Source organism: Phyllostomus discolor, chromosome 10 (assembly GCF_004126475.2).
Source record: "Phyllostomus discolor isolate MPI-MPIP mPhyDis1 chromosome 10, mPhyDis1.pri.v3, whole genome shotgun sequence".
NCBI lineage: Eukaryota > Metazoa > Chordata > Mammalia > Chiroptera > Phyllostomidae > Phyllostomus > Phyllostomus discolor.
In genome coordinates, this window is record NC_040912.2 from 45,260,894 (window position 1) to 45,405,072 (window position 144,179).

General features: G+C 37.7%; 3 protein-coding genes across 8 annotated transcripts in view; 1 reads left to right on the forward strand and 2 right to left on the reverse strand.

The window, feature by feature from the left end:
- Positions 1-574: 574 nt before the first annotated feature.
- PSMC2 (proteasome 26S subunit, ATPase 2) lies at positions 575-15,955 on the forward strand. The gene is made up of 12 exons (XM_028525313.2): positions 575-759; positions 2,711-2,748; positions 3,113-3,194; positions 4,360-4,459; positions 10,687-10,818; positions 11,238-11,310; positions 11,686-11,781; positions 12,666-12,830; positions 13,665-13,752; positions 15,220-15,422; positions 15,519-15,615; positions 15,697-15,955. The coding sequence occupies exons 1-12, from the start codon at positions 690-692 to the stop codon at positions 15,852-15,854; spliced, it is 1,302 nt and encodes a 433-aa protein (XP_028381114.1). The 5' UTR covers positions 575-689; the 3' UTR covers positions 15,855-15,955.
- Positions 15,956-18,257: 2,302 nt separating this feature from the next.
- On the reverse strand, positions 18,258-74,558 carry SLC26A5 (solute carrier family 26 member 5). 2 transcript variants are annotated; one of them, XM_028525311.2, is made up of 19 exons: positions 74,461-74,558; positions 53,910-54,114; positions 51,662-51,801; positions 41,704-41,814; positions 40,270-40,436; positions 39,545-39,709; positions 37,645-37,797; positions 35,213-35,295; positions 30,536-30,683; positions 29,368-29,481; positions 28,303-28,380; positions 27,552-27,647; positions 27,230-27,336; positions 26,175-26,244; positions 25,046-25,138; positions 24,433-24,540; positions 23,587-23,787; positions 22,939-22,993; positions 18,258-21,978 (listed from the first exon to the last, which is right to left on the reverse strand). In XM_028525311.2, exons 2-19 carry the CDS (start codon positions 54,059-54,061, stop codon positions 21,794-21,796), a joined length of 2,226 nt encoding a protein of 741 aa, XP_028381112.1. In that variant the 5' UTR covers positions 54,062-54,114; positions 74,461-74,558; the 3' UTR covers positions 18,258-21,793. The 2 variants fall into 2 exon arrangements, with proteins under 2 accessions (XP_028381112.1, XP_035866620.1); XM_036010727.1 differs by lacking the exon at positions 74,461-74,558 and adding an exon at positions 73,018-73,122.
- A 19,961-nt stretch (positions 74,559-94,519) lies between these two features.
- Positions 94,520-144,179, reverse strand: part of RELN (reelin) — a 567,213-nt gene continuing 517,553 nt past the window's right edge. For 2 of the 5 annotated variants that reach the window (XM_036010729.1, XM_028525327.2), the window contains exons 49-64: positions 135,738-135,931; positions 132,566-132,822; positions 126,881-127,035; positions 125,657-125,871; positions 122,945-123,122; positions 119,879-120,054; positions 119,623-119,729; positions 117,019-117,261; positions 116,249-116,424; positions 112,195-112,268; positions 110,798-110,959; positions 109,902-110,059; positions 107,643-107,862; positions 105,416-105,613; positions 104,315-104,413; positions 94,614-95,624 (exon numbers count right to left, since the gene is read on the reverse strand). In XM_036010729.1, the coding sequence (XP_035866622.1) occupies positions 95,528-95,624; positions 104,315-104,413; positions 105,416-105,613; positions 107,643-107,862; positions 109,902-110,059; positions 110,798-110,959; positions 112,195-112,268; positions 116,249-116,424; positions 117,019-117,261; positions 119,623-119,729; positions 119,879-120,054; positions 122,945-123,122; positions 125,657-125,871; positions 126,881-127,035; positions 132,566-132,822; positions 135,738-135,931 (2,709 nt within the window). In that variant the 3' untranslated portion in view covers positions 94,614-95,527. Of the gene's footprint in view, positions 95,625-99,695; positions 99,702-102,889; positions 103,685-104,314; positions 104,414-105,415; positions 105,614-107,642; positions 107,863-109,901; positions 110,060-110,797; positions 110,960-112,194; positions 112,269-116,248; positions 116,425-117,018; positions 117,262-119,622; positions 119,730-119,878; positions 120,055-122,944; positions 123,123-125,656; positions 125,872-126,880; positions 127,036-132,565; positions 132,823-135,737; positions 135,932-144,179 lie in introns of those variants that run through there. The other 3 variants (XM_036010728.1, XM_028525326.2, XM_036010731.1) reach the window with 3 other exon arrangements.

The window sequence follows — 144,179 nt, forward strand, 5'->3', positions numbered from 1 at the left end:
CTGTGTCCTCTAATGTTCAGAAAGGCCAGATTAAAAAAAATATATATAAATCCTACAGTTGTCTCCCAACTGCTCTCTTTTGTTCCTCACCTCCCAAATTCATTTTTCTCAAAACCTGCTCTCTTCCTCAACTTCTTTGTATCTGAGGGTGGTACCATTCTGCTTTAGACGCAGGGTTAAAAATTGAAACCATTTACCTCTTCATCCCAAGTTAACTCAAATTGATGGGCAACTCCTGTTTACCTTCACTCTACCTGTAGATCTAACCACTATTATGGCATCTCTAACATGCAGTAACTTAAATAAAACATTTAAAGCCTTCACAATACTGTGAAGTAAAGGGATCATTAACGCGTATATAAAGAAGTTGCCCAAGAGTACACAGTACACATAAAAAATCAGCGACTGAGCCAGGGTTGGTCTTGAGATCTGTTGCTCAGGGACCCTTGGCATGGTGAAAGTCGGGGTAGATCAAGGTTTTCTTCTAACACGAAATCCTCCCCACTTTGCATAAATGCTGCGCGACAGGAGCGCGCCTCTCTTAGGACTCTCTTCCGCCACTAGAGCGCACAGTAAACGGACCCGCGGAGCTGGCGCTACTTCCGGGGAGGGAAAAAGAGTGAGCACCACCGGAAGCGAGGAAGGTGCTGTGTAATAACTGCGGAGCTGAGGTGCTTGAAACTTCTAAAATGCCGGATTACCTAGGTGTGGATCAGAGGAAAACGAAAGAGGAGGAGAAGGACGACAAACCTATCCGAGGTCAGTTGACGTAGGCAGAAGGTCTGGACCGCGATTAGGACCAGGCTTGCCCTGGAGGGAGGCAGGATTCTTGTTCGGTGCTCAGTGCTCGCTCCTTTTGTGCCGCTTGTGATTTGATCCGGGGCTGTAGCGCGTTAACCTGCCAGCCCTCTCTGTCTCCCTCATCCCGCTCCAAGTTCTGTATTCATCTCCCACTGCTTGACATTTTTATTCATGCTCATCTCTCAGGTCTTGAAGAAGGCACTCACCTTGCTTGGCCTTGAAGGCCTTGAAAAGTTTCCCTGCCTGGAGGTGCTGGGTCACCTGGGTCGTCTTTTCCTGTTGTTCTTCCGCCCTCAAGTGTGACAGCTTGGAGCCAGGATCCCGAAACATAATTTTCTTTTTTAAAAAAGTAATCATTTAACTAGATAATACGTTTACATGCCTGAAACTCAAAAGGAAGAAAAAAGATATATCGAGAAGTGTCTCATACTTGGCCCTGGTCACCCACTTATCCACAGAGGCAACTAATGATGCTATTTTGCATTATCTTTCTAGACATTTTCAATGCATACACAAGCAATTTTGTTTCTCCTGTTTTTTAAAAAATGCAGCATGCTGTACATCTTGCTTTTCAATCTTAACATATAAAAGAGTCACTGTTGTGTGTCTCTGCATAGTATTTCAGTTTTTGGGGTGTGATGTATGAAATTAATCATTATTGATGGACATTTAGATTTCTTCCAATTTGTTGACCATTATAGAGCAATCAGTAACCTTTTTTCTATAACTTTCACCACATGCACAAACACAGACTGTAGAATAAATTTTAGAAATGGAGTTGTAGTTTTGACAGGGCAGAATTACTTTAGTAGAAACTGTGTCACTTTTATCCACAGTGAATGAGGCATCATACTGTTTTCATACACAGTTTCTCCCCAGTAGCCTTATGTAGTCTCATCTTTATGTTTTTTCTTCTTTCGTTCCTTATAGACTATTTTAAAGCATTCTTAGGGTGGTTTTTTCCCCCTCTTTTTTCTTACTTTTCCCTTCCTAAACAACTTCAACCTCTCCTAGCACTCTTCTCTGTTTCCAGCCTCCCCCTAAAGAAAGACCATTTCCTCTCTACTTTCATTCCTTATTCTACTCTTTCCCTTTAAAATATTTTAGGGTATTGTAAATGTCAGAGGTACTCATTCGCTTCATGGAAAACTTAGTTACAGAGATTTAACATTTCATCTGTGTATTTCTCTGAGTATGTTATTCTTTAAATGTATTGATAAATTTATCCCTTGGATACACTTATGGGTAATGTGTGTATAGCAGTTTATGTTCTTCATCCATATTTTATTTGATCTTTATAGCAACACTTAGAGGGTAAATTATTAATATCTTTGCTTTTCAGATGACAAAACTAATGCTCAGAGATTAAGTAGTTTTTCCAAAGTTACTTAGCAAATGAATGATTTTTGGGGGACTGGTGCCAGGTTGTTTTGATTCTCAAACTGTTTTTTGGGCTCCCTATTCTTGCTGGGACACAACTCTTTCAGATTTCAGAGTAGATACGTTATGTTGTTGTTTTTTTTCCAAGATTTTATTTATTTATTTTTAGAGAGATGGCAAGGGAGGGATAGTGAGAGGGAGAGAAACATAGATGTGCAATTGCCTGCCTCTCACACACTCCCAACTGGGGACCTGGCCTGCAAACTAGCAACCCAGGCCCGGACCTTCAGGCCTGCGCTCAATCCACTGAGCCACAACAGACGGGCTTTTTTAATTTTTTTTTTTAATCTGCTTTCACCAAATCAGATAAAATATTCATGGTTCTGGGAACTGTTTGATGATTGCGTTTATATATAACAGCTTTCCACAGTTTTTCTCACTTACCTAGTAAGGTTTCAAGTGAACAGAAAAGAATCATTAGATCTAATTTCTTTTGTTTGAATTTCATGTATTCTCTCTTTTCTTTTAGCTCTGGACGAGGGTGACATTGCCTTGCTGAAAACTTATGTAAGTCCTTTCAGTGGTTACAAAATAATAGATATGTTATGTTGAAATAAGAACTGTTGTTGGTATTATTCCTCCAAAATGACTAGAAAATAACAACTAGCAGTTTATAGTAATTTTAAGTGAAAACAGTTACCTTTCTACAGTTTCTATAGAATAGATCAGAGTGTAAATATCCAGTATGTCTAAGTTTATACATTATTTTTATACTATTTGTAATTAAAGTGTGGGCCTCTTATCAGAAGATATTTAAAATAATTTATACAGGTGTTTACAGTACTTGAAATGTATGAGTTGTTAATGTTTTTGTAGTTTAATAGATTGTTGCTTTCCTGATACTCTAATTAAACTGATCTTTATTTTCTAGGGTCAGAGCACTTACTCTAGGCAGATAAAGCAGGTTGAGGATGACATTCAACAACTTCTCAAGAAAATTAATGAGCTCACTGGTATATATATTTTTAATTCCTGTTTTCTTGCTCTAAAGTAATGTGTTAATTGTATCAAAGGATTTTAAATACAAGTATTGCCTTTTCATGAATTACAGATTTTAAAAAATTACTGTCCTTCCTGTCTTTTGAGAAATTGGGCCTCATTTAACAATCTCTTTTACTATCTTTTAGAAACAAGTTTAATGCTTAAGCAATTAATAAACAACATCATCCTTTAAGCAAGTAATGTTTCTGTTCAAAGCCAAGTTTAGTAAACTCTAATAAACAAGTTAAAGTTCCTTATTGAATAAAATATGATTTTATGTGATATTGCTTGAAGTTAGCTGTTGCTTAGTAATTGGAAAGTTTTCTTTTTGAGAATTTGAGTGGTAAAGTTTTATAGTACTTGACCACAAAAAAATGTCAAATATGGCATTAAATTTTTGGCTTAGGGCAGTGGTTTTCATAGCTGGGACAATTTTATTTCCCCTCCTCTTAGGACATTTGGCAGTGTCTGGAGATACTCTTTCTTTTCTTTTCTTTTTTTTTTTTTTTTTTAAGATTTCATTTATTTTCAGAGAGGGGGAAGGGAAGGAGAAAGAGAGGGAGAGAAATAATCAACGTGCGGTTGCTTTTTACATGCTCCCCCTACTGGAGACCTGGCTTGCAACTCAGGCACGTTCCCTGGACTGGGAGTCGAACTGGTGACTCTTTGGTTCGCAGGCCTGCACTCAGTCCACTGAGCTATGCCAGCCAGGGCTGGAGATATTCTTTTTTTTTTTTTTTTTTTTAAGATTTTATTTATTTATTTTTAGAGAGAGAAGGGAGGGAGATAGAGAGAGAGAGTGAAACATCAATGTGCAGTTGCTGGGGGTTATGGCCTGCAACCCAGGCATGTATCCTGACTGGGAATCGAACCTGTGACACTTGGGTTCGCAGCCTGCGCTCAATCCACTGAGCTACACCAGCCAGGGCTTTGGAGATATTCTTTATTCTCATGACTTGATGGGGATGTGGTGCTAGTGGCTCCTAGTGGCTAGTGTCCAGGAATGCTGCTAACCATCCTGTAATGCACAGGACTCCCCCACAACAGATTATTCAGTCCAAAGTGTCAGAGTTTGAGAAAGCCTGCTTTTGGGATGATGTAGTACATTCTAGTGAATTTTGTAATCTCTCTATGTAGGTATTAAAGAGTCGGACACTGGCCTGGCCCCACCAGCACTCTGGGATTTGGCTGCAGATAAGCAAACACTCCAGAGTGAACAGCCTTTGCAGGTTGCGAGGTATGTCCTCTGGAAATTTATTTGAGTCTTTGGTTTAATGTGGTAATCATAAAGAATTTTTATTTTAAAGTCCAAGTGAAGAAAAATTTCTACAGAAGTATCTGGGGTTAAAAATTTATGCCTTAAACTGTTGTTCAAGAAATAGGCGAGGATATAATCATATAAAAGATTCAAGTGATACAGAGCAAATGTGAAAATTTTCCATTTCCTCTTCATTGTCCCACTACCCCTTTTCTCACATATGCCAATTGCTAGAAATAGTTTGGTCCTCTTAATCCTGCTGTCTGTCTTCCTGTACCAACATCCTTCCAAAGTAATTACATTAAAATGTAGGTTGGATTAGTATTCAGTATTTTTATAATTATGGCTATGTGAACCCTGATCACAAAGAGCCAAGAAGTAAATAGTAATTACTTTTCCTTTCTTGTACCACTTTTTCTTTTTCTTGTCCTAATTGTTTTTTCATTTGCTTGGTTTTCTATGTATATTACTAAACCCCTCAGTTTTTCCTCATTGTTTAAATTGCTCTTCAGATGCATTGGGTCCCTCAGATTTTTTTCTCATGCATATCTCAGGTGCATCAGCTGCGTCAGGTATTCTCTCAAGTTCATCTTCCTGAAGAAGTCTTCCCCAGCACTTTACAACCTGCTTCATTTTGACTAGTTGTCCTTTTTATAAAAAAAAATATGTATTTATTCTTAGAGAGACTGAAAGAAAGGGAGAAGGACAGAGAGAAAAACATCAATGTGTGGTTGCCTCTCACATGCCCCCAGCTGAGCACCTGGTCCCCAACCCAGGCATGTGCCCTGACTGGGAATCAAACCAGCTATGTTTTGGTTCACAGGCTGGCACTCAGTCCACTGAGCCACATTAGTCAGGGCTAACCACTTGTCCTTTGTGCCTGTTGAATCACAATCATCCTGCACCTTCTTACTCTGGAGGTTCCCTTTGCCTCTCCACTCCTTGTGTACCTCTCTTTTTTATTTACTTCCTCCTTCATTAGATAGGCTATAGTCTTTAGTAGCTTCTTGAAAGAGGGTCATTGAGAGGTAATATTTTGAGACCACATAAGTTTGAAATGTCTTGGCTGGTATAAAGTTCTTTCTGCTACAGAATTTTGAAGGCATTGTCCTCCATCTCCAGTGTTGTTAGCCTGAAGCCATTCTGATTCCCAGCCCATGTGACTTATTTTTCCTCTGAAAGTTGCAGGGTCTCCTCTGGTTCTCATTTGTTCTTGTTCTTTTTTTTTTTTTACTTTTAATTTTTTTAATATATTTTATTGATTATGCTATTACAGTTGTCCCATTTTCCCCCTTCATTACCCTCTACCCTGCACACCCTCTCCCACCCATATTCCCCCCCTTTAGTTCATGTCCATGTGTCATAAGTTCTTTAGCTTCTACATTTCCCATACTATTCTTGTCCTCCCCCTGTCTATTTTCTACCTACCATCTATGCTACTTATTCTCTGTACCTTTCCCCCCTCTCTCTTCATCCTACTCCCCTGTTGCTAACCCTCCATGTGATCTCCATTTCTGTGGTTCTGTTCCTGTTCTAGTTGTTTGCTTAGTCTGTTTTTGTTTTTGTTTTAGATGTGGTTGTTAATAATTGTGAATTTACCGTCATTTTACTATACATGTTTTTTATCTTCTTTTTCTTAGATAAGTCCCTTTAACATTTCATAAAATAAGGGCTTGGTGGTGATGAACTCCTTTAACTTGACCTTATCTGAGAAGCACTTTATCTGCCCTTCCATTCTAAATGAAAGCTTTGCTGGATAGAGCAATCTTGGATGTAGGTCCTTGCCCTTCATGACTTGGAATACTTCTTTCCAGCCCCTTCTTGCCTGCAAGGTCTCCCTTGAGAAATCAGCTGACAGTCTGATGGGAACTCCTTTGTAGGTTACTGTCCCCTTATCTCTTGCTGTTTCTAGGATTCTCTCCTTCATTTTAATCTTGGCTAATGTAACTATGATGTGCCTTGGTGTGTTCCTCTTTGGGTTCAACTTCTTTGGGACTCTCTGAGCTTCCTGGACTTCCTGGAAGTATATTTCCTTTGCCAGATTGGGGAAGTTCCCCTTTATTATTTCTTCAGATAACTTTTCCACTTGTTCTTCCTCTTCCCCTTCTGGTACCCCTATAATTCAGATGTTGGAATGTTTAAAGATATCCTGGAGGTTCCTAAGCTTGTCATTTTTTTTGAATTCTTGTTTCTCCATTCTTTTCTGTTTGGTTGTTTATTTCTTCCTTCTGGTCTGCTCTGTTGATTTGAGTCCCAGTTTCCTTCCCATCACTATTCGTTCCCTGTGCATTTTTCTTCATTTCACTTATTGTAGCCTTCATTTTTTCATCTAATTTGGAACCAAATTCAACCAATTCTGTAAGCATCCTGATCACCAGTGCTTTGAACTGTGCATCTGTTAGGTTGGCTATCTCTTTGTTGCTTAAAAGTGTTTGCTCAGGATCTTTGATTTGTACTTGCGTTTGAGCCTTTTTTTTTTTTTTAAAATCTGGTCGCACCTGTTGTGTAGTGAGGGGTGGAGCCTTAGGTGTTCACTAGGGTGGGGCAACCCAGTCGTTCCTCCACTTCCCCCAAGCTAACTGGGCCTTTCTGTTGCTAATTCCCTTGTAGGTGGGCTTGTGTATGTTCTAGGGCCCCGTGAGTCTCTCCAACCCACTCTCCTGTGAGGCTGGGAGTCTCTCTCTCCCTACACCTCAACCCCCACAGGTATTTTCAATCAATGTCCTGAAGTTCTATTTCCTAGCACTTGGGACCCTGGGTTTCGAGGTCTGTCTCACTGCCCAATTTTGCCTGGTTTATCTGTGTGCGAATGTGGCCCGGACAGCCAAGCGCCTTGCTCGCAGTGCCTCGCTTCACGGTCACTGCCTCACTGGGTCTGCCAGCCGCCTGTGTGCCCAGGGTTTCCCTGCTGTGGTCTTGTGCTTGGGATGCCTTCTGCACCTGGGATATGCCACTGCTTTTTGTGCCTTCACCTCTCTGCCCAGCTGCCCAACTCCATCCCTCCTACTGGTCTGGATGAATGTGTATATTTTAACTCTGTAGTTGTCCGACTTCCATACAGTCCAATTTTCTGTCATATCTGGTTGTTATCTTGTTTCTAAATTGTTGCTGACCTTATTTTGGTTGTGCGAGGGGCACAGTGTGTCTATCTGTGCCTCCATCTTGTCCTGTAGTCTTGGTTCTCACTTGTTCTGAAATTTCATGATGATGTATCTGGGTGTTAGTCTGTTTTCATTTATGGCACTGGGCTCACATGTCCTTCAGTGTGGTACATTTTCTTGAAACTGTTAATAATTTCTTTTCATTTTCCAATATCCAAATAATAGAATTTCTCTCTTGCGGACTTCTGTGATTCAGATATTGGACCTCCTGGATTGCTTCTCTTATATGATAATCTTTCTTTCTTGCTTTTTTTTTTTTGTGTCCTACTTTTATGAGATTTTCTTTATTTTTGCATCCTTTTATTCATTATTTTTTTCTCTTTCTCTTCTCAAGTTTTTAGTATCCAAGAGCTCTTTTCTCTTCCATTGTATGTGTTTTGCTGTTTTTTGAATGTCCTGTTCTCGTACATTGGTTGTAGTATGTTCTCATCTTTGTGGAAACTAATGATAACTGGAAGGTTTCTGCTTCCTCTAAGATGTTTTTTCATCTTGCTTGATCTGTGTCTGTCTTTTATGCTTAGGTGCCTGGCAATCTTACTTTGGCCTTTGGTTTCAGTGGGAGACCAAAGGAAAACCTGATAGAAGATCTAGATCCAATAGTGAAGCGTGTCAGTCGTAAGCTTCACAATAGCTAATACAGTTGGATGTTTAGTTGTGGAGCCTTCAGTGTCAGTATCTTTAGATCTTTTTGTTTGGATGATCCTGTTTCCCAGAGCACTTGTTTTCAATCTCCTGTTGTCTCTAACCTCCAATATTTTGAAAGAACAGTGGAGACAGAGGACTAGAGGATTTCAGCAACACGTTCACTTACTTTTCCCTTTCACCTCTGCACCCTCCTCATTTTCAGAAAGTTATCAACACCACTAATCCCACCCTGCTTCTTACCTAGCATTTCTTGATACCTTCTGTTTTACCCTTTCCAGAATATCTTCATTACCTCAGAAAGAAACCCCATACCCATTAGCAGTTTCTGTTGCCCTCTCTTTAGTTCCTGGCACCAACGTAACTACTTTGCATGGACTTGCCTGTCATGGGTAGTTCATATAAAAGGAATCACCTCATATAAATGTATGGCCTTGTTTCTGGTTTCTTTTACTCAGCATAATGTTTGAAGATTCATCCATGTCGTAGCATGTATCAGGACATCATTTCTTTTTATAGTCAAATAATGTTCCAGCTTAATTTCTCTCTTCATTGATATTCTTTATTTGGTGAGACATTATTCTCATACTTCCCATTAATTGTTTAAACATAGTGGTCCTTCAGTTTTTTTAAAAAATATTTATGATACTGATTAAAGTTTTTGTATAGTAAGACCAATGTATAAGCTTCCTCAGGGACAGTTTCTGTGGACTCCTTTTTTTTCCTATGAATGGGCCTTACTTTCCTATTTCTTTTTGTCTCTCGAACTTTTCTTGATAGAAACTGGACATTTTAAGTAATGTAATATGTCAACTCTGGAAATCAGATTTTCCCTTTCCTCAGGGTTTGTTATTGTTGCTGCTTTGTGCTGTTTTTCCTTTGAAATGTTTGGCCAGCCTCTTGTTAGCCACAACTAGTACAGTGCTGCCTCAGACAGTCATGATGTTAAATAATTGTCACTGATCGTTTCCAACAAATGCCCTGTGAGCAGGGTGTTCACACAGAGAGAGCTCTGAGTCCCGTTAAACAAAGACAAATATGTTCTAAGCTTCCAGGAAAGTCACATAGTGACAGTTCTGAGAGGGTTGGGCTTTGGGGAGTTCCCAACTTAATCTGCTTCCCCTACCCTTCACCCCCACCATTTGCAGAGTTGGGAAAATGTTGATTTTGACTGTTTTTCCCAGTGTTCACTTTGCTTTCAGGGAGGAACATGCTTTTAAAGGTCCTTAGTTCAGCATTCTGGAAGTTGAGGTCCCTGTATCGTCTGTACTTTTTCGGCTGTGGATTAAAAAAAAAACCCTATCTGTGCATATAATGTTGGCTTGGTCTGTCAAAGTACTGACAGATACTTTTTATATATATAATTCTACCTCCCTGGTAGAACTTGGCTAAGCACAGAAAATAGTTCCACCATAGAGTTATGCTCCAAGGACAAAGTGTGTGCACCTTACTTTCCATGCCACCTGTATGTATACTCTAGAGACTGTTTTGTACATCCTGGTGATTTATTGCTACGGCTTATGACATGAGTCCTTTTTAACATGAGTTCTGTTTTTTGTTTTTGTCTTTAGTAGACAGATAATTTAGAAGAGAAAGGCAGTAGAATACTTTCTGCTATAATGTACATACTATTACAAATTTGCCTTCATTATGTCACACAGAAAAAGAATACATTGAAGTTAAAAGTAGCAACCACAGTAAAAATGGATTTGAGGTATAAACTCAGGAAAGAATGGAAAAACACATTTATTTCTTGGTATAAGACAAGATGACTGTCTTCTCATAGGGAAAAGACAGGAAAGTAATGTGAAATAGTGATTTTCAACCTTTTTCATCTCATGGCACATATAAACTAATTACTAAAAAATTCTGCAGCCCGGCAAAAAACATTTTTTTGCGGATCTGATCCCCAAAAAGGTACAATTTTGATTCATTCACACTGGGCAGCTATTGTTGTACGGGCTGTAGTCATTTTATTATCTGACAACCTAAGGGAAAAGAGGTCAGTGCCCCTGACTAAATAGTTGGGTATTGCATGTTTTGAAAATTCTTGTGGCACACCAGTGTGCTACAGCACACTGATTGAAAATCGCTGACTTAAGACATAGAAAAGTATCACTAATAAAGGAATCACTAATAAAGGAATAAAGAAATTGGAGAACTTCTTAATAGTGAAATACTTTGGTTTAATTTCCCAGAGGTTTGCATTTTTTGAAAATTTTATGACTTGGCTTAAGTTGGGTGGACCCTTGGGCCTGAGCGTATTTTCTAGAAAAGGATCTTTAACAGTGGCCCAGTTTCTGCAGTTCCAGTTTACACCTGCTCCAGGGGAGACTCTAGTTACTTGAATTCATTATTAGTGGGTTAAGTTTCTTACTCTAATCAAGTCATTTGCTGTGTTAGATGTACAAAGATAATCAATGCTGATTCGGAGGACCCGAAGTACATTATCAATGTGAAGCAGTTTGCCAAGTTTGTGGTGGACCTCAGTGATCAGGTGGCACCTACTGACATTGAAGAAGGAATGAGAGTTGGGTAAGATTTCTACTTACAGTAAATACTCACCTTTCATTAAAGATACCGTGTCACATTCACATCCTTGACTTTCTTTTGAATGAATGCACTTGTTGCCGTGGAATACCATGGGATAATCTAGTTGAGTTCTACAGTTGAACATCTTTTCTCCTGCATCCCCTTTCTGACCTCTCGCTTTCCTTTTTCCCCATCTCCACTATGGCTTTTTATGAATGACTTCAAATGTCATAATCAAAGTAAGTGCAGAAGCTGAGAGTTGAGTTTGCCAGTCTATTGAAGGTTACATATTGTAGGTGGAGGAAGCACTTGCTCTAGGATAGTTAAGATTGAGTTAATGTAATTAATGTATATAGAATACCTAATAATTCACTTAGAAAATGTTTTGAATGTATTAGTGAGGATCTTTTTTACCTTTCTAGTGTGGACAGAAATAAGTATCAAATTCACATTCCACTGCCTCCTAAGATTGATCCAACAGTTACCATGATGCAGGTAAGAAACTATGGATGGAAAAGAAATGGCATGACTTAGAATGCAACTGCACCATCTCAAAAAATTCTGAAACTTTTAACTCATAAACTGTTAATGTGTGAGTATGTCTTAATTTGCCCAAATTTTTAAAACCATTTTTCAGTTGAAAAAGTCTTTATTAGTCTTTACTTTACTAGCCTGTCTCCCACTTAGTATCATAAGTAATATAGCAAGTGGTTCTAGCACACTGGGCAATATATTCCATTTTTAAAAAATTCTTACTTGCTGTAAGTGTGATTTTTCTTTTAAGATATTGGGTCTACTCTACCAGATAGAACATTAGGACTAGTATTCAAAAGGCTGTGACTATGTTGTACATTTTCTTCCCTCTCTTAGGTAGAGGAAAAACCTGATGTCACATACAGTGATGTGGGTGGCTGTAAGGAACAGATTGAGAAACTTCGAGAAGTAGTTGAAACCCCTCTACTTCATGTAAGTGACTGAGTCTGTTACATTTTAAATTACTTCATATAAAGATTTAATAGCCTTTTGTGTACTGTGCACTAAAATTGCCTATGTATTAGGTAGCTTTTTAAATTTTATATTTTCCTTAATGAAAAATTTTGAGGGGATAGAGGATAGAGGTGTGGAGAGTTGAGTTTCAAAAAAGAAAGCAAAAGGATTGAGTGGTTAAGCGTGTTCAAGAAAAAGATCTTCTGTTTAAGTGACACAGAAGGTTGAGGTATAAGTTTTGACAGTATGTTAAATATGTTATAGGTTATTGTAGAGGAAATCATGTGTTTTAATGATATCAAGAGTAAGTGGGTTTAAATGGAATCAAAGTAACCTTGGGATGATAATGGGAAACTAGGATATTAAATACCAGATAAGGCTTTTGTTCTTTAAACACTATAATTTTTTAAAAGATTTTATTTATTTTTAGAGAGAGGGGAAGGAAAGGAGAAAGAGGGAGAGAAACGTCAATGTGTGGTTGCCTCTCCTGCGCCCCTGACTAAGGACCTGGCCTGCAACCCTGACTTGTGCCCTGACTGGGAATCGAACTAGCAACCCTTTGGTTTACAGTCTTTCACCCAATCTACTGAGCTATACCAGCCAGGGCTAAACAGTAGAATTTTTTTAAATTAGGGAAAAAATGAAGTCTGGATAGTAGAAATACCTTTAAAAGCTATTCAGCTTTATGCTATTGATCTTGTTAAGCTATTGATCTAGTTAAGATCTTGTTTAGAATAAGTTATTATTTAGATCAAATATATAGATTGTGGACTTAATAATTTTGATTTAGATATATTGATATAAAAGTAGTCTTATTTTATTATACAGAACTCATAATTATAAAAATTATGTCTCCATCACAGCCGGAGAGATTCGTTAACCTTGGCATCGAGCCTCCCAAGGGCGTGCTGCTCTTTGGTCCGCCAGGTACAGGCAAGACACTCTGTGCTCGGGCAGTTGCTAATAGGACTGACGCTTGCTTCATTCGAGTTATTGGATCTGAACTTGTGCAGAAATACGTTGGTGAGGTAAAGTAAATTAATCATAAAGAATATGTAGCTCTGAAAGATTTTATAAAGTATGGATGAAATTAAAATGGCACTTTCACATTGAAGATTGAGACCTGAAATTTCTTGATTGATGGATTGTAATTAGTAGTGTAGAAGCCACCAGCCTTCTCTTAAATTTATAAATAAACAACTGCTTAACATTTTTAATCACCATGCTCCCTACTCAGAAAGATGACATTTCTTGTGGATTGAGTTTGCAAGAGAAATACCCCAGAAATGCCTGGTGAATGCATTCAAAAGTGTATGTTCACTTTAGGGCCAGCCTTTTATGGTCCCCTGAGAAAGAGAGAACATAGAGTATCTATCTGCACACGTGCAACTGTACACACACACACATTTTTTTCAATATAGAGTAAGTCTAGCGCTGTATGTATAGTGCCTGAAGCATTAATGATTAGTATACTTAAAATAAGAATTAGAAAGGAGTTGCATGAATTGAGATACAGAGTACTTTTATCCCCTGAGCAACACTTACACATCAAATTTGGTGATTAGTAATGCCACGGGATAAATCAAATGCTTTTAGTTACTCAAGTGTTACTGATTGAAATGGTGCCTTTATTTCAATAGTGTTAATTTAATCTCTTCAGGTCTTACAGTTATGACTATTTAATTTAAGGCTAATAAGTACAGTTTAATGGAATAGGTAATGAACTTCAGTTTTTTTTGAAAAAGCCTTAGGTAATAATGTTTGAGAATACCATTAGGAATATTGAAAAGTTTGAAGTTTAACTTAATATATTTTTAAAAGACTTAGAAACCAACTGTGAATTAAATTATTTTTCTCATTAGGGGGCGCGGATGGTTCGAGAGCTTTTTGAAATGGCCAGAACAAAAAAAGCCTGCCTTATCTTCTTTGATGAAATTGATGCTATTGGAGGTATGGATGGTATTTTAGAGAGCTATTTTAGGGTTGGGTTTCATGAGAGCCCTAAAGTAGTATGTGTAGAGTTCTCCTAATATGTTCAACTTGTACAAGTTTTAATTCCAACTTTTCTGTGAGCTCTGCCACATTGGAGCCAGAGATTTAATAAACAGTAGGGCTATACCATAAAGGAAAAAAGAAATGTTACATAACATTGCTGTTTCTCAAAGTCTTTACCTTTGTACTTTATTATCACTCGTATGACACATTTTAACAATTCCATTGGTGGTGATATTTTATAAAGTGTACGAAAAATAATGTTACTGTTAGCTTCATAGATCTGATGAAATACATACTATCTTGTGTGATCTAGACAAGTTATTATAACTAACTCTGAACCTAAGTTAGCTCATCTTATAAAGGGCATGATGATTCTTGCCCTGTTTATTTCATGGGTTTTTGAGAGCTTTAAGTAAGTAATAAATGTGATAGACTTTGAAAACTAAACTGCTCTATAGGCCTTCATTGTTGTTTCAGTCTGTGAAAGTAATAATCCTCACTGGTTGGAGAATATATGTCCAGATATTTGTTATTTAATAAACTTAGTGGCAAAAATGACTTGAAAATATGGTGAACTTTGTAACACTGTTTGAGGAATGTGGTTATGTTACCTGGAATCTTGCTTTTATACTGGATGGTTGTGTTGGGCTTGGACGCTTGTAGTTAATGTCTTTAAGTGGTTAATTTGAGTACAGTGTATTGATGCAGTGTGGTGACTCTGTATCGTTGGAATAAGCCATAAGCCTTATGCTGTCAGGATGCTCTGAAGCTATGCTTTCCTAAGTGGGTTGTGTATAAAACAGTATTAGGGTGTGGGAAAAAAATAATAGAATTTTTTAAATATTTAATCTTAATCTCAAGTTTTAATTTTTGTTATAATGTATATAATACATAAATACAACCGTATATATACAATTTAAAAATAAAAGTGTGTGTTTGGAGGCTTTTTGTTTTTGCTATTTTGGTTGAAATGAGAGACTGAGATTAACAGTGAGTACTCTAGTATATCCAAAATAGTGTGATAGTGTAAGTTATATTTCTGCTATATTGCGGATTTAGCCTTATTTTTAAGGACAGTTTTGAGAAATTTAGAAGAGTATGGCAGTTTTTTACATTCCAGTGCTAAAGTTTCTGTGTATTCTGCTGCCTGGTCCAGGTATACAATGGAGGTGTTCTTGAGTGATTTAAGAAACAAAATTCCTTAAAGATAATTAAAAATACTTTAGGGGAACTTATATTAAATAAATCTATGAGTCTTGAAAGATTCACTTTCTAACTAGCTTTGTAAGAAGTGGGCAGTTCTTATAGGATTTACTTGAAACTGGCTATTTGCTTGCACTGGAGGGCATGATGTGAGCCAAGACTGCAGTACTTTCAAGTTGGTGTAGTGCTGCTGTGACTGGATGTTTCCTTTTGTCTTAGGGGCTCGTTTTGATGATGGTGCTGGAGGCGACAATGAAGTACAGAGAACAATGTTGGAATTGATCAATCAGCTGGATGGCTTTGACCCTCGAGGCAACATTAAAGTGCTCATGGCCACTAACAGACCTGACACTTTGGATCCAGCACTGATGAGGCCAGGGAGACTGGATAGGAAGATTGAATTTAGCTTACCTGATCTTGAGGTAAGAAAATAATTTCTTTTTAGAAATGGGATTCTTGAAATTTTTTATCCCTGTGATGTTTTCCATTGTAATATTTTTCAATTCCTCTATTTTTAGGGTCGGACTCACATTTTTAAGATTCATGCACGTTCAATGAGTGTTGAAAGAGATATCAGATTTGAGTTGTTAGCACGACTGTGTCCAAATAGCACTGGTAGGTTCAAAGGTCTTGTCTATATTTGCTGGTCTGTCTGTCCTGTCTGCTCTGATTAAGCCTATCTTTTTTTTTTGAAAGGTGCTGAGATTAGAAGTGTCTGCACAGAAGCTGGTATGTTTGCCATCAGAGCACGGAGAAAAATTGCTACTGAGAAAGATTTCTTGGAGGCTGTAAATAAGGTCATTAAGTCCTATGCCAAATTTAGTGCTACTCCACGCTATATGACATACAACTAAGCCCTGAAAGCTTTCATGAAATATTTCTTTTAATTGGAATCCTAAGCTTATATAAACTTGGTAATAACCATTTCACACAACAATAAATGGTTTCAAAATTATATGCTTTTCAGATATGTCTTCTCTCTAGTACAATAGAAGGTGATATCTAATATCATTGGTCAGAAAGGCTTATTACAGCCTATGTAAGACAGTTTTTTGACCTACTACCATTTAAGTGTCCCATATCATAAAGTACTTGCTGAGTGCATATATGTTTTGGGCTTGTATTGATTGGGTGCTGTACATATGTCATTGTATCCTCCTAATATCTGCCCAGAGAGGTGGATCTGATAGACCTTTATCTAATGAATGCAGATTTTTGCTACCAAATTGACTTGTAGCAGAGCTAGGATTCAAGTTGAAGTTTGTCAGCGTCATCTGCTATGCTTATAACCAATGTGCTCTTCTGCCTTCATCAGAATAGCCCATCTAGGCACATGACTACATGCATTTCGTAGTTTTTCCCTAGCATGTTAAATAATAAAGCTTTAGCCAAACCTATTTTTTAAAGGGAAGAAGCATCTGATATTATATGTTTTGCTTTGCTATTTGACTTGATTTTGAATTAATCAAGAATTGTTGAGCTCAGGCTGGTGTGGCTCAATGGATTGGGTGCTGGCCTGTGAACTAAAGGGTTGCTGGTTTGATTCCTAGTCGGGGCACATGCCTGGGTTGCAGGCCAGGTCCCCAGGCAACCCAGGGATATGGGGAACATCCACACATTGATGTTTCTCTCCCTCTTTCTCCCTCCCTTCTCCTCTCTAAAAATAAATAAAATATTAAAAAAGAATTGTTGATTTTTATTTTATTATTTTTTTTAAAGATTTTATTTATTTATTTTTAGAGAGGGAAGGGAGGGAGAAAGAGAGAGAGAGAGAAACATCAATGTGCGGTTGTTGGGGGCCATGGCTTGCAACCCAGGCATGTGCCCTGACTGGGAATTGAACCCGCGACATTTTGGTTTGCAGCCTGCACTCAATCCACTGAGCTACGCCAGCCAGGATAGAATTGTTGATTTTTAATGACCAGTTAAGTAATAAAGCAGAAAGGAAAGTATATACAGATAATAATCTAATTTAGAAAATCAGGAATTGGCTTCATACAGAGAAATACTTATTTTCATTTTATAAATTAATGGTTTAAATTTTGGTAAAGCTCCTGTTAGACTACTGGTCTACAGTAAGGCATTTCTTAATAAAAGTTGCATTAAAATTCTTAACAGATCTCTTTAAAATAATTTCTTGTGCAACACCATCAGATCCCTTCCCCTTTACCACCACAATTCCCTTCCTCCAAATATAGAGATCCAGGCACAATAAAGAATATTTTTATTGTAGTTCAGTATTCATAAGTAAGTAATGCAAAATAGAGCTGTATACATTAAATTCATAAAAGGTTGACAACATAGAAAATGCTATAAGTATAATATGGAAATATTTAAAACATGAAAGTTTCAAGCTAAAAAATTAAAGCCCTTTATTCATAAAATCCAACCAATACTCTCTTGGTTTTTCATGTTTGTGAAACTTACCAGAAAATTTCTCGTCCCTAAATGTGCCCTAGTCTTTCATGAGGTATAAAATAGACCAAACCATATGTAGGTTCTGCTTATAATAAAATATGCTCAAGTGAATGATTAATAATGTATATTTTTATAATGTTTTAATAAATGTAAGCAGTTAGAACACACTCTTTACCAGTTTTTCATGTAGTCACATACATCATATGCACCAGTTGGAGACAACTCAAATTGGATATGTTGACCTCACTCAAGTTGACATGTTATAGGCTCTAAATCTTGACATCTCACTTAGGTACATGACAAAACGCTAACTGACCACACATCAGATGTACAATAAATTGAAAAACAGATGTCCCTGCCCAGGCATGTATATGCAGATAGCATAAACACTATATAGATCAGTATGTCTATACCATATTTAAGAAGATAAACTATACATTAACCAGTAACTCACTCCAACTAAAATGTATATATGTATGTTTATACAATCAGAGTGCTAATAGATAATACAAAGGATTTATGAATAGAAAAATAATACTGCAGTGATACTTTAAAAAATATAACATTTAAAAATGTTATCAGATTTATAAAATTTAATTTCCACAATGGTGAGGTTCACCTGTTACACGAAGTAAATGCTATATACCAGTACAATGAAAAAGCCAGTGGGTCATTTTCAAAGGCAAGATGGATTTGTGAGATGTTCAAACTTGATTACATTCATGTCAATAAGCAGGCAGCTAGCTTTTGAACATTTTACTGGGATTTGAGGGGTTTCAAAACCACTGAATGCATTTTGGTTGGCTATATGCATTTTGGTTTGGAGAATTAGATGGTACTTTTATCAGTTCTCATATTTACTCTTACCAGCACTCAAACCATATCAAGAATCTAAACATACTGAATCCTAAGCATTCCTGAAAGGTATACTAAAAAGGACCAACAGTTTTTTTGCACTCATTAAAGCATACAGTCTCACACTAAAGTTTTATTTGATCTTAGAATTTAAATCGATTTACTATGTTTAAAGGGGCAGACATAGTAGATAAAGCCTTCCCCACCACATAGCATTCCCTCCCTCATCCCCACACAAGTGCACACCCCCCACCCTCACCCCCTAAAACACAGAAAAACACACCTACCCACTCCAGTGCAGATTCTCTGGGCTTGCTGCCCTCATGCACACAGGAGGGCATACTCATTTTCTCAATGTACCTTTGGAAGCAAGCACCTCCTTTCTGTTAAACAGGTAAGGATATAGGGTCAAACCACATGGAGTGGATATTTGAGATGTTACCTGAAAACTACAAAGTGAGCTACTCCCAGGGCTTGTAGAGGATTCAGATCTTTAACTTATCTTTGAGTCCCACTGCAGATGAGATTGGCAATTGGGATCCCCCTACCAGCTGCCATTATGATTATGCAGAGTCAGTGTCTATGACACAACTAGGAGTTCCCTGAGCCCTGGTTCACATTGTTTTCAAACATTCCACCCCTCCATAAGGTAGAGATCAACCACTGTCATATTATGCAGGATATGAGAAAGACAAAGCATTTGTTTATATGGGACCTTCCTATAAAATAGGGCTAGTCCCTATGTTTACTGATTGATGTGTGTTATGCCCATTTTGACAGGGCAACAAGAATCTGAATTTGAATCAGCTGAAAAACACAGACAGGCATACACTAGCAGCTATTAAAGTCCAGAGAGAAGGTAGAGATGGAACTTGACTAAGTAAAAAGAGACCAGGAAATTTTCCACTAGATGAAATAATTCTAAGTAAAACATTCCAAAATATTTACATACAGATAAAATACATTCTGAAGTGCGTTTTTAGATTCTCAAGAACATGCTGAAACAAAAACATTTCCCTTCAGTAAGACTTCAGGGCTTTTTATGTACATGGTAGAATTCTATTCAAACTAGGCTAAACATTAAAGAAAAGTTAAATACAAATTTGTAAGATACAGACATACTTTTTTTGTACACTACTTTCAACCTATCAATACTAGGACTTGGGTCTCCACTATGTGTAAAGCATTTGTTGAAGGCTGGTGCTAAGGGATATACAATGAAAAATTCTGTAACATTGTTTAAAATCCTAAATGGCTGAAATGATGCAGGCCCTTTTACGAAAGTTTCTAGTATAAGCTGAGCGTCTACAACTACATGCTCTTTCAGAAGGCAGTCTGTATCAGAATGCAGATGTACTGGATCTTGTGTATGATGATTGCCAAGGAAATAACTGAATGTATATCTAATTTCCCTGTATATCTAGGTAAAGAATTGATTGGAAAGAAGGGGTCTACTTTGAATTAAATTAGTAAAGTAATGAGAAACCTCACTGGAGTTAAAGCAAACAAACCACAGAGTTTGGTTTTGAGTAGACCTATGCTAGCACAGTGCTTTCCTGGGATGTGACCACTTTTCTCCTGCCAGTATTTTCTTCATGAACGCTAAAACAAGGAATCAATAAGAAAACATTTTTTTAAAGAAGAAAAAAACATATAAAAAAGGCAAACTGAATATTAGCAGGAAATCTTAGCAGGGGAGGCCTTAGGCAGGTTAGCCAATTAATACTTGTGCTTCGAATTAGAGTGATCTGTTAGAATTGTAAGAATAAGAACTTTTGATGACAAATTGTATTAATGGTCTCCTTTGGAACAACTAAAAAGAGTACTTGAAAATAATTATCTTATTCATAGGCTTAAAACTGAGTTTGATGAAGAGTTAACCAAGTAACTTTTATGGACTTCTAAGGAATGGAGTTAGTTTTCTTAAATACGTGGTCTTCAGGCTACTTCACTATTAGCAACATTTCTAGGGGCTCCTACTGGTCACAGTTGTGACAATTTTAGCACCAAATAGAATAACTAACAGACTGAAACACATTAAAATATAAAAACTCATGAGTCTATAATTACACCAAAAAAGAAATGGAAAAGAACCTAATTTGTCACCATCTGTTTATAAAACCAACTTCTTACTTTGAATTTGATAACTAAATGGAGAAAACAAACCTGCCTTTCCAGTAAGAACTGTATTTAAGCATGACTAAATAGCTCAAGTTGAGGAAGGAAAGCTATAATAATTTACATAGAAACATCAACTAATAAATGCAGAAGAAATAAGAAAATCAGAGAAAAAAATTCACAAACCTTAATATTTACTGATTTAGGCAAAGATTACCACTAGATGTTAAAACTCCCAGGTGAATGGCTAATGGGAAACCAGGAATTCATTCCATGCCAAAGGAACACCATGCAGATAACTCACTAACCAGAAAGGTGAAGACACAATTGGGGGATTAGGCTGTTCTGTTAGTGGTAGGGTCAACTACATAGTGTGTTCTTTTCTGATGTGCTGCAGGCTGAAGCCTGTGTCTCATCTATCATATTCTAGTAAAACATGTTTTATTCAAATCCATGAGGCCTATAGATGTAACTTCTAGATGACAAGCAGTTTAGAAAATAAAAGGACAAGCTAAATAACACCTTGAGGAAGCACATAGATACATGACCAGTACGGGATTCTCCAGGACAACTGCCCCAGGCTTGTTAACAAGTCCATGTCATCGCAAAAGGGACTGCGCTAGAGTAAGATACACTTAGGGACTTAAAGGGACATGACCAGTTATGGTGTAAGGTCACACAATGGATACTAGTTTGGACAAATCAACTACAAATTTGGGGACAAGTGGGGGAAATTTGAATATGGTCTGAGGTAAAAATGTTCTGGAATGAGAAAAAAATAGGTTACAGACACTGTAGAGTATAATCTTATTTTGGTTAAAAGATGTAAATATGTATGTATAAAGATCTGAAAGGATACATTAAGGTGTTAGCAATAATCCTTGAGTGGTAGCAATATAATATTTTTATTTTCTTATTTTTGCTAGTCTAGTTTTTCTGTAATGTGCTTACATTGCTTCTATAAAAACATATGGTGTTTTGGAAAGAACTTCCAGAAAACTGTGGGTATGCCACTACTGTTTGATAACTCCAGTTACAGAAGATCTGTAGACCAGCAAGTACAAAAGCAAGGAGCCACTACCCATCTGGCGACAGCATATCTGATTTGTAGGTAAGGTACTTAAAAGGAAAAATAAGTGCTTGGCTGACAAAGGTAATACTAAAAAGTAACAGAAATGTCACTGCACAATAAATGCAGGTGAGAGGCCAATATATTTTGGAAGTAGTAAATTAAAAAACACACACACAAGTAAGATACATCTTGCTAGGCATCATTCACCCTCCAAATCAAGCCTTGACTACTTGTATTTACCCTTTGAAAAAAAAATCTATTCTCTGGTATTTAAAATGTGTAAATGAGTAATTTCAGGAGAGGCTCATACCCCATCCCAGGCTGAGTTCCTCACGCCTCAGGAGTGGCATTGGGCTCTGTATCCTCCTGGGGTGGAGGAGTTAAGGCTTCTTGTTCTGCAAGCGCCTCTCGAAGTTGGCTCCCTAAAACTGCATCATGAATGCTGTGGAACAGCAGCTCCCATAAGGCAGGATTTTCAAAAAATAGGTTTTGTGTGAGGTCATTCACAACTTGTGCTAAAAAAGAAGAAAAGAAAATTAGTCCACATTTTGGGTATCAATCTTGAACATTTAAAAAAGTAACACTTTAATACAGTTTAAATATTAAAATGATACAATAAAAAGTCTCACTCCAATTCTTGTACCCATGACATCACACCCCCAGTTGCAGGAAGCTACTTTTATTATTTTCTTGTGTGTTCTTCCAGTATGTATTTATGCAAATATAAGTAAATATATAAACAAATATTCTTATTTTTGCCCTTTTCTTACCCAAAAGAAAGCGTACTATTTATATTATTCTGTATTTATATTATTCTGAAACATTTAATTTTTTCACTTAATTTTTTTTATGACTACATGGTATTCGATCTTGTAGGTGTAGCCTAGTTAATTTAACTTGTCCCTTTTGTGTGATAGTTGAGTGTTTCCAGTCTTTTGTTTTTATAGACAGTACTGTGATGACTACCGGTATGTGTTTCATTTGAATGTGTGTAGCACATTGCTGGATTCTCTGGGTTAAAAGGCAAATGCGTTTGCAATATAGGGGCTGTTTCATTAGGCACACCAGCAAGGTCAGAGTGCCTACAGAGCATGCTGTCAAGCAGTTCATTTTCAAACACTGTTTTCACAAAAATTTAATATAAAAAAACAGCAGACATTGCATGTAAAAACCTAAATGATCTTATATAACTATGTTTATGGCAGCCATTAAATAATTACTGAAAAATATACCAGCCCAGAACAATGGTTTGTTAGTTCCTTTTCACCAACTCCAGTTCAGGAGGCCTGCCACTAGTGGCTCAGTGATAGGAGTTCCTGGATGTGGCTAATTTCAAGGCTAGCTTTAGAGTGATTTTCAGAAGAAAAAATTTCATTTTCACCAAAAAACAAAATTAAGGGGAAATATTTCCTAAAAAAAAAGAGAAACAAAAATAAAAATATTACTATTTCTCCTCATTCTACAAGTGTACTTACCACTGCATCCTGCTAAATACACATAAATACCGACATCTCCATATTCTTTTACAATCTGTAATAATGTTGAAATAAAGTTTAGTTTCTCTTGACTGTGCCAGATACAAGTCTCTTCTTACCAATATGTATTTCACTGACATAAGACACTCTAGTACATTCACTTGAACTACTTTGCTTCAATAATTATGCATTTTTTAGCTAATCATTTAAAAATGATAGTTTATTTCTTTTGTTTTTATATGGACAGTCATAATTAGAAATATCAAAAAATTCTTGTTAAACTTTATGTGTAATAAATGTATAATAAAAATGACTTTAAAAATCTTCTTGTAGAAATATATACTGAATTTTTTACAGATGATGTGTTCACTGGCATGTGCTTCAAAATAAGAGAAGGGGACAATGGGCATGGGGCATGAGTGAAGTCAGATTAATCATAAATTGATAATTGTTGAAGCTGAGTAATATATATTCATTATACTATACTTTTTACTTTTGAATATTTTTGAAATTTTCCATAATCAAAAGTTGAAAAAAAAACAAAAAAAAATTTTAAGAGTTGGAAAGGGACCCTAGTTCAACTCTGATTTTACTGATGGCAAAACTGGATACAGGGATTTTAAATGACTTGTTCACACTGATGCTTACCCCTGCCAGAGTTTTTACACCAACGGAATCAATAAAATTGACTTGTGTGAAGTCCAGAATGACGGTGTGGACATTTTCCCCAGGGGGCATGAACCTCTGTAGCTCTTCAGGGAAGGTGCTTTTGATGACTATTGGGGGGTACTTGATTTCTTCATCTTCTCCTTCAGGCTTTGTACCATCTTCTCCATCGACTTCTGCATCCTATGCCAAAAATCATACCAGAATTCTATGAACAAATCACATTTTGGTTCTGAGAGTTATACAAAAAAAAAAAAAATCAGTCCATAGAGTCTTAAGCTATTGATTATATCAGATCTTTTCTAAAATATTTACCATATCCCAGCCTTGTAACATGACCAAAAAAGATGTGTATATAATATTCAATTTTAGCTCTGTTTCTTTTCCTCCCTTTTTTTGTCCAGTGAAATCCACTCTCTTTAGTTATCATATATATTTCCCCATAGCTTCTAAAATAATTCCGTTAAGTTCAGCATGATAGACCATAAGTTACATAAGCCTTTATGAACAGTAAAAATCAGCCTTTGAGTTCTTTTGCTGTAAGCTGAATGAATCCATGACAAGGTACTAATGATAAAATTTATTAAGGTACTGTGTGATTTTTATTTTTTAGAACAATGTTTTCCTCATCCCATATCACTACTTATTTCAGAAGCATTCTCATTACTAAGCTTATCATGCATCTTTAATACATGAAGGATAGCTATATTGTTTCTGAAGTTTCCTATCTTAGGGACTTCATGTTATGTTATAACTTCAATCTTGAATAAAGGTGGGGGGTCACTGTGGATTGGGAAGAAGGAAAAGTACAATGAAGAGATCACTCACCGCTTTGACGACGGTCGCATTGACCATGTTTGCATTCCCGACCTCCTTAGCATACTTCTTCATGGCCTTTCTTCTTGCTCCCATGATAAGGGCTGGGTTCACTCCAGTCTTTACAGAAAAGCAATCATGCAAAAACACTTCTTGGCTCCCAGGAACTCACACAAATGTGATTAATCTTTAACCCCCCCCCCCCCCCCCATTTGATGGTTTTCTATCCCAGGTTATCCCCCCAACCCTTTCTCTACTTTGCCCTCAGGTCCCCTAAGCTGAGTGACTCCTTTAAAAGACCATTAGTACCCTTTCTTATTCCTGGTCTTGATTTAAGACAACCTGAAGCTAAAGTATTAAAGAGAACTTAAAGTAGCATTTTTCAAAATTAGATTTCTTAGGTTCTAAGAGATATGTAAGAGACTGTGGGTTGACTGTGAGGTTTTTCTGTATATACTGGGCAGTGTGAGGCTGAGTTCTAATCATGACCAAAGGAACCCATATGATCTCAAAAGAAGAAATCTAAAATTATTTTTTCACTTCTTTTTCTTAAAAATGTTTTTAAAAGGTTATGTATACACGTATATAGAGAGAAATAGTATAAAATTAATATCTTGTGACTCACCTTTCTTTTTAATGCACTGCTATACAAGTCACTATTTGCATAATAAATTGGGGCATTTATTTGGAATATTTTTATTCCAGGAATTTCTTTCACCTGAGAAACAAATTGTTAGTGAATTTAACACATGGAAATATTTCAGAATCAAAACTGGAGTTGCCTCCTGCTTCCAACTTGAAAATTCATGCAGAGGTTGCTAAGGGCCCTCTTAATATTGTTTGGATAAAATAATATCACTCATGCTCTGGAGGAAGGAGTACTGAGAAGAAATCCTTTAAAAATGCACATCTTCCCATTTAAGAATTTTCCTGTGTTTCACTTTTACTGTAAAACACAAAGAAAAGGGCCTGAAAAATATTTAGACTGTGGAAAATAAAGTGAACACAGGTTTGTATTGGTTCATTCATGGAATGCAGGCAGGAATCGAAATGAACCCAAGTGAAATAGAGTGAATATTTTATCAAGAAGCCTCGAACTCTAGAATGCAGTTTGGAAACAAGTAATTCAGCATATAGTTATAGTTCTTTGGAAGGAGGAGAAGACAGTAATCCTAACACCAATCTCATTTCCTAATACCTTATAGTGAATCTGAGAATTTCTTCCCAAGCAGGAAACAAAACAAATAGATAAAACTAGTTTTAAAAGATTCTATAAAAGTCTTTGAGATTCCACATAAGAAAAGAACATTCAAAAATCAAGGAAATTTTAAGCCCTAAATTTAACCATTCAAAATGAAGTGGGAGAATTTCATAGCCCCAAAATCTATATTTTACATGTTAGTATTAATATTTTACCATCAGCTTAAATTCACCAGAAAAAAATTACGCACAGACAAACTATCCTCTCAGTTTCAGAATTTTGCAAATATATACTTTAATTCAAACAATAAATACTTGGCCTCATTTTAAAAAGAGAAAAATAAATATTAGGAGGTTGAATAATTAATGTATGGTATAGTACAAACTACAAAACTGAATCCAGGCAGTAAGTTTTTCAAGTTTTTCACTTTGACCACTACACCTCCCTTCTTTTCACTCCCACTTTTTGTCCTAGGTAAAAAATAAAATTAGTTAGCCAATTACAGCACATGCTCACAGCTTACAACCATTTAAAATGACAGAAAAGGTCTTACCTCCTCATATGCATCTATATCAATATACACATCTGTGTCAGGAAGCTGTCCAAGGACTTTGTAGCTTGGACTGAAGATAGAGAGTGAGTGTGTTAAAATATAGCATTGTGTTGAGATCCAGTATGTAATTGAAACATGAGGTTTTGCACATTTCATGTATGGATTTGCTAGTAAATTCAGGAATATTTGATCCCTATACAGTGCCTTTGCAGAAGGGCTCCACATACGTCATGTTCCCTGTGCCATTCCAAGCCTCACACTTCCCACACACCTCACACCACACACATCCTTCACCTCAACCACAACATACACGATTCACCCATATAGCAAACACATCTCATCATACTAACCACACATACACTACATACGACACACACCCTCCACATACACACAATACACAATGCAATTGCATGCTCATACCATACAACTACACATGTATACACCATACCACACCAATGACCCAGTCAGGACAAAAGACTCGGGCATTTAAAGATAAGGGCAAAAATGAATTGCGCAGAGTTCAAGTCATGCCACACGTAATTCAAGTTCTCATTCCACTCAGTTCTCAGGTAGAACTGTCTTATTCTAATTCTAAAGTAGAAAAAGAGGTTTTCTTTTTGTTTCTAAGAGTCTCTGATGTGGGTGGGGAGAAAACAAAAATCTCTAGTTACCAAAGTTTTCTTAAGTTTTGTTTGAGAAATTGAGGCCCAGTGAGGTTCAGTGAGTTGTTCAAGGTCAGAAATCTTTGAGAGTGAGAATATGTCTTAAGTAAGTCTTTGATTCAACATTCCATGGTCTTGTACTATGTCCTGGTGCTTCTTAGCATGTAGATGCAAGTGCTTCTTTGTGAGTTAGAATATACAATACAAATATTAGATGATTTTCTGGGTGGATTCCCTCAATGAGCATTCAGAGAACACACCATGTGCCTGATCCTGGACTCCAGGAGCATGCCTCCACAGTCAAGACACTCACAGTCTGTCGACGAGTACATTTAAAGTCAACACTGCCATCTCAAGCAGTACACTCACACCCATCCCAATCTGTGCACTCACCTCTGTGTCCTGTAAATCACAGTCATCAGTGCAATGATCACAGCAGTAATTAAACCATAGTCCAATCCCAGGAACAAGGAGGAAACAAAAGTGGTAAGCCAGATGGTCTGAACAAAAGACAGAAAACTTTATGTAAAATCCTGCTAAAAACTTCCTAGAGTTACACACACTCACACACATGTACATACATGGTACCTAACTTTGCCTAACTGGATACTGCATATAACAACTGACTGCACTAACTTACATCTCTCGTATTTTTATCAGCACTAATCCATGTTGGCTATGACATATTCACCTAATAGTGACCTTTGTTACTTACCAGCTCTATTTTGCTGGTTCTCCAGAAAAAGGGGAGATCTGAGAATTGCATAAACATTCCTTTCAGGTTGACGATCACAATGGCAGACAGCACAGCCTGAAATACAGCACATCCATGCTTGCCTCTCCTCTTGTGTCCAAGAACTCCCTTTGCTGGCTCCTCACTGTCCTCCTGCTGCCCTCCCACGTCCTCTCCCCACTCACTTCCTATGCGGCAGTGATGGTACATTTGGAGTCATGCACGCCTGGATTTTCAGGACTTGATTAGCTAAAATGGGCCTTGGAAAACCAGGCTTATATTCTAGCAGCAAACCTGCATGGTAGTCAAGAGGTTCAGAATTAAACTTGGTATTCAAGGAATTATTTCACCCATGGTCTTTCTATATTATGATTTTTCTATATCGTTTTTAATCTCTACTAGATTAAATACATCAGTAAAACAATGTTTTATGGGTGTAGGCCATATCAGATTTTAAATGGAAGTATAAGGTCAGAGAAGATCAAAGAGAGAAGGGACCTTGGAGATTAGCCAGTCAACAGTTTATCTGCAACCCAGAGATGCTGAGATGGCTTTCCCAAGGTCCCAGGGATCAGGAGATTTTGGAGCAGGATCTTGGTCTTAGCCTTGGACCTTTTTCAAACCACCCTGCTAGGGTTACAGTAAAAACCCATGAGACAGCTCCCCAAAATATAAACAAATATAGCAAAATCTGTACACATGGAAAATCTTACACAAAGTCCAAGCTACACACCTGGGGTAATGATTCAAAGAGGAATCCCGTGGCTAATATGACCATCAGAATCATTAACGAGGCCAAACAACCTGCAAGCTGAGTAAGAAAAGACATGGAAGGAGCTTTTAGGAGATGAGTAAGAGGCTGGCATAGGTTGATCTGAGTCTTTTGATAATCAGTGTGGGACAATCAAGAAAATATGGATTCTGCCCTGGCTGGCGTAGCTCAGTGGATTGAGCGCGGGCTGTGAACCAAAGTGTCGCAGGTTCAATTCCCAGTCAGGGTACATGCCTGGGTTGCAGGCCATGACCCCCAGCAACCGCACATTGATGTTTCTCTCTCTCTCTCCCCCCCTCCCTTCTCTCTCTAAAAATAAATAAATAAAATCTTAAAAAAAAGAAAATATGGATTCAAACAAGTCATCCAAACCATTACATAAACCTGTAAGTTTTTCCCACTTCTCCAAAGTTCTAGTTCCTCTTACAGCTTTTAAACAGGAGCTGAAATGTTTAAACACCTTGACTGGAATGTTCTTGCCAGGAGTTGGAAAAAGATGTCTGGTGCTGATCTGAGACCCGCAAGGATCAGAAGACTACAGATAAGACTGTGCTGTCCAGTGTGGTGGCTACTAGCCATATGTAGTATTTACATTTAAAAAATTAAAATTAAATGAACTTAAGATTCAGGTCTTGGCTGCACTAGCCACATTTTAAGTGTTTGAGAGCCACATGTGGATCATGGCTGCCATATTGGATGGTGCAAATATTGAATATTTCCATCAATGCAGAATGTTCCATTGACACAGAAGATTCCCGTTCCCAGGCTTTCATGCTAACATCCTAGGTCTCAACTTGGAGGTTGACTGGTAGCAAGTATAATTTTTTTATTTAATTGGACAGCAGACCTCTTTCCTATAGACTTAGCTGCTTATGATTTGCTTTAATCAATCATACCTTCCTCTGATTCACCATGCAGCTCACTGGAGCATGGATCTTCAGGCAGAGTAGCTTGGGGGTCAGACTAGAACCAAGGCATTAAAATGTAATTACCACCCAAATCCTGAGAGGCGAGTGGTATACATACCTGTGTCTTCCCTCCAGTTCCCTCCTGAACAAGGCTCCGAGACAAGGAGCATGAAATTGCGAAAGTCTGGAAGAGTGAACCGATGGAATTGCACAGCCCCAGTGCAATGAGCTCCTTTTCCACATGGAAACAAAGCACAGAAGAAATCAGTTATTCCTTACAAAGAAAGGTGTGATGGCCCATATAATACACATTTTCAGCAGTGTAGGCTGTTTCTTCATTCTCTTTTCAGATATAAGAATTTGTTTAGTATGAGATCAAAATAGGAATTATTACACAATTTAAAGTGCAGTGGAGCACTTAGGATTTTTAATGTTGGAGATAAATGCTGTGCTCAGTCCCCTCTTTCCCAAATGCTCTCTACACAAATAAATAATGCTTAAAAAAAGAACTACAACAAAAGAGACAAAATATTTTTGTTGTTTAAATGAAAGGCATATAGGATTATGGTATACAGTACTGACATCTTTTGAATGCCTGAATCTTGCTCAGCTAGGAGTCCATGCCAGTGTCCTCCTGGGACAGTGAGTTAGCCCTGCTCTGAGGACCACTTCTGGTTGTCCTGGTTGGGTCACTGTGTGTCACACAAATGAGGAGTATCTAGGTTCCTCTTAGAAACACACAGCATGTTTGTTTAAATACCTCACCTGTAGCTATGTTATAAAAGACAGTGACAAAGAATCTACTGTGGAGTGTGAGTTATGAATCACATACTCCAAGCTTAATGACCAAAGAGAAGCCTTCCTATGGAGTAAAAATGGTTCTGGGAAAATATTTTATTCTCAATCTGTGAGCTTTAAGAAGTGATAACATCTATTGAATGACAACCATAATGGAAACATACAACTAAAAAATAAAAAGCAAAAATAATAGTGATAACATCAAGAGGAGTATGGTAAACTGAAAGCCTCAGACTGGAGATTTCACCTGTCTAGCTGACCTCTGCCTGTGAGGTGAGGTCAGACTCTGTACCTCAGTGTTCTGATAATCAAATGCACATAAGTTATAAAAAATTGTAGAGTTGAATAAATTCATGCTTCAAATATATCCATTATCAAACTTACAAATTTTTCTACCAAGACAGAGAAATCAAGTTCATCTGCCTTTCATAGCAGAGCATGACAACTGTATCACTATGAAACAGCTACAGGAAATTAATGGCTTTTACCTGATTTCCATCAACCTGGTAGCCATGTTTATTTCCCAGGGTCTTGGCCATTGAGATGGTCACTGAAAACCCAACAATGGCTATGGCGATGGCATCCACGTACACGAGGTGGAAGAGGCTGGTGTCTGGATTGGCTGGAGGTAGTAGCCTGAGAGATCAAGTGGAATTTATCACCAGTGCTGTGGCCACTGGGGGAAAAACATGCAACTACAGGGGAGCATGTTAGAGGGGAATCATTTGCAAAGGACATGATCAATGCTTGAATATTTGTTTGCTCTAGTTTGGCAAAAAGAAGGGCTCTCCTGGACACACAGAGGTTCTTTCCAGGCCCCAACCCCAGGTACCAGGTGAATGGGTTATCAGCAGAGATCAGATGCTGGTTTATTTAGAAAAAGAGTAACCTTATACCTCATGGCACCTGTATGGTAGGTGTAACTAAGACACAGAACAGGAAGAAGAGAGGGTCAGTGAAGTGTTTGATGCCATGAGACATTTGAACCAAAGTCTGAGGGCAGGGAGGGTGTTGGACAAGGTTTATCTCAGAGGAGAAGTACTGTCTGAGCAACAGCAGGCACTCACTGCCCTCCCTTGTTATTTCACACAAGGGCTCTGCTTCTTCCCAGGATCCCAGGTGAGTTTCTAATATGGGAAAGGAGCAGCAGCAAATTGTACTCCTTGGGTCTCACCTGGGAATCCTGGGAGTCTGAAGGAGCCAAAAGTGTGACTCCTGAAGCCCCACAACAGGCAACCTTATTTTTGTGGTCCATTCTTATGGGTTGGAAACTTTGTTATAAAAGAAAAGAATAGGGATTCCCTAGAATGGTCTGGGGGAGAGATCAATAGAGGTTTTCAAAGCTACTTGCTCTAATTCAAGGCACTGGGCTAACTAATAACAATGACAACAATCAATTAATTGATACACAATATTATTATTCTTACAATAACAGTCACTTATTTGGTGTTTCCTCTGTGCCAAGTTCTGTGAGGTAGGCCCTGTGAGGTAGGCACCATTGTAATGGCCATTTTACAGATGGGAAAAATGAGGTATAGTAAGGTAAAGCAACTTGCTCAAGGTCAAACAACTCATCAACTGAATAAACAAAAACCATAAAAAACCCACCTCCCTGTGCCTATTTCTCTTACTATGTCATATCACAGTGACAAAAGGGGATGTCTCAAGTTCTGGAGAAAAAGGAAAGGGAGAGGGAGAGAGGAAAGAAACTTAACATATATACAGCCTGGATTATGTGTTGCATGCTTGACTAATGTCATCTCATATGTCCTCAAAGCAATCCTATTAGATAGGTACCATTATTATCCCAGTTTATAGGTGAAAAAAAATGAATGATTACAGATGTCAAGTAATTTGCCTAAGATGGGGCACGGAGTCAAACCCAGGGGGATATCTGACTATAAAACAGGTATTTCCCTTTCACTTTGCTATATAAGTGAACCAAGAGGGAAGGCCTAGAAGCAGCTTTGGGTCTGAGGAATAAGAATTTGAGAAGAGGATTTATTTTGGAATGAGTTAAGGAAAGTTAACCAAGAAACAGGATATATTGCCACAACTGGGATCTTTACTAGTCAACTGTCACTTTTGGGACACTATTGTGTATATATTTATGTGTGTGTCACTAGTAAGTGTGGTAGTTTGCTCTCAAACGTGACCAACAATTCCTCCCATCCTTGTATGTACTGCTTTCCCACGTGGAGGTGGAATCTGTCTCCCCTCTGGCTGAAACTTGCAATTTGCTTTGACTGAGATAATGTGGAGAAAGTGAAGTTGTGTGCATGCTTTAAGAGGCCAGGTGGCTTCTGCTTTTCTGTCCTGCCCTGAGCCACCATGGAAAGAGTTTGTCTATCCTGCTGGAGACAGCATGTGGAGAGAAGATGCCAGCCAGCCCTCAGCAGTTCCAGCCTGCTGGCTGAGGGTTCAGACATGGAGCAAAGCCCTCTTGGATCCTCCAGTCACACTTCAGAAACTTACAGCTGCATGAGACCAGAAAAACCACACAGGTGAGCTCTACCTAGATTGATGAATTGTGAGCAAATAAATTGCTGCTGGAAGCCACTGCTTTGGAGCTATTTGTTATTTGGCAATAAGACTCACAGATAACTGAAACAGTATGGTTATATAGGGTAGGGTAAAAGTAGGTTTAGGTTTACATTTGTGGGCAGGCAAAATAGTTTATTCTTGTATTATCATTTATTAATTATTATATATTTTCCCATATGAACAACTGTAAACCATCTTATGCCCACCCTGTATGTAGATAGGTAGGTAGACATTATTTGCTTCCCGCTTGGTTTTGGGCAAAATTCCAGAAAGATAAGCTTTCTGAGTAGCCAAGTTTCAGAAACATAAAATATTATTATTTTTTTAAAAACCCAACTTAGCTCTTTTAGAAGGAAAAGCATGTTTGGGTATAATGCAATAGGGAAAGAATTAGATAGAAATTATGGTGTCATGTGGATTTTTAAAAGAAGTCTTAAGTGTAAACATTCAAATAATTTATTCAAATTATTTGTGGTTGGTTATTCAGTAAGATTATCTCCTGGGTCCAGTCACAGACCAATGTTTATCACATGACTGATTATGTTGTGACTCAGGTGTGAGGTAATGGAAAGTGCACACAACTGGGTATTGGAAGACTGAGTTCTGGGTCCAGGCTGGGACTCACTGCAAGTTACTAAACCTCATTCATGTCTCTCAAATGTCTCCTTCTCTGATATTCTACTGAGAACAGCAACCCCAGCCCCTCCTATCCCTTACCTGGCTTCCCTTTTCTTCATGGCTCTCCTTACTATTTGCTTGTCTCTCTCCTCTAGTAAAATAAACTCCATGAGAACAAAGGCTTTTTTATTTATATGTTTGCTTTTACTTTTAACTGCTGTGACCCTGGCATATTAATAGATAATCAATAAACACAAGCAGAATAAATGAGAATAAATAAACTTTCTTCTCAGTAAAATGGAGATAATGTATATATTTGTCAGTAGTGTTATTGTGAGCAGCAACTGAGATAATTACAAGTCCAAATAGAAAAGCAAGCATTACTATATCATGTTCTACTTTTAAGTTGAATCATAAGCAACATGTTCATGATAGCAATTTATTGTTTTGAAGTAGGGTGCATGCTTCCTCCATCAACACTTGCACTGGGGGGTGAACTTTTTCTTAAGAGCAACTCCTACTCCCTGTACTTCCCACAAGAATCTTAGATGGGAGTGGAGGCAAGGTCTGATGGCATATGCCAGGTTCTGTCAGTGTACAACATATGGGCAAATATTTGACTTGGTTGTTTTGGAAAGAGAAGAGGGTGGCAAGAGAGATAGTATAGGAGATAGACAGAGACAGAGAGAGACAGATACAGGCAGAGTGTGTGAGAGGAACAGAGTGAGACCAGGAGAAGCTCAGTCACTCTTGTCCTTCAAATAAAGAGAATAGTACAAAATGTAAAGAGTTAGAGAAAAGAAAAAAAATGAAGCAAGAAGCAAGATATGATTTGAAACTAGAAAAGATGAGCCACAGAACTTTCAATTACTGTGTCTCAAACACTACAGAGGGAGTCAGGTGCTACACTCACTGCTGTGGGCATGTTAGTCCTGAAGCTCTCTCCATGGCCCTTGAGACAGGTACTAATTACCATGCTCTCCTGGCAGGAGAGGAAGCTGAGGCTTTGAGGGGATAGGTGACTAGCCCAAGGTCACACAGCTAGAAAGTGGCAGGCTAGATTTAGGTTTAGATTAAATCTAAATCTAGATTTAGATTTGCTCTTAATTCCTAGTCACTCAAGGAGAGATTTAAAAAACCAATACATGTAAACAACAGGAAACAAAACAAGACAGAACACCACATGCTACTGCTGGTGGGACTGTATGATGGTACAGCCACTATGGAAAACAGTGCCTGGAGGTTCCTCACAAAGTTAAACATAGGACTATCTCACCATCTGGCAATCTCACTCCTGGGTATACATCCAAAAGAACTGAAAGCAGGGTCTCGAGAACATATTTGCACCCTCATGCTCACGGTAACACTATTCACAACAGGTAAGAGGTGGAGGCAACACAACTCTCCACTGATGATGAATGGATAAACAGACATTGGTACATACATACTGTATTACTGTTTACTTTTATTCAGGTTTAAAAAGAAGAAAATCCTGTTACATGCTACTACATGGATGAACTTTGAGGACATTAAGCTAAAATAAATAAGCCAGTCACAAAAATAACAAATGCTATATGATTCCCCTTATATGAGGTACCTTATTACTATAAGGTAATTCCTTAGTATAAGTCAGATTCCTAAAGACAACAAGTAGAATGGTGGTTGCCAGGGACGGGGGCAGGGAGATTCAGACTTACAGGATGAAAAGGTTTTAGAGGTCTGTTTCTCAGTACTATGAATATACATAACACTACTGAACTGTACACTTAAAAATGATTAAATGGTAAATTTTATGTTTTTTATCAGAATAAAAGAAAAAACAACCAATGCACACACTAAAAAACAAATACACAACAAAAACCACCAAACCCCACTCCCAAACTCTCAGCTATGTGATATGTAGAAAAAAAGGTTTTTTCACTGCAAGAATACTAAAGCAGGAGTTAGATACCATAATAGATCTGTTATTCAAGTCATACTGTTACTTAAAACTATTTTCCTACCCCAGAGGAAGTGTCCCAACGACGTCCACATTGTACGACTCATGCAAGCTAAACCCAGCTGAAATGCCAGTTCCCATTACCACCTAAAACACACACAAACCCAAGTGTCCTTTACAGGTGAAAATTCAAATGTCACAAAAATGAGCTTCAAACAATTTGTTAGCCAAGCCAAATCTACTCTTGCTTTAACTTTCGGTTTTGGAAAGAAGAATTATATTTAGCTTCCAGCAACTCTAAGTTCTGCTAATGACTCTCCCCACAAAATTAAAATAGACCCCACAGTTTACTTGTGGCCTGGAATTTGTTTCTCTCTGTTTGGGTCTGTTCCATGCTGAGGTGTCTGGCTACTTGCCTGCAAGCAGAAGAGGCCATAAAACCTTTCAGGAGTTGGCTTTGATGTGGGCCAGGTGAAATGCATCCCTGATAACATGGCATGAATAAAGGCCACTGAAATGTGTATTGTGAGAGTGGTTCAATGAGAGTGGATCCTTATAAAATTTATGTCTGGGTCTACCATCCTCCTGCCAACCCTGTTCCCTGCACAGCAGCACTGTGTGTGGTTAGACCACCCTGTAGCTGCCTTCTCTCATTTCAATCAGGGTCAGAGTGAAAGTGCCCATCCCACAGGCATGACACTGGACATAAGGCTTCCTGGATTGTCAGGGCATAGATTTAGTTAGTGAGTGAAGTACAACCCTTAGTGAGCTACAATAAGAAAGAAATAACAGAAGGAAGGATAACAATTTTCTTCCTCCTGAAGAACTATAGCTGCAGAACCCTGAGTGGGTTGTGGAGGAGAGAAGGAATTCGGGCTGTGCAGGGAAGGGAGTGGCTGCAGGGTGGCTGCTGCAGGGAGCCCTGGTCAAGGTAAGCTTATCAGACACTGCAGCCTGGAGACCAAGTGCATGGGTGCTTCTGGCCCCTTTTTTGTCGGTGGCAATTATGTCCGTCATCCTTAATTGTATTTGTGCATCTCAAATGGGGGGAGCATTCACTGGGGACCAGAATATTCAAATCCACAGGATAAATATGGCTTTAAGTTTCTGGAGCATCAACTTGATGCAGTAGTAAACAATTTACACCCTGCTTTCCTACCAACACAAATATATTATGAAATAGAATGCAAAACTCCAAAATGTATGTTTTTTAATTTTTTATTATCTCCCTTGCTCTGAGGAGAACTTAACTAAGAAATGTAAAAACATGGGTTTACTGTAATTACAATGATAAAATTCTGGAGAACCATTGCTCTGGGAAACATGAAGGGACAATGGAAAATGGACAGAGCCAGGAACCAAGCCAGGAAGGGCAATCTTTGTCATTTGCTTCACACTTAGGGCTTGCCTGTCTCCTTTGCTGAGAACCTCTCGCTCTCCTCCCAGAGGAAGCAGGAGCTCTATGCCCAGCCCCAGTGGGAGACCAGATTTTGAAACTGTCCTGTTGGGATGTAGGCAGACCAAAGTTCAGAGAAGGATCTAAGGGCCTGGCTTCCTCGTGAGTTATAATATTGGCCTCTAGGTTTTGTGGCTTGAACTTTTGGCTAAATTTGGGTTTGGATACCTATGCTTTTTATTTTTTATCATTATGGTTCCCAAATTATGCACCAAGGTGTCCCAGGGTGCCAAGGGGAACTCACCAGGACACTGTAGGATAGAACTTTCAAGGAAAACGGTGACATTTGTTAGACCCTTGGTTTGAAGTAGTTCACAGTTTCCACATCAGTTCCTACTACATTCCTGTTGATCACACTATAACTTTGAAAAACTGGACATCAGTGGCTGCTGCTATAAAAAGCAGGTACCAAACAGTCAAAGTCAACAGGAACTGAGGGGAGCGGTGACCATCTGATTCCAAGGTTTGAGGAGTTGTGAAGTGCCCATCAGCTGCACACAGCCCACTAATAAATTGTGGCTAGTTAACAGTGCAATAAGTATATATTTTATTTTAATTTATTTGCATTATTTTAATAAACAGTTCCTAAGTTGTTAGACAAATATTAAGTTGTATGAACCTAACTACTCACTGAATGAAACTGTTAGGTATTTCTTTTGGCTTAGGAGTGCCAGAAACCAAGAAAGTTTGGTAACTTTTGTCTTTTGCTCTTTTCAAAATTGAAATAGCTTAATTTTTTCCAGGTTGTTAAAGTTATATGTGTTCATTATAAAATAACTGGGCAATAAAAATACTGAGGAAGAAAAATCTTGTCTAATCTAATTACTCAGACAATTCACAGTAAAATATTTATGAATAGTCTTTACCCATATTTTAAGAATCATCCATTCTATGATTTTTCTTTCTTGTCATTGTATTTGCAAATGCTCCCCTTGCAAATTTTAACCTTCTCTTGGCAGAACTGAGAGGAAAAGGTCTAACTCCCTGTCCCTCCCGTCCACTTCTACACCTCTCACAGAAATAGCTGAAAGTTGACTTACCGCAAAGAACTCTAAAGGAATGGGTGCCGGCAATTTCTCTTTAAATCTCTCATTAAACTCCTTGCCACCCAACAGCAAACCAAAAACCATCAGCCCGACGCCTAGGGAACACACGTTGAGGTTTTTAACATTCTGCAACACAGCAACTGTACTCTGTAACACAGTGAACACTGGGAGTTTACATCAAGCAGTAGCCTCTGAGGAGACAGAGATGCTCTTGTGCACTGATTCACAGCAGCCATCCCACTACTGGACTGTGCTAGTCAAAGTTCTCAGGCTGAAATCTCGCTCTTTGTAGCTTCCACCAGTTAGGAGCCATTCTTACCTATTCATACAACTTTAAAGTTGTAATTCTTATCCAACAATCTCATAGTGTTCTTTGATATGCTAATGTGTCAATGTAGTATTATACAATTCAGAAGAGTGAGGATTAGGAAAGATTAGGGGCTGATACCAGCAAAACAATCCAAAGGTAAATATGTAGAAAAGCCTTTAAGAGCTGAGAGAGAGTGAAATCACTGTTAGCAGATGAATGAGGAATCATGTGAGCTTTGAAGGCAAGAGAGTGCTGAAGTTTGAAAAGATGCCCAGGAGAGTTAAAGCCATTTAATTATTCCTATGGTTGCAATCTCAGCACCCCAAATACAGTCAATACTCATCTGGACTCTGGGATAGTAGGTCACCCCTGAGCCCAAGCCACACAACTTGCTTACTCAGCATACACTCACAGCAGACGCAGGTGCTCAACTGTTCTAGTTCCTGTGTGACAAGGCATTTGGAGAAATCTCAGAGAAAGAGACATGTTACCCGCTATTATGGGACATGAAGAAGTTAGTTATTTGGGGAATGTTCCTACAGTTTGATTCCATTCTAATCCATCAAGGACTCAATTTAAATGGACTTGAAGTCACTTTCCTAGACCCCTAATCTAAAGGTTTCCCTATTCAAGTTTCATAGTAGCCAGTGCCTTTTCTTCACAGCATCTAATGTAATATGTAACTAATTACATATTTATACAATTAATGACTTGTTGTGTTTTCCCATTGACTTGTAAGTTCTAAGAGAGCAAGGGCCACATCTTCTCACTCACCACTGTGCCTGGCACAGTGGCTGCCACATCAATACTTACAAAGACTATCAACCTTCCTGTCCAGGAATAACTTTAGCAGCATCTCAGAAGTTCTATATGTAGTACTTCAACTGTCACTTTGTTCTAATTATTTCAAACTTTCCCTTATCCATTGGTTACTTAGAAGTAGCTATTTTGGTTTCTAAATGTATGGGGGTTTTAGAGCTACATGTAGTTATTGATTTCTAATTATAATACTCTCAGTGAAAAAAATACTAAATTTTTAGAATTTGTAATCAGTTTCACATTTAAGTTATTACCACTGTTCCCTATGTGCTTACAAAGAATTTACATTTTCTCTGAGTTAGGTGCAAGGGTCTATATATATTTTATTAGATTAAACTAGTTAATTATGTTAGTCAAATCTTTTATAGACTTTTATTTTGCCTGCATGAGTAAGCAGTTTTTCACAGAGATAGGTTCTCCCATAATGCCTTTAAATTATTTGTTGGTTCCCAAAGAGAACATAATCCTGTCTCAATAAAAAGCTGTCTTTTTAGCTAGTTAGGGTGAAGGTGTAGCCACCAAATTAAGACCTAACAAAAATTTCCTTGTGAGGTAGGTAGTATCACACATTAATAAAATAATAATAAAAATTAAGGTTTAATTCCTTTTGTAGTGCTCTTTTCAGAAAAGCTTTAGAATAATTGAATCTTTTTCATTTTATTACCATTTTTAGAAAAAAAAGTGGGCTTTGAAGGTGAAAGAGATACAGAAGAGAAGGAGGGAAATAAAGAAGGAAAAACTAGTACCAGTAAGTTGCTTACTTACATACACCACTGAAAAGATCCCACTGTACCGCTTTGTTTTGACTCCAAACAGGTATTTTAACATGGAGGTGAAGACGTGCACAGCTGCTGCCGTGGTAAAGCCGCGCACCAGGGGCTCTGTGAGATATATGGCCACAAATCCAAACCTGCAGACACCTAGGCAAAACTATTTTTTAAATGACAAAGAAACAAATAAATCACATGATAGACCGAGAAGTTAAAACCAACAGGATCATTACGAAAGTTCTTTCCAGAATACTTTCTAATACTACAGACTTGTACCTGTAGCAGTTCAGAGGTTAACAAATCAATCACGGGTTGTACAAAAACACTGGAAGGTTTGGAATGGCTTGGAGTCCCAAAGAGCAGTGGGCACACTCATACTTTCCCTGTCCCTCAGAACTGGGGACATGTTTTGTCAATGTCATTTCCTGTTCCTTCCAAGCAGATAAGAGAAGCCCTATTCCCATTACTAACCAATCCTGCTTCAAGCTTTTCTTGCTTTTGGAATCTCTAAAGTACCCAGCCAAAGCTTGCTACTTCCTAATGAATGCACATTCAAGTAAGGCATATAGTTAGTTGGGCTGGTGTTCCTGAGTGCCATGAACCCTGAGCTCTGGGTTCTTGCAGGCTGACTCTACCCACCATGTAGACCAGCCAAGAGTGCTCCATAGGTATTTCTGAAATGAATACATGAGAACCCATTTCCCCATCTGTGAATCTTACCTGAATGATTCCTGCAAGTAAGGTCACAGACATGGCGACTTTCACTCTTAAAGCATCTCTTGCTTCTGTACCGTTGGTTGCGTTTACTCCTCCCGGAATGACTATATCATCTGGTACTAATCGAACAGCCACACCACCAATCATCAGGCTAATAACAGCAAACGGACCTGAAAAAATGAAGCATTAATCAAGGAAATCATTTTCAGTGTCTCTGATGTGATTGTTGCCAGTACTCTAGAGAACACAGGTGAAGTCAAAGCTCATCTTTGAAATAAAAATTGCACTGCTTTCTGTAAGTATTAAACCACTGCGTGTGGTTCAAACTGTGTGTGTGCCCACTGTATTCTCCAAAAATGACTGTGATGATATCTCCCGTCCCATAGACTTTTCTGGAATGTTGACATTTCCCCATAAGAGGTGGACTAACTCTTAATCCCCTCTCCTTGAATCTGGGAGGACTTGAAACATACTGGTAATTGAAAGAATGCAGCAGAAGTGATACTGCCAACTTCTGAGGCTAGGAAACAAAAGGTGATGAAGCTTTCATCTGAGAGCTGTTACACTTGCTTGTGTGGCAGCCTTGAGTGTAAGAAAGCTCCAATTAGGACCACTTGTAGAGAAGGGAGAGGGGAGACCAGAGGGGAGATAGGGGAAGCAAGAGGAAGAGGAGAGGGTGAGAAAGAACAAGAGAGAGAGAGAGATTCAGGCTTCCTGCAGCCGCTCCAGTCCCATCTCCCTTCTGACTCTCAACTGCATGAGACCCTGAGCCAGAACTGCCCAGATAAGCCTTTCCCAGATCCTGCCCACAGGAGCTGTGACCCATAACAAAATGATTCTTGCTTTAAACTGCTAAATTTGGGGGGTATTTCTTACCTAGGAACAGACATCTGAAACACTGTGCCTGTGTTTGCTGGTGGCAGCCCCATGCAGCACCAACACTTATAAAATCCACATAAATCTGATACTAAATACACTAAAGGGAATCCATGTACAATTCAGAGCCTAAAGTCAGATGAAAATGCAATACATGTAAAGTAATTAGGAATTCGCAGTACCACTAATAAAATAAATAGAAAGAAAAACCAGATGCTAGCAAATTTATGAACTAAAGCACTTATTTCACAGATGTTATCAATTGCTCTTCTTACATAACGAAATTGTCTTTTTTTCATCATGCCAAGATTAAAAGAAAGCCATTAGTTCTAGAAATATTGATGGGAGTGTATTTTTTAAAAGCACCTATTGAGTATGCAGTAAGTTATTAACCAAATTATTGCTTAATATTATTATTAATATTATTAAGCAATTTTAATATTATTAAACAAGTTATTATTAAGCAGATGTTCTAATAACAAACACATGACTTTTTGGGCACATCGCAAAACTTAGAAATCCAAAAGGAAAGGGACTAAAATATAAAGTATCAGCTTTTACCTATGGAAATGTGTCTGGAGGTTCCAAAAAAACAATACATGATAACAGGGTAAAATGAAGAGTACAGGCCAAATACCGGAGGCACAGCTGCCAACATTGCGAAGGCTAAACCTGTGGGGTTAAATACCAAAGAGAAACGGGAGGTCATTAGAAAACAGGTTCATATGTATTTTTCTATTGGTTCTTTATCTCTGACAAACAAGTGAACACTGTGTTAACTTAAGCAGGTGTGTATTCCTAACTGGCCCGCCCTTTTGCCCTGAACCTACACATAATCCTACATTTGTGCTTAGAGGGTCCAGACAAGTTTCCCTTGTCATGTCCTCTATGCCAGGAGGTAGATTTTTTTCTGCTTTATTCTTCTCCAACTTTAGATAAGGGTAGGAAGTCTTACTTGAGTGGCACAGTTGTAATCTAGTGTTGATGCCCAAATGCTGGCTGTTTCTCTAATGGGGTGATTTTGTGGGTTCTTTCAATAAGGAACTGGCCCTGTACCACTTCCCTGGCCAGTGTAAAGCCCCTCCCCCTGACCTCAGCCCTTACAGGTCCCAGGTTCTTTTATTGCATCCAGGCTCATCCTGTAGGCTGTCTTCTTGGGTGGTACCTTTCAAATGAGCCAAGCCTGGTAACCTTCAGGGCACTCAGTTATCCAAAGGCAAAGCTTGGCATCTTAACCCAAGAAAATTTGGAAGTGCAGGCCATACCCACTGGAGGGCTCTCTCTTTACTCTGCTGTAATAGGCAATTCACACCCTTTTACTTGCAGACTTTTTTTTCCTTGCGAGAATTAGGGAACAGTTCCCACAAACTCCGGAGGACACATGTCCAGCAGCCGAGTGGTTCTCTTGCAGTGCTTCCTTCCTTCCATGATTTTAGATGGAGAGGAAACACATAGGGCTTTCACCTCTAGAAAATCCTCATTTTGCTTCTAAATAGCAACTTTTCTCTCACTCATAGTTTTGCATAGATGGTCGGGAATTCCTCCTCAGAATGTGGAGGCGATAAATACCTTTTGTTCTCAGCTTTGGGGCCTCACCCAAACATCTGAGACAACTAGAAAATTCACATAATTCAGTGTCATGTTACTAAAAAAATAATTTTAGCAAAAAAAGTCAGAAAGCATTCCTGTTTCACATGTGATACTACAGACACTTGGATGTTGTCTTCTTTAAAAAACAAATTTTATCTCTTGCAAAGAAACTCATATCTCTAGTTAAAAAAAAAAAAAAAAAGCAAAGCAGTATGACAAGGCTCCAAGGAAGAGCTGGCACTCTTCTGCCTGACCTCCATGGTCCACCCACAGACGCACTCACCTCCAACTCTCTTAGCTGTTTTTCTATCATTTATTTCCATTTTTCTAAATCAGCAGTACTCCATGGAGAGGTTTTGCCCCCAGGGGACATTTGACAATGTATGGAGACATTTTATTATTATGACTGGGGACAAGGGTCGCTATTGGCATCTCACAGGCAGAAGCCAGGGATGCTGCTGAACACCTTTCTGGGCACAGGGCAGCCCCCATGACAAACAATGTAATATACATGGTGTGGGGTTGAAATCTTGTTCTAAATAATATATTTAGATCATATTTCTTAGTTTGAAGGTCTTAGACAAACTACTGACTTTCTATTTTGTGTATCACTTCAGTTTCCCCTTAGTTATATCATACTTATGTGACTTTTTTTTTTTTTTCATTTTGGAAAGCTTTGGGATCTATTTATCCCTGGTATCCTGATGTTTTACTATGGTGTGCACTGTTTTAAGTAATTTTTCACTTAGTTTGCTGGGTTCTTGGTAATGCCTTCAGTCTGAAAACTCATGTATTTCAATTCTGAGACTATTCTTTCACAATTTCTTCTCTTCTGTTTACCCTCTTCTTTCTGGAACTCCCAGTAGATATATGAAAGAACAACAGTGTCGAGCCTCTGACATTTATCTCTTATTATCCATTTATTTATCTTTTTCTTCTACCTCTGGGAGATTCTCTCTACTTTATCTACTAACCCTTGGACTGAATATTTTACTCCAGCTATCATATTTTTAATTTCTACGAGCTCTTCTTAGTCTCTGAAAGTTCTTTTAAAAATTGTGTCCTGTTCTTGATTCATGGATTCAATATGTTTTTATATCTTGCTAAGGATATTATAGTACAAATATTTTTTATTTTGTCCTCTCCATTATTTATGTTCCCAAAGGGTTTCTTCCTTCTGTTTGGATGGTTTTCTGTCCTTCTTGAAGGTTCATGGGCATTGGCCCACTTTGGTTACTGATGGGCTTTATTGTAGGGCAACTGGATGACCAGCCAGCATCTTCACTGGGGACCCCCAGGTTATCACTATAGCTCTTGTCTCCAGGAGCAGTTCACTGCCTGTCTTGGGCTATCAGTTCTTGCAGGCTCTCTAGAGCTGAACAGGCCAGGAAGAGCTTTTGTTAGCTGACAGTTCAATGTGTAGACTTTTACTTAATCCTCTGGACAGCTTTCAATATTTTCATTCCACCATCCACTGCAAGGTATAGATGTGGGGACCTGAGTGTCTATGCGTGACTTATTATTCAGATTTTCAACTGAATACCCTGCTTCTAGCTCTTACTTGGCTCTCACCTTTGAGAATACTTGGAGCCTCCAATTTTCCAATGTTTTGGAGGGCAGGCACCTAAATATCAAATTCCTCCACTCTGATAATTCAGTTGTCATTTGTTCATAGGTTGACATCTTTTATTCCCCCACTGCTCCACAGTGTCTCCTTTCCCATTTCCTTTGTCCTTGCTAGTTACACCATTTGTCCTCGTTTACCCTGGTTCTATGGGTATTTTAAATGAATTAGAAATAGAAGCATGCAGCAATCTGCCATCTTTGACAAAATATTTTTTACTAATTTAAATGATTTATCAATCAGTTGCTATATTTTGTTTTTCATACTTACCTATCTTCAATGACTAGTGATTGGCAGAAAAATACCCTTTCCATCCAAATTCGATTGTGGGATGACCTATACTGCTCAGCGATACACAACCTACCGGATAATTCTGTTTTGATTTGAAATACTTTCTTCCTTTCTGTAATACCACACACATCCGCAGCCCCCACCCCTTACAGGTACTTCTTCTTTTAAAAAAAGTCTTTTCTTTTTTCTTTTTAAATTTTTATGTTATTTATTGGGGTGACATAAAGTTTATTGGAGTTAATAAAATTACATAGTTTTCAAGTATATTCTATAATACATCATCCGTGAACCATATTGTATGTTCACCACCCAGAGCCAAGTCTCCTTCTGACTTTCTGGCACTGTTTATCTCCCCTTTAACATCTTCTAACTCCCCCACCTCCCTTACCCGCTACTAATCACCAGACTGTTGTCTGTGTCTATGCCTTTTTTTGCTTAATCTTTTCACCATTTTCACCCAGCTGGCCAAGCCCCCTCCCCTCTGACAGCTGTCAGTCTGTTCTCGGTATCCATGAGTCTGTTTCTATTTTGTTAGTTTATTTATTTTTTTATTAGATTTCACATATAAGTGAAATCAGATGATGCTTGTCTTTCTCTGACTGGCTTATTTCACTTAGCATAATACTCTTTAGGTCCATTCCTGCTGTTGCAAAATGTAAGATTTCCTTCTTTTTTTTATGGCTAAATGGTATTCCGTTGTGTATATGTATCACAGCATTTTTGTCCATCATCTACTGATGGGCACTTGGGCTGCTTCCAAATCTTGGCTATTGTAAATAATGCTGCAATGAACATAGTGATGTATATATCCTTTCAAATTAGTACTTCAGGTTTCTTCAGGTATATTCCCAGAAGTGGGAACACTGGGTCATAAGGTAGTTGAATTTTTAATTTTTTGAGGAAACTCCATACTGTTTTCCACAGTGGCTGCACCAATCTGCAATTCCACCAATGCTGCATGAGGGTTCCCTTTTCTACACATCCTCACCAACATTTGTTGTTTGCTGATTTATTAATGGTAGCCATTCTGACTAGGCGATATCTCATTGTGGTTTTAATGTGCATTTCTCTGATGATTAGTGATGTTGAGCATCTTTTCATGTCTATTGGCCATCTGTATATCCTTTTTGGAAAAGTGTCTATTCAGGTTCTCAGTCCATCTTTTAATTGAATATTTTGGTTTTTTTTGGTGTTGAGTTGCGTAAGTTCTTTGTAAATTTTAGATATTAACCTCTTATCAGATGTATCATTGGTGGATATGTTCCCTCATTCAGTGTGTTGTCCTTTTGTTTTGTTGATGATCTCCTTTGCTGTGCAAAAACATTTTACTTTGATGTAGTCCCACTTATTTTTTCTTTTGTTTCCATTGCCTGAGGAGATATGTCAGATAAAAAATATTGCTACAAGAAATATCTGAAGTTTACTGCCTATGCTTACTTCTAGGATTTTTATGGCTTTGAGTCTAACATTCAAGTCTTTAATCCATTTTGAGTTTATTCTTATGTATGGTATAAATTGGCAGTCTAGTTTCATTTTTTTTGTATGTATCCATCCAATTTTCCCAACACTTTTTACTGAATAAACTGTCTTTACCCCATTGTGTGTTCTTGCCTCCTCTGTCAAACATTAATTTACCATAAAGGTGTGAATTAGTTTCTGGGCTCTGTATTCTGTTCCATTTATCTGTGTCAGTTTTTATGCCAGTACCGTGCTGTTTTGACTACTATGGCCTTGTAGTATAGTTTGATATTGGGTAGTATGATACTTTCAAATTTATTCTTTCTCAGGATTGCTGTGACTATTTGGAGGTCTCTTGTCTTTCCATATAAATTTCTGGAATATTTGTTTTAGGTTCTGTGAAATACACCATTGATATTTTTATAGAAATTGCATTGAATCTATAGATTGCTTTGGGTAGTGTGGGCATTTTAATGATGTTAATTCTTCCTGTCCATAAACATGGTATATGCTTCCACTTATTTGTATCTTCTTCGATTTCTTTCTTCAGTGTATCATAATTTTCAGAGTACAGGTCTTTTATATCCTTGGTTAAATTTATTCCTAGGTATTTTATTATTATTTTTTGATGCAATTGTAAATGGATTGTTTTCTTAGTTTCTTGTTCTGATAGTTTATTATTGGTGTATAAAAAAGCAACTGGTTTCTGGATATTTCCTTTGTATTCTGCTACTTTACTAAATTCAAGTATCAGTTCTAGTAGTTTTTGGTGAAATCTTTAGGGTTCTCTATATGCAGTATCACATCATCTGTAAATAATGAGTTCTACTTCTTCCTTTCTGATTTGGATGTCTTTTATTTCTTCTTGCCTCATTGCTGGGGCTAGGACTCCCAGTACTATGTTAAATAAGAGAGGTGGAAGCAGATATCTTGGTCTTATTCCTGTGCTTAAGGATAACTAAAGCTTTTAGTTTTTGTCCATTGAGTATGATATTGGCTGTAGGATTTTTGTATATAGCCTTTATTATGTTGAAGTACATTCCCTCTATTCCCACTTTGCTGAGAGTTTTTATCATAAATGGTGCTAGGTATTAGCAAATGCTTTTTCTGCATCTATTGATAAAATCATGTGATTTTTATCTTTCATTTTGTTTATATGATGTATCATATTTATTGATTTGCAGATATTGTATCAACCTTATATCCCAGGAATAAATCCCACTTCATTATAGTGTATGATCTTTTTAACATATTGCTAGATTCAGTTTGCTAATATTTTGTTGAGGATATTTGCATCTACGTTCAGCAGGGATATCAATCTATAATTTTCTTTTTTTGTGGTGTCTTTATTTGGTTTTGGAATTAGGATAATGCAGACCCATAAAATAAACTTGGGAGTCTTCACTTGAGGACATGTTTATTGTCTCCTTTGATGGCTTTGTCTATTGCCATGGTTTAAATGTTACCTATATGTCAAATATTCCCAAATTGGTGTCTCTAGTTCATACATATTTTTGAGTGCACTATATAAACATAAACATGAAATGTCCATTTGTCCATCTCACAAGCATCATGACTTTAACATGATCACACTTCCCTTTAATTACATTCCATCATTATGTCTGCAAATATTATGTCTCCAACCCCCAGGTGTTTAAATAACAAATCTGAGAGTCATTCTTGACGTTTTCTCTTCCTCACTGTCCCTACACCCAACTCAAGTCCAGTAACCTTAAAGTAATACTTTTTTAAAAATACATTTTATTGATTATGCTATTACAGTTGTCCCATTTCCCTACCTTTATTCCCCTCCACCCTGCACACCCTCTCCCACCCACATTCCTTCCCTTTAGTTCATGTCCATGTGTCATAAGTTCTTTAGCTTCTACATTTCCCATACTATTCTTACCCTCCCCGTCTATTTTCTACCTACCATCTATGCTACTTATTCTCTGTACCTTTTCCTCCTATCTCCTCTTCCCACTCCCCTGTTGCTAACCCTCCATGTGATCTCCATTTCTGTGGTTCTGTTCCTGTTCTAGTTGTTTGCTTAGTTTGTTTTTGTTTTTGTTTTAGGTGTGGTTGTTAATAATTGTGAGTTTTCTGTCATTTTACTGTATGTTTTTTATCTTCTTTTTCTTAGATAAGTCTCTTTAACATTTCACATAATAAGGGCTTGGTGGTGATGAACTCCTTTAACTTGACCTTATCTGAGAAGCACTTTATCTGCCCTTCCATTCTAAATGAAAGCTTTGCTGGATCGAGCAATCTTGAATGTAGGTCCTTGCCTTTCATGACTTAGAATACTTCTTTCCACCACCTTCTTGCCTGGAAGGTCTCTTTTGAGAAATCAGCTGACACTCTGATGCGATTTCCTTATCTCTTGCTGTTTCTAGGATACTCTCTTTCATTTTAATTTTGGCTAATGTAATTATTGTGTGCCTTGGTGTGTTCCTCCTTGGGTCCAACTTCTTTGGGACTCTCTGAGCTTCCTGGACTTCCTGGAAGTCTATTTCCTTTGCCAGATTGGGGAAGTTCTGTATTATTTGTTCAAATAACTTTTCCGCTTGTTGTTCTTCCTCTTCTCCTTCTGGTACTCCTATAATTCAGATGTTGAAACATTTAAAGATGTCCTGGAGGTTCCTAAGCCTCTCCTCATTTTTTTGAATTCTTGGTTCTCCATTCTTTTCTATTTGGTTGTGTCTTTCTTCCTTCTGGTCCACTCTATTGATTTGAGTCCCAGTTTTCTTTTCATCACTATTGGTTCCCTGTACATTTTCCTTTATTTCACTTAGCGTAGCCTTCAGTTTTTCATCTAATTTGTGACCAAATTCAACCAGTTCTGTGAGCATCCTGATCACCAGTGCTTTGAACTGTGCATCTGATAGGTTGGCTATCTCTTTGTCACTTAGTTGTATTTTTTCTGGAGATTTGATCTGTTCTTTCATTTGGGTCATTTTTTTTTGTCTTGACCTGCCTGTTACATAGTGAGGGGCGGAGCCTCAGGTGTTCGCCTGGGCGGGGTAACCCATGTTACTGCGTGGTGACGCTGTGCGTGGGGGAGTGGTCTGAGAGGGAACAATGCTGCTTACTCTCTTTTGTGCTGGATTTCAGTCCCTTCCACCACTTCCCCCAAGCAAACTGGGCCCCCCTGGTGCCAATTCTCATGTGGGTGGGTTTGTGTATGTTCTAGCACCCTGTGGGTCTCTCCATGAACTCTCCTGTGAAGCTGGGAGTTTCTCCCACTGCTGCCTCAACCCCCACAGGTGTTTTCAAATGGTGTTTTGAGGCTTTATTTCCCCGCACTGGGGCCCTGGGTTGCATGGTCTGTCTTGCTTCCCAGTTTCACCTGGTTTATCTGTGTGTGAATGTGGGTGAATGTGGGCCCACCTGGTCAGCCAGCCAGCCACCTTGCGTGCTGTGCCCTGCTTCACAATCACTGCCTCGCTGGGTCTGCCTGCTGCCACCCCGTGCCCGGGATCCACCAGCCACTGCTTTTTTTGCTGCCACTCCTCTACACCCGGCTGCCCGACTCTGCCCCTCCTACTGGTCTGGATGAATGCGTCTATTTTAACTCCTTGGTTGTCTGACTTCCATACAGTTCAATTTTATGTCAGTACTGGTTGTTTTTTTTCTTTCTAAATTTTTGTTGTCTTTATTTTGGTTGTGCAAGGAGGCACAGTGTGTCTACCTGTACCTTCATCTTGGCTGGAATTCTGCCTTAAAGTAATTCTTGAAACATCTTGTTTCCTTATTCTCCTCCAAATCATTGCAATAGCCAGTCTTGCTAATCTTGGCATAAAATATAGCATGTATCTTTACAATTCCTTCCATTTTTACAACCATCACTCTAGTTTATGATGGAAGAAGTCTAACAGGTCAAAGAGAAATTTGAAATGGCATTCTAGTGAAAACCCAACTAGGCTAAATCCTGAAGATTTCCTCCCAGTGTTACTTTGCATGGATTAACTGCAGTCATTTCCTGTAGCCTTGTCAGTCCAGCTGGGCTGAATGTCAGTTAATTTCTGTTTCCCTTGTCGGATGCTGGGTCCCTTTGCTCCCTCCCTGCTCTCACCTCTGCCTCTGAATCTATCTTTCTCTATCATTGGGATGTTGGTCCCCAAGTGGCTATGGAAAACTGTCCTAAACCTGACTTAAGGCTTTTATTTAATAGATTCAGTAGATTTGGTAAATCAGACACTTGGAAAGTTTATAACTCAGCCAAATGATCACTAGGGGATATGATTTTTTGACAATTGATCATCTGATAATTAATTTTTGGGAAATTAGAGAGGGAAATAGATTTTTGGCCAGCTGACCTAGAGGCAGTTGGAGCCATTATCACCTTTGCTTATACTCAGTCATTGTCACCTCTAATTGATCTCCCCACATTCATTCTGGTACCCCTCCCACCAACTAAATCTGTCTCAAAATGGCAGTCTCAGTGAAAAGCATGCTGATAGCTTTCACTGTAGTCAGAATGAATCCAATAGTGGCTTACAAGGCTGGGTAGACATGCCCCTGCCCACTTTGCTCCAAGAACAGTTTCTTTCTTTTAATTTTCAAAGCAAGTCTTCAAACACCCAATATTTTTCCTGCCAAATGCCTTCACACATGCTATTCCTTTGGCCTGAAATGCATTTCCTCTCATTCTTTATCTGCCTCCTCCTTTAGGTCACAGCTCAAATCTCATTTCCTTATAGAGTTTTTTTTTTTTTTTTAAGATTTTATTTATTTTTAGACAGAGGAAGGGAGGGAGAAAGAAAGGGAGAGAAATATCAATTTCCTCTCACATGGCCCCTACTGGAGACCTAGCCTGCAACCCAAGCATGTGCCCTGACTGGGAATCAAACCAGAGACCCTTTGGTTCATAGGCCATTGCTCAGTCCACTGAGCCATACCAGCTGGGGCTAAAGAGAGAGAGAGAGTGTGTGTGTGTGTGTGTGTGTGTGTATGATTTGCCTACTTAAATTAGTTCTCCCTGTGATTATCTCATAGTGCCTTGTATTTTCCTTCCTAGTGTTTAACATCATTTGTAATTAAAATTTTATATGTACTTTTATTTGCTTCATGTCTCTCTTCCTGATTCAAGAGTTAGTTCTATGAGGACAGGCAGGGCTGGGCAAATGCTTGATAAACAAGTGTGACTACATGAATAAATTACTGAGATGTTCTTAAATTCTTATATCACATATCACAATCACACAAATGCAGAGGAATTCAGTGTTTCATGGTCTGTTGTAATCAGAATATGAACTTGTCATCAAGAACCTTCATCATGACAATGCCAACAACATTTCACAGAGTGACTGAGTAACCCAGCTAGTTCCCACCCGGACTGATACACAAAACAATATCACCATATTCTGCTACTACTATCTCAGGGGCTTTTTAAAGGTTACATTTTCTGAAGAATTCTTTTAGACAGGTAAAGTTTACTGGAATGATACAAAATCTATAAATTTGCAATCATGATGAAATTAAACAGAGAAAAAGTCAAGCAATTGTTTGAGGAGATGGTAATTAAGAGAAACAGAGATAAGTAAATATACTGACCTTGAGGGAGCTGCAGCACCCCAGTGCTTATGCCTGAGACCAAGTCACCTAGCACGTACTCTTTGAATTTGTATGCTGGAAGCCACTTAGTGATGGGTAAGAACATATAGATGATATTTCTTATTTTCTTAGGAGTACATCTGGGAGGACAAAGAAAGAAAAAAAATGAGGAACGTTTCTGTAGACTTCAAACCAAGGGATTTTCCCTTCCTTATATCCTGGAATGATAAGGAAAACATTCACCACTGGTGCTGAGGATAACCTTTTCATTCTGCAGAGATCAGAGACAAGAAGAACTGCTTCTTGCAGTTTGTGTTGTTGGGAACATCTAAACTGACTCCATAATAATACTCTACAACTGACTTTGAAAAATAAGAAAGATTCAGCTTCAGATGAATTGAGATAACCCAGAAGCTATTTTTTCAGATGAGATTGGGAGCATTCAGGGTGGTATGGCTGTAGACCCAGAAGCTATTTTTTAATCCTCACCTAAGGATATTTTTATTGGTTTTAGAGAAAGAGGAAGGAAAGGAGTGGAGGGAGGGAGGGAGAGAGAAAAACATCTATCAGTTGCCTCCCATATGTGCTTCAACAGGGGATTGAACTTGCAAGCTAGGTATGTGCCCCTAACTGGGGGGTCAAACCTGCAACCTTTTGGAGCATGGGATGACACTCCAACCAACTGAGCCACCCAGCCAGGGGCAGAAGCTATTATTTTAATAGATGAAATCCTTATTGTAGTTTCTGTATTGGTATAAAAGAGAAGTAGGGCAATTATTTACTGAATGAGTTAATTCTTGAATACGGAACCACTGATCAGCATCTGCCCATTTAGTTTCCCCCTTCCTTATAAAATAAAGGAGATTTATGCACATATTCTGAGCTTTATTAATATATATCCATTGCTTTAGGGTCTTTGATTAGGTAAACTCAAAACACCATTTGTCAATGGAGTTTAGTAGCTGAATCTATTACGTCTTGTTTTCTTGGTTAGGTGAAACACCAAGCTGATAAAACCAAGGCCTTGCATTTAATCCCTATGGGTTCAATTAACTTTGATACATAGACCATGTTCTGGGCCTTGGCCAGTCCTTTGGCCAGACTATGCCAATAATCAAAGACATCACTGAGTAAGGGTATGGATAGATGAATTCCATTGCCACTCCGAAAACCTTAAATCCTCAAGGAAGTAATTCATTCCATTCAAAATATAATACATTATTGCAGCATAGATGGTATCATGGTATTTTACATAGCATCTTTAGTGGTTAAGAGTAGCTGGTAATTGAAAACAAAACCTGAGGCATCTGTGGCAAGAGCAATGAATTTGAGTGAAACAAACTAGATCTGGTATGTTATTTAGAAAATTGAGATATTAATTATAGCTACATTTATAAAGTATAGCTATTATTATTATTACTTATAAAGTGCTATATTAATAATAGCTACACTTATAAAGTGTAGCTATTATTATTATTATTATTTATAAAGTGCTTGCCATATGCCTAACCCCCAGCAACTCTATGATGTAAGTATTATTACCCCCATTTTACAGAGCAGGAAACTCAAGCATACAGCTGGTAGGTGGTTGGGGCTATGATTAAAGCTCATACAGTCTGACTCCAGTGTATACATTTTTCACCTCTCCTGGTGATTATACCTTGAGCACAGGGCCACTATGAAGCTTAAATAAACACAGAACACAGAAGGTGTGGGCTCAAGGGTTCAGGAGGTGGTAATCAAATGGTTTGGTTTCGAAGTTTGGGAGCTATCAACAGGCACACATATATTAACATTTTCTGGCCAGCAACATGGCTGTGTAAGTGTCTCTGGAATTAAGAGTCATAGAACACAGGGACCTCAGTTTGGGGACCTAGATTCAGGCTGTTGCCGAATGTGGTAGAAGTTGAGGGTAGAAAAAAGAGAGTGGTTGGAGCATTCTGAGAGACAAAGGGAAGAGGTGGATATTCTGAAGGTATTAGAGAAATGGAAAGCATGTTATTTATATAAACTTTTACACACACATACCCAAGGCATGGTAAGAACTTAATAAATATGGTGAAATACATAATGAAGTCCATGCTCAGTCAAATATCTATCACTGCCTGAACCCTGTGAACAGTTCTGCAAATCATGAGTGCTCACCATTCATTTTTTCTCCACTTCACCAGATTTTCCTTATAAATTTATCTTGCTTCTTTCATAAGGAATGACAGGAATAAAGGCAACAGATTAAAACACAACATACGTGAATGCCTGTTTCAGCTTATCCCCAATGGAATCCGGAATCTTGTCCTTCTTGTGTAGCCTCTCCTGGAGGACCAGATGACTGAAGACCGGCCTGTCCACACAGAACCTCTGGGTTGCTGCAAGGATTTCATTCTCTTCAGTATGATCCATAGTACTCAGAAATTATTCACCAACAGCATGAGACAAGCATTTCCCGAGTGTCACTAGGGAGGAAATAAAAACTCTACTTCAGATGCCAAAATTCAACTGATGACTGTTCTTGAGCATCTCTTCCTGTGGTCTTCTAAGTCCTTCTAAAGAGGTCTTCATCTTTGGACACCCCAGAGCACCTAGCATGGTGATCTGTACATAGTAGGCACTAATAAGTGAAATGAAATCAATAAAAATCAAACTGCCCACAGGGCAATCAGTAGGTAATATGCACACTTTTAACAAAACTGATATTCAATTCTAGCTAAATATTAGAGTCAATTGGATCCAGCTCCAGGGGAATTGTGAATCAAGCCAACTCTGACTACTTATATGTCAAGAACACAGAAAAAGGGGCAAGGTCAGTTCTTAAACTGGCTCCAGGATTTTGAAGGTATTAGCCTTCTTTGTAATTTTGTATTCACATTTGATTACACCTTAAATTAAATTATGGTGCAGAGGTGTGGCTTACATGTCTTCCTGGGGGACATATTATAATATGTTTTAAAGTTGAATATGTTGACATGTGTAAGACTGTTAGGATGGTTGATCTTTTTTTTGTTACATGGTAAATACTATTTATATGAGCAAAATAAATGACTAAGAATAAAAACCCAATATGTTTAAACACATGGACATGGGTATAAGAATGTTCACTATAGCTTTATGATCATAAAAAATTGGAAAACACCCAAATATCTACCTGTATGCAATAAAAATATATTTTGGTAGGGTAATAAATGGAATGTTATGTAGTACTTAACGCAAATCTGTGTAATCATCAATAAATCTCAAATGCTTAATTTCAATAAAAATGCAAAGCACAGATGGATACTTTGAGGATACAGTTATTCAAAGTATAAAAACTTATAAATCAATAAGAGGTGTTGTTTATAGACATACATGCAAGTAGGAAATGTTTCAGAGCATGCATGACAATGCTAAACACTAAGAGGAGGATAGTGCTACCTTTGGGGAGAAGGGGAGTGAAGTTTGGAAGAGATAGGGAGCTTTAACAAACTGCATCTTCAAAGTTTCAGTTTGTAAAAAAATGAATTGGCACAAAGAGAGCAAAATGTGAAGATGTTGTTAAACTGTGTGGTAAGTAAACTGGTGTTTGTTATGTGACCCTTTGTCTGTGTATTTGAACAACATACCTGATAATAACAAATTAAGTGCACAACAACGTCTAAAGCCATTGTTCCCAACTGAAGCACATTAATAGAAGAGGAGTGAGTGTGAGTTACCAGTTGGGTGCCTATGCGGTGACCACCAGAGTGTGGGGGTTTCCAGTGTTGGTTAATACAACTCCTTATGGTGAAAAGTTAGGTTTTCACCAAACTGAAATTACATTCATGATGAAATCAGGCTCTTGTGACCAACCACAGAACACTGGAGAACATTTATTATGCAAAAATAAATGTTTATGTATAGGGAAGTTGAAAATTTAGGAATCTAACATAAAAAAGAATTCTAGCAGCAAATGAAACCAAAGACCAATCAGGATGGTATGAAAAGATTAGTCTGGAGGATGAGGATTTTTGCAGCAGAATCTGACAAATGAAGATTGTATGTCTTTCGTTGTAGGCTAACAAAGCTGGTTGGCTTCTCTCATCTAACTATGGCCACTCTAGGAACATCATAATATCTAGGAATAACTGGGCTGATGTGTGTGAGTGGAGTTTGACACATGGCAACACTACCACTTTGCCTTGTGACTGCCCCCAAATCCTCCAAAACATTACGTGACAGTGTAGTAGAACTGTTTGTAATTCAGGAACTCTTTCACACTTGGATTTCCGTTCACTCTAAGAAATACCATTTCTTCACCTTCACTCTCCTTCCATTTACCCCACACCCTTATCATTGTATCTTTCAAAAGCCTGGTTTTGTCTTCTGCTTCTCTGAAGTCTCCCCTCACCTCTGTCCCCCACCCAGACTGTCTCTATAGTCTCTACTTCATATAATTTTCCATTTTCCCCCCACTGTATTATTGGTCTCCTCTTCTAGATTGTAAATTCCTCCAGGCAATACCATACCCTAAATTCCCAGGTTCTAGCTCAGTCCCCGTCTCTTAGTAGGTACTCAGGAGTTGCTGAATGAATGAAATGTTTGGGTTGGTGCCTCATAATTGTTGATAATGTATGCCAGGTTTCCTCTCTGTTATATCACTGAGCAGAAGATTAAGTCTATTGTAAACACTTTTACCGTATTATTTTCTTCAAGACACTTCCTCTTTGGCCTTCTTCTATCCTATTTTAGAAAGCTCATTTCTTCCTTTATACAGACACTCAAAGAGAAAAAAGACCAGGTAGATCTGAGGAGGCCTAGTAAGAATTAAACTCTAGTTTTTTTCCCCAAGTTGCAAAACCTCAGTTTCACCAATGATTTTACTGCTACCACACATGACTGTTGTCAATGGGATGAATTGTGATGACCAAAGCTGGCCACTCATGACAATGGTCCGGGGAAAGGTTTCAAGTGCTGGTGTTGGGGCCTCACTCTGAATCTCCTGAATTAGGATTTCCAAGGGTGGGGGCTGGGCAGTGGGCGTTCACTACATGTGTGTGTGGACATGCATCAGTGTACCTAGGAGTGGCAGCATTTTCTGAAGATTTCCGAGCTACAGAATAAGTTTACATTGAAGTATAGCAGAGGAAGTAAAATATTTCTAAGATATTAGACATCCTTATCCTTATTCCCCAGAGTACTTTGGCACTTCAACAGGAATTCCTCATTTATACCCATTACTCTGAAGGCCATTTGTCAACCCCTCATTTCTCCACCTAGAACCTCTCAAAATTCCTTTGACTTTATTAAGCAAGTCAATTAGATGTATAGGTTTGTTGTTGTTTGTCTCTTTGTTTTAATCCTCACCTGAGGATATATTCATTAATTTTAGAGAGAGAGGAAGGGAGAGAGAAAGAGAGTGGTAAAGAGAGAGCTAGTGTGTGTGTGTGTGTGTGTGTGTGTGTCTGTGAGAGAGTGAGAGAGAGAGAATGAGAGAGAGAGAGAAACATCCTTTTGTTGCCTCCCAAATGCACTTCAACAGGGGATCAAACCTGCAACCTAGGTATGTGCCCTGACTGGGAATGGAAACAACCCTTTTGTGTACAGAATGATGCTCCAACCAACTGTGCCACCCAGTCAGGGCAGATATACATTTTGAAAGTTCCCTAGGAAATTCAGATGATCAGGTAGGTGTATATTTGACATATATAAAAATACTGGCTTTTAACTCCACCTGAACCCAGCATCTTTTATAAAACAACAATATCTGGGCTCTACACCAGGCTAATTAGAGCAGAGCCTCCAGCAGGGGATGTCAGAAAAAAATTTTTTAAAAGCATCCTAAGCCGTGGTCAGGTAACTCGGTTGGAGGATCACCCTGTACACCAAGAAGACTGTGGTTTCTATCCCCAGTCAGGGAAATTAGGGAGGCAACAGATTGATGTTTCTTTCTCACATGGATGTCTTTCTCTCCCTTCCTCTCTCTCTAAAATCAATAAACATATATCCTTGGGTGGGGATTTTTAAAAAAGCATCTTAAGATGATTCTTTTTCTAAAAAAGGACTTTATTTATTTATTTTTAGAGAGGGGGAGGGAAAGAGAGAGGGAGAGAAACATCAATGTATAGTTGCATCTCACACATCCCTTTCTGGGACCCCAGCCCACAAACCAGGAATGTGCCCTGAGAATCAAACCAGCGACCCTTTGGTTCATAGGCCAGCACTCAATCCACTGAGCCACACTGGGGCAGATGATTCTAATGAGAGTTAAGAACCATTTATTTATAACCTGAGACAGAAAAGTACATATGAAAAAGACATGAGAAAATCACACACAAAAAATTGAAAACCAAAGCTAATTATACACTTCTAGAAAATTAATAATGAATCAGTGACATGATTAAAACCATACAAAATCCTTTTAAAAAGGTGATCTTTATAATACATGATGTGCTTTAATATAATATAATAAATATAGGAAGTTTTAATATAATATGCTTAATGATAATAAATTTTGAAAAGAAGTTTGAAATATAAGGGCATGATTTAGCAATAAAAATGGTTCTTTGAATTTCCCATTTTCATTTAGGGAAGTGGTTCTCAGCCCTGGCTGCACATTGGTATTGTCTGGCAGCTTTAACCACTATTAATGCTGACTCCACAGCCAGGGATTCTGATTTAATTGGTCAGGGAGACAAGCAGGGATGGAGACTGTAAAAGCTCTCCAGGTGATTGTAATGTGCAGCCATGGTTCTAAACCACTGACTTAAATAAGGATGGTGGTATAAAAACCCACACCCACCTGCCTACCTGCCCAACCAAAGAACAAGAAAAAATTGACTAGCCTGTAAATAAATTGCGTGCAATGCATTATATCACTGCCTTTGCTTATATGTATCTTTGAAATATATAATAAAATATTGCAAAAGAGAAAAATAACTAGCTTAGGTTTCTCAAGCAAAATCATTTCTGTTCTTATATTCTCACAACTAAAGGGAGTTGTGTGTAGGTGGGCACACAACATCCACTACACTTCATGCAAAGGCAGTATTAGTTGTTACAAACATATCATTCAGGGGTTAAATTAGGAGCAAATCTCAAAGAAATTTAGACTGTAAAGCACTAGATGGACTTAGGAAAACATTAGGATATCTACCCTCTGTAGGGATGCCAATTAAAATATTGGATGTCCAGTTCAATTTGAATGTCAGTAAACAATAAATAATTTTTTAGTATTTTCCAAATATTGCATGGGACATGCTTATATTAAAAGTTTATTCTTTATCTCAACTTTAACTGGGTATCTTAGTATTTTTTTTTGTAAATCAGGCAAGAGAGGGGATTCTCAAATATTTTTGAAGTGTTGCTACCCTGGCTATAGTCCGTTTGATAGTTGAGAGATGTCTTAAGTGAAAAAGGAAAGGACTGCTGGGAGGAGAGTGGACTGGAAAGGCAAAGGGCATATGACAATGAAAGGCTGTCCTTTTGGGGGAACTTTTAATACTCATCAGCAACAGTTAAATAATTAAAGCTGTGAAGGCTATTAATAGCCACCTTATCAAAATAAGAGAGGCCATGCAACCAAAGGACCAACACAAAGAGATCAAATGACCAGACCATTATCTGGCAGATGATGAGCTTCCAGAGTGCTGACTGAAATAAATCATCAAGTTGTAAAGTAAAACAAACACTCACATAAGAAAAGTCACCCCCAAGATGGCTTAAAGAAACAAACTTTCTGGCAAGTCCTTCAATAAAATTACTAATGAAAGAAAAGCAAACTGACCTAGAGGTTCAAGCCATATTTTCCACAGCTATAAAAGAAGAGGTTTAAAAATAGCTTAGAACATCTTTTATCATAGATTTCTAGATCTGAAAGGAATCTTGGAGATAATCCAATTTAACTCCCTTGCTTCATAGGTGAGAAAATGAACTAAACTACACTCACTTGGGGGTAAGTGCTTTATCCAAAAATATTCTCAAAATGCAAAATTTGTTTCCTATTAAAAAGTCATCAGATTTAAAAGGCATAGATATTTATAAGTAAAAATTACAACAATATATAAAAATAGTCATGGAAATGTAAAGTACAGCATAGAGAATATAGTCAATAACATTGTAATAATTATGTATGGTGCCAGGCAGGTACTAGGCTTATTAGAGAGATCATTTCATATGGGTTACAACTGTCTGATCATGGGTTGTACACCTGAAATTAATATAATATTGTATGTCAACTGCAACTGGAAAACTAAAAAATTATGACAAAGCAGCAATATTTTAACTTCAAACTTAAAGCAAGAATTAGTTTCTTGGCAATAATGAAGATTCACTGATTTTTTGGAAGATGCTCCAAATTGGAGGTCAGGGTCAGTGTCTATCCCTGCTTCTGCATCCTAAGCACCTGGCTGTTCTGTTGAGATGACAGGATTAATTAGGTCAGGAGTTTCCATACTTGGGAGCATGTCAGCATTACCTGGGGAGCTTGAAACCCCAGGTTTGCAGGGCCTTTCAAGATTCTGATTTAGTAATTCTGGAATTGGTATTTTTTAAAGTCAATGGAGTGAGACTGATGAACAATCTGTTGGGGAACCAGACTGTGAGCTCCATGAGAATAGAAACCCAATACTGTTGACTTCTGTACAGTAATTGCTACATAAGGCTCAAAAATGCTTGTTGAATGAATATGGAAAAATAACTTGCCTCTCTGGGTCTTAGTTTCCTCAACTGTAAATGATATTTCCTGATGACATTTGGAGAATAACATTTGGCAAGTTTGTTCAAAATGCCAGTTAAATGTTTGTGGCTAAATAGCTAGAATGGACTCAGTGGTCTGAAACTAAGAATGACTTCCCCAGCCTGCCCCTTCCATACACACAACCAGTTCAATAATGTTTTTCTTTGTTTTAAGTTTGAAGGTAAGTACTCTTCATGGTGAACTGGAGGTATCAGAAGAGAGACAGTCCCAGTTAAGGTATCTATCCATCTATTCAAAGTAATCAAGTTGCATATTTCTAACTCTAATGATGCATACGTTAACCTTGTAGTCCAAGTATGCAGCCCATGCCCAAACTTACTATATTTTTCACATAATTTATCTATGAGCATGAGTGTTAACACCTAACAAAAATAAGTGTTATTTATTATAAAACTTTTCTGTACTTCCCAGAGCAACAGAACACACACTTTTTGATAATGTACATAGCATATAGAAAAATCTTCATGAATTACAGCCCAGAAAATAAGTTTTTCACTTATGAATTTATGACCCTTTTCCTGAAAAATAGTTTGAAAAAGGTGCTTCCTCTTCTCTATACTTCTAGAACTCTTGGCATAACTAGAATATATTATCTGCTTTTCCTTATAACAATCATTGATTAACTGCAGTTAACCAATATGTAGGAAGATCCAAAGGCTCTAAAATCTATGTAAGCTGTCCTAAATGGAGACTGTAAGCTCTGTGAGGGCAGCACCATGGTCTCTGAACACCTAGCACACAGCCTGGTATGCAGGAGGCTCCCAGATGCTTGCTAGGTGAATGGTCTCTGAGTGTCTTTGAGTGGTAGGGGCCAAGGTGGTTGAAGTATTTAGCCTGGGCCTCTGCCTATCCTTTACCTCTTATATTTGTCCTCTTCCCCTTAAATTCCTCTGTGAAAGGATTATTCAATTAGCATCCAGAGGAGCAACATCATGTGGTAGGCTTTGGTTTCAGAAGGAATGTGTTTGGCTGCTGGCACTGTCCCTTACTAGCTGTGTGGGTTTTGCAAGGCTCGTAAACATTCTGTCCCTTTGTTTGCTTATTTGTAAATGGAAGTTGTGAATATAGGCTGTGGAGTCACACAGACTTCAGTTCCAGTCCTGGTTCTGCCAATATGATAGGACACCTGGCAGGTCACTTGATCTTTCTAAGTAGGGGGACCATAAGTCTTGGTTTATACTTGCTATCCTCAGAGTAATTATTACTTCCAAAAGTGTGCTGGATTAGAAAATAAATTGCAGGTTTCCTTCAGATTCTTTAGCTCTAACGCTGAGACAAAAATGAAACCTTATAGATTTGTGAGGAATGAATTGGAAAATGTGTCTACAGTACTAATGATGGGGCCTGGCACACAGTAACCCCTCAATAAATGTGTCTATTGCTATTACTTCTGTGGGTAGGGTACCTAATTTCCTTCCACCTCAGATTGCTTATTTGTGAATGGGGAAATAATATTCTTTTATTTGTATTTGTCTTTTTGAATCACTAATATATTCACATGGCTCAAAAATGTGTAAAAAAATTAAAATGAAGTCTCACTTCCCCATGGCTGGGAGGTAACCATGGTGTCAGTTTCCTATGTGTCTTTCCAGAGATATTTTATACACGAGCAGATGTGAATAGAGTCATCCTCCTGTGAATGGCAGCATGACATAACTCTTCCACAACTTGCTTTTTTCACTTAGTGTTTCTTGGTGATCTTTCCGTATCAGCGCAGAAGAGCTTCCTCATTCTTTTACAGTTTAAACAGTTGCATAGCAGGCCACTGTATGAATGATCCCTAACTTGTCTAGCCAGTCCTCACAGTGCTGCACTGAGGATTAATGTAAGAATTATAAAGCACTTAGAAAAGGATACTTAATATTTACTATTACCTTTTTAATCAATCCTACACTTTTTTCCTTTCACCTGTTCCATTTCTCAAGGCCTTGTGTCTCCATTTATTCACTCACTCAATACTAGAGTACTGATTTTCTAGTTCCAAGTTTGGCTGTAACATTCCAATAAGCTATGATACATGTCCTCAGAAAAGTTGTCATCTAATGTCTCTGCAGAAATCTACATCCTTTCGAGGGATTCTTCCAGGTGGATGGAGGTATATGAAATAATGTGAACACAGAAAATTTTGGGGATGGGAGGCAGAAATTGTTGTCAAGGAAATATCAACATTTAGAACTGAGATCAAGGGTTTTTTATATATAAATCATACTACATTTTCCCTTCTTGTTATAAAAGTAATATATGAACACTATAAAAATTTTGAAATTTTTCATTTTTCTCATGCATAAATGATATATTAAATGTACATTATAAGTGCACATATTTGTACTTGTATAATGTATATTTACATGGCTCAAATACCATCTTAATAGTTTTGTATTAATTTTTTACTTAACATTACATAGTTGCATTATATTTTATATATATGTATGTGTACATATATGTATATATATATAAGATATATATATATCATGATTTAGTTAACCATCTTCCTTATAATTAGATACTTAGCTAACCTAATTGCTATTTTTGCTATTATAAGTGGGATTTTGTTTTTTGATATGAGTTTATATGTGTGATGGTATTAAAAACTAGTTCATATGTAAACAATGTGAATGAATGCTCACTTCACTGGTTAACAGACAAAGTGATTATGTGAAGATTAAAAATTACTTAAAATAATATGCATGGTAGATATTTATGTAAGTTTCTTTTTATACTCAACAATAGGTAAACATAATTATAGCAGTAATATTTATTGAGACTATGGAATTAAAAAACACAGCATCTATGCAAGGTAAAAATTATATGTATGCATTTTCAGGTGAAGAATCTGTGGCTCCCATGGAGTGATAATAGCTGAGACTGGAATTTAGGTATTTTCACTTCAGAAACTGTAGTCTAAGGCTCTGCTGCCTCATTAGCTGTAATATGAGATTAATTATGTCAAAATGTTTATCGAATTTATCTATTTTTTGTTAATTAGAGGCATGTATTTCCACTCTTCATGACTTGTTTTTGAAGCATGGTGATCTTAACAAAATTAGAAGCAAGACTACAGGTCAAGGAAGGCTTCAGAAAGGATACTGAATTTGAAATAGCTCTCAGATAATGGGTAGAAGGCAAAAGCAAAGGTGTGTGATTCTGCACAGAAAAAGGAAAAGTAAAAATTGATAGGAAATGTTCATGGAACACCAAAAACACCCCAAAGCATTGTGTTTTGGGTGGTTACAGGAAATGAAACTGCAGAGGTCGAATAGGACCAGATCAATGGTACAGGTTCCCATCGGAAGCCACATGCTCTAGTTTGACCATATTCCCCTCCTCCTTTGTCCTATGTACAGCTACTGATCAAAACCCAAATGCCATGCAAAAATTATTCAATTCCACTAAAGAAATTGAATTCCTTCTGGCACTAATTTGTTGTGACTCCATACGTTGATAAATTATGAGATTTATTTACCAATAAGGAACACTTGAAAGATCATTGATACACTAAAGATATGCCTCTAGAATCTTTTTTAGAGTAAAAGCTCAGTAATTCAAATTGGTTTTTAAGTTTGAATGACAGATATTTTAATAAGAAAAAGTTCTCTGCTTTAAGTGAAAATAAAAGAAGAATCTACTGGTTTACCAGTCATTTCTTTTTCTAAAATAATACCTTTAGTCAAAATAATACAGACATGATGAAATTGCAAGTATTAGGGAAGGGCTAATCAGAAATAAAAACCTGTTTATTTTTCTGATTTCTCCCCAATTCTAGTTCTATTCCTTGAAGTAATCATTTTTTAAAAATAATATTTGTTTTTAGTTCTTCTGGTGAGTTTACTTTTAACTCTAAATCAGCTATTAGTATTTTGGGTGGGACTTGTGTGGAACTGTTCTGAGCATTTAGCATCTCTGTACCTAACACCATGTGCAGGTCATCTAGTCAACTCTCCTTGAGGATTGAGCACTACGGCTCTGAATAACACAATTACATGGCTATTTTTGACATCAAATTTAGACATTACCTATGAATGCTTACCATGAAAAATGAATATTTAAACCTCCTTATTCCCTACTATTTTTCGTGAGATATTACTATTGGAATTTGTTTAGTTATGTATCCAATACAAGCTAATTCATTTTCCCTATTCTCTCCTAGAATTTCTATTAGATACATATTGGGGCTTCTCATTATATCATTGTGTTTTTTTAACCTCTAACATTTTTAATCTTTTTATCTCAATGGGCTGATTCCAGGGAGTTTTCTCAGATTTGGGTTGAAGTTTACTAATCTACATTTGCCTCTAATATGTTGTTTAGCTAGCCCATTAATTTGAAAAAATTCAGAAACTTCTGGCCACGATGGAGACATAGGTAGACATACTTTGTCTTCTCGCACAACCAAAAGAAGGACAACAGCAAATTTAAAAACAAAAATACAACCAGAACTGACAGAAAATCAAACTGTTTGGAAGTCTGACAACCAAGGAGTTAAAGAAGAAACATTCATACAGACTGGAAGGAGGGGTGGAGACAGGCAGCCGGGGTGGAGAGGACTTGCAGCAAGGCAGCCACTGAGGACTGGACAGGTAAGGCAGTGGCAGCTGGCCAACCTGATGGAATGCCATTTGTGTGTGGATAAACCCAGAGGAACAACTGGGGAGAGAGACAGATTACACAACCCAGGGTTCTAGCACAGGAAAAGAAAGCCTTAAAAACTCTGACTGTAAAAGCCTGTGGGGGGTGTAGCAGCGGAAGAGACTCCCAGCCTCATAGAAAAACTCATGGGAAAAACCCACAGGCTCTGAGAATGTACAGAAACCCATCTACCCAGGAATCAGCACCAGGCTGGCCCAATTTGCTTGTGGGTAGTGGGGGAAGTGACTGAAAGCTGGCTGAGAGCCTAGCAAGTGGCATTGTTTCCTCTCTGACCCCTCCCCCACATACAGCGAAGTGGGTTGCCCTACCCTGGTGAACACCTAAGGCTTTGCCCCTTAAAACATAACAGGAGCATCAAGACAAAGAAATATGGCCCTATGAAAGAACAGATTAAAGTTCCAAAGAACTAAGTGATGAAGAGATAGCCAACCTATCAGATACATGTTCAAAACACTGGTAATCAGGATGCTCACAGAAATGGTTGAGTATGGGGGCAATATGGAGGAAAAAGTGAAAGCTAGGCAAAGTGAAATGAAGAAAAATATACAGGGAAGCAACAGTGAAGGGAAGGAAACCGGGATTCAAATTAATGATTTGGAACAGAAGGATGGGATAAACATTCAACCAGAATAGAATGAAGAAGCAAGAATTTTAAAAAATGAGGAAAGGCTTAGGAACCTCCAGGACAACTTTAAATGTTCCAACATCTGAAATATAAGGGTGCCAGAAGGAGCAGAGGAAGAGCAAGAAATCGAAAACTTATTTGAAAAAATAATGAAGAACTTCCCCAATCTGGCAAAGGAAATAGACTTCCAGGAAGTCCAGGAAGCTCAGAGAGTCCCAAAGCAGTTGGACTCAAGGAAGCACACACCAAGGCACATCATAATTACATTACCCAAGATTAAGGATAAGGAGGGAATCTTAAAAGCAGCAAGAGAAAAGGAGACAATTACCTACAAAGGAATTCCCATAAGACTATCAGCTGATTTCTCAAAAGAAACCTTACAGGTAAGAAGGGGCTGGAAAGTAGTATTCAAAGTCATGAAAGGTAAAGACCTACATCCAAGATTTCTCTATCCAGAAAAACTGCCATTTAGAATGGAAGGGCAGATAAAGTTCTTCCCAGATAAGGTCAAGTTAAAGGAGTTCATCATCACTAAGCCCTTATTATATGAAATATTTAAGGGATTTATATAAGAAAAAGAAGATCATAAAAACTATGAATCGTAAAATAACAACAAACTCACAACTATCAACAACTGAAACTAAAAAAACAAAATTGGCACATCAGGACAGCAGTCTAACCAGCTGAGCTATCCAGCCAGGGCTCTCTTCTAGTAGTCTTTATTTCAAAGGTAACTATTTATTTAAACATTTAATTGTGTTTTATCCTTTATTTTTGTGTGTTTGTACTGTAGGGAAGTCTATATAAGTTAAGTTATTCCTCCATGTTGCTAAAAGTCCCATTATTAGAACTGTATGAATATTGTTCATTACTGGTTCTATCTATTGAATGAAATTTACTTAATTTTTCTTGAAGCCATTCTTCATGCAGCTTATTACTTGTCTTAATTTGTATAAATTTCTTTCTAAGTGTGGTACACATCATTAACCTGGGAGTTAATTTAATTGCACTTGGGAAGCTAGACTCTTTCTTATTCCCCATCTTCCTCCTTCTTATTTTCAACCCTTATTTTGCTGAAGCACATCCTTAGATAATTGCTTCAGAAAGAATACTTAGAAGTAAATGGACTGAGCCTTTGAATGTCAAAAAATATCTTCATTTCACTCTCACACTTAATTGATAATTTTACTGGCAACATAAGTTTAAGTTCAAAATAATTTTCCTTCATAATTTTAAAGTCACTGTTCTAGTATAGTTTAGTATCCAGTTCACTTAAAATTATGTCAATTTTAAGTAAGTGACTATATTTTCCCTTTCAGAAAGCGTTAGGGGCCTCTGTATCTTTGACTCTGAAGTTTTGTAATTATTGTAACTCTGTATGGATTCTTCCCCCATTCATTTGATGGCCCCTCTTTATATCATACTTTTCCTGAAGAACAGGAATTTTTTTTCTTGTATTTGTCAACTTCTACCCCTCTATTTTTTTGTTTTCTCTTTCTAGAGCTCCAATCAACAGGTATTGTCTTTACTGAACTGCTTGTCTATGCTTCTTTTTTTCTAGCATATATATTCTCCATCTCTTTGACATCTGATTGTACATTCAGGAGCCTTCTTAAACTTTATTTTTTAGCCCTTCTAACAAATTGTTTTTATTTTAATATCCATTTTAAAAAATGTCAATATATTTTTGTCTGTTTTCTGATTGCTCCTCCTTAATTGAATTCTGTTTTTGGTATATGGAAACAATGGCTTTTTAATCACTCTGAGGGTACTCAGAGTTTTTAAAAAAGTTGTTTTAAATGATATCCCTTCTAGCATTAGTGACTGTTTATATTATTTTCCATGCTTCTTCATATGGCTAGTAATTCTTGGTTATATATTTTTTTCAAATTAAAGACTTCATTGACTTTCCTGGTTAATTGGTGTTTTCCTCCAATATTATGTATATAATTGTTTCCAAGATAGGGTCCTTCCCTGAATGAAATGATGATTGAGAGGCTTTGTGTACCAGTGGGCTCTGTTGACTTCTGGGCTGACTTTAGGGTGAGGAGGCAAGAGCTGGCCTTCAGGCAAGAGCCCACCACTTTACAAAAGTCAGAAAAAGAAATATTTACCTAAATGCCACATGCACATTAGAAGCACTGGTTCACCTTAACTAATTCATAAAGATTTTCCATTAATTCCTCTGCTTGCAGGCCCCTGCAGCTCATGCCTGCTCTCTGTCCCTGCTGACTCTGTGCTCAGAGCTCTTTTCTAGAAGGTCACCCTCCTTCCCATGGTGGTCTTTCTTGCCCTAATTCTTGGTTCTGTTTCATCAGTAACTTTCCTCCAAACATTTTCTTATCCCATTCTCTTCAGAGTTCTTCTTAGTCTTTGTAAAAATTTACAGTTGTTTAAAAACAGTGACAGGATAGCGAGAAAGCAAACACTTTTGCTTTCTTCTTTAATATTTGACTTTTTATTTTTTCATTTTGCAAACTGAGAAGTTGTATGCTAAATTTTATCAATTAAACATATTTTTAACATAAAATATATAGATGCATTAAGAAAGATGTGCAAGTATTCACCACGAAATGGTAAACGAGGTAATGTTTGGATGGTGGAGTTGTGGGTAATTTTATTTTCTTTTAATCCATACTTTCTCGTATTCCCCCAGTAGACACTTATTTTCATAAAAAACATAATAAAAGTAAGTTTTAAGTGCTTATAATAAGAGTAAAAGCTACTTTCTGTTATTCTCTCAGAAAAGTCTGCAAACACAGGAGACCCTTGGCATTTGAGAGGAAAAGTGAGAGTTATTTTCAGAGACCTGTAAGAATCCCAAATTTGTGGATTGAGTGCGGGCTGGGAACCAAAGTGTCCCAGGTTTGATTCCCAGCCAGGGTACATTCCTGGGTTGCAGGCCATAACCCCCAGCAACCGCACATTGATCTTTCTCTCTCTCTCTCTCCTCCCCTCCCTTCCCTCCCTAAAAATAAATAAATAAAATCTTTGAGGAAAAAAAAAAAAAGAATCCCAAATTTCACTGATAACACCATTAATTGAGAGGTCATTGTATGTGAGCTACTTGACTGATCAAAGCTATCAGGTTTATTTTTGTTACATACTTCACATGCAACCTTAGGAGTCAGATGCTGTATTCTTCACTGCTAATTAAACAGATGAGGCCCTTTCAGATTTGCTCCCCATTTGACAGTTGAAAATAAAACTGCTAAAAGTCTACTGTAGGAATCACACACCAATACCATCTACAAAGGTCCAGGTGGGCAATGACTGAAGTGAATCACGTGAGTCTGTGCCAATCTAGAGAGCATATGCTAAGCCCAAAGTGGTCAGCTACTATTCAGCTCTTACTGAATGTTGGTTTCTACTTTTAAAAGTCCTTTATGTTGAGGTTCAATTTACATATAGTGAACTGCACAGACCAATGTATAGTTTAAAGAGTTTTGCTATGCATTTTAGGCTACTATAAATAAAAACTTTTTATCATCCAGAATTGTCTCCTGTGTTCCTACAGTCAATCCCTGCCACACCCCCAAGTCAGGCAACCTCAGTTCTGATTTCTATCACCATACATTAGTTTTGCCTATTCTGGAACATCATATAAATAGAACATCCAAATTTTAAAGAGAATTTGAAAATACATTTTAGTGAAAAATTTTTAATTGTTGGATACTAACATATATTTTTATAAAACAGCCCACCAGCAAGGCAACCACTTTGTGTCTTGGCTATAATATAAAGCAAGAAAATATTTTGTATAAATTTATTAATTCCTCTCATAATTGATAGTTTTGGGACTGACCATTTTTTTAGTGACTGGTAGCACATTGTTTAAAATAGAAGAGTAAGCCTAACCTTCAGGGCATCAAGAAAGCAATGAGAATGGGAGACTGAATCCCACTTCATAACCTGCCTTGGGGTAAAAGAAATGCCAGGGAAAGAATGGGTAGAGGCTGAAGTAGTGAGAAAAGGATAGTTGGGGATCATTTAGAAGACATAACAAGGAAGAAACAAAAAACATGGGGTTGCTGCTACTTTGACAACACTGTACAAAACTGATCTTCACATCACCTTACAAGAATCCCACAGAAAAGGCCCTACCAGATCTTATGTGATCTTCAGCACCCACCCGAACTCCTGCTCCACAGCCTCACATTTCTATATTGATTTCATTTCTCTCTGCCTCCTGTCCTATCACTCTGTTCCAGCCACCCAAACCCTCTTGCTGTTTTGTGGACATGCCAGGTATGTACCTGCCTCAAGGATATGTGTTGGCTAGAAGCTCCACTCCCGGATAGCTTCGTAAGTTTTTTTTTTTTCATCACCTTTAAGTCTGTGCTCAAGATCATTTTTTCAGGCCACCCTTATTTTAAATATTACCCAACCAACTCCATCACTATCTTCTTCCAAGCTTTTCATTTCTCCATAGCACTCTTCACCATCTAACCCACATTGTATTTTGCTTCCTTATTTCTGTATTCCTCTCTCCCTGAATGAGATTTAAAGCTGCATGAGCATAGGTACATGGTAGGAATTCATTAGACATTTATTGAACAAATGAGTGAATCAAGGAAGAAAAGAAGAAAGAGGAATTCCGGCCAAAATAGAGGCATGGTTAGATATGCTTTATCTCTTCACACAACCAAAAGAAGAAAACAACCAATTAAAAAACAAAAACAACCATAACTGCCAGAAAATCAAACTGGGAAGTTCGACAACGAAGGAGTAAAGAGGAAACATTCATTGAGACTAGTAAAAGGGGTGGAGACAAGCAGCTGGGGTGGAGAGGACTCATGGCAAGGTGGTGGCTGGCCAACTGGGTGGTCCCACATTTGCCTGTGGATAAACTGGTAGGAACAATTGGGGAGTGAGACAGACCACACAACCCAGGGCTTCAGTGTGAGGAAAATAAAGTCCCATAACCTCTGGCTATAAAAACCTGTGGGGGTTGTACAGCAGGAGAAACTGCCAGTCTCTTGAAAACAGGGCAAGAGCCAAGCAAGTGGCATTGTTCCCTCTCTGACCCCTCCCCCACATATAGCACCAGAACAGCAGAGAAGTGGGTTGCTCCACTCTGGCAAATACCTAAGGCTCCGCCCCTTACAACATAACAGGTGTGCAAAAAAAAAAAAAAAAAAAAAAGAAAGAAAGAAAGGAAGAAAAGAAAGGAAGAAAAGAAAAGAAATATGGCCCAAATGAAAGAATAGATCAAACTCCAGAAAAAGAACAAAGTGATGAGGAGATAGCTAATATATCAGATGTAGAGTTCAAAACACTGGTAATCAGGATGCTCAAAGAAATGATTGAGTACAGATGCAAAATAAAGGAAGAAGTGAAAGGTATGCAAAGTGAAATAAAGAAAAACATACAGGGAATCAACAGTGATGGGAAGGAAACTGGGACTCAAATCAATGATTTGAAACAAAAGGAAGAAATAAACCTTCAACTGGAACAGAATGAAGAAATAAGAATTCAAAAAAATGAGGAGAGGCTTAGGAACCTCTGGGACAATTTTAAATGCTCCAACATCTGAATATAGGGGTGCCAGAAGGAGAAGAGGAAGAGCAAGAAATTCAAAACTTATTTGAAAAAATAATGAAAGAAAACTTTCCCAATTTGATGAAGGAAACAGACATACAAGTAAGTCCAGGAAGCTCAGAATCCCAAAGAAGATGGACTCAAAGAGGAACACACAAGACACATCATAATTAAGTTGCCAGTGATTAAAGATAAGGAGAAAATCCTAAAAGCAACAAGAGAAAAGGAGACAGTTACCTACAAAGGAGTTCCCGTAAGACTGTCAGTTGATTTCTTAAAAGAAACCTTACAGGCAAGAAGAGGCTGGAAAGAAGTATTCAAAGTCATGAAAGGCAAGGACTTATATCCAAGATTACTCTATCCAGCAAAGCTATCATCTAGAATGGAAGGGAAGATAAAGTGCTTCCCAGATAAGGTCAAGTTAAAGGAGTTCATCATCACCAAGCCCTTATTATATGAAATATTAAAAGGACTCATATAAGAAAAAGAATATCAAAACTATAAGCAGTAAAATGACAACAAACTCACAACTATCAACAACTGAACCTAAAAAGACAAAAACAAACTTAGCAAACAACTAGAACAGGAACAGAATCACAGAAATGGAGATCACATAGAGGGTTATCAGTGGGGAGGTGGAGAGGGTAGAATGGGGGAAAAGGTATAGGGAATAAGAAGCATAATTGGTAGGTACAAAACATACAGGGGGAGATTAAGAATAGTATAGGAAATGGACAAGCCAAAGAACTTACATATATGATTCATGGACATGAACTAAGGGAGGGGGATGCTGGAGGAAATAGGGGTACTGAGTAGAGGGGTATAAAGAGGAGAAAAAAGAATGGGACAACCGTAATCGCATAATCAATAAAATATACTTGAAATATTCAGAATAAAAAATAAAAGAAGAAAGAAATGAAAAGCTTGCTAGCTTTGGAGATGGTTGTTAAAATGTTCAACAAAATAGACTAGTTAAGAAATTTTATCATTTCTTATTATATTCCAACATTTAATTGTTTTGGGACAGTAAACACTTAAGGCACTAATATTAAAGACCAGAACAATCCTGACTATACTTACTATCTTCAAAATATTAGATTTGTGAGAGGATAAATGCATATATAATATGTAAACACATTAGTGGGCATTTGATTCTAATGATAATTTTTTTCATTAGATTTAAAGTTATGATAAAACCATCTTTTTCTAGTATATTTATTCCTACCTTAATTCATTTTAAGAAATAGGTAAAGAATAACTTCCAAAAAAATGAAAGAGTATGTGGCCAATGTTACTAAATCTTTGGAACAATGATCAGCAATAAACACATGAAATGAATCAAATACTAGAAAAAATTTTTTTTAATGGCAATGAGTATAACCAGCTCTAGGTTGATGGAGAGGTGGGGGCTGAGCTGGTTCTGTAATTCTCTACGAGATTTTTGACATAAGGTAAGGGCAGTTCCTCTGAGACACCAAAGTTAAAGAACTCTGGTGCCAGTAACTTTCCATTCCAGAAGAAAATATTCCCCAATGTAAGACATTATTTAGAATTAAGTCAGACTCTGGGATTGGTCAGTGCTGGATTAGACCACCTATATCCAGGTTGCCAATTGCCACATGGAGACACTGTTCCATGCACCATGTATGGAAGACTGCAGAGAGCACAAAGGAATCATGGGCCAGAAGCCTACATTTATCTACACATAGCAGGTGGGATGAAATGATTTGCTCAAATTTTAGAAAGCTTGAGAATAAACTTGTAGCAATTTTAAAACCAAACAGAGAGAAAACAAAGAAAGTAAAGCAGCTCCTTGTAATCCACAGGCCTTCTTACCCTTGTTCTACGTTTCCTCCTTAATGCCTTTCCATCTTTTGTGAACTCATGTTCGTCTCTCTTTGACTGATCTGACAGTCACACACACACTGTTTTTTTTTCTTCTTCTAGGTGTTTGGGATGAGAAAAAAAGAGTAGGATAAACAAATAAATTTCATGGATTACAATGTAGTAAGTTATACCTTTAAATTTAAGAATAATTTTCAAAGTGTGAATATCTGCAGCATTTTCAATGTATTGGCAACAAAATTAGGTCCCAACAAAATGATCAAAGTAAACAATGTGCTCTTTTTTCCTATCCCAGTTCTGGTAACTCAATAGTTTACAACTACTTGAGAAGGTGTGAGGATCATTTTTTTTTATCTCAGTTTGGACACAAAAGCTCACATTTCAGCACCGATCAAGGTGATCATCCTTATCCCTTGCTGACACCTTTCTCCTCCGCCCCAACAAGTCACAGATCACCTCTAGGAGAAAATTTCAATAGGCTATTAAACACTGGTAACGACACCGAGCGAAGACACCTAATCGTCTCTGGGGACCTTTAGGAACAACTAATCGTCTTGGATAGGCAAAGTTACACCTGATTCAGTCCATCAAAAGGTACTAGTTGCTGAAAACTTGCAAAACATTGTGGGAATACGGAACTGGTGAGGAGGCACAGCACCTTCCCTGAATAAACGGAAATTGCTTGATTTGGACTGCTTCTTAGAAAGGCGTGTTTAGGCTTGATTACCATTAAGTGTGTATAATAAGAATTTTGTGGGTCTGCTTTCTATCTCTAAGTGACACAACCTTAGAATCAGTTAGTAATGATTATTTTAACCAGTAGTTCTTAATCTTGGCTGTGCATTAGCATTTTCTGGGTGTTGTGTGCAGGGGAAGGGGGCTTTTAAAAAATAGAGATGTCTTGGTCTGCCCCAGTCCAATTAAATCAGAAATCTCTGACTCTGTTTTTTTTTTTTTTTTTAAATAAACTGTCCAGGTGATTCAACTTCATCAAGAACTATTAATCCTATATTGCAACCTTATTTTATACGGTCCAAATATAAGGTCCATATAAAAATTAAGGTCTAAAGAATTTAACTTGTACCTTGCCCAAGATCACAAACCTAGTTAATGGCAGAGTTTGGGTTAAAATCATAACTTCCATTAACTTACTCATCTAGTAAACGTCTCTCAATGACATTCTAGCATTGTGACCAGCCACTTAGTTGTTACTCAAGAATAAGATAAGTCAAAGCTAAGTCATATCTAAGGGTCAGTAAGGCTGGTCCTGATTCAAGTTAAAAGGGGACAGTAAGCTTTGTGGTTCTGGCATTCTGTCTCTCTCAGTATGATACAGGTCTATGGAAATGTTAAGGAATCCTTTCGTCCAGGTACAGTCTGTCACTATCCATGACCCACTCTCCCATTTTACTAGTTCCAGGGGCTTCTACTTACCTAGATTTAATGTGAAGCACAAGGTGGAAGGGGACAGGGTCCCCTGCTGTGAGGTCTGGTGCAGTTCAATAAAACCTTGGTCAGTGGGGATGACAGACCCTAGGTACAGAAGAAAGGAAAGTTAATCCACAGTTCCTGCCTTGTTTTTTTGAAAGAATTTATGTCCCAAATATTAGTCAATGCTATCCATTCATTGCTAATAACAGTGAACTCTCTCCCAAGACACAATTACTATTATCACAGCAGTTACATTAAAATGGTATTTATATAATAAAAAGATTATATATATGTGTGTGTGTATATATAATATATATATCCTCCTTCTTAAAGGTGAACTATGAGAGAGAGAGAGATAGATTCCAGTTTTGGACTCAACCATTCCCATACTTAGCAATTCATGGCTACAAAAGTTGGCATGTGAGAAACCGTCCAGAGGATCATGTATCAGTACTATAAGAAATCATCTCAAAAGCACTTTCCTTGAGAAGAACAACAGCAAAGACATCTTGAAAAATGATATTCATAATGTTCAAGGTAGAAGTTGATCTTCATCAAATAAAAATAGGACTAATTTATCTTCAGTACTTTACAAATAATACAATTACTGCTTCCCATTCACAGAATACTTACTCAAAAGGCCATTTGAAAATGAACTAAATTATATCCACTGAGTTTGTCTTTGCTTCATTTCCATTTTCCTCCATTTACCAATTCTCTGACCCTTATTATAAAGTGACATCTTATTCCTGGGGACCAGGAATTCTCTGAAAGATATGCAACATTTTGAATGGGTGTGTGTGTTTTTTCCTGGTGATAAAGTCCCTAGTTTGGGGCAGATTTTAAGAAAGACCTGTCCCCTTCCCAAAGCTCCCTAGAATTCAAGGGTGAAGTTGGGGAAATGATGTTGGTGGTGTTAGCATCCACAATGAAAGATTTTATGAAATTGGCCTCTAGAACTATCCTTGAAAAGGACTGAAAGATTTCACAAAATTGGATTTATTCTCCAAAAGGATGGACTTAAATAAAACATAGCTTGGAAAGCACCAGAGGATTAAATTTATCCATGCTGACATTTTCTTCTTTAGTGGAAGATTTCACTAGTTTGGAAGCAAAGGAAAGGAAAACCATCACCTCATTTTTCTTGTTGATTTTAACTTATTAACTCAATGGTAATGCAAATGGTAGGGTAAATGGGTATATCTTCTGATTTAGTTATTTCCTAGAAAACCTTTTACTTTGGAATTACTAAAATGCACACTACCTATGATAGTAGAAAACTACAAAATGATTAAGATACCAAAGTACACACTGGACATTTAGAATGAAATGAAAGCTCAACTGTGTTTTCTTTTAAATTGAATAGCCAGTGCAAATCTTGCAAACCAGTTCACTGTTGTTGCTGTTGTTTTAATTGGAAAATTCCTCTATTTGCCATTCTTCTGCATTTCTTAGCAAAGCGCCTCATACAGGGAAGGTGCTCAAATACTGGTTAGATTGAGTCAATTCTTTTGGTATCGCTCATAAATTAATGAGGAACGTGTAACTCTGTATAGTTTCAGAGTAGTTAAAGAGAGAAAAAAAAGAAATCCTACGTAACAGAATTGGGGCTTCAGGTGTTACCTAAAACTAGAATGCTTTCCAGCAGTGCAATTAAGATATCAGCCATAGCAACCTTACCTAGGAATTCTTCACCCTAAGTTTCTTTCAAATGCAAATTAGCTTGAATTTCTCTCTCCGGCCCTCTGACCCCTGCCTGAAAGTCTCCTCTACAAATACTACAGTAATTAGGATTACCTAGCAAAAACTTATTTCAAACTCCATTTCAGGAAAGAAGGGGAAGGGTCAAGTCAAGGAACACGTATAAAGACCCATGGACAAGGACTAGGAGGTGGAGGGAGGGTTGAATGTTGGGGAAGGGGGGCAGGGGAGAACAATGGGGGGAAAATGGGGGCAACTGTAATTGAACAACAATAAAAAAGAGACAAACAGGCTGATATAGTTGACTCTTGAACCATGCAGGGGTGAGGAGCACCAACCCACATGCAATCAAAAGTACAACTATAACTTTTGACTCCCCCAATCTTAACTACAAATAGCCCGCTACTGACTGAATCCTTACCAAACAAACAGTGGAGTAACACATTTTTATGTTATGCTTATTATATGCTGTATTCTTACAATAAAGTAACCCAGAGAAAAGAAACCCTTATTAAAGAAAATCATAGAGAATATATACTTGCACTATTGTAGTATTTACTGAAAAACAAAACCCAAAACCAACCCCCCATATAAGTAGATCTGTGCAATTCAAACGGGTGTTGTTCAAGGGTTAACTGTGCTTCCCATGACACACTTCAAGTTCCCCTCCATTTCCAAGTATACTTTAGATTATACATTTCTACCTAATGCAAATTGTTCCCAGTTTGCAGTTAAGAAAAAGCTGAATTTCAGTCCCCCATGCCAAACTGCCATTTTAGTTGTTATAAAAGTTCCTATTTATGTTATAAAATTCTAGACCCCAGATTGATAACACAGTAGGTACCACAGCTGGGCAGAAGACTTTGTCGCCTTCCTCACCGCCCATCCACCTTCTTCACAGCTCTAGTCTCTTAAAGTTTCCCACCGTGGGCTTGACTCCAGAGAACGCTGGTTGCGCACCCTGGGCTGGGCCTGGCCGGGAGGGCGCACTCAGTGGGGCCAGTAAATTGATTTCCCGTTCACCTCTTACCTAAATATAAGCTAGGACCTTCCGACGCCCAGAATGTCAGAACCACCTGTGTGGTATGGGGATAGGAGGGAGAAGGGTGTCAGGCCGGAAGCTGCCACAACCAGGTTTTAGGGCAGGCAGGCTCTTAGCAACCCCTTGGTTACCGGAGGTGCCCGAGACCCGAGGTTCACGCTTTGCTCGGGCGCTGTACCGGGACCCCCAGCTGGCAAAGGCGGGCAGACCCACCTTAGCCATAACTGGAGGCAGCTGCTGGTCTCCGGGAGAGGGCGCAAGCAAATACTAAGTTTTTGTTTTGTTGTGTTTTTTTTTTGTTTGTTTGTTTGTTTTTAAGAAAATCGACCGGGATACAGTCCAGAACTAAGAGGCGTTGTGATGGTGGCCACAGCAGGGCTAGGATGAGGGCGTCTGGGGAGCAACGTCAAGGCTCTGGAGAAATTGGGAAAACAACGTTGTCAACTGGAAAGGGCTGCGTTAGAACCAAAGGGATGCAAACGTCTATTAAGGATGCAAAAGACTGTAAAACCATCTAGACGCAAAGGTCTGGTCGCAAAAATATATATGATAATAAATATAAATAAAATATTTTTAAAAACCTATACTGCAGCGACTGAAGGGAAGGGTATAGGGGAGTTTTGCAAAGGACGGCACTTCTGCAGACTTATTCTTAGAGACCGCGCAGGTGTGCGCAAGTGAAGTTGGTTGACTATTATTTTTGGAAAGAGTGAGAACCAGAGAGAGAGCCAGAGCCGAGGCACAGCCACCAGGACAGGCGACAACACCGAGAGCCCCCGCGGCGGAGGGTTTGCAGTCCAGGAGGTCAGAGCTCCGCAAGCGCCCGGTCCTCCCGGCCGAGTGCCTAGGCTACCCACCCAAGCCCGGACCCGCAGTCTCCCGCGCTCACTCACCGGCCCGCGCTGCCCGGGGCTGCCCTGGGCGGAGCCGCCGCCGCGCTGCGCTCCGGAGCCTCTGCAGCCTCCACGCTGCGCCGCTGCCTCCCGCGCGGTTCTCGGAGGAGCAAAGCCGGTAACCCAAGACCTCCCCGCCCCTCCCCGCCCCGCTCCGCCCCGCGACCCCTGAAACCCTGGGGGCTCTTCTCAGCTCTCAGAACTTCTCAGGTGTGCTTGCAAACGAATACCCGGCTGGTCCAGCTCCCACAAATTACAAAAATGACATGAATCTCAAGGTGGGATTCCTGTAGCTTGGAGGTAGGAAGGAGGAGACAAATTTAGAGGCTGAAGAAAGCACAATAAACAAAAGGTAGTATTCAAGTAGAAAACATTGCCTATGGTTACTTAAAAAATGAAAACACCCTAACATTTATTTCAAATATAGTCGTTATGGAGACTCAGATTGGCACAGGAACATTAAAATGCTGAATGACAATGTGCGATTAAAAGAATCTTGGACGAGCTGCCTTACGTTACCACTTGGAAATATTGTGCAACACAACAACGAGTGACATATTCTTTTCCAGGCTTTCGAGTTAGAATTTACAATTTACAAAACTACCCCCCCCCCTTTTTTTTTTTTTAAGTAAAGCAACAGAACGCGCTATTTAGGAGAAAGGACTATAAATGGAGGAAAAACGGAGACTAAAGAAGAGAGGGAAGAAAGAAGAGGGAGGGAGGAACCTGTTTTATTTCTAACAACTAGGATTCAAGACAACTCCGAGATCACAATGCCCAAATTCAATAAAGCGAGGGGTAAAAATGATTTCAACGTAAAAACTCTCCTCTGTTACTATGATTTAGCAAGGATTACAGGTGGTTTAGGGTCATCTTTTTTTTCTGCTTTGTGCATTTCTGCGCGTACACACTGCGGTGAAACATGCAATGAACCAGCTATTTTGCAGTTTGTCTTAAATCTGAAAAGCGAGGCTGAAGACACCAGGGGCGTCTGACAATGAGACGCCACCCCTTGAGCAGAGGCTGCGCATCACCCCGGCTCTCTGGCGCTTTTACCGCCCTGGAGGAAGAGCTGGAAATTACCTCTCTGCTCCACACGGCGGCACTGTCTTCAAGGGCACCACACCATTCCAAGAGTCCTGGGCTGAGGAATTACTGGTATTTGAACAAATGTGTAAAACCAGTTTTACATTTCTTCAGGCTTTCAACATCTCTGAATAAATTTTAACAGAATGGGATAATAAGTAGGAACTGGGTTCCTGTGACATGAATTTCTGATAACGTTCCTTTGAAACTTGACCTTATCTGATGAAATTATCTTGCCATAAACGTGTCCTACAGCCCAGTACTTATAATATGATGTATCCAGTACATGCAGATCATCTGGGGATCTTGTTGAAAATGCAGATTCTGATTCATAAGGTCTGGGAGATGCATGCATAACACGACCTTAGATGGTGCAGATGGGCTGTTGGAGACTCAACTTCAGCAACACCATAGACAGGTGGACCATATACAACTTTTGGAAGCAGCACTCAATTATCTAATGTAAGAACAATTGTAATAGCAATGCTGATTAACACTTGTTCAGTGCTCACATGTGCTAGGCACTGTTCTAAGCACTTTACAACTGTAAGCTCATATCACAACTTCGTGAGTTAGATACTATTATTTCATTTTAGAGATGAATTTACTTTGTTTTAATCCCCTCTGCCTCTTACATCATTGGTGGCTTTATTTAATTTTTGAATTTGTAGAACGTTAACATGATCCCCAAAGTGAGAGCTATATACATGGCCGGGTCAGAGAAGTGCCTTTCCCTCTTTGTTCACCTATTCTACTCAGTCCCCTGTGAGTAACCACCTTCATGATTTTCTGGCTTGTTCTTTCCATGTTTCTCTTTGTAATGTTGAGCAAAGATATGCCTGTGTTCTTGCTTCTCCCTTTTTCTCACACCAGTGATGGCTGTGTATGCACTTTATATTTAGATCTTTTCACTTCCTGGTGCCTGATAGAAATCACTCCATGTCACCTGGTGGAGATTGTCCTCCTTTTTTTTGCAGCCACACAGTCCTCCATTGTGCGGATGTACAATGTAGTGTTCAAACACTCACCTATATTTGGACATTTATGTAGTTCTCAGTATTTTACAGTTACAAATGATTTTGTAATGAATAAACTTGTACATATATATTTTCATACTTTTGGAGGTGCCAGTTTAGGATAAATTCCTAGAAATGGAATTGCTGTTTGCTGGGTCAAAAAGAAATACATGTGTGGTTTTCTTAACTGTTGCTATTGTCCTCTCCTTAAAGTCTGTCACTTTGCATTCCTACCCACAATGCATGAGGACTGTGTTCCACAACCTTTTTAAGCTGGTATTGTCAACCTTTTGAATTTTGCCAAGTTGATGGGTGAGAAATGGTATCTCAGTGAGGTCTGATTAGCATTTTTACTGTAATAATGAAGTCAAAGATCTTTTCATATGTTTAAGGGTCATTTTTATGTCTGTTTTCCTGAATTATCTACTCACGTTTTTTGCTCATTTACTAAATAGATTTTTGGCCTTTCCCTTGCCCCCTCAATTTTAAAAAGAACTTTGTTTGCATCTTTAACAGGAATCTAAACAACAAAATAAAGAAACAAGCAAAATATAACCAAAGACACTGAAATAGAGAACAGGCTGACAGTATCCAGAGGGGAAGGGGAAGGAATTTCAGGGGGAAAGGGGAGGGGTTTACAGGAACAAGTATAAAGGACACATGGACAAACACTGGGGGTGGGTGGAAATGGGAGGGAGGGAGGTGGGGAGGGCTGGGTAGGTGGGCTGGGATGGGAGTAAAAGATAGAAAATTGTACTTGAACAACAATTAAAACAAAATAAAAAAGCTTTGTATACTGAGAATATTAGTTTTTTTCCATAATACATGTGACAAAGATAGTTTCTCAAGTTCTCAATTTTATTTTGACTCAAAAGCATTATTTATGTTGATAGATGTGTGATTATTTTATTTTTTAAAAGTTAAAAAATTATTTATTTACTTTTAGAGAGAGGGGAAGAGAGGAGAAAGAGAAGGAGAAAAACATCTATGTACAAAACACTGATCAGCTGGGGACCTATCAGCAACCCAGGCAAGTGCCCTGACAAGGAATCAAACCAATGGCCTTTCAGTTTATGCAACAATGCCCAACCCACTGAACCACACTAGTCAGGGCAAGACCTGTGGTCATTTTAAAAGATATCTCTCTCTCTATATATATATTTATATCTATATTTATAGATATATATTTAATTTTCACAATAGTTCCATGACAGATATTATGTCTTTCATACTGCAGACTCATCTAAGGACAGAAGGCCAATGAATATTAGTATGATATAAAGTTTTTGGAAGTACTTATGCATTCATTTATTATTTTAACAACTGTTAAGTTGATGGGGGAATTCAAGAGTTGGAAAATTTTAGTTTTAGATAATAGTTAATAAGTTTAGTAATGAACACATGGAAAAAGCTATTGTTTCAGGAAACGAAGATATGACCTGCCTTGACTCCAGGACCATAAGCAACTTGACCTCTGTGTCCCAGGGGGAACTGCAAGCAATCAGGATGGTGTCTGATCCATTATGTTCCAGGGAGAGACATCCCACCACACAGGACATAGATCACTAGTCAACAGATGAAAGAATGCTAGGGAAATTGCCAAACTGCAGCTTTTATCTGATTAAGCTTTTTTCTGAGTTCCAAATCCCTTACCTACACTTTTTTTCCATGAATTCCAAACCCCTTACTTACATTTCTTCTTCTTTGTAAAAAATACTGGCTAGAAACAAAATGTAAGACTGTCTTTTTAGGGTATATAACAAACTATTTTATCAGATCACCCGCCATCTGAATAAAGCACCCATAAAAATTCAATCCCTGTCTCTACTTACTGGTTCTTGTGGTGATAGCATGAACACTGAATTTTCAGGTTTCAAAGTTTTCAAATACTGGATGGCAGACATTGAAGTTAGAAAGGTAAACTGCTCTTATGGAATTTACAATAGTCCTCCATCATATGGATGTACCATGTACTGTAGGGGAGGAGATGACAGAATTTGGTTAGATAATTACTTTAATAAAAGTATAACTATAAACTTGGGTAAACGATCTAAAGACAAAAGAAATCTAGATGACATTCCACAATGAGGTCAAGATGGAGGCATAGGTAGATACACTTTGCCTCCTTGCACAACCAAAAGAAGGATAACAACAAATGTAAAAACAAAACACAACCAGAACTGCCAGAACATGGATGAAACTGTATGGAACTCTGATAACCCAGTAGTTAAAGAGGAAACATTCATCCAGATTGGTAGGAGGGGTGGAGATGGGCAGCCAGGGAGGAGAGGGCCCAGCAAGGTGGCGGCTGGAGGATGGGCCGAGCAAGGTGGCAGCTGGCAGATCAGATGGTCCCACATGTACATGTGGATAAACCAGGAGGAACAACAGGGGAGCGAGGCAGACCACACAACCCAGGGTTCCAGCTCGGGTAAACAAAGCCTTAAAACCTCCGACTGTAAAAATCTGTGGGGATTGCAGTGGTGGGAGAAACTTCCAGCCTCACAGGAGAGTTCATTGGAGAGACCCACATAGTCCTAGAACATACACAAAACCACCCAGCTGGGAATCAGCACCAGAAGGGCCCAATTTGATTGTGGGTAGCAGGGGAAGTGACTGAAAGTGGGGGAGAGCTGAGCAAGCAGCATTGTTCCCTCTCGGACCCCTCTCCCACATACAGTGCCACAACGCAGCAAAGTGGGTTGTCCCACCCTGGAGAATATCTACAGCTCCCCCCACCCCACTTATAATGTAATAGATGCTCTGAGACAAAGAAATATGGCCCAGTTAAAGAACAGATCAAAGCTCCAAATATAGAACTAAGCAATGAAGAGGCAGCCAACCTATCAGATGCACAGTTCAAAACACTGGTAATCAGGATGCTCACAAAATTAATTGGTTGAGTATGGTTGCAAAATAGAGGAAGAAGTGAAGGCTATGCAAGTGAAATAAAGAAAAATATACAAGAACCAACAGTGAAAGGAAGGAAACTAGGACTCAAATTAGCGGTTTGGAGCAGAAGAAAGAAATAAACATTCAACCAGAACAGAATGAAGAAGCAAGAATTAAAAAAAAATGAGGAAAGGCTTAGGAACATCCAGGACAACTTTAAATGTTCCAATATCCGAATCATAGGGCTGCCAGAAGGAGAAGAGGAAGAGCAAGAAATTGAACACTTATTTGAAAAAATAATGCATGAGAACCTTTTCAATCTGGTGAAGGAAATAGATTTCCAGGAAGTCCAGGAAGCTCAGAGAGTCCTAAAGAAATTGGACCCAAGTAAGTACACACTAAGGCACATCATAATTACATTACTCAAGATTAAAGGTAAGGAGAGAATCTTAAAAGCAGCAAGAAAAAAGGAGTCAGTTACCTACAAAAGAGTTCCCATAAGACTATCAGCTGATTTCTCAAAAGAAACCTTGCAGGAAAGAAGGTACTGGAGAGAAGTATTCAAAGTCATGGAAAGCAAGGACCTACATCTGAGATTATTCTATCCAGCAAAGCTATCATTTAGAATGGAAAGGCAGATATAGTGCTTCCCAGATAAAGTCAAGTTAAAGGAGTTCATCATCACCAAGCCCTTATCATATGAAATATTTAAGGGACTTATCTAAGGAAAAGAAGAGGATAAAAAACATGAACTGTAAAATGACAGCAAGCTCACAGCTATCAACATCTGAACCTAAAGAAGAAAATCAAAAACAAACAAACAAAAATGACTAAGCAAACTACTAGGACAGGAACAAAATTACAGAAGTGGAGATCATGTGGAGGGTATCAGCAAGGAGCAGGGATAGAATGGGGGAAAAGTACAGGGAATAAGAAGCATAAATGGTAGGTACAAAATAGACAGGGGGAGGTTAAGAATAGTATAGGAAATGGAGAAGCCAAAGGACTTATATGTATGACCCATGGATACGAAGTAAGGGGGAGAATGCTAGTGGAAGGGGTGTACATGGCAGAGGGGAAGGGAGAAACAATGGGACAACTGTAATATAATAATCAATAAAATATACTTAAAAATATAGATGTATGAATACATTTAAATACAAAACTTTATCCAGAGCAGGACTAGGTGGAGCATCAACATAAAGGGGTGGATGTGGAGCAAGGAGGAGCTAGCATGAACAAAGCCCTGTAAGTGGATGTAGCACAGCACATCTGAGGAGCAGAAAGAACGAAGATGGCCACTGTGGACAGAGCACAGAGTGGAGTGGTACAGGTGGAGAGGATGGTGCAGCCAGATCACATAAGCTCTGGTGGGTGGTATCAAGAATTTTGATTTTGTTCTAAGAGTAATGTGAACTCTTTGAAGAGTTTGATCAGGAGTTGTCATGATTATATTTGCAATTTGAAAAGGTCAATCTAGTTGCTGCTTGGAGGTTGGATTGGGGAGGACCATAGTGAATGCAGAGGAGAATCAAATGTTGACCACTATTAACTCCAGTAGAAGAGGCTGAGTCTGCAAAGAAGACAGAACAGACAAAACAGGAGGAGGAAAACTTGAAGTAAGGGGCAAGGCCATTACCAGATTTTATGAGAATTACAAATATTATTGCCTCTGCAGGAGTCCTGTGTCTTCTGTCAGTGTCTGTGAAGCAGTGGCAGGCTAACTTGTGAGTTTGCAGAGTAAAACCTCAGACTCTTCACAGTTCCGGACAGTGTTTGCTGAGAGGCAAGAGGGGACTGAATTCAGAGCACCATGAGGAAATTATATTAGGAGATTGGAAATTTGAGAATGATTGTTTTTTTAAAGATTTTGTTTATTTATTTTTAGAGATGGAAGGGAGGGAGATAGAGAGAGAGAGAAACATCAATGTGCGGTTGCTGGGAGTCATGGCCTGCAACCCAGGCATGTACCCTGACTGGGAATTGAACCTGCGACACTTTGGTTCACAGCCCGTGCTCAATCCACTGAGCTATGCCAGCCAGGGCTGAGAATGATTGTTTTAAAATTTTCTCTTTATCACCAATTTTTGTTTACTTAATTATTTATCCTGCTTGAAGTTTGCTGAGCCTTTTGGATCTGTGGATTTGCAGATTTGATCAAATTTAGAAAATTGTTAGTTATTACTTCTTCAAATAAATAAATAGGAAGTTCATCTGTGTGTGAAGTGTCCTATTTTATGTATTGCAATATATTGGATGATATCTTTTTGTTTCTGATCCATGTTTCTTGAAGTCTGACAGTTTAAGATAATATTTCTGACATTTGTCAACTTCTAATAAATTTGCACATTTTAAAAATATTTATTTTCTCTTTCAAATAAATATTCACTTTTGTACCTAATTTTGCATTTATAATTTTGAGTTATTTATTTTAAAGAGAGTCCACCAAATTGTATAAGTTTCAAGCCAACAAAACCTGGATCTGCCCCAATCACAAGCAGCATGATATTAATCAGGACCTGAGACAAAAGTGTTACCCAAAAAAATAGGCATAATATATAAACTGTTTATCTCTGGCTTAGACAGTTCCTAAGTATCCTTTTCAGTTGAGTATTAGCTCCATTTTCCTGGTTATAAAGGCTTACCTGCCAGGGCAGCACAAGGCAGGGCGGGGAAGCTATGCCCTCCTAGACACTTAACATAGCAAATGCTGAGTGTTGTGCATACTGAGGAGTTAACACGGGTCCAGTGGACTCTCCTGTAGGTCCAAAGGGGCATGGTAAGCTGGGACCCAACCCTCCTGACTAGCATTCCACTGTACGATTCATCCAAGCAGAAGACTTTCATGGCATTTTTGCCAAAATATCTACCTCAATCTCCTGAACAAAGACCTGAAATCTCACCATTAAAAACTCATTCTTTTGAATCTTGAAGTATTTCTGGATGCTTAGCACTGATTATTAAAATATAAATCCTTTGGGGGAAAGTTGTATGCTATAGTAACAATTTTTGTGGGATGAGTGTGTTAAATTTACCATACATCTGATATTCCGTGAAGCTGGGTTCCACTTTCTCTCTCCCATATGGGAATTGGTTATCATCTTTAGCACTGCATGCCTAGCTGGTTTTCTGTGGTGTGGGGGTTTGGACAGGGTTCTGGTTGTGTCGGGGTGTGTCTTAGGGAGAGATGCCCAAGGACAACTTCCCTCCTTTGCTATTTTTACTAAGCTCTAAGTATGAAAGATGCTAGACTATAAATATTTTGTTACAGTTAGGAAATTAAGAGGCAGACCAAAGAATCAACCTCAAATTGCCTAAAATATTAACATGAAAGAAATTACATTAGAATTAGGAGTGATTGGATTTCTTCATTAGTTTTTAAGGGAGTTTAGTTTCTGTTAAAGTGATTGCATATTTGTTCAAGAGTACTGAACTTACCACAGTATGCCTGTGTCCCAGAGAGTAACATTAAGGGATCCCTGTAATAACTTTGGTGTAAGTTAGTTTACTGTCTCTAGATTTACTGAGGCACTGCTTCTTACACACAGTTCTGTGCTTTTTTATTATTCATATGTATAGCCATATATTATCAACCAGTACCCTCTCTATAAAAAGCCATGTTTTCCAGACTTCTGTTTTTCTGCTGTATTGGCATGATTTTTGGACTGTGGGTCCAGGTACTGGAATAAGGTAATAAGGCCACTGGAGAGTGCCAGCCTTTTCCATTGTCACTGTGTGGTCTCCATGTCTATGAAGATAGTGTCAATTTCCATTCATGTTGGATTCTTTAAAAACTGTAAAAATTTATTTATAATAAGCACCCAAAGGACTAACTGGAAGATGCAACAATACTGACATGATCCTCTCACCTCTGAACTGGAATTCTTTCAGTAACAGCAGACTATTTTTCTTTGCACAATAAAATGTATAGCTGCTTTTTATATTTACTTTTTAAAAAAGATTTTATTTATTTATTTTTACAGAGAAGGGAAGGGAGGGAGAAAGAATGAGAGAAAACATCAATGTGTGGTTGCTTCTCACATGCCCCCTACTGGGGACCTGGCCCACAACCCAGGCATATACCCTGACTAGGAATTGAACTGGTGACCCTCTGGGTTTGCAGGCCAGCACTCAATCCACTGAGCCACATGAGCCAGGGCTATATTTACTTTATATAGATGTATAGTTGCTTTTTATATTTTGTATATTTTGTATGTGAAGCAATTACTCTGGAGAAGTATAAACCCTTAGTAAAATTCTTGTCAGAAAATTTAAGAGTATTCCTTAGCTGCTGTACCAGATTTACCTATTAATTCTAGTCTCCCTGCTTTTTTTCCTTAATTTATTCAAGCCACTCTCCACACATTGGCCAGAATTGACTTAACCAAAGGTCTTCTGCTTAAAGATCTGCAACAGTTTCCCAGTGCCTCTTAGTTAAAGCTGAGTTTTGTTAGTAAGAGAACTGCTCCCCATCACTCACTCCTGATGCCCACAGCAACACTGCCCTGCCCTGATACAGCTCTCCAGGCTGCTTCCCAGGCTGCTGCCCAGGAGCTGCCCTCAAATTCAAATGATCTGTGAGTCCCCTAAGGAGCTAAGCTAGTTCCTGCGTCTGTGTTTTTGTACAAAGCCTTTATTTCCCAATTGCATCTGCCTGACATATCCTAGTTATTCTTTTCTTTTTTGCTATAATATTTAGATATTCACATGAGAATAGAACATAATATAATACTCTTGTATGGACACAACTCATTGAAGCCTTAACATTTTGCTTCACTTTATTTTGAGCTTTAAAAAAGAAATAAAACATTTTAGTTGGAGTTGATGTCTTCCACATTGCCCTTCTCTGATCCTATTCCCCTGCCTGAGGTAACCACTGTCATACATTTGTATTTACTGTTCCTACATATGCTTTCATATTTTTGCAATATATACATGTACTCATAGGCAACGTATAGTATTTGCAACTTTTAAAATCAGCTCAATGGCATCATACTGTATAATTTTGCAAATTCTTATTGTTAACAGGTATACTCTAAGTTTATTAATTTTAACCATTATACAGTATTCTATTATATAAATAAACCACAATGTATCTATGCTCTTGTTGATGCACACTTGGATTGTTTTTGATTATTTGCAATTACAAATAATATTGCTGTGAAAATTCTTGCACATACCTTTTTGAGTATATATGTTAAGAGCTTCTCTGTGATAAATACCTAGAAGTAGCTGGGTCATGCTGCATATACATATTCAGCTGATATTGTAACATTCAATGTTTCTGATATAACACTGTTTTCTATAGGGATTTGTGTTCATTATATTTTATTTTCTGTATTCTCGATGCCCGATGTACTTTACAAAGTGTTCCACTGATATTTCCAGTATTTACATGGCCCCATACATAGTTTTTACAATATTATTGACTCTTTTCCTTATGTTGTACTTGATGTCCCTGTAATTATTTTGTATCTACCAATGTGTATTTCTTAATTTCCTCAGCTTTTTCACCCAGTCCCCCAAGTCTCCTCCCTCCTGGCAACAATCAGACTCCACTTTTTATCTGTGAGTCTGTTTCTGTTTTGCTTGTTTATTTTGGTTTTTAGATCTCACATATAAGTGAAATCCTTGGTATTTTGTCTTTCTCTGACTTATTTCACTTAGCATAACACCCTGTAAATACACCTATGCTATTGCAAATGGTAGTAGTTTCTTCTTTTTTATGGCCTGTAATATTCCATTGTGTAAATGTCCCACTTTTTAATCCACTCATCTACTGATGGGTACTTACTTGGGTTGCTTCCATATCTTGGCTATTGTAAATAATGCTGCAATGAACATAGGCGTGCATACGCCTATGATTACACATAAGATTATATTAAGATTATATTTTTTAGATTTAGTGTTTTGTGTTTCTTTAAATATATACCCAGAAGTGGACCCACTGGGTCATAGGCAGTTCTATTTTTAATATTTTAAATTATTGTTTTCCTCAGTGGCTCCACCAACCTGTATTTCCACCAACAGTGCACAAGGGTTCCCTTTTCTCCACATCCTTGGCCACACTTGTAGCCAATTCTTTGAGACAGCAGACACCTCTCCCACGATTTTGCCTTTCATATGCAAATAAACCAATAGAAAGCCCATATCCATCAGGTTCTTATGCTCCACAAGACAATAGTTCTCTGTTCTATCATTCCAGGGCCAGGTATCAGACAAGGAGAAACAGTTCTCAAACTCCAGAGCCGGTAGAAATTATTTTGACTAGCCAATCCTAAACCTGCTTACCCTGCCTTGCCTTGCCTTTGGAGATCACAATAAAGACTCATGCCCATGCTTCCCCCTCATTTTTTCTGCCTCTTGAAGGCCCTGGTGCTCCTTATGGGACTCTTGCATAGTGTGGCATAACCCCTTATCTTAGTAATGAATGGTCTCTTTAGTGGCCATCATCTTTTGACCTGTTGGTCTCACCAGACCTGGATTATAGAAATTCTACATTTTAAAATGAGGTTGCAACAATATAAACCAGTAGTGTATGAGGGTTTTTATCAACACATGAGAGTTTCTTTTTCCAGCACCAACTGGTTCAGATTCTGAGTTATACCACCATAATTAGGTATGACATCATTTTAAATGCCATTCCCATGATTAATAGTTTGAATACCTTTAAGTCTTTTGTCATTCCAGTTTTTCCTTCTGTGGATTTCAATGACTATTCTGTACCCACTAAAAATTAGGTTATTAACTTCTATTACCTATTTGTATGAGTTCTTTATATATTTTATAGGCTAGTCCTTTATTGATTATATACTGTGGGTTTGTCTTCTGTGGGGGAGCTTTGTCTAGCAGACTCCTCCCAGCTGCCATGAATGAGAATAAGTCTACCAAGACATGATCTGCTTGGGGAAGAAAGGTGGCCAATCTCTCAGAGGAGAAGGGCTTTGAACCTATTCCTCAATGGGCTTTTATTGGGTGCAATTTGTGCAGGAATACAGGTGAAGCTCACCAATCATTGTCAGGCAGTAAGGATCAAACAATAGATAACATTCAAAGAACTCTGAGGGCTTATTCTGAGTCAGGGTCAGTTAGCTAAAAGCCCACAAAACTTTGGAAAACAACTCATTTTATGCTTGGACCCTTATCAGAAAATTGAGGGCATTCTTAGCAAAGCAAGTTTCACAGGATTTTATGCATTCTTTTTTAGGCCTGATTGCCCCAGGGAACCACCCATTCCTGCCCAGGGCTGTACCACCCTCCCACATTGTTTCAGGCTTAAGTCAGGTGCGGGGAAATAATGCAGCTAAGAGACTGGGAGACTTCTTGAAGACAGAATGAGGACTCAGGCTATGTCAAAGCCAAGGGGTGAGGAGCCATCACCCCTTTTTTAATAGTCCCCTAAATCCTTCCCTACGGGCCCCATCGTGACTATGCCTGTCTTAGGTCATCCCTCCCTTGAGGAATCTTACTGGTCATTGGCTAACTGGTCATTGGCTAACTAGTCATCCACCTGGGGCCAAACAGGGTAAAGTATAGGGGGTAGAGGCAGTGCCCCTGTCCGAAGATAAGCTCTGTCTCCTTAGTGGCTTATAGTCCCAAGGTCTTTTACTCAGCCTTAGACATAGGGGATTACAGCTTCTGCAACCAGGTAGGGCGGTTCCCAATAGTCTTCTATTCTGTGGCTTTTTAAAAAACTTTATGGTCTCTTCTGTTATGCTGAAGTTTTAGAAATTAATCCAGTGAAACTACAGACCAATCTTTTTTATGGTATATGTTTTGTGTCATGTGTAAGAAATTATCCTTTCCCATGATCCCATAAAAATATTTTTTCTAAAAGTTGTAAAGTTTACTTCTGCCATTTATGTCTTTATTTTTAAATTTATTTAAATTTAAAATAATTCAACAGGATTTATTTTTGTGTAACTATATGTTTAGGGACCTACATCTATTTTTTTATCTTCATAATAATTGTCTTAATAACATCTATTAGCTAGTCCATTCTTTTTCTATTTATCACAAATATGGTTGATTGGAAGCAATTTGTGTAAGCAGGGTGACCTGGCTGTTTCATTATAAAACTTCTCAAATTTTAATATTTATGGGTACTTTTTTGAGAGGAATCTTTAATGTTCTGTCTAGATGACATAAGCCTGATTCCAGCATTCTGGGAGTTGAAAGGTCAGAGAGTGCTGTGGTGAGAGAGAAAGGTGTCTCACCCCTCCAGAGTAGTCTTTTGCTCAATGCCCTTTAAAACATATGCTAGACTCATCTCAGTCATTTGCTGCCTGAAACCTCTGGGTCTTCTTCAACCTCTCTGGTTCAAACTGTCTAGAAAATAAACCTCCTGTCTCTTATGGGAAGGACAGTTTCCTGTTGGGAGCAAGATGAAAGAAGTCTCATTGTTCTTTATTTAGAATTTTAACTAATATCATTATTTCCATCTTCTTGTCTATTTCTTGCTTCCAGAAAAACTTTTCTCTCCCATCCCTGAATCTCTTCTGTGTTTTGTGATGCAAATCCCTTCTATGTAGACAGTTGGGTTTAAGCTTTTTACAGTAGGTTTAGTTACCACTTCTCCATTTACTTTTCATTTTCCAAAATTTAGTTATCTTTGATCTACTTATTTCCATCCTCTGTTTTCTTTGTCCTTCTGGCTTTATACCATTTTGGACTTTCTAATCATTATTTTTTTGGGGTATTGGTCTTTAGTCTATTTCCTTTTTTTCCTCCATTGAGTTTTTTCTATTTGATTGTACGTTATATTTAGAATGCTATTCATTTTTATTTATTGATCTTATATTCATTGACCTCAACAAACTCTTTTAATAGTTTTCATGCTTTTATTTTTAGAGTTCTTTGAGCTTACTGTCCAGATAATCTTATCAATGGCTTTATCTCTTCTTTTGCAAATCTTAAACTTTTAATTTTTTCTTGTTTTATTGCATTGGCTACAGCCTCCAATATTGCTTAAGTATTACTCTAGCCTTGTGTCTCATATATGAAACTTTCCTTCATTTGACCTTCTCTTCTTACTCCTATGTCCAGATAGAGCAGATTATTCTCTTTTCTGTACACATGAGACCAGAATACACTTCTATTGCATCTTTTTCATTGTATTGTATGTATTTGTTGGTATTTCTGAGTTCCTGACTAGATTACAAATTGAGGAAGAAAACCATGTTTCATTCATTGTGGTATGAATGAACATATCCCCAAAACATAGTATGGTGGCAGATATTAAAAAGATGCTTATCAAAAGAATGTTTATTGCTAAATGAAACATTTCCACAGTTACAAGTTTACTTGTGTGATTATTGAATATCTTTCTCTTCCACGAAACTGTAAACTTCCTTAGGGAATACTGTGTCTCCTTTTGTTTTCTATTGCATGCCTGCTGCTCTTCCCAGTGTTTGGTACATAGTATTCCTTGTCCAATATTTGATGAATGAATGCATAAACAAATGGACTGAAGTGGGCCATAGTAGAAAAAATTCTCTGAAATAAAATTACTTAAGTCACATTTAAATGTATAAAGAGGTACTGTCCTCCAAGGGTTATATTTTTCCTTCAACAAATTATTAATTCATTCTTGTAGGTGTATTCAGGCTCAGCATTAGAGGTGTCAAAAGTATTCTGACAATTTAGCATTGCTGAAACCTCTAGCTTGAAATATTTTTCCTGATTTTTTTTAGTACTGGAATAATAAATCTATTAACTATTTGGGAAAAAACTAGGATTGTTCCTCACAACATACAACAAAGCAAATTCCAGAATAAAATGTTATAATATAAATAGATTAAAGCAGAAAAATGGAGTAACATTTATATAATGTGAGATCTAGCATCTTTTTAAGCATAACAAAAGTTAAAAAAATAGAAATAAATGCACATGAAGGAACTGCATATCTAGATATCATATGCCAACTAATAAACATATCTGAAAAACAAATTTCACTTAAAATGCATCTCAAGTAAATTGTGCACATCTTTTTATGAAAATTAACTAGAAAAAACATTATTTAGTGTTAAAAGTGGCAACTGCCATTAATAGGGCAGTTACTAAATATTAAATATAGAAAAACAATACAAACTGGTATCAAAAATATCAACTGACAAACATTAAAATGAATGGGTACATGTTTTAATTGATTCCCTCTGATTATTTTAAACTTTGGAACATAAGGAAGAGAGTGCTAATGATAACCTCAGTTGGGAGAATTTCCCAAGTAATATATATGTCCTGTCTTAGGTAAAAGATAGAATACATGTGATAGTAAATATATTAAGATTAGATATTGAGTATAGTTTACATTAAAATGTATAGCAAATAAGAGATAACTGTTTTAAAACCACAGAAACTTCTACTCCTACTAAACTATCTGAGCAAGTTAAGTCAGTTAAACCAACAATACTTGAAGTCCTACACTATTTTTTCACATTAAACAAGACAATGAGACATAAGTCCTTACTTCCACACTTCCACTATTACAACTTTGAGCAGATGGACTGATGGGGGCTCAGTTCTGTTCTGCTGGTGGAAGGACGGGTGAATGGGACCACTGTGAAATATCTTGGCCCCAGTCAGCAGCAGGAAGACCAATGGCACACACAAGTTACTTGGAAAGATGAGGCTTTGGGAAAAGTTCTACTCCATACCAATAAGAAAATGAACCCAAAATGCCACCAAATGGTGAACCAACAACAGGGAATTTGTGAACAAATAAAGGTGACTCAACAATTGAGATAAGATAAACATTTTTGGGCCAAATATTGCACCAAATTATCAAATATATCATACATTTGATTCAGTAGAAAAAAAGGAAGGCCTTATATCTGCAAGGTAATGCTTCACAATGGATTAGATACTAGGCTCAAAATAAAGTTTAACTAAATTTCTCAGAGAGATCATCTTTTTATTGTTTCTCTCTGCAATGAGAAACCCTATTGCTATTTCCTGCTCTATTACCTAGGTTTTTAAAAAATCCTTTGGAAAGTTCACAAATTCAACAGTATTGACATACTTTTTATTTTGTAGATGCTAAAAACAAAGAGAGAGAATGACTCAGTCACTATTTTTATCCTCAACACTTAGCACAGTGCCTTGCACAGAGCAAGCACTCAGTGGACATTTGCTGAATGAGTGCATGAGCACTTGCTTGTTAAGAGACAGCCACTGTGTTAGCAGCTAGCAAAGTCCCCAGGAGTAAAGGTTTTCAGAAATTTGTATTGGCTTTTCTTAGTGTAATTACTGAGTGATTAATAGAAAAACTGAATAAGGGAAAAATGGCTAAATTGAAAGTTATAATTGTTATTCTCAAAGATAAAACAGAACACCAATAAATATATTTGACACTGTTCTTTGCAAACCTGACCAGGCTTACAAGCCCTATATAAAATTTAATAAAGAATGAAGAAAGACAAATGAGCTTCAAATGGCTTTTGGACATAATTTTTATTTAAGCATGGGCTTTAACTTGGCTCACCCTAGAGTGCAACCTTTTAGTTAAGTTAATAAAGAGTTCAGGGCTACAGGTCCATTATAATGTTGCTGGTGTTGGTACAACTTCATCAGAAAGTATGAATATGACCTGCAGGAAAAAACAATCCACAAAGAGAACACAATGAAAACATCCACTGTTTTACAAATCACTCTGTTACCACAGACACAGCATGGCAGTTACTGTTAGTAAATCAGCCACAGAACACTTGAAAACAATCTTCAGACAAGGAAATGGGAACTCCTTGGTGGGAGACAGGGTTTTCATCCACAAGTTTTAAGTAGAAAATATTTCAAGGTCGAGCATTTTTCTTATCCACAAAACAATGCTAAACCAACATACATTTTAAGGAGTATATTAAAGGAGATACAATATCTTTACAACTATCTTCTTGAGTAGGTATTTCAATGAATTTTCTGTAGAATATAAGTAGCCTGAAATTCAGCAGCAAATATTGCAACATAACAAGTAAATACAGTGTCCATGTGTTATATTATAGAAGAGAATACACAAAAGGACATTGATAATTTAATCATATAAAACATGACAGATAGCTGAAATACAGTCCACTTAAATAGCTTTGTGACTACGAATGGTAAATACTGCTAAATGCCATTTTAAACATAAAATCTCTTAAATTTTTGTGCTTCAATTTTTTTCTGTTAAACTATTTCTTATTTTCAATACTGCCACTGTAACTGATATTACAACAGATCATAATTTTCACAGACACATCAACATGAAGACATTTACTAGTGAGAAAATAAGTCACTTATCATTAGTTCACAGTGTGGGAAAGTGGTGTGCACTTGGTCGTGAGAAGGGCTTTCAGTTAATTGCTAAGTCCTCTGTGGAAATTTCCTGATATCAGATGCAGTGAGAGATGTAAAAGAATGAAAATCAACATATCACATGTTGAGAGGAAAAATAACATTTTGATTCTTCATGGGTATCGTCTAAGTGACCTTCGTCTTCTGTTGTAGAAGTGCCTGAGCCCATGTTGCCGTGAAAAATTCATCATGTAATTTTGTTTGCGGGTGCTGTTAAAATCGGAAAGGACAGAGGCAGAGAGGGAAAGGAGAAAGAACATGTAAGTCCAATCATTGAAAGTACAATCTAATCTAAGTCCTAAGTAACCCTGATATTTATTTGAAATTTTTCAAGGTTAACAGGTTGTAGGGACATTACTATCCCAGCACAGAAGGTTGGCACTTGTATTCACTGCTTTTCACCTTGAAGAAATCCCCTTTGATTGATGCATAAGCTCCAAATGAGGAAAAAAATGGCAAATTCTCTTTATTCATAGCAAAAGTGGATTGAAACTCTTTTGGGATTTTTAATTTTATTCTTGAACCTTTTCCAAAAACACTTACTTGGGTGAATTTCACTTGACAGACAATGTGTGCTGTTATCCATTACCTTATTTAAACACATCTTTAACAGGGAGGGCACATAATTTGATTCCTTTAGCAAACGTTTTTACTGAAAACTTAAAAAGCAAAAACAAAGGAAAAACAAACGTGTTAGCTGAATCAGCTTGACATTGCTACTGTATGCAGTCTCGAGGCAAATGAAGAAATGAGTTTTTTCCTGATTGTTGGATTCCACTGCCTCCCTCAATCAAGTATCAGGAGAAAGAATCCTGTTACTTCTTGAGTCACAAAGTATTCAGACTGGCACTGGCTGTCCTCCTGACAGCCTTTCCCTGAGCTCTTCTTACAGAGGCCTCTAAACTAGCCTCCTTATTGTCTTTCCTCAGGCAACACCACTGAAAAGAAAAGAAACAATGACATGCTAAGATGTGTAATTGTATCTGTGTGTGTGTGTGTGTGTGTGTGTGTGCGCGCGTGTGTGTGTGTCTTCCCACATACACATGCAGTGGATTTTTTTTCGAATTGGCTAATGTTCTACTGATTTGTAGGAATGCAGAGTGTGCCAGGGGGTTGGAGAACAGGTGCCCGTTGGTCCAATCTTTCTGAAATGCTGCTTGGCAGGACCTCCCAAATGTCCTTTTCTTTTTAAAAATTTTTCAATTACAATTTGCATCCAATGTTAGATTAGTTTCAGGTGTACACAACAGTGGTTAGACATTTATACAACTTATGAAGTAATCATCCTTGTAAGTCTAGTACCCACCTGGCACCATTCATAGTTATTGCAATATTACTGACTATATTCCCTATGCTGTACTATATATTCCTGTGACCACTTTGTAATCATAAATTCATGCAATAGGCTTTGGCACACAAGTTTCAGTAACTTTCCCTCAAATTCTGGCTTTACTTTGTTAAAAAGACATTCACAATCCTTTTATCTGTGGAGCAACATCTAAGTCAATTTAGCCAGATATTTCAAGTCCTCTACACATTTAATCTTATTCTCTTTTTCCAGTCTTCCATTACATCTCTATACAGAATGCTCTATCCACATTCACCTTGAACTTCTTTCATCTGCCTCATTTGCCAATCCCCAACATCACTTTCTAAATTTATACTATTTTTTCAAGTATTACTTTTATGTATTGCTCATGTCCTCCAGAATTGATTTCCCCTCTACCTTGAACTCTCAACAGTGCTTATTTTCTGCTTTGAATGGAGACTATTTGTGTTCACATCTTGGCTCCCCACGACTAAACTTCTATAGCAGCCTGTCCCCCAACTCCCCACCCCCACACCACAACCTTGAACTTCCTGCCTCACCAGTGGTGGTCAAGGCATGTTTGTTGAACTTTTGATGACTTACTGATTGGATTCCTGTTGTAAATCATTACTCTTTAACTATAAGGAATAATTGCAAAGTTAAAGCAATGAAAATTATTCTGTTGCAAACATGTTCAAAGATAAAAGGTACTCAAAGAGAATTTAAAACAGTTAAAATATTTTACATGAAAAAAGATAAACTCAGAATGCTCAGATATTTAGTTATATCAATGAAACAAAAGAACATTTAATTTAAATAAAAATTGATGTCCATGTTTAATAGCTTTAGGCAACTTCTCCATATATATTTATTATGGATTGATTTAAATTCTCTATTTTTATATATGATAAAATACATATTAACAGGTTTTACATCATTAATACGTTGACTATCTCCCAGCATGGAAGCTTATATCTAATTTAGGGGCATTTTGATTTACTGGATACCTTTAATTTTAAATAGATTTACATGTCAGCAGCGTATGTTTAGACCCTTGTGAAGGCTGATTGCACATAGCATTTGCTGTAGATGTTGCAGTAGATGCCCGGTGTTTATGCAGTCTCATTAAAAATGGCCACATTTTCAAAGCATCCTTAAAATTGACTAATGATTTTTCATGTAAAACATAAATATCTTTGGAGTCAGGTTGGAATCTAATGAAGCAGGTTTTTCCAGTTCATACGCTTTTTAAAATCAAGCACCGTGGCAAGATGTACCATAATGCCGTTCTGCCTGTAGAGCCATTTAACAAACTGATGTGGTTATTAAACAATGATTGAGGCTTCTAAGCTGTCCAATTTACAGGGTTGGGCAGTAGGGAGATTTTAGATAAGTTTGAAGATATCATGTTTATTTTCTGTGTGGAGCAGATATGTGAGCCTATTTTTGTTTTTGACACATATAGATGGATAGTTATAGATAATGTTGTAACCAAAGTAGTTTGATAGAATTTTAAAGATTTATTTCTTCACTACAATTATAGGGGAAGCAATTTTTATTATCAGTTTAACAAAAGCAGATAATATTCATCCCAAGGCATATCAGTTATGCTACTTGACATGAATTTGTTTTGGCTGTGGATAGAACTAGGCCCATTTAAAAATTCTCCCATTATGAGTAAGTCATTGAAGAAGGGAGATGACCACCAATGGCTTCTTGGAAATGCTAACTTAGATTTCCATGACCAAGTAGGGAGGTTAGGGACTTGGCATATGAAATTATAAAATGCGTGTCTATTTCTGCATAGGAAATATGGATATTGCAAGACTGTTTAAGAACTGGTGACTCTGTGCTCTTTTGAACTTTTACTCTTCACTGGAGCCACTATCTTAGGCCATTTATTATTATAAAAAATTCAATTGATTTTTAATATATTCTATAGGAAGTGGGAGAGTCTTGGGAGATATAATTTGAACTCACAGAAATTTAGGCATTTTTACTAGTTAGTAACTAATTTATTTATCATCAAAGCGTATGATGCAATAAATAACATTGTATAGAAATTCAAACACAAGAATCCAGAAGATTGCCATGTCTTTCAGAGAAAGATTGGTGACTGCAGGAGGGAACAGTGTTATTGGAGCTAATCCATGACGCTTCCCTGCAGAGAGGACACCACATACTTTACTTTCAGGGCCCTGCATTTTCAGGAAGACAACAGGTAAATTGGTGTGGGCTCATACAGCTCACAAATTTAAAGATTTCATATTCCTTTCCTCTGCTAAATGAGAATATCTGATAATGCATACCATAGGGAGTTGTAAGGATTAAATGAAAATGTAGCATAATATGCAAATGTTTAATAAGTGATAACTATTTTACCTTCTTTCCTAAGTATCTCCATTAGAGAATAAATGTAAATATATGTTAAAGAAGGCCAATCACATCTAAGGATAAAATCTAGAACTCACAAATATTATGGATAAATCCACTCCCTTCTGCCAATTCATTTATTAACTTAGAATAGAATTGAGAAGTAAGGCACCTTTCCACATCTGCAGCAAATTGATCTTTTAAAAGACATTACATTTAATTAGACACCTAGCTCTTTTTGCACACATTCCTGTTTTCACTTTCCCCTTGTAACAAATATATAAACTGACCACTTCAAGCACACCTAATACAGTTCCAGGCATGGCATCCAGCTGTTTCCCACCGAAGGAATGCTGACTAGCATTTCTCATATGCTGCTGCGCCCAACATTGTGTACCACTGAGAATTGTCACAATTTGGCTGAACTCTGTGTTTACATGGTACAGGTTTCAAATACTCTTGTATATCTCAATATCATCTATAACTTTGTTTTCATAGTTTTTTCAACTGCAAAGGTCTTGAACAAAACTTCTTAGTTAATGCAGGTACAGTGAGGGAACTATTAGTAAACATACCTCAGATTTAGTAAGAGGACTTACCTTACTCTAGTGGAAAACCAATGACAGCAAATAATGAAATATAACACAAGTTAAAAAATGCCTTTCAATACATGCAGCACTGTGATTAGTCATAAAAGTCTGATCAGGTTTAGACGCAATATAGGACTTTTCATCTCTTTTGAAAATAAAAATTAAAGATGTTATTCCTTATTCTTCTATACCTAATATATACAGATACTTAACTTTTTAATGTAATGCAACATGCAATATTTGCTCACAACCATATGTCAAGGTACATGTAGCTATAGTACTATATTTGGCATAAATGTTGCATATAAAGTATAAATATAAAATTACTGGTTTAATAGCTATCATTAATTTTATTATCTGGTTTTTAAATTATTTATATTTTAGAAAATACTTATTCCTGAATATATTAAGGAATGGGATTTTAAGAATATAGAAGTCCTCTATAGTAGATAACAAATTTAATAAAAGACATAAATATGCTTTGCAACAAATGTAATCTCATCTCCATAAATCATTTGTGCCAAAAATGTGACAGTATCTTGATAATGAATAGCATAAAGAGATGGTCATGATGGAACACATATAATTAAAATCTGATAAATGCATTTAAGGCCATAGTTAGCAACATATTGGTTTTCAATTTCTAGTAAATGTAGTAATAATTTACTTTTTTTGTAAATCAATGCACATAGGCTAACTTTTTACTGAGCAATTTGCTTTCAAGGTACACATGCAAAAATTGGCCCACTCCATTATACACATGACAGTGTGTGACTTAGACATGTACACAGGAAATGTGATGTGGAAATGAAATGCATAGTTTGGTGAAGGAGATTCTTAGGATAGAAGTATGAGTGCCCAACAAAAGAAGTGAAGACAAAGAAATCTCTTTTATCTTAAGAATAACCTCACCAGCATGGATCTTGTGAGGGATCTGCCCAAATGTATTCACAACATTTAGTGAAAAACATATGTTCTATACTAGCAAATGAATTCAGAGAAATTAGGTTTCTGACACTTGATTGTCAATGATTGTGTTATGCTACATCATTCAGACTACAGAAATAAAACTAGCTTACTTTTTGGTAAGCTAGTGAGGCTGGAAAAAAGTGATCTGTCAGTTTAGTTCATCTGTTCAATGGCAGATTGGCAGGGCTTAATCATCATGAAGTGTTTTTCATGGGCAAGTTTTATTGAAAAATATAGAGTGGGAAGATTACACTCTCAAACAAGCATGGAACGTAAGTGACTTTGCTTGTTAAATGCTAAACGGTGTTTTTTATTTCTGTGGTGGGGGCTTGTCATTCTGTATATCCATATTTATCAAACTCAAATCCTTTTGCGGGGAGTATTTTAAACTTAAGCCATTAAGTTAAAAACATATCATGTATCTTGTTCATTTAGGATGAATTCCTAAACCTTGAAATACTTACAAAAGTACTAAATTTGTTCTCACTAAATTCATGTATCTTCTTGGTTAAGTTAATATGGGCAGTGCTGAGGTTAAATCCAAGATACCATGCGTGACCAGTTTGTCCTGCTAGGGATTTTTAGCATGTGTCCTGAGTGCACATGCACAAAAGTGACACTGTGGCAATAAAGCTAGGTTAGGGCCAGTCTTCACTCAGAACAGGAAATACATTTTAAAAATGTATACCCCCAACCATTAGTTGCAAAAACATAGTATGTTCAATTAAGTAGGGCTTGTATCTCTTTAGATATGGACCTCAGTCTCCTTCTCTTCCCTCCGCACCTGAGGAGTTAACGTTACTAGTTTATATAACTAAATGTTATTATATAAATGTATAGTGAATGGACATGATATTTTGAATTAATAGGAATTTCTGGGAGTATTCACCTTTCTATTTCTAAATACAAACCTGTAGTAGCAAAGCTATGATCAGTGATATTGTGAACTGTGACATGAATCTCGGCTAGCTTCTCTGTGCCTCGTTTGGTTGAAAGACATTCTGGAAAATTATGATATTTTATTTTTCTAAATTCTCTGGAATTTTCTTTTTTTATTTTAAGCTTGTAAAACAATGAATTAGAGTGATTATTTTGAATAGCTACGAAGGGCACATTAATTAGTGAATGCCTTAAAACTTTTTGTGACTCTTCTGAAAAGAAATACTTTGAAAGGGTACAGTGGCATAAAAAAGTTAACTTCTAAGGCAAGAGCAAAACATCAAAAACGTATTTCTGAAAATATGTATTCTTTGTATTGAACTTTTAAAACAACTCATTTATTGAACTCAGCTTCATGAAATATTTCTCTCCAAAAAAGAAAAAAAAATAAAGTCCTTTAATTTTAACAAATTTTTGAATTGCCATTAAAGAGATAGCATCTGCTTTTAAATTTATGTGAGTAATATATAAATAAAATTATATGGTGGTATATACAAAGTTACAATATTTAAATTGTTCACTGAAAGAAGATACTGACTACAACTCTTATCATGCAGCAGTGATATGTGACAGTGCTCTTTTATCATTCGAAATGTTTTTATGTCCTTACAGTTTGAGATGATAATGTAGAATAAAAGCAGAGAGGTGCCTGGTAAGTTATAAATTATTCAAAGGATTAAAATTCTGGAGCTGAAATAAAAGTGAAGTCTTTACAAATACAGACTGCCCCAGAAAATTACCAGAAACAACAGGTATAATCAATGTGATAGATTTCATATCATCTGAACTTGATTCTTGTAATAATATCATGATGCTGGTAGCTGCTTATAAAAATCAATACCAACACCAGGTATTCCAGAAAGCTTCTTTGTGGTGAAGCTGGTGTTCTGAGGGCCTTGGGGGCATTGGGTCAATAGGGAGCATAGAACAGAGTCCTGCTTCTTAGTTGTGAGGAAGTTATTTCATACCAGGGGAGCATATTTGCATTTCTGACCCCATCTACTCTTTAACTGTAGTCCAGGGGAGGGGCTTACAGTGATGATACACCTCTGAAGTTCTAAGTAGATAACTGCAATTGCTTGGCTGGGTGGTGAGAGAAAAAATGTCTGCTCATACATATGCTATACTAAGCATTGTTATGTCTACCACAGGGCAGTGTTAGCATCCTGCCTTCATCTGAGGACAGTTAAGTTTTGAAGTTTCCATAGGAGGTGGCAATGCTTTGTCTGGCACAGGAGCCCACTAATGTAAACTGTCTTGGCAAGAGATTTGAAAGATATAAAGTAATTATTGACTTAAAATTTTATCCTCAACCAGTTTATTAGTATCACCTGAGGTGCTTTAAAAAAGACTGATGCTCATGTCCCACTCCAGATCAATTTAAATCACGTCATCTGTAGGGGTGGGCGTGGGCCTTGGTACATCAGCTGATGCTCCCAAAAGCTCCTGAGGGATTTGGTCAGATTGAGAAGCACCACTCTAAAGAAAAAGCAGCCAGGGCAGAATGGCTCTAGGAAGGGTTTTTTGTTTATTTGGATCTCTCTCTCTGGCCTTACCCTATATTTATTCACTTTAGAAACCAGGTTATTCCATTCTCCTGGATTAATGTAGCCTGAGAAAATCAATGTTGAAGTAAAACATCAGCCTCATATATAGATTCAAGTGAGTCTGGACTTTTATTTTAAACTTCAACTTTGTCTTGTGGAGGCAGAGCCCAGCAAGTTGTCCAAAGCAGCAGAGCGCACAGTGGGGGCTTGTGTAGGACCGGGTTGCTCTTGGATTTGGGATTGATATGGATGCCATGCAAGCAGGTGCCTCAGTGAAACTAAGACAAGGGCCAACTCAAGACTGGAAAATTCAGTCATGGCTATGATTGAAAGAAAACAAAGCTGGTAGTTTTTCTACCAATTAATTGTTTAAATTTGCTTTCAAAATGACTGAAATCAGCCAAGGGACTGATTTCATTTTCGATTTGGTAAACAGAATGAACATTTGAACCTATCTACCGAGAAGATTCGCCTCTCCTTGCCAACCACTTGGAGCCACCAGTCCGAACCCGTCGAGACATAAGCATTCCAGTTTTACAGGAACTAGATTGTTAGAGAAAAAGCAAGTCATCTCTCTGTGGAACAGTCAACCCGGCTAGGCGAGGGTGGTGCCAATCTTATTGTATGGGAGAAACCAAAGGGGATCTAACACCCTTTACTTGTTAGGTGCTGGGACTGGTCAGGAGGAATTTGAAACTGCAAATTCTTTGTTCTAGTTGCGAACACATCATTAATGGAAGAATGCCTCAGGCATCTGTGGCTGAAACAGGTGTTTGTAATTGGGCACATTAACTGGTAATACTCTGCAGATTAACCAATACAGACCATTTCCCTTTTCAGGATGTCATTCCATTTTATAAGGCAACCAGCTCTGGCAAAGGCATTGTTTCCCATTTATCTAGAGACTTTTGTTTGATCCAATTTAACTAACATTGTCAAATCCTTAAATCAATCTTTTGGTAATTGAGTTTTCTAAGGTACATCAAATTACATTCAGGGCTTTATTACTTCACATTGACTTGAGTTATAGATTGCAGTTGCCAAAGAGTATAAGCTAAAGTCCCAAGGGCATCTCTTCAGGAACAATTCTTACTGAATTAAGGAGCATGCCATATCAAAGGAACTTCAAACCTTTCTAAAATGAACATGGGGTGCTATGAATCAGATACTCACAGGACGACCTCCACATGGTCCAAAGCCCACTGATCATGACCTGTTCCATTGTGGCGTGGTTGCCACCAGCGCAATAAAACTCCTTTCATCCGTGCCTCCCTAGGTGACAGAGAGATGGACAAAGAGGGTAAACAGTAGAAAACAGAGAACTTTCTGGTATATGACTTCCAGACTTCAAATATAATAGGCTAATCTAAATCAACAAAACTTTGAGTATGGAATTCAGATTTGCTTAGGTCATAGTACTCTCCTGAGCAGCATTAAATTTTATTGGCTACTCAAGGACTTGGGATACTTGTACATCTTGTTCCCTTATTCCCCTTGCTCCACTAGTACAAGGAAGAGCCACACTTTCAGCCAACAAACATGATGTGCCTCCTGTGTGGGCACTGTGCCATGTTATAAACTAGGGGTACGAAAGAGACAAAAACTAAGCAAAAATGAAATAATTGTCTATCTTCACAAAATTTTACATAAGGGTATCCAGCAGAAAATTTAAAATGCTGTGTTCAATCCCCCCATCACCCTTGACATCACCACACTGTTGTCTGTGCCTATGGGTCACACATGTATGTTCTTTGGCTAATTCCTTAACCTTGTTTCATCCAGTGGCCCCTTCTGCCTCCCCTCTGACAGCTGTCAATCTGTTTCATAAGTTCATGCCTCTGTTTCTATTCTGTTCATCAGTTTATTTGTTCATTAGATTTCACATATAAGTGAAATCATATGGTATTTGTCTTTCTCTGACTGGCTTATTTCATTTAGCATAATAATCTCCTGGTCCTTCCATGAGGCCACAAAAGGAGACACCTGTAATAATATTAGCAATAAAAAATAAAGAAAAAAATTTATTTTTACTCCCCCTCAAAAATAAAAATAAGAAATGTTCATTTCTAAATGACTAGAAATACTGGTTAGGATATTTTGCCTGTTGTTCTCATAGAAAACAGTAACATGACTTTGGAGACCAGGGTTAGTCTTGGTTTTCTGTCACTACTTATGCTTGTAGTGTAGATCCAGTAACTTCACCAAACTTCCAGCTCAAACTCTGATTCTCAGGGATCTTGTGTGAGGTAACCCCTCTCTACTCAGGCCACTTACAGGGGGACATTGTAAGACACTCTCTGAGCCTGCATGAAGTCCTTGGGCTGGTGCTGCGCGATGACGTGCCAGGTGATCCCGTTGTTGACGCTGTACTGCAGCAGCACGGCCTTGTCCACCGCGTGGGGGCCGCTCAGGTCGCTGTTGCAGCTGTCTGTCTGAGAAGTGCTCCCAATTTGCAGCACAAACATGATTTTGCTGAAAAAACACATGGAGAATCATCTTTAAACAAGAGTCAGGAAGTATTAAAGGAGTTATACTTTCTAATTTAAAAATAATTCTTGTTCCTAAAGTCCATAATTCCCTAGTTCATAATATAGTAAAAACAGAAGCAATCAGTCTAATGACTAAATCACATTAGTAGTAAAATATGTTTATATTATATTTTACAGTATACATATGAAAAATAACACCCAAAAGGTTGGTTTTCTTTTTTTTAAATTTAATTTTAATTTTTGTTTTTAGAGAGAGGGGAAGAGAGGGAGGAAGCGAGGGAGAGAAACGCTCATGTGAGAGAGAACATCAACGAGTTGCCAGGCACGTGTCCCAACCCGGAACTGAACCAGTGACCTTTTGCTTTGCATGATGATACTGCCCCAACTGAGCCACATCAGCCAGGGTTCAAAGGCTAGTTATCTACACAAAGAAAACAATTCTGACTTTAAAGGTCTGTCCTCTTTTTCACGATGTTAGAAATCTTGTTCGAGTATTTCATCTGAAACACCTTCTATTCTCTGAAAAGTATTATGGGCCAATGGGCAGCAGAGGACATGAGAAAACGAGGAGTAAAACCACAATATTTATGCTCCATAGTTTTTTACAGATACGATAGCTCCAAAGTGGATAGCATCTACACAGGTGCTCCAACGGATAAGCCATCATGCCTATTTTTGGAAAGGGTGCCTGGAGAGTAGAGCAGAGGGAACACTGAGTTGGATGTGCAGGCTCTGGACCATGCCTGCTCTTTTTGTTGTGTCCCTTTGCTTTTCACAGGTATTTTTGCCCATAGAAGACACAGTTTTAAACATAGGAGACCTAGCGTCAGTGATAAATAGAGTAATCCCATTTAGGGTAGGTGGTCAAATAAAGCACTAGACTTAAAATTTGTAAGTGCACAAATTAATTTAAAACAAAGTTGCTTATACAAGATGATGTGTAGTGTTAACTAAGCAGATAGTGTAGCTCTATATGGGATCAAGGAGAATGTCAAGTTGTCTCTAAGTACGTCTTTTTTGGTAGGAAAAAATGGGATGGAGGGACACATCTTTGGGCATCTCCATGGCTACCATATAGAAATTAATTTTACTATATTTTAATTGCTTATCATATTGAAGGCCTCTAAACCTGCCTTTCTGCCTCTGAAAATATATTACTAATATTTTCCCAAGTGAAAACTCTCAAGAAAACATCTACATGTTTGCAATCTTCAAAGTACTGGGTTACTTTGAAGTAACCCAGTGAAATACTAGTATTTAACTAAGACGCTACATTAGCAAATGTGTGTGTGCTTGGAATCTCTTCTTGAATTCTATAGACAAAAAGCTGTGTGTTGCAGTGGCTGAGTGGCTGAGCTGGGAAGGGCAGGGAGGGGCAGGTAGGAAATCCAACCTTCCTGGGGTCTCTTTTTCTTTGTCACTTTCCTAGTCGATTTACAGTCTCTGTCCACTATATTCTGCATTAATATGCAGATCCTACAACATGTGAATTTTTCAGCTTCTCATCCATCATCCATGTTCTACTTCAATCCATTATAACTACATATGCTGGATATAGATACATGTTTGTGTGACTGCAAATCTACCTCTCACATACATTATATTTATATGCTTGCAAATGGTCAATATTAAATTATCTATATAGATTATCCATAGCCAACTTGTTATTTTACTTATTTTTCAACTTTATTGATCTATAATTAACATAAAACATTGTGTAAGTTTAAGGTGTACAATGGGTTGATTTGACATACTTATCAACTTTTTATATTTGGTCATTTCTCTAGGCTTATGCCTATGTCACCACTACTCAGTATATGTGAAGAAATATAAGGTTATGCTGTAATAAGTGGAAGCAAAGCATAATTCTGGGTTGTGAAAATATACTGCTTCCTCATACCAAAGTCAAATGATCCTTAGGTTTCCACTGCTCAGTGATGCCTGTGCATTATTAGTTCATGGTCGCATCTGACAGAGTGTATGTCTGAATTATGCCACAGGAGTTGTGTTACCTTGCTCGAGTGAGATCCAGAGGTTTGGTGGCAGCCTGCCTTATCTGACAGCCATTGAAATAGAGTGAGTCTCCGTGAGCATAGGGTGCCAGCTGCCCACAGCCACTTCCTATCACTCCGCCTTGGATGGTCTCCCAGTTTGCCTCAGTGACTCTTGCTGACTCAAAATTATCCTTAATAAAACTGGGGAGGTCGTGACTAAAAATGGAGCAATCATCACCTAGAGGGAAGGAAATAACCACACAGATTAGCTGCAATGAGCACAATCATCCAGCAGAATGATTAAGCACAAGTATTCGATTTCAGATTTAATCCACTGTTGTAACTGCAAGAATGACAAAATACCAAACAGGTATAAACTCCTTGAAGTAAATGTTTTTCTTTATTTTAGCAATTATTGGCTAACATTGTTGAAATACATCCCATCATCTCTGAGTCAGTGTTTACTGAAAAATGTAGTTGCAAAATACTTCTTGCTCATGTAAATCTGTTACTGAAATACTACAACATCTGGCCGGGACTGCATGTTTACCAATGATAGGTCTCAGTAGGGAGCTCTCACCCTGGCATGAGAAGCCAACCTAACATCTTTTCCCCTAGCATAATTTTATAGCAGAAAATAAGAAAAATCCTGTTCTTGTTCTTCTAGCTCTATACTCAAGGATTCTTGAGAGCAGAATCTGTATTTTGTTCCTTACTGGACTCTAGCACCTAGCACAATACTCAGCACATATGATATTCAGTAATGAATCTGATATAAATAGATGCATAATGAATGAACTGGAAACATCTCTCAGAGACCACTGAGTTGAAATACTAGCATTTAACTAAGATGCTACATTAGCAAATGTGTGTGTGCTTGTATTTTCCCTTGATTTATTTGAATAGCCAACTTTCCCGAATGTCCACAATAGTTTAAAATCAAAAGGTTATAGAGGTCTGCCGCATCAGGGAGAGGGAAAATTCCAGACATCTAGGACTCCTTGTGAGACATCTGATTTGTTCATTTGCCTAAAGATCAAATTCTCCAGCTGATACACAGACAGACCCAGCCAGTCTCAGCAATTAATGAGACCAGGGGAAAAAGATGACCATTAGGTAATTTCTAAGATCAGAGATATGCAGCAGTCTACATTAATCACACTCATTTCATTTGCAGGAAAGGAAGTAGCATCAACCAAGAAATCTAACCAGATTCTGCCTCAGAATACAAATCTAAGGATTCTTTCATTGTATACTTGGGAAGTTGCATACTCCTGTCCCCTTTGGATAAGTCACAGAACTGTGAGAGACAGTGAGGCTGACTGGAAAGCACCAATCTTCATTCTGACACTTACTCTCTGTGATCTTAGTCAAACCACTTAACCTCCCTGTCTCAGTTTTTTTTTTACCTGTAAAGTGGAAATAATTGTATTAGCTAATTTACGGGAATACCATAAACAGTAAATGACTCTACTGAATGATTGGTAGATACTGTGTAAATAATAAAGCGAGAGACAATGTAAGAATTCATTCAAAAGAGATTTGTTGAGCAATGCTATATGCCAAGAGGTAAGCTCTAAGAATATGACAGTCTGAGAATACAGTGGTAATTATGTAAAGTGAATTTTGTAACAATAGAGGCAGAAACCTGTTAGAAACATCGCATGAGAGGAACGCAGGGCTGCAGGCCTCCTAACAGGCTGACAGAACAATTTCCTATGATGTCAGGAGTTGAGTAGATTCTCTGTCCTAAGTATACACATCTCCTAGAAACCCAAGCACTAAAAACTTTCTTCTTTTTCTTTTCTTTTCTTTTTTTGAGTCATGAAGGGTTTTTTGGTGAGTGAGTAACTAGAGAAAAGGAACATCTTGAGTAGTCAGCTGCATCTTGGGATGGCAGTGGCAGCTGCTATTGGGAGAGTCTCTGGGAGAGAAGGAAGGTTGGCAGCTAGGTCAGGAAGGAGAGAGGCCCAGAAGTGGAAGTGTGGGGGGCAGGGGTGAGGGCAGGGAGTTATATGGAAGATGGGGAATGTGAGATACTACAGAATTCCTGAGTAGATAAAATCTGCATTAAAAATACCTCAAGGAACATGGCATTAAATTGTCCTTGAAAATTCATCCCCAAGGTAAATAACTTTGTGATCAAAGAGTATGTCATCTATGCCAAATCCCCGAGGCTGGGGTTTCTGTCCATTGCCTTGTGGCTTTTGCATTCACATTGAGATAAGGAGAACCTCATGCTCTCCTGTATTAGAAAAGGCAGTCTGGGATCCAGACCTTGGAAACTCTCATCACAGATGCAGATGGCGCCGGTGGTACAGTATCCATGTCCGCTGCAGAGCTTGGGGCACGCCTCTCCGATATACACATGGTCAATTGCCCAGCTTTGCTTCTCAGTTTCTTCCCCCTTCTGGATCCAGCGGAACTGTGTTGCACTGAAAGTCCCACAGAGAGCAAGAGAGATTCAGTAGGTTATTTCCCATGGCTGTGTTCAGCCTCTAGCTCTGGGAATGGGGACTATTTCTGGGAAAAGGGCTTCCCAAACTTCTCCTTCAAGCACTGACTGGTGGAGGAGAATGAATGTGTACTTCTCAGACTTGGGGAGTACACCCCAAAATGCTATTCTGGAAGCTTGTGCCTTCCCTGAAAATTTTATGTGATTTCCTATGCTGTTCTGTAATTAAGCTGTGCCCATTTTTCCTACAGAGATACATCATTTTCTAAATCTTTGACTAAAATGAATGCTGTTCTAGGAAGACTGCACTCCATTATGTTTACCCTGCATCTTTTCATAACCCAACTGATGCTGCACACCCCAGAGGGCATTTGTGTCTGTCATGAGTGCAGCCCTTGGGATCACAGAACACTGGGGCAGATATGGTGCCAGCTCCAGGTCTTTGGGGATCTGTGATTTGGGGCCTGTGATTGAGTTCGGCATGTGCTGTGGTATTTGGTCAGAAGAAGATTTGAGATCTGAGTCATTTACAAACGTGACTCTATTTCTTCCTATTTCTTCTGGGGACATGATGAGAGGAAGAACAAAAGAGGGGACAGGGTACTAGGGCTGCAACTAAAACTCCAGCCTCATTTTATCAATTGTTCTCAGGTCACTGTATGAGCTCTGTAGAGACTGCCAGGAAATTCTGCAAAGTTTATCTTAGTGTGCAGCCTACCTGGAGGAGACATGATCAGGCAGCTGAATGGTGATTCTCTTCCAGCTTGAGCTATTGACAGCATTGTAGATGGTGGCTTCATGGAACTGGAAGGGGGAACAGCCGATGCTGTTTGAAGAGGAGGGGAGGCATTGGCTCTGAACAAGCTGCCAGGAATCAGACCTGCAGAAACCAAAGAGGTTGCACTAGACAGCTCTTAAGATAAATATATGACCTGTCTAATGTGAACATAAGGCTTTGGGTTTGTGTTAAATAAAGATATTTTAATGTGGCTTTCTTATTTCCTATATATATTTATAACTACAGACAATAAAAAGAAAACTTGAAAATAATTTCACACAGATATATTCTGACTCTTTACAAGTAAATGAATATATTCACAGGTAATAGAATAAAGTAATAGCATCCATGGTGCTGCATTCTAATGGCTTTCTCCTATAGATGCTATTAACAGAAACATGCCTGGGGTCGACAGACAGAATTCTCTGTCTTACCAAACTTAACTCACTATAATTCACTTCTAAAAGTAGTGGTGGTAGATAGGCCTATCAACACCATGAGAAGGTAACTGCACTGTGTCAGGCTTTCTTTGACATAGCTATTATGCTTTTGGAGATGTGACCCTGGCTGAAGCATATTCAGATCTTTCATTGACTTAAATTTTTGTTAAGATTGGTTGAAAATGAGTAAGATGAATAGAGGAGAGTTCTACTTTGATGAAAAAGTATAGTGTCTTACTTATTTTAAAATGCAAAGTTTGTATGAAAATAGATTTTTCTTGGTTTAAAGAAAAAAACTGAAAATAAGACTTGTAGATTTTATGTGAATGAAATTTGTACATGTGAAATACACATGAACTGACTTTTTAAATGTCCTCACCTTTATGTCAGGATATTTTCTATTTTTAATTCTAGAGAAGGGTAGAAAGAGAGAGAAACATCGATGTGAGAAAGAAACATCGATTGGCTGCCTCCCGTATCTGCCTGGTCCAGGAACTGAACTTGGAACCTTTCGGTGTACAGGCAACCCTCCACCCAACTGAGTCACCCAGCCAGGGATGAACTGACACTTTTAATACAAAATATTGTTCCTTTGTAAACAGTTGCCTTAAGCCCTGGCTGGCATAGCTCAGTGGATTGAGCACGGGCTGTGAACCAAAGTGTCGCAGGTTTGATTCCCAGTGAGAGTACATGCATGGGTTGCAGGCCATGACCCCCAGCAACTGCACATTGATGTTTCTCTCTCTCTTTCTTTCTCCCTCCCTTCCCTCTCTAGAAATAAATAAATAAAATCTTAAAACACACACACACACACAACCACACAGTTGCCTTAAAAGTAGATAACCATTTGAGGTGTGTATTCAACTTTGGAGGAAATGTTAAATTTTTTTCACAAACCTTGCATCCTTAGTGTACTCCAGCAGCACGGAATGAGGGTCACCACAAGCCATAGCTTCACAGCCCACTACAATCTAAAACAAACATAAACAATCAGTACATATCAGGCAGATTAAATAATGTCTATCATTAATTAGAAATCCCATCTGTCTTCATCATGACTCTGATCAATAGTAAAAAATATTCATAGAGGCATTTTCAAAGAGGCCTCCCATGGACATACAGAAAATCCAAAGACACATGAAATGATGTTCAATATCGCTAGCTATCAGAGAGATGCAAATTAAAACCACAATGAGATACCACTTCATACCAGACAGAATGGCCATCATAAACAAAGTGACAAACAACAAGTGTTGGAGAGATTGTGGAGAAAAGGGGACCCTAGTGCACTGCTGGTGGGACTGCAGACTGGTTCAAACACTATGGAAAGCAGTATGGAACTTCCTCAGAAAACTAAATATGGATCTGCCTTTTGACCCTGCAATTCCACTGCTGGGACTATATCCTAAGAACACTAAAACACCAATACAAAAGAACCTATGTATCCCAATGTTCATAGCAGCACAATTTACAATAGCTAGATGCTGGAAGCAACCAAGATGCCCATCAGTAAATGAATGGATCAAAAACTATGGTATATTTACACAATGGAATTCTGTGCAGCAGAAAGAAAGAAGGAGCTCCTACCCTATGCAACAGCGTGGATGGAGCTGGAAAACATTATGCTTAGTGAAACAAGCCTGTCAGTGAAAGACAAATACCATATGATCTCACCTTTAACAGGAACCTAAATAACGAAACAAAGAAACAAGCAAAATATAACCAAAGACAGTGAAATAGAGGACAGGCTGACGGTGACAGGAGGGGAGAGAAGAGGAAATTTAAGGGGACAGTGGGAATGGTTCACAGGAACAAACTTAAAGGACACATGGTCATAAACTAAGGGGAGGGTGGTAATGGGAGGGAAGTGGGGAGGGTGGGAGTGGGGGCTGGATTGGGAGTAAAAAGGAGAAAACTGTATTTAAACAATGATTAAAAAAAAAAAGAGGCCTCCCAGACACCATTCTTTTGATTTCAGCTAAAGATGGGTAATCATGCATGAAGGTGAGAATTAAGGTTAAAAAAGTACTATTCCTATTTATTTAATTAGTATAACACATTAATCATAAATTTGGAGAATATAAATTAGCCAAAAGGAAAATAACATTTGGAGAATTAATGGAAATAAACTCAAAGTATTACAGATTTGAAAGATTTTCATTGATACCCTAATCCTTGATGCTATTATTTTTATTTGTAATTAAAAATAGCAATTTTGAATGACAATATTTATTCTTTGTGTTCTTTCATTTCCAAATGAATGAAAGCTTTCCATATTATATGTGTTTAATTATTTGAATAATCAATAATGCACAAATACTATAAAAATTTGGTGATTCAAATTCAAGTCCTAATCATCTACTTCATCAACAAGTCCTATTTCAGAGTTGATACTGGAGAAGGTGAGTGATAAAAATTCCAGGCCACACACTCATGAATAAAACAACTTTGCCTTCAGAGAGATAATATGAAGTGTATTCTAATAATGGAAGTAGAAATCATAAAAAATTACAAATAAAATGCTATGCTGTTTCATAAGAAGAGATTGTATTTAAGAAATGATAATTATGTGACACAATAGAGGTGCTAACTGTTGGTAAAATGGTAATCATACTACAGTATATAAATGTATCAAGTATGTGAATCTATTAATGTAACTTTACATGTTATATGTCAAATATATTTTAATTTAGAAATTCATCAAGTAGGGTACATGTGAACTGCTCCTGAAGCATGGGAAGAGTGAGAAAGGTAGAGGCAGGAGACAAACATTTAAGTAGAAGACAGACTGAGTTTGGTAAACTATGAGGTGTAGTCTAAGGTGTTTGGCCTTCATTTGGTAGGCAATGAACAGTCATTAAAGACTATGAGCAGTGGAATGATGTGCTCAAAGCTATGCTTTCTGAAGACAAACCTGACTGTGCTGTTGAAGACAGGTGGGAGAGGAGGAGAGGAGGTAGAAAGGCTAGTTAATGGATTATTGATTTTTAGGGTCAGAATGGAGGTGGTAACAGTGCAAACAGAGAAGATGGCATGGGTACCAGGAACACTAAAAATTCAAGTTAAAAGGATGCAGTGAATGATTAGATGTGAAAAGTGAAAAATGAAAAACCAAAGACTACTTAGCATTTAAAGCTGGTAAATATGTGAAGGGTAGTGCCATTAATAGAAATGGGAAAATTGGAAAGAGGAGTTGGTATGGGGAGGGAAGATATAAAGTTTACTGTCAGACATGTTGAGTTGAGACATCAATAAGACAAAGGTGTGGAATATACATAGGCTGTTAAAATACTAAATTAATTGTGTTGACTGAGTCAAGGTTGGCTATGACAATTTGACAGATGGTCTTAAAGATATGATACCTGAAGCCAGGGATGAATGTCTATGGTGGGAGAAGAAAGTCAAGGAAAAGTATTGAGAAATCTGACATTTAGAGGCCTGAAGGAAGAGAAGGAGCTAAAAAGGAGATAGAAGTAGATACAGAGAAGTTAAGAGGAGAACTGGCAAGAACCCAGAAGCCAAAGGGAAAGAGAATGTCATGGGTTGGAGAGGGCAAAGACAATGGTACCAAATGGTACAGAGAGAAAAGGAAAGGTGAGGAATGAATGAAAGTTGTTGGACATAATAGTATTTAGGTCTACAGTGACTTTAAAAATGTGATTTTAGTGATACTTTATTAAATTTCTGGGGACAAACTTTTAAAAACATATTGATTTGCTTAGAGAAGAAAATGTCAGTCTCTTTAGTTTAAGATTAATAGAGGCAGGAAAAGAGGAGGTCCCAATCAACTTAATTAAATATGATGACTTGGATCTGGGCCACAGCATGGATGCAGTGAGGACAGCCTTCACTCTTAAAGGATGTGGCTTAGAATGATGGATTGTAGAACACTGGGTATGATATATGACCTTGAACATCTCTTATGCCACTAGGTTAAAGATGGGAACTTTAACCTGAGAAACTGGTATTATTTGGGGAGCTTGCTCATCCTTTAACCTGAGGACTGGTATTATTTAGGGAGCTTGCTCACCCTTCAGTCTCTGAAGGAGAATTTAACAGAGCTGAATAAAAAGAGTGAATACTGTTTCTCCAACAGATCTGAAGAGTTTTTCCATCTTAAAAAACTGGAACTGTGTACCCATTAAACAACAAGAATTCATTTCTCCTACCAACTGTCAATACTTTTTTTATTCCTTCTAATAAGGATTCCTTCTATTAACCATCACTGTAGCACATCTTTTTAAATAAGGGCATTAGAACAGCTGGTAATTGTCTTTAAAATGATCTAGTAATAAAGTGCATTTCTGTAACACCCTTTCTTTTAGTGTGTTTTGCAGCGATAAAGACATCAATTGATATTGCTTTATCTTTCTCTCTATCTTACTATTAATTACCTACTAAGTCTTTGTTTGCATCCATCTATATGAATACATATTCACTTAAAAGACTTGAGAGTACTTTTAAAATCTTTGAGGATCTGGGAGTTCCAACTGGCTTAATATACAGGTTTGTGTTTGGAAGTCAGAGACAAAGGAAAATGAAAAGATATAATAAAAATGGATAAACAAAGAAGCTAAGTGGCTAGATATATGAAATAGGCATAGAATAACAGAAAGGGGGGTAGATAGATAGACAGAGAGACAGAGACATGCAGAGGCACCTATTTGAGCTTTTGATTTCCAAGCTTTGAGAAAGTTAACTCCAGATTACATATCAGAGCCATAAAAATAGTTACATTTCTGGCTATGTCCCAATATACTTATATTTTATTATGCTCAAATAATCCTATCTGATAAAGGCCTTTGTGAAAGGTTATTTCTTTTACTCATAAGATAGTCTCTTTTAATAAATGAAATCAATCATTTCCTTATTCTTGAACAAATAAACATTCTCCCCCATCCTCTCCCCCAAACAATGCCATCCTCTGTTTGGAAGAGCCACTTCCCCTTACCTTAAACTGCATCATATACCCAGGCTGTATAATGAGTTCTCTGGAGGAAAGCACATTGTGGGTTTTGTCTTTCTTTTTATTTGGCCAGTAGAGGTGAAAGGATGGATTGCCACAGAATCCTGCTGTCCTTACTGCATTAGGGTAAAAACTCCAGTTTTCTTCATGGGAAGTGCCTTCTGTTAAGGTAAATTGGAAGTAATATGGTATGCTATTCTTTTGAACTCACTGGCTTATGGCTGAATTACTCGAATGCCTATGCTCTACCTTTTTGCTTACCCTTTAGGATTTATTTTTATTTTATTTAATTGGTATAAGTATGAATCCAAGATAAGAAAATCAAATCTAGAAAAGGTTATTAAGTGCTAGTACTATAATTATTCTCCAACATTTAAAATATAATTGCTAGTCTGTATAATTTTCACCATTGCAAAATTATTCTTGGTATGCTCTTAAAACCAATGCAGTGTACATCTTTGCAGTATAGAAATTCCTAAAGAAGCTAAAATTATTTGGGGGTATTGAGATTTTAAATTATGTTTAGAGCTAGACATTTTTGTCTTTAACAGGGTTTATTAAATTCTCAGTTGACATTTCAACAACCTGTCAACCTTGAAGATTTATAAACCACTGGGCAAAACAATAGGTAACATTTGTTGAGCATTCAGTATATGCTAGGTACTTTTCTAAAGGCTTTTCATGTAGTAATCCATCCAAAGACATAAACAGACAAATGGCTCACAGGAAAGACTGTTCAATGTCTTATTTCTTACCATCATCAAAAGTGTCCACCAGTTGACTGGGATTGATTTCTGCTCCACCAATCAAAATGTTGTCTAGTGCCCACTGAGCGCGTTCCACCCCAGAGACCACAAGTCCATTGCTGATCACAAAAGGCTGCCACCAACGAAGTCGAGTTGTATTGGTGAGGGCATCCTCGGGAAGAAGTATGTAGTCGTGTCTAACAGAAATGTATTTCTGATAATCCATCTCATGGAGCAAAGTCCAAGTAATTCCTATAATAACAAACCAACAGACTAACATATCTGGGGAAAAAAATCCAACAGCTGCTGCAAGCTCCCCTCTGCCCCCAAATCTTCAACAAGATAATGAGAACTTATTTCACTGAGTTTATTATTTTTATTATTATTTTATTTATAAGTATATGTTATTGATTATGTTATTACAGTTGTCTCAGGTTTTCCCCTTTTGCCCCCCTCCACCCTGCATACCCCTTCCCTTTAGCTATTGCCCCTTTAGGTCATGTCCATGGATCATACATACAAGTTCTTTGGCTTCTCCATTTCCTATATTATTCTTAACATCCCCCTGTCTATTTTGTACCTACCATTTATGCTTCTTATTCCCTGTACCCTTTCCCCCATTACCTCCTTCCCTCTCCTGGCTGATAACCTTCCAAATGATCTCTATACCTATGATTCTGCTCGTATTCTGGTTGTTTGCTTAGTTATTTTTTTTTTTTTAAGATTCAGTTGTTGATAGTTGTGAGTTTGTTGTATTTTTAATGTTCATAGTTTTGATCTTCTTTTTCTTAAATAAGTCCCTTTAAGATTTCATGTAATAATGGTTTAGTAACGATGAACTCCTTTAGCTTTACCTTGTTTGGGAAGCACTTTATCTGCCCTTCCATTCTAAATTATAGCTTTGCTGGATAGAGTCATCTAGGTTTTAGGTCCTCGCTTTTCATCACAGAATGCTTCTTGCCAATCCCCTCTAGCCTGAAAAATTTCTTTTGAGAAATTAGCTGATAGTCTTATGTGAACTCCTTTGTAGGTAACTCTCTGCTTTTCTCTTGCTGCTTTTAAAATTTTCTCTTTATTTTTAACCTTTGATATTTTCATTATGATGTGTCTTCACTTTAATGTAAATGCTCATCACTTATATTGTTGCAAAATGAGGCTGATGTTACGAAGGGAAGGATATTAAGAAATACTTGGCCAAAAATATAAACTTTAAATAAAATTTATATATTTTCTGCTGTTAAAATTTTGTTGTATATTCTTATATGCAATATTTCTCATGAATAATGAGAAAAATCCATGTCTTTCTGTTTCTAGACAAGAACTTGTATTTTAAAATATAGCTATTATAGATGGAACTGGAGTACATTATGCTTAGTGAAGTAAGCCAGGCAGTGAAAGACAAATACCATATGATCTCATCTCTAAGTGGAACCTAATCAACAAAACAAATAAGTGAGCAAAATAGAACCAGGGAACTGGAAATAAAGAACAAACTGACAGTGACCATAGGGGAAGTGGAAGGGGGATAATGGGAAAAGAAAGGGGAGGGTCATCAAGGAATATGTATAAGGGACCCATGGACAAAGACAACAGGGGTAGAGGGAGGCAGAATTGAATGTGGGAGGTCAGGGTGGGTAGGGCAGAGGAGAGTAATGAGGGGAAAATGGGGACAACTGTAACTGAACAATAAAAAAAGAAAAAACCCCAGAAATATAGCTATTATAATTCTATGCAATTTGTGGTTCGTTGGACCAACAAGAAGTTTCCCTCTTAACTGATAAGACTGTAAGTGGTATGTTTAAATTACTTAAGAAATACCTTTTGAATACCATAAAATAGTTTAGAGCCATCTGTTTGCTAGTTATTAAGGATATCTATCTGCTAAAGCTGACCTTCTAAAGATTTCATGGTATTACTTCTGGTTTCAGGTGCCTCAAAGTAATAAAACAGAATTTGGTGAAAATGATGCATGACACTCACAAACTCGGACTATCTTCTTTCACAATTAATAAGTTTTCTTGAAGATTCTCTTAGCATTTTATTACATGCTTGTTCATGAGAAAACTTTTTAAAATACTTTAAAATGTTTTTAAATGTATATTTTACTTGGAATAGTATATAAAAATTACTAAAATTATTTTTAAATTGCATCATTTATAATCTAGCTTCATTTAAGAACAAAGATTATTATCTTTCTTCATAATCTTTGGAGCTTATTTATTTATTTTAGCATTTTATTTTTCCTTAATTTAAAAAAATTTTAAATTACAGTTGACATTCAATATTATATTGGTTTCAGGTATACAGCGCAGTTGTTAGTCATTTATATAACTTATAAAGCGATCCCTAGATAAGTCTACCCCCTGATGCCCTTCTATTTTTTAAAGGTGATTTCTCTTTGTCACTGCACCCCCCCTTTTTTTTGGTAGATTTTGCTAACATAGACATTACATGTATGGAATGTGTAACCGAACTAAGATCCTCAACTTTCTCTTTGTAACTTTCACTACTAGCATTGCGATGTCAGCAAAGCTTTGCAGAGACTTTTCTGAGGGGCACTGGATGGAATTTGGGAACCTGCTGCAAGGTATGGCTTTCACCCGTGAAACGTGCCTCCATCAGTAGAGTAGTCCAACAGCACACCTTCCTTCCGGCAGATGGGCCGATGGCAGGAGGTCATGTTGTTCTCACTGCCGATGCGCCCCCAGTATTGCAGGAATCTGAATGCAAACACATATTATCCATCAGAATAGTTATATAGAACAAGCACTCTGTCTACTCAAGTCCTGGATAAAACTTCTTCCACATGTGTTCCTTGCTTTGGGACCAGTTGCTAAATTGTGAAGAAAATAACCCCGAATTGACTTACTTTGCCCCTCGGAGATCCAAATCTTGAGTAATAGCTTGTCTCACAGTGGATCCCCCAAAATAGAGTGCAGTGTCCTCTGCAAGAATCCCACATTCGGTACAAGTACTCCCACCTTCTAAGGACATCCATAAATCAGGCTTGATCTCTTCACTGTCAAAGCGTTCCTTCAGAAAAGTCTGGGGAAAAAAATAAGTGGCAAGTCATTAAACATAACAATTTCAGATAATGATTCCAGATAATAACTATGTATAGACAATACAGAATTACATCTTGGATTTAAAAAAGTTAGATCTGGTTTTAAATGCTTTTCCAAAGATATTTTAAAAAAGGATAGCTTCACAATGTTCTTTTCCATCATTGAGGAAAGATAATTTAAACATAAATAATGTTTAATAATTAGAATTTAATGTCCAGAGAGAATCTTAAAATAATTAGAAGGTTGAGTAGGTAATACTCCTATTTGTAAAAAGTAACTTAAGCATACATATGAGGTCTGTTGAGAGAAAGTCCAGCCATTGTTAATTTAACAAGAATGGTTTGTATGAGGTTGAGGTAACCTGGCAGCCAAGGAGAGTGGACTGGAATGAGCATGTGTGAACAATGGTGACTTCACTGTACCAGTCAGTGGGGGTGGTAGACCACGCTGAGTGAGCAAGTGTACAATGTGGCCATTGCATTCATTCAAAATGACTGAGACAGTAGAGCAACAAATCTGCACCAAATTTTGTACTAAGCTTGAACATTCCTCCACAGAAACTATCTGGATGATTCAGAAGGCTGCAGTTATGGGCAACTGCTGATTGCAGCTTCATTAGACAATGTGCCTGCTCATGCATCATGTCTCATGCAGAGATTTTTGGCCAAACATCAAATCACCAGATGACTCAGCCCTGCTACAGCCCAGATTTGGTGCCCTGTGTCTTCTGGCTTTTCGTAAAATTAAAATCTCCTTTGAAAGGGAAGAGATTTCAGATTGTTGATGAGATTCAGGAAAATATAATGGAGCAGCTGATGGTGACTGGGAGAGCTCTGTGAGGTCCCAACATACCTATTTTGAAGGAGACTGAGGTCATTGTCCTATGTACAATATTTCTTGTATTTTGTATCTTCTTCAGTAAATGTCTCTATTTTTCAAATTACATGGCTGGATACTTTCTGGACATACTCATACTCCCAAATTATTTTGTTTATTTACATGGTATAGAAAAGTACTATTGTAATTTATTAGAATATTATGAAATGCAGAAAAAGGAAAATTCAAAGAAATAAGATAAAGTATAACAGATGTGCTAGCACTTTCCCCCCTGGAGTGTGTGACCTCATGTCAGAGATTTCTTTAGGCTACTGTGACCTTCGGTTTGCAGCACAGAGCAAACTCTGAATGTCTGTGAGGTTAAGTAAGAGCATTTGAAACCAGAGTTTTCCATATGAAGTCAAAAGAAAATCAACCTTGGAAGGCAATTTGAAAGACTTTTCATATATTTATCAGGGCCAAGATTCAGGACAATGGGGAGAAGTACTCAAAATCTAGAATAAAGTATTTTCCCTGGGCCTCCAGTTTATCCTTTTCACTAAGAATAACCAAGAACCAGGAATAGTCTATTTTCCAAAGTGAATAGATGATTAAATATTAGGGCTCATTACAGCTATATTCTGTGTAAGATTACTTCATCCCCTCACATCGCAGCAAGATACTGATTACTTATTTTCCCCATAGTATACTCATTTTGTCCACAATGCAGTTTTGCATTGGGTTGAGGCACCCAGTGTTTTTTAATGGTACAACTATATCATGGAGTTGTACCATTTGGAGGAGTTGTAGTTGCACTAATTACACATAAAAACTATACACTTTTTCACTTACCTAAGAGAGTTATCTAGTTGTTATCTTACTGTATAGTTAAAATTATTTAAACAGGCCCTCTTCAATCTCAGAACATCACCACCTCTACGGTCAAAGACATGTAGTCATGTGTGAGTCTCACCTTACCTCACTGATGGTAGCAAATAAGTGCAATTTTAAAAAAGTTTCACATGTAAGAACACTACAGTCAGAAGACATGGATCACTAACCATGTAAACTCTCATTAGAACAATTTGAGTAAGTGCTTAATTTAGATTGTACAATTTCTGATCCAACTGAGGAATGCTAATGAAATTTGAATGTTGTGAAAGAAACTAGAAAGAAATTTGACTGTTGTGAAAAGACTTTTTTAGTTTCTTCATTACTTGTGACTATGTTTCTTATGCTATAATCTCACTTAATAACAAATGGACTAAAACCTTCAGATGCAAATGAGCACTGGTTGACTTTTATTTATTTATTTATTTTAATTTAGCAGTTTCAAAGTTGTTGAAATGTTATGGAAAAAAACAACAGAACAGGTTTTGTTTATATTGTTTGGCCCTTATATGTTTGATTTTAATCATTGTGCTTTTTTAGCCTAGACATTTTACTGTTATTGGAATGACAAATGCACTGTATTTATTCACAGAAGTAGAATGCACATATGGCAAGTGTATTGGGCAACTGTATGTGCTTTGCATATTAAATAATAATATAACGGCTAAAGTCCCCAAGAATGACCTCCCTATTTTTAATAGACAACGATATTTCAACAGTTACCAAATCAGAACTCTGAATTTTCTGAACAAAAAGTTAGGTACTGTGTGGTCCTTTTTGAAATTTTTTGTGATAATGTTATTTGCTTTATTTCATAACAACAATAGTATTCTCCTTTAGCACTGTATGTCCTGAAAAAGTGATGTAAAGAATGCTCAGAACTAACTTTAAATAAAGACTCTGCTAAAAATACATAGTATCTATGTTCTTTAATCTATATAGACTGTTGTATTTATGATTTAGTTAAATTGTACTAGAACTCGATCCTAATATTCTTGTATCTAAGAAACCTAAGAAATCTTTTTTAGTTTCCATCCAAAGAATTGATTTATTTTGGGGCTCCAAAGAACATTGTTATAAATTATTAGTCTCACACTTAAGTTGGTTCTTAAGGCAGGACCTAGAATGGGAGTAAATGCTTTCTGTCGAGGCTTTACCATTACCTTCAGAGTGTGAGTCAGGTAGCAGTTGGGCCCAAAGTAACCTGGATCACAGATGCACTGTTCCTTTAAGCAATCTCCATGGCCTCTGCAGTTGTCCAAGCATCCAGGGCCCAGGTAGAAGTTATCGATTGCCCATTGCATGTCTGAGTACTTTTGATAGAACCTAAATCTTACTGGGCTATTAGCAACATAAAAGTAAAGGAATGAAAAAGAAAAGTTAACTTTCTTTAGGTTCATTTTCCTGTGTGTGCATTCAGTGTGTGCAAGAGAAAAAACATTTAAGACAGTCTGAGAGGATGAAATGGATTAATAAAACATGTTTTCTGACTGCCATTATTTTTCTATTTCTAGTCATGGAACATTAGAGCTAGTTTCATTTAAATTTTATAATATGTGAGCAAACTTGTAAAACACAATGAAAACACAGTAAAAGTTCTATTTCAAACAATGAGAACATTTTAAAACACAAAATTACCATCTATCATGTTGCTTATGAACTGGAATCCAGTGATTGCTTTGCAATTTAGATTCATTAATTGAATTTCTGAAATTGTACAGAAGGGGAGTGAATCCTTTGGCAGAGCCTTGTCAGCATATATCCAGCCCTCAGGTGCTTGGGAAATAGAAACTTTTGAATTCTCCAAAGATAATCAATATTCTCAGAGTAACTATGCTAATTAGAAAACAAATTTGAAAGGGTTATATTAAAGGATATTTCTCCAAGATTTTAATTTCATCATTGTTCTTCTCTGCCCTCTGGGGGAAATACAAACCTCATAATTAACCTTATATTAAAATATTCCACACCATGTTGGTATAAAGAGTCCAAAGTCCACGAGGGAACTTTATGGGGTGATAAAATATTCTGTATCTTGTTTCATGTGGTGGTTACATGGGTTATACAATGGTAAGAGCTCATTGCAATAAACAATTAAGAAATGTGCATTTTACTGAATGTAAATTATACTTCACTGTAAAAAAGAAAAGAGAACAGGAGGGGCAAAATGAAGCAAGGACATCATGGTGGTTCCCCAGCATGCATTTTACCCCAGATGAGTCATATGAGGTAATCATCGTAATATAATTCCCTCAACTACTGACTGAGTCAGGAAAGGGCATTCTTGAGTTAATTTGTACCAATGGTGTGCAAGGAGGTGCTTGCTCTGGCTCTCTTTGAAAGAAAAGCAACTCTTTCTCTCCCATGAATATAGGCAACAATGCATTTTGCGCCAGGTTTCTGAAAGTCGTTGATGTTCAGGGGACCCAGCCTGAAGTCTGAGTGTAGCTGAGGTGTGGACAGTGGAAAAAAGGGTTAACAATGTCCTTGAAGACACTGTTGAGCTTATGAAATCAACTAAATCCATTTATCTTTGGATTTTTTCATTTTAGGTATAATAAATTTCATTTTTTATTGATGTTTGAATACAGTTGTCTCCATTTTCCCACCACCACTTTCCCCCGCCCTACCCTCCCTCACCTCCCACCCTCAATCCTACCAGCTTTTGGCTTTGTCCATGGGTCCTTTGTACACAGCTAGTCTGAATTGGGTTTTCTGTTACTGAAGCTTAAAGCATCTTGATGTAGCTTCCTAGCAGGTTAATGGACTAACCCCTTTAGATTTGTTCCAGAAAACTGTGAATGATGATGTGGTAAATGAAATCTATGGGACACTGGAAAGCCATGCGGGAGCACCTCATTCAAAGGCTCTGTGTGTTCTGGTCATGTATCATAATTCTGTTTTACAAGAAGGTTTTTCATTTAGCCACACTCTATGATTCATATGTCAGAGGCTCACCTATCATTTTCTTTAATGATTCTTTTTTACTAATTTTACAGCCAAAGAGAAATCTTTTGGAATTGCTTTACATTAACTCATCCACAGTCTTTTCAGAGCACTGTTTAATCATTTTGGTTCACTATTGCTCCAAACTAATTACTTATCACTGCAGGTACAGAACATAAGGCTTTGATAAGAGAAAAATGAAACCTACAAAACATACTTGTACAAGTAGTATGAAGAGTTAGGATTTGTACAAACAGCATGGTGAGTTAGAATTTTGCTCCTGGCTCCATCTATCATGAATCGACAAGGCCTTAATGTGAAAAGTATATGGTGTCTGGTGCACCACAAACTACAAGGCCCATAAAGTAACATACACCTTTTTACCTGGCTCCATGGCCATCACTCTTGCTCTGTCCCCATATGCAGATACTGGGGTATGGAACATGAAAGGGCCTGCCAAGGCCCATCTTGACAAGTCTGAGAATAACAACCTGAGGTGTCCTTGAGTTATTAGCTCATCATGGAGTGGTGATGAGGTAATAACTAGAGAGGCTTTAGAGTTAGGGAGGAAGACAAAATTTCATCCACAATTACACAGAATTACACAGAATTTCAGGCTCAACCACAGTGTCCCTAATCTACTTCTGGATTGGAGCCAGGCTTTATTTTATTTTTTTAAAAGAATTTATTTATTTTATTTTATTTTTAGACAGAGGGGAAGGGAGAGAGACAGAGAGGGAGAGAAAAATTAATGTGTGGTTGCCTCTCGTGCCCCCCTACCAGGCACCTGGCCCACAACCCAGGCACGTGTGTTGACTGAGAATTGAACTGGTGACCCTTTGGTTGGCAAGCTAGTGCTCAATCCACTGAGCCACACCAGCCAGGGCATGGACAATTGGAACCAGGCTTTATTTTAATCTTCTACTTACTTTCCTACTAAACTTTCAGGGAGTGGGTAGGTGATCCTTTTCCATCCTTTAGTTGGAAAGAATACAGATGGCTGAGAAACACTTCCAGAGCATTTTGGGTCAGCAGGTAAGCATTGAGGGACCAGATAATTCCAGCTCACACCAAAGTCAGTAGAATACTGTATATGAATTTGATTCTGGGCAACTTTTTCAGACACTTTACATCCAACAGAGATCTAATAAAAAGAAAAGCAAGATTGTTAATACATTAAACCCTATCACGTTTCTACTCTAAACACCTGGCACAAGAAAGTTGCTGATCACTTAACAGACACTGCACCACATCTATTCTGTATTTTCAGGTTCATTATTTGTTCTGCTGATGGGTGGGAAAGTTGCTCAAGGTGACAAATTTATTTTGCCAAATGTATTTTGCAGGGAGTTTGGAAAGAAGCTGAAACCTGTGCTTTTGCCATGGCTGGCTGATTGCCTTGGAAGGCCTAGGCCCTAGCTTACAAATTGTTGTTTGTTGTGCTAATGGTTTGGCACTTCTATTTGGCACAATGCTGACCAAGAAGGATTGCTAACAGCTTTCCCAAGTTTACTATTTTGTCTTACAATTTATGACTCTCAATAAATCACTTTCGACTACATGTAAGACACAACAAAGTAATAACAGAAGGTAATTTTAATAAGGCTCAGCACTCTTTGTTGATGGAAGTAACCATAACGCCACATTTGTTGCTAAAGCAGTGGGACTAAAGTAGATAGAATGAATTGGTTGACATAAAATCTTGGCCAAAATTGACGTTAGCATTAATGCTATTCATGCCTTTGTTTTCCATAATTTTCTTTCTTCAGAAACATTAAAATGCTCTTGTAAAAAAAAAGTAGATACAACCATAATAGCTTTATTTTTCTCTTAAAGGACTTGGTAAGCTGCATAATGATTTAACTCAGGGAAATGGAATCAGTATCCTACATATTTATTATCAATATTTGTTTTATCAGTATTTAACCCGGAGCAGAAAGACATTATTCTTATGAAAGGTTAACCTTGAAATAGTCCAGAAATAAAATACTTTAAATCATTAAGTTATATAGTGTCAAGTTGTATATTACCTTAATATTAAATTTTACTATCCAAAGTATATATTGTCAATGAAATATAGTCTCTACAATTATTTTTCATTTTTATATGCTAGTATGTGGTTATTTGTGCAGTCAAGACTATAATATTCTCACCTTGAACTGCATGATCCAGCCCTCAGTGGGAGTCAAGTCGTGAGTCACAGCGTACACTTCTCTTCCATCGTGACTGCCGCAAAGCATGACACCATCTGGGGAGTCACAGAATCTTTCCACTGTACAATCATCATGGAAGAGCCAATGCTCATTCACTTAAAAAATAAAAGACAAAAATTTCATGACAAAAATACTTGAGGCAAATTTTCACTTTAAACAATATCTAGAATTAAGTATAAATCTCTATGATATATATCACATACAATCCACAGGCAAAACATGAATGTAAGCACATCATTTTAGGAATATGGACACTGGGAGGTTGAGATATACTTACTACTTGATATTGGTGAGGCTACATTTGGAAAAGAGTGTACGTATGTGTTGTAAGTGAAAATCTAAGGAAAACATCTATTTTTTTTCTGACAGATATTGAACTTCTAGGCAGGATCTAAAAAAGCAGAATGATTTTTTTATTAACATGATAGGGAAGTGAGTGGAAGTGAGTTAGCTACTTTTACTCAAATTCAAATAGCGTCATCTGGGTAATTAAAAAACTTGTTATCAGTCAAATTCTAGAACCAGTGATTACAAGGGGCTGGGGGGGAGGGGGAAGTGGAGAAGTGTCCATCAAAGGGTACAAAATTTCAGTAATAAGCTTTGGAGGTCTACTGTGTAACATAGGACCTATAGTTAACAATACTGTATTATATACTTAAAATTGGCTAAGAGAGATGTTGTATTAAGTGCTAGTCCCATAACAGAAAAGTCAATATTAAAAAAGGGAAGGGAGCAGAAGAAATCCTTTGGAGGTGATTGATAAATTTATGACCTTAATTGTAGTAATTGTTTCATGTGTGTATACCTATCTGCAAACTCATCAAGCTATATCAATTACACCTCAATAAAGTGATATAAAAAAAGCTTCTAAGAGTCTAAGGACAACTTAAGCAAGATTATGATTTGGTAGTGCAGAGTACCTCCTATTCTCTCTCTCTCTCTCTCTCTCTCTCTCTCTCTCTCTCTCTGTCACACACACACACACACACACACACACACTCATAATTCCATTTTTTCTTCTGGAAGAAGTGTTTGTAACATCATATTTTATTCCAGAAAGGTTTGAAGTTAAACATATCTACAAGTTGCATCTAATTCATGATGTACTTTGATTTTAGGTTCAACTTTCCCCTGAAAGTTCCCTGGTGAGCTCCAGTATTTGCAGTGGAGGTGAACAAATGGGCACAACTAGAGGCTCAGGACCTCTGCACATGCTGAAGGCTTGGAAGGCCTCAGAGGCTTGAGAAGACACCAGACAATGAAATTGGAATTCAGCCTTTACCTGTGTTGTATCCTTTCAATTTTGTCTGTGCATGCTGTACACCTGTAGAATAAGCAGTATATATCTGGGATTCAAATAGCTACTGCAGCAGCATTATCTGTCAGGTTTCACCTTGTGGGATTGGGAGCCACGTTCAATCCTCTATCACTGGTATAGGACTCAAGAGTCAAAGTGCAGACACTTGATTCCAGTAAGAATACCTGAGACAGCTTATTCTGAGGTACATATTTTATTTTGTGCCAGACCTCTGCAATTCCAGTGAAAGAAGGTTTACATTAAGTAACTAACTCAACAATCTGTTCTGCAATATCACAAACAGCTTCTCTAAGTAGATATTAGTTTCTAGGAATACCATTTTTGCAAAACAAGCAGGTGGCAGGAAATTTGTTCCTTTCATTGTATATCACTAATTAAACCTAGAGTAAATATCAGCATTTTAGGTATTCAAAAATAATCTATATTTGTTTTCATTTATATAGAAGCAGTACTTAAGTTATTATCTGACTATAAGCTCACTATATAAACCGTTACACAGGAAAAAGCCCCAAATGATTTAGCAAAGTTTTCAACCAGATCTATGTAAGTAAATCTTAATAACCTTCTTAAGAGAATAAGACTACTTGGTAGTAGTGAGGAAAATTTTAAGCTTTTCTTACTTAAAAGGTGATTTTTATTAAATAAATTTATACTTGTACCACTGTACCACATGATATACTAATAAATGAATTAATGAGAATAACTGAATATTCAGCAATGCCAAAATGACAAACAACTTATAATAAAATAGTATACAGACTTTAAAATGGTATTTTCTTTTTTAATCTATTTTGATTATGCTATTACAGTTGTCCCATTTCCCCTCCTTTATTTCCCTCTGCCCTGAACACCCCCTCCCACCAGCATTCCCCTGCCTTTAGTTCATGTCCATGGGTTATACATATAAGTTCTTTGGCTTCTACATTTCCTATACTATTCTTACCCTACCCCTGTCTATTTTCTACCTACCATTTATGCTTCTTATTCCCTGCATGTTTTCCCCATTCTCCCCCCTCCACTTCCTCGCTGATAACCCTCCATGTGAACTCCATTTCTGTGACTCTGTTCCTGTTCCAGTTTGCTTTGTTCATTTTTTTTTAGGTTCAGTTGTTGATAGTTGTGAGTTTGTTGTCATTTTACTGTTCATATTTCTGATGATCTTCTTCTCCTTAGGTAAGTCCCATTAATATTTCATATAATAAAGCCTTGGTGATGATGAACTCCTTGAACTTGACCTTATCTGGGAAGCACTTTATCTGCCCTTCCATTCTAAGTGATAGCTTTGCTGGATAGAGTAATCTTGGATGTAGGTCCTTGTTTTTCATGACTTGGAATACTTCTTTCCAGCCCCTTCTTGCCTGTAAGATTTCTTTTGAGAAATCAGCTGACAGTCTTATGGGAACTCCTTTGTAGGTAACTGTCTCCTTTTCTCTTGCTGCTTTTACAATTCTCTCCTTATCTTTAATCTTGGATAATGTAATTATGATGTGCCCTGGTGTGTTCCTCCTTGGCTCCAACTTCTTTGGGATTCTCTGAGCTTCTTGGATTTCCTGGAAGTCTATTTCCTTTGCCAGATTGGGGAAATTCTCCCTTATTAGTTTTTGAAATACCTTTTCAATTTCTTGCTCTTCCTCTTCTCCTTCTGGCACCCCTATGATTCAAATGTTGGAATGTTTAAAGATGTCCTGGAGGTTCGCAAGCTTCTCCTCATTTTTTTTTTTTTGAATTCTTGTTTCTTCATTCTGTTCTGGCTGAATGTTTCTTTCTTCCTTCTACTCCAAACTGTTGGTTTGAGTCCTAGTTTCCTTCCCATCACTGTTGGTTCCCTGTAGATTTTCCTACATTTTACATAATGCAACCTTCATTGCTGCCTGGATCTTTTTTTATGTTGTTGAAGTACCCGGTCAGTTCCTGGAGCATCTTGGTAACCAGTGTTTTGAACTGTGTATCTGATAGTTTGGCTATCTCTTCATCACTTAGTTGCACTTTTTCTAGAGCTTTGAACTGTTCTTTCATTTTGACCATTTTTTTTGCTCTCAGTGCACCGGTTACACAGTAAGGGGCAGAGCTTTAGGTGTCCACTAGGGCGGGGCAACCCTTGTTGCTGCATTGTGATGCTGTATGTAGGGGAGGGGTCTGAGAGGGAACAGTGTTCCTTGCTCTGCTCTCTGCCAGTTTTCAGTCACTTCCCTCACTTCCCACAATCAAAAGGGCCCTTCTGGTGATGATTCTTGATGGGTGGGTTTGTGTATGTTCTAGGACCCTGTGAGTCTCTCCAACAAACTCTCCTGTGAGGCTGGGAGTTTCCTCCACTGCTGTCTCAGCCCACAGGTGTTTTCAGTCAGAGGTTTTGAGGCTTTATTTCCCCACTCTGGAACCCTGGGTTGCATGGTCTGTCTTCCTCCTTAGTTGTTCCTCCTCGTTTATCTGCACGTGAATATGGGACTACCTAGTCTGAAAGCCACTGCCTCACCCAGTCCACCAGCTACCATCTTTCCTGTGCCAGTCCTTCAGCCACTAGTGGCCCTGCCATTAGTCTTCTCTACCTGGCTGTCTGTCTCTGCCCCTCCTACCAGTCTGGATGAATGTTTCTTCTTTAACTCCTATGGTTGTTGGACTTCCACACAGTTCAATTTTCTGTCAGTTCTGGTTGTTTTTTGTTTTTAAATTTATTGTTGTCCTTCTTCTGGTTGTGTGAGGAGGCACAGTGTCTCTATCTATGCCTCCATCTTGGCTGGAAATTCAATTTTGTTTATTAAGTAATTTACTCATTCAAAAACATCTGAAAGTCTTCTGAATATAAGAGACTTATCCTATGCCTTTTTTCATAATAATTGCTGATAATTACGCTTTGATCAGCACCCTGCTGAAGTGGACAGAGTTTAGTTGACCCCAGTAGGATTGCAGTGTGAGTACCAGCAGTCAAAATGATATTTTCAAGGATATTTAAGGACATGGGAAAGCGATCAGAATTCTAAATGAAGAAAAGTAGGATTCAAAACATGTATAATTTATGACTATAATTTTGTTAAAAATATCTTTATATAAAGGCATAGAAAAAAGAATCTAATAAAAATACCAAAATATTGATGATGGTTATCCTCTGGGTCATTTTTATTTTCATCCTCAAGATTTTTTGTATTTTCTTAATTTCACACTCTGAATATGTATTACTTTTATAATAAAACATTAATAATTAAATATTTTAAATGATTAAAATTCCTCAAATTTCAAAAATTTTTCAGCATAGGTTTCATTCCTCTGAAAGGTTCTTGTCTTATTATTGTGAAATACATCTACTTTTCTATGCAAGAGTCTAGGATCAAGTTCAATGTGATACAGTCTCACCGTCTGATGAATGTATGGTGAATATTCTATCTATTTTCACTGTTTGGGAAAACCTTGCAGTGTTGGTGAGATGCACAGTTAAACATGTCTTCTTGATCTAAAGACGCTATGGAGTGTCACCACAGACATGGCATGACAAAGCCACATACTTAATCTAAGACATAACTTTATTTTTTTATTATTTTTAAAAATATTTTATTTATTTATTTTTAGAGAGGGAAGGTAGGGAGATAGAAAGAGAGAGAGAAACATCAATGTGCGGTTGCTGGGGGTCATGGCCTGCAACTTAGACATGTACCCTGACTGGGAATTGAACCTGCGACACTTTGGTTCGCAGCCCATGCTCAATCCACTGAGCTATGCCAGCCAGGGCTAAGGCACAACTTTAATAAAAGGTGACCAAAACAGTGTAATGAAATGAAAAGAAAAGAATACATTGAAGATAAGAATAGCATGAAGACATACTAGTTCTCCAGGATCACTGGGATCACTGTGTCATGAGCATTAAGAGTAATCAGCAACACCTTGGACACTCTGGAACAGGGAATGCCATCACAAATGTATCTGACAGGCACCATAGCCAACAAAACACCAATATTGACTCCAATATTGACACCAATATTAACTCCAATATTAAAAAATGTGACCAGAAAGTGTTGGCTTTCTACCCACAGTAGAAAATGGAAACAGAAATGGAAAATTTTCTAACAAAAAAATACTCCAGTTAACAAAATTATAGAATGTTATTTATTAAAAACATAGTTGGTGGCTTGAGAGAAAGAAGATAGTTACAATGTAAACTAGCAAGGATGAGAAAAACCAAAAGAGTGACCCCCCACTCTCACTGCTCCTGTATCAATTGAGAATGTGTAAAAGGTTCCACATTGCATTCCTTTGTAAAGAGCCAAATCCAAACTGCATCTCCACTGGATTTTTATTTAGTATTATGAAAAATTTACCTGCAGTTTTATCCTCCATAAACATGTCAAAAGCAATTCTCCCAACAGGGCCGGCATCTGCAGGGGAGCGCTCGTGCTGGGGCACTGGGGCACTGCTGAACGTGTCCAGCATGACAGTCCTCTGGTCGGCAGAGCCTGAGATGAGGACATTGTCGATGGCCCAGTCGTTCTGATCTGGGCCGTCATGTCTTGGCTGCCACCAGCGGAAGCGAGTAGCAATCTCTTTAGCATCAGCGGGGAGAAGGATATTCACAAACCTGTGAGAAAAGGATGGTGGGGGAGGGAGAAAGTCTTGTCAAATGTCTCATGTAAGTAAATGATTTACAACCATGTCACAGGGTGAGTGAGGAGAGGACATTGACTAAAATAATCTTTAAAAACCATGATGAACTGGCTTGATCTTATAAAGTCTGTCAAGTCACTAAACTGGGGAAATATAAAGTGAACAATTCAAGTGTCCAGGAACTACCAACTTACTCAATGGCCCCTGGGTAGCCTCAGAGGGACTCCACAATTTTCTGCTTGCCTGGGACGCCTCGAGATCTGTAGGCCTAGAGTAAACGCATATGCACTTGGGTAGAGATAGCCAATTGACATTTCTCTCTTTTTTTGGCACCTTGGAGTTAATTCATTTGTTTCTTCTTCCTGTCTCCTTGATTTCATTCTACTCACAATGAGTACCAGCAATTTCCTCGAAATATGCACACTGGATTGTGGCAGGATGTTTGGACTCTCAACCTGACAGTACCAGCCTGTAAGGAATTACTTTATCAGTTGCCTGTGGTTTGATGTTGACTTCGTCTTTATGTTTCATCGAAAACATTATACTAAGAAATGCTGCACGAGAGCCATAGGCTAATAAGCCCAGTACGACATCTCTGGCTCAGTCACCAAGGACAGATATGGAAAGACATGGCTCCAAGCTCCAACATGGACCTTAACCCACTAAAATAAAGTCTAAAATACCCTCTTGGGGATTAAGCAAGATGTATTCAAAGCTAGGATGCTTTTAGTTGAATTTCCATACAGTACCTGGATTTTAAATACTTTGTTTGATTATGTCCATCATTTTTTGCAGCTTTTGGGCCATGACAGCTTAATGGATCTTGGTCTTAGGGAAGGAAGGTGTAGACTGTGAGTCCTAGACCTTACTGAGTAGTTACTGGCAGTTTGGAGACCATTGGTCTTTAGGCAAATAATATTTTCCTAAGTTCATTTCCTCATGCATCTTAATTTTGAAAGGTCATCTGTGCCCTTCCCACCACCTTTTTGTATGTTCACCCTGTAAGATCTTTCTATAATTTATCTCCATTGATTTAGCATGTTTAATTAACATTTTAAAATGTATTAAATAATATCAGAAAATCTATCCATTCCTGGAGGGACATACAACCACACTTCTTTACCCAGAGCAATCATCCTTTAATAGCTTTATTTTTCTTTCCTATTTCTGTATTAGTTGCTTTTCTCTGATAAATTCTTCACCACAGTTAAAAAGCCTTTGGTGTGGAAATTTATCTAAGGCTTCTAAAATTTTAAGTTAATAAATTATGACCACAGTTCCTATCTTGGTCAGTTAGTTTTGCCTTTAGAAAAATAAAGTAGTTTAGACATTTATGCTTTTGTCTTCCAGAAACATAACTTCCTCCTCCCTGTGTATAGTGCTGTTTAAATGTTCAGAACTCACACTTGAGAGTCCTTATCACTTCCTTCACAAAGACCAAGAAAGTGGTTTACTTGGTATGTCTATTATCTCCTACTAATAATGAGTACTTTTTTTTTGCACTATGACATTGTGTACCACTTAGATTTTATTGGATTTTTATTGGTGTCCAACTTTAATCTAACTGAGGGATTTAGATCTTTTGCTTGTGGCAGAGATTGCTGGCATTTCCTCAACTACCATTTTCCTCTTCTTCCTTTATAATAGGAACTCATCTTTTTAGGCAGGCAAGCGTCACCCAGAATAGAGATAATGTGTCCAGACTCCCTTACATCTCGGTGTGTCTCTGTGACAAAGTTCTGGCCACTAGCAGGGGAATAGAAATATGGTCAACTGACAAGAAGTGTCCTTGAAGGGAGACAGCACACCCTTCTTGCCCATCCTCCTTCTTGCTGGTTGGAATGTGGAGAAGCTAGAGTTTCTCTTTTGGAGGTCCTGTGTTGAGTGTGGCAGTAGTACAAGGTAGAAGGATCCTGGGTCTCTATGCTTTTGTGGAACCACTGGAGCAGCCCTGGGCTATTTACATAAGAGGGGAAAAACCCTTTTGTTTACATCATTTTGAGTTTTCTGTCATTCACAGCTGAACCTATTCTTAACTAATGCTAAATTTAAATGATCATTTACAATATTTTAAAAGTTTTTATTTTACCTAATTTGTAGCCTATACCTGGTTTTCCATGCACTGAGGTATTATCTACGTATCTATGTTTTCTCTTCTCTTCTTTTTTTTTCTGGTGCATTTCTTTATTCTTGATTGGCTGAATTTACTCCCCCTCTCCTCATCTTTTCCCTCCTTTCTTCTTTGCTCTCCAGTCCTCCAGCCTTCTCCTTTTCTCTTGTCTTACCCTCTTTTTCCTTCTTCTCCTCCTACTTAAATAAATATGCCCTTTTCCTTTTTAACAAAGTTTTTGACTTTCCTAATTAGTCATATTGATTGCTTTCTGCCCGTCAAGAATATATATATTTAAAAATGATCCATGCACTGGGTTTATTCAGGATTTTTAAATAAGGAATTTAAAACTAGACTCTAGGCTTCTTATGGATATTTATATTTTATTGTGTTTATTTTCTAGCCCTCGATTCTTTAAAATGGAGTGAATACTACATAAATAAATATTTTTTGTTTACATTTTCCCAAAATGTTGTTGAACTTAATTATCACAGTCTCATGATTTATATGCATTTTTGTTCTGTATCTACTTATTACTGGCATTATGATAGTGTATGTTACCTTATTCTGAATTTGAACACTAATTAGTCTTAAAAACCCAAACCAGCTGTTTATCCATCTCAAAAACCTTATCTTCATGTCAGTCTTGGAGGCATCCTTTACTGATGAGTAAGGTCGAGGTCCCCTTTGGTCCCTGGGATAGATTTGCTGGCAGGTCTGACCAAGAATCTTTGCTCATCATAGTAGTTAATAGAGATGACATAGGGTAGAATACAAACCCAGGTTTACTGTACTGGTCATAGAAAATTTCCATGAGCAGGTTCCAGGTAATGCCTCCATTGACAGAATATTCCAAGAGAACACCTTGGTTACGGTTGTTTGGTGTAATCAGGCATCCGTACATGAAGTAAAACTGGATAAACTCAGCATTAGTGAGATTTAGATCCACGGTGACTAACAGTCGACTGCAACCCTGAGGAAAAGCAGAATGCAACAGACAGTGGTTAGGAATTGTGATTGCAGGTTATAGGTTTTCTCTGGCTTCGACTGTTTTTATTTTCCCTTTATAATACAAGCCACACAGTATTATAATACTCATTTTCTTATCATCTCTCCTGTTACACTCAATCCTAATATGGCCTCTGGCACAGAGTAGGTACTCAGCAAATATTTGCTGAATTTTGACATTTCATTATTCTTACTTACAAGGGCAATGTATTTTATTCAAGGAGGTTCTCTTTTATCTTCTTATAAGAAAGATGAGAGCTGAAATTAAAGTAACTATTCTGTTTTTAATAAACTATTTCCAATTATTCACAGGCATTTATTATAACTAGAGATAATAGTTATAATGCTTTTTATTTAAACTTTTATAGTTGATTTTAATGTCACTAGTATTAATTCATTAATGTAGGTAGGTAGAGATTTCTTGGTTGAACATAGGAGGAAAACTAGGCCTCTTTAGAATTCCACCTAAGCTAAGCAGAGTATTATAAATAAACACTGTGCTCCTAGTCAGTGTTGTTGATTACAAAATCTTATACATTGTGACTAGAGGGAAGATGGCGGCTTTACTCTAGGCAGCGTGTTTCTCGGCTTCTGTGAAGAGGAGGGAAACTCGAGGATCGGTGGAGAAATAGAGCAAGTGGACTAGGTTACTGAGTCACTTTTGAAAGCAGGACATCAAAAATTATTGCGATCACTGAAAAACCAGACGGTAAGGAGACTGCTTCAGGACAAAAGGGACCCAGGGATCAGCGCGGGGTCTAGGGGGGTGCAGTCCCCAGGCCTGGTGCTCCTGGGTATGCCTCAGGGCTCCAGGGAGAGGGGAGTCGCTGCTCCCTCCCCCAAATATGGGGGTTGAGCAACTCCAGGGGAGAACGTGTTGCTTGAAGGAACAGATTGGCCAGTTGGACTGGGAAAAAATCACCCAGGGACTATGAACACCTACCCAGAGACCTGGGAGAAGTGAGGGCCTCCAGCCGACATGACCAGGGGCAGCCGGGAAATGCATCTGCACCCCTAGCCTGGTGGGAGTGCTGATCCATGGAAAACACAGAGCCAGGAAGGGCTCAGCTCACGCCCTGTCGGGAAGCCTGACTCCCAAGCTGTGATCCCGGGAGGGATGCGGCGCTTAGTGCGTTCCTACAGTAGTAACTCAAAAATTTCCAGCCAGCCTGACCAGGGGTGGCTGGGAAATGTGCCAACACCCCTAGCCCGGTCAAAGTGCGGATTGTGGAAAACACAGAGCCAGGAAGGGCTCGGCTCGAGCCCCATTGGGAAGCCTGACTCGCATGCGCTGTGAACCTGGAAGGGTCTCAGCATGGCACTTAGGGAGATCCTAGAGCCCGAATCTCAAAAGTTTGGTGGAGGGGCGTGCCCTTTTACGACTCCCAGGGAGGGCACAGTGAATCCCAAAATGTCGTGGGTGCCTCCTGAGATCATAGAGCTGGAACCCTGCAGGACCCTGAAGTCCGGAAGAACATGGCAGTGAGCTCCGGAGAGCGAGTGTTCTCAGGAGCGCCCAGGGTAGCTGACAGACTGGCTGAGATCTGGCTGGGAAGAGAGAGAAGCATTTCAAAGGTCCCTCAACCAGCTGAAGCCAGCAAGATCAGAAAAACTGGTCTGGCCAGTAAGAAACCAAGAAGAGGTTTTTTTTTTTTATTATTTTGTTTGGTTTTGTTTTGTTTTTGTGGCTGTTGTTGATTGATTGATTTTATCTTGTGTTTTATGTGACATTTTATTCTTCAATTCTTATTATTTTTATACCTCGCAATCCCTTATGTTTCTCTTCCATTCATCCTAATATTATTCTTTCCATTCCAAATTTATCTCTCCTGCACTCCATCTTCTGCTTTTCTTTCCTTTTTTTTTAATCTTGCAAGTTACTGTAAATTTGTATTATCTTTTTCTCACTTTTCTGCCATTTTTTATTTTAATAATATTTTGGTATTCTTTTTCTTTTTGTATAATCTTCTTTGCTTGGCTGGTTATACTGTCATTTGATAGGTTCCCCCTAGTATCTCAGTCACAATGTGTTGATAATTTACTATCCTTCATCTGTGTTCCATTCATACACCTCTCAAGGTTCTATACTCTTTATTCTTGTTATCTAGATCTCATCAATTCTGCCACAAGACTGTCACTTTACTATTACTGTTAATAAGGCCTAGTCCATACAATTGTAAATACTACTCAATACTCCTACCTGATCTCAGCCCACTTTGCAATTTTCTGAACTATACTATTGTGGGGGTTGTCTCTATTCTTTTATACACTACTCCTATATACTAATCTTTAATCCAACCCTACCTTAGAATCTGACCTCCCACAGCCTCACAGCTTTCTAGATCCAACTAACAATCCTCTCGTCCCCAATAAGAGTCTTATCCTCTTTCCATCCTTTCTAAAATGTGGATAGTGGGGTGGAGGATCACGGTTAACACTATAAGGAGCCAAAGGATAACCCATCTCTTCTCTACTGGCTGCTAATGTAAATATCATAGTACATTGTCTTGCTGTCTTAAACCATTTCGCCTTACTCCTCCAACTGATCACAAAAAAAGAGTAGGGAGAAGATGTGAACACCAGGATACATGAAGGAGATTGCATTACTTAATCTCACAAATATTCTACCACAGAAGTTCACACCATAATTACAGGTAATCAGAACAGATCAATTTAAGAAACAAGAAGAAACAAGGAGAAACCCATGAACAATGAGAAAACAAAGAAACAACCCCCAATTGAAGGGAAACGAGGAAGCCTCAGGAAAAATGCTAAATAAAATAGAGGCAACTCAACTATCAGATAGTGAGTTCAAAACAATGATTATCAGGAAGTTCAATGAACTCACAATGAGCCATCAGAAATTAGAGGGAAACTATATCAATCTCACTGCAAACTATATAAACATGAAAAAGGAAATAGAAACTCTCAACAAAGGTCAAGAGGAAATGAAGAATACAATTTCTGAACTGAAAAACACAGTAGAAGGAATGAAAAGCAGGATTGATGAAGCAGAAGATGGGATTAGAGAGCTGGAGGACAAAGAAGAAAACAACATCCAGAAAGAGCAAGAAAAGGAAAAAAGGCTCAGAAAGAATGAAGAGGGATTAAGAGAAATGCAAGACAATATGAAATGTAATAATATCTGTATAATAGGGATACCAGAAGGAGAAGAAGAAGAGCAAGGGAACGAAAACCTAGTTGAACAAGTAATGAAGGAGAACTTCCCTAATTTGATGAGAGAAAAAGTCACACAAATCCAGGAAACACAGAGAGTCCCAATCAAGAGGAACCCAAAGAGACCCACCTCAAGACACATCATAATTAAAATGGCAAAATTTCAACACAAAGAGAGAATCTTAAAGGCAGCAAGGGAGAAAAAGGAAGTAACACACAAGGGAGCCCCAATAAGGCTAACAGCTGACTTCTCAATGGAAACACTTCAAGCCCGAAGAGAATGGCAAGAAATACTCCAGGTAATGAGAACCAGAGGTCTGCAACCAAGGCTACTATATCCAGCAAGGTTCTCAGTCAAGATAGAAGGCCAAATAAGAAGCTTCCCAGACAAAAGAAGTCTAAAAGAATACACCTCGACCAAACCAGCCCTGTAAGAGATTCTAAAGGGACTGCTTTAAGGAACGGAAGGAAAAGAGAGAGAGAGGAACACACGTACATAAAAGACAATGAATAAGTACCTATCAATAATAACCTTAAACGTAAATGGATTAAATGCTCCAATCAAAAGACACAGAATAGCTTAATGGATAAGAAAAAATGACCCACATATCTACTGTCTACAAGAGACCCACCTCAGGATAAAAGACCTACACAGGCTGAAAGTGAAGGGCTGGAAACAAATATCCCAAGCAAATGGACAGGAAAAAAAAGCCGGGTAGCAATACTCATATCAGACAAAATAGACTTCCAAAAAAGGTCCATAAAGAGAGACCCAGAAGGTCACTTCATAATACTCAAGGGAAGAATCCACCAAGAAGACATAAATATTGTAAATATATATGCACCCAACATAGGAGCACCCAAATACATAAAGAAAATCTTAGAGGACTTCAAGAAAGATATGGACAGCAACACAATTATAGTGGGAGATTTTAACACTCACTATCAAAAATGCGTAGATCTTCCAAACAAAATATCAACAAAGATATTGTGGCATTGAACAATACCCTTGATGAAATGGACTTTACTGATATATACAGAGCCCTCCATCCAAAAGAAGTTAATTATACATTCTTTTCAAATGTACATAGAATATTTTCAAAGATAGACCACATGATAGGACACAAAACAAGCCTCAACAATTTCAAGAAAATTGAAATCATACCAAGCATTTTCTCAAACCACAAGGGACTGAAGCTAGAAACCAACCACAAGGAAAAAACCCAAAACACTCAAAATCATGGAGATTAAATAGCATGCTATTAAACAATGAATGGGTCAAGAATGATATTAGGGAAGAAATCAAAAGGTTTCTGGAAACAAATGAAAACGAACTCACAACAACCCAAAACTTATGGGACACAGCCAAGGCAGTCCTGAGAGGGAAGTTCATAGCGACACAGGCCCACCTAAAAAAGTTAGAAACATTCCAAACAAACAGCCTAACCCTATGTCTACAAGAACTCGAGGAACAACAACAAAGGCAGCCCAGAGCAAGCAGAAGGAAGGAAATAACCAAGATCAGAGCAGAATTAAATGACATAGAAACTGAAAGCACAATTCTAAGGATCAATGAATCCAAGAGCTGGTTCTTTGAAAAGATAAACAAAATCAACAAGCCTTTAAGCAGACTCATCAAGAAAAAAAGAGAGAAGACTCAAATAAACACAATCAGAAATGAAAGAGGAGAGATTACAACAGATACCACAGAAATACAAAGGATTGTAACAAATTACTACAAAGAACTGTAAGCCAAGAAATTTGAAAACCTAGATGAAATGGATAAATTTCTAGAAAAATATAATCTTCCAAAACTCAATGAAAAAGAAGCAGAAAGCCTGAACAGACCAATAACAACAAAAGAAATTGAAGCAATAATCAAAAAACTCCCAACACACAAAAGCCCTGGACCAGATGGTTTCACAGGAGAATTCTACAAAGCATTTAAGGAAGAGCTAACCCCTATCCTTTACAGACTATTCCAAAAAATCCAAAAAGATGGGAGTCTCCCAAACTCTTTTTATGAGGCCAACATCATCCTAACTCCAAAAGCAGATAAAGACACAACAAAGAAAGACAACTTCAGGCCAGTATCACTGATGAACATTGACACTAACATCCTCAACAACATACTGGCAAACCGCATCCAACAATACATTAAAAAGATCATACACCATGACCAAGTTGGATTCATCCCAGGTATGCAAGGATGGTTCAATATTCGCAAATCAGTAAATGTAATACATCACATAAACAAAAGTAAAGGCAAAAACCACATGATCATATCAATAGATGCAGAAAAAGCATTTGATAAGGTACAGGACCCATTTATGGTAAAAACACTCAGCAAAGTGGGAATACAGGGAGTATTCCTCAACATAATAAAGGCCATATATGAGAGACCTACAGCCAACATCATACTCAATGGGCAAAATTAAAATCTTTTCCACTAAGATCAGGAACAAGACAAGGCTGTCCACTTTCACCACTTCTATTCAATATAGTACTGGAAGTTTTAGCCACAGCAATCAGACAAGAAAAAGAAATAAAAGGCATCCAAATCAGAAAGGAGGAAACAAAACTGTCACTGTTTGCAGGTGACATGATAGTATACATAGAAAATCCTATAGACTCCACCAAAAAACTGCTTGACCTAATAAATGAATTTGGCAAAACAGCGGGATACAAAGTCAATATCCAGAAATCAAAGGCATTTCTGTACACCAACAATGAAACAGCAGAAGCAGAGATCAAGGAAAAAATCCCATTTGAAATAGCAAAAAGACAAATAAAATACCTAGGAATAAGCCTAACCAAAGAGGTAAAAGACCTGTATTCAGAAAACTATATAACACTCAGGAAAGAAATCAAGGAAGACACAAACAAATGGAAACATATACCGTGTTCATGGATTGGAAGAATTAATATCATCAAAATGTCCATACTACCCAAAGCAATTTATACATTCAATGCAATTCATATTAAAGTACCAATGGCATATTTCACAGACATAGAACAAACACTTCAAAAATTTATATGGAATTATAAACGACCCTGAATAGCTGCTGCAATTTTGAGAAAGAAGAGTAAAGTAGGAGGGATCACAATACCTTACACTAAACTATACTACAAGGCCACGGTAATCAAAACAGCCTGGTACTGGCATAAAAACAGGCACATAGACTAATGGAACAGAACAGAGAGCCCAGAAATAAACCCAAGACTCTATGGTCAATTAATATTTGACAAAGGGGGCAGCAACATAAAATGGAGTAAAAATAGCCTCTTCAACAAATGGTGTTGGGAGAACTGGACAGCCACGTGCAAATAAATGAAACTTGAGCACCAACTTACACCATATACAAAAATAAATTCAAGGTGGATAAAAGATTTAAATATAAGTTTTGGCACCATTAAAGTCCTAGAGGAGAACGTAGGGAGGAAAATCTCAGATATTTCATGAAGAAACTTTTTTACTGACTTGTCCCCTAGAGCAAGGGACATAAAGGAAAGAATAAACAAATGGGACCTCATCAAAATTAAAAGCTTCTGCACAGCTAAAGAAAACAGTATCAAAATTGAAAGAGAACCAACTGCATGGGAAAACATATTTGCCAATGATACCTCAGACAAGGGTTTAATCTCCAAAATACATAAAGAACTTACACGACTGCACTCTAAGAAGACAAGGAATCCAATTAAAAAGTGGGCAAAGGACTTGAACAGACACTTCTCCAAGGAGGACATACAGAAGATCCAGAGACACATGAAACGATGTTCAATATCGCTAGCTATCAGAGAGATGCAAATTAAAACCACAATGAGATACCACTTCACACCAGTCAGAATGGCCATCATAAACAAAGCAACAAACAACAAGTGTTGGAGAGGTTGTGGAGAAAAGGGATCCCTAGTGCACTGTTGGTGGGACTGCAGACTGGTTCAAACACTATGGAAAGCAGTATGGAACTTCCTCAGAAAACTAAATATGGATCTGCCTTTTGACCCTGCAATTCCACTGCTGGGACTCTATCCTAAGAATACTAAAACACCAATCCAAAAGAACCTATGCTTCCCAATGTTCATAGCAGCACAATTTACAATAGCTAAATGCTGGAAGCAACCAAGATGCCCATCAATAAATGAATGGATCAAAAAACTGTGGTACATTTACACAATGGAATTCTATGCAGCAGAAAGAAAGAAGGAGCTCCTACCCTTTGCAACAGCTTGGGTGGAGCTGGAAAACATTATGCTAAGTGAAACAAGCCAGGCATTGAAAGGCAAATACCATATGATCTTACCTTTAATAGGAACCTAAACAACAAGACAAAGAAACAAGCAAAATATAACCAAAGACACTGAAATAGAGGACAGGCTGACAGTGTCCACAGAAGAGAGTAGAGGGAATCTCAGGGGACAGTGGGAAGGGTTCATGGGAACAAACTTAAAGGACACATGGTCAAAAACTAAGAGGTGGGTGGTAATGGGAGGGAAGTGGGGAGGAGTGGGAGGGGGTGCTGGATTGGGAGTAAAAAGGAGAAAACTGTATTTGAACAATGATTAAAATAAAATTAAAAAAAATCTTATACATTGTATGTTCTCTTGTTACTCTTGGGCCTAAAACACTGGATATAAATAATATACTTCATTGGCACGAATGTGAAACATTAATGTGGGACATGATAGAGAAATAAAGAGCTGACAGTGAATTTATAATTTTTAAAAAATTAAATTGCCTATGAAGGGTATTTAATTATGGTATTGGAGAAATACTCTTTTTAAACAAGTCATCTTTGGTAGCAATATAGGATGAGTACAATTTTCTGAAAAAATTTCTAACATTGCTGCTGTGATTCACAAAATAATTTGCTATAAATATAAATATCTAGTAATTACTGACAATTATTCTTTCTTGGGTAATTTACACAAAGGATTAATTGTTATTAATTCAGGAAACAGTGAAGCTCATTTTTCAGATTTTGGTTTTGTAAATCCAAAATCTGTTGCAAGCTCAAGAGTTTTCAACTACAGCA

Excerpts from the sequence above, each read along its gene's own strand:
- PSMC2 (XM_028525313.2), top strand. The coding sequence starts at position 690 with ATGCCGGATTACCTAGGTGTGGATCAGAGGAAAACGAAAGAGGAGGAG. Across the intron at positions 11,311-11,685 it reads CAACAGTTACCATGATGCAG|GTAGAGGAAAAACCTGATGT; the intron begins GTAAGAAACTAT and ends TCCCTCTCTTAG. Across the intron at positions 15,423-15,518 it reads TTAGCTTACCTGATCTTGAG|GGTCGGACTCACATTTTTAA; the intron begins GTAAGAAAATAA and ends CTCTATTTTTAG.
- SLC26A5 (XM_028525311.2), bottom strand. The coding sequence starts at position 54,061 with ATGGATCATACTGAAGAGAATGAAATCCTTGCAGCAACCCAGAGGTTC. Across the intron at positions 51,802-53,909 it reads AAGCTGAAACAGGCATTCAC|ATGTACTCCTAAGAAAATAA; the intron begins GTATGTTGTGTT and ends TTGTCCTCCCAG. Across the intron at positions 27,337-27,551 it reads GAACCAGCAAAATAGAGCTG|ACCATCTGGCTTACCACTTT; the intron begins GTAAGTAACAAA and ends TCTTTTGTTCAG.